The 132,975-nt window shown below is 42.8% G+C and overlaps 1 protein-coding gene across 1 annotated transcript; it reads left to right on the top strand.

Annotated features, from left to right (window-relative positions):
- The first annotated feature begins 21,949 nt into the window (after positions 1–21,949).
- Positions 21,950–116,381, top strand: LOC147896457 (ribonuclease E/G-like protein, chloroplastic). Its single transcript, XM_087381283.1, has 11 exons — positions 21,950–24,029; positions 30,035–31,432; positions 31,993–32,310; positions 32,390–32,431; positions 64,926–65,050; positions 76,590–76,734; positions 76,832–76,904; positions 78,775–78,887; positions 114,273–114,392; positions 115,647–115,784; positions 115,977–116,381. Exons 1-11 carry the CDS (start codon positions 22,281–22,283, stop codon positions 116,115–116,117), a joined length of 4,362 nt encoding a protein of 1,453 aa, XP_087237409.1. The 5' UTR covers positions 21,950–22,280; the 3' UTR covers positions 116,118–116,381.
- Positions 116,382–132,975: the final 16,594 nt, after the last annotated feature.

Genomic DNA, 132,975 nt, shown 5'->3' on the forward strand with positions numbered 1-132,975 from the left:
CGTCTAGATAACCATTGAGAAATGCATTCTTGACATCGAGCTGATACACATTCCATTTACTGAGTGTCACTGGTGATATCAAGAACCATATGGAATCCATCTTTGCTACCGGGGCATAAGTCTCATCATAATCTTGACCATATTGTTGTGCAAATCCTTTTGCAACTAGTCTGGCTTTATATCTCTGAATACTGCCATTTGGATTGTACTTCACTTTGTATACCCATTTGTTCGCTATGGCCTTCTTTCTTGGTGGAAGGTCGCATAATTCCCAAGTGTTATTTTTATACAAAGCATCCATTTCTTCATTCATAGCAGTTTGCCATTCTGGCTTGTCTACTACGTCTTCGAAGTACACTGGCTCTTCTATAGCCATGATGGTAGTCATAAGAGCATAGTTGGTGGTTTCCACCTGAATTGCTTTGCCTTTCTGAGCATATGTCAATCTGGCTAGTGGTCTACTTTCCCTAGTAGACCGTCTGAGCTGCTGTGGCTCTGCTTGGGGTGTTGCTGGCAATTCTTGCTCTTCTTCATCAACCTGTTCTATAGATGACTATGAAGTCGATGCTTCTATCTCCTGTGTAGGTGAGGTTTTCCATTCTGATTCCTCATCAAAGATTACATCTTTGGAGATAATGACTTTGCAGCTGATGGGATCATACAATTTGTATGCTTTGCTTTCTTCACTGTAGCCAACCATGATGCATTTGCATGACTTCGCATCCAATTTTCTGCGATGATCATCATGTATGTGGGCATATGCTATGCAACCAAATATGCGGAGATGCCCAATGCATGGCTTGTGTCCAGTGAATGCTTCATAAGGAGTCATACCTTGTATCGGTTCGGTAGGAAGCCGATTAAGCAAGTAGTTAGCTGTAGGTATTGCTTCTACCCAATACTGATTTGAAAGATGCTTTTCACTAAGCATTGCTCTAGCACTATCTGCTAAAGTCCCATTCTTCCTTTCAGCTCTTACATTTTGTTGAGGAGTATCTGCACATGTGAATTGTCTTCATATGCCGTGATTTTTGCAAAAGTTCATGAATGCTGAAGACAAGTATTCACCTCCTCTGTCTGATCTCATGACCTTGATCTTTCTGCCTGTCTGGTTTTCTACCATGGCTTTGAATTCTTGAAATCTAAAAAACACTTCAGATTTCTCTTTCAGAAAGTAGACCTAACAATATCTGCTATAGTCGTCGATGAAGGTCAAGTAATAAAGTGAACCATTGATGCTGCAGGTCTGGGCATAACCCCATACATCCGTATGAATTAAATCAAGAATACCTCGTGCACAAGAGGTACTTCTGACAAAGTTGGTTCGCTTTTGTTTGCCGAAGCAGCATGCTTCACAAATCTTTCTAAGAAACTGTAGCTTCGGAATCCCAATTGCCATATTTTGATTCCTTAGATCTAACAAGTACTTGAAGTTGACATGACCATATCTCTTGTGCCATTTTGCAGATAGTGGCATCTGTTGCATTTGAGCTGACATGGCATGCTTATCTGGTACTGTAGCTAGCATTCTGTATAGGCGTCCTTCCTTGACACCTTTTGCTACTAGCTGACCTCTTTTGGATTTGTCTCTGATAGTGCATTCATCACCGTCAAAGATGACTTTGTAGTTGTGTTCCGTCATTTGACCTACTGACAAAAGGTTCTTGTTGAGCTTCGGAACATAGAGCACATCTTTGACTAATCCTTTTGTACTAGTGAAATTGTTCATAGGGATAACATCTGTCCCTTGAACCGGATTCGGTGTATTGTCTGATGTGTAGATGACATTCTTTTGACCTTCTAATGGCTTCATTTCTATAAACCATTCCTGATGATTTGTCATATGAGATGATGCACCGCTGTCGATGTACCAAGGATCCTGTTCCACTTGGTCGACTTGATAACTATAATCCTCTTTGGGATTGAAATCAATGTCTAGGTGCATTGTATCAGTCTGATGCAATTCCTCACTTGTAAGAAACATATTTCCATGTTCATTTGCAAAATGACTGTGACTAGAATGTCCACCACGATGATTACTCTTCCTCAAGAATTCCCTTGATTACTGCTGGGATTGACCGCCTTGGTCGTACTGCTTCTTACAGCAATCTCTTTCATAGTGTCCAAACTTATGACAGTAGTTGCAGTGAATGTTTGACACATTGGTGGATGCATTCCCTCGTCCTTGAAATCTTCCTCGGTTGGAATGATTTCCTCTTGCTGATTCTGATGTTGCTAAGGATGTTGCTGATGCTAATGCTGATTCTGACTTTGATTTTGTTAATGATGACCACTTTTCTGATATGATCTACCTCTGTTTCTGCCTTTGCCTCTGCTTCTGTCTGAAGCTGTGAATGCCTGATCATTAGAATCACCTTTACATGCTTGAATGGCCTGAGTCCTGAGTTCTTCACCAAGTAGGACTGACTGAAGTTCTTCCAGTGTTGGAATTTGCCGTTGGATGGCAATACTCTGGACTAGGTTCTCGTATCCCTCTCCTAGTCCATTTAGAATGACTTGAACCATTTCTGCGTGGTTCATAGTCTCTCCTGCTGCTACAAGTTGATTGTTGTAGTCTTTGATGCGGAGTACATAAGCATGACCGGTTTCACTGCTATTGCAGAAACTGTAGTTGATCTGGTTTCTCAGGGTGAGAATCCTGGATGTGTTCTTGGACTCGTAGAGAGCTGCGAACATATCCCATGCTTCTTTTGATGTCTTGACTGTGTTGAGCTGTCCTACCATGACATCTTGCACATTCTGCTTGATCAGGTGATAGGCATAGTTGTCTTTCTTATCCCATTTTGCTTGAGCTCGGGCAATGGCAAGATCTGCTACTGGTGCGGAAAGTGTTTATGTAGATGTAGATCCTGATGTAGATTCCATTGCTGGTGCTGTGACAACAGATGGAGTAGAGCTACTGCTAGCTGGATCGGCCAATGGTCTAGGTGTAGATCCATCGACATACTCCCATTTGTCTTGAAGCACAAGAATGGTCTCCATTCGTATTTCCATGTACCGTAATTGGAGTTGTCTAACTTAACAAATGCCTCCAGATTGAGGTTGCTAGTCGACATGGTGCAAAAAATGTACTCAAAAAGTGTCCTGAAAAACTCTGTATGAATCAACTGCAAGTACATTGAAGATGCCAAGTGAAATCTCTGTACCGTCGGTGAAGATAGAACTGCAGTATATAAAATCTAATCTGTGTTACAAGGCTTGTGGCAATGATGCCGGGAATAGCCAAGAGGCTTTACAAGGCTGAAAATGATGTGCACGATGCCGTGAGATAGCTGAATAGGCTTTACAGTGGTGGCATGTGTGTGTGAAATCAAGTGCTATCTGCCCACTGAATCAATCTGCAATGCCTCTGAACTCTGAAGTCTGCTCACTGAACTGATGAACGTAAGGTTTCAGGTAATGTAATGATGTGAAATCGGATGTGAGCATATGGACTGACTCCGAGTAGGTACTAGTCGGGAATTTCGGGCATAGCTTAGATTGGCAACTTGGGGAAATTCAAAGCGTCTCCTCTATGGCGATCTAGTCTACTCTGATCTAGATCTAAACTAACCATCGATCGATGAAAGAACAACAAATAATTCCTTTTCTTTTGTTCTTTTTAAGTGCTGGGTCAGATGCGTCGATGGAGAGGCAAATGTGCATGAAAGAAGTGGTTTTGTTAGTGAGGCTCAAATGTGGTCTAGCGACGACCGGCAAAGCAGAGGTAGGTAAGACTTGGGAGGGGAGAGAATACACCACGTGAGGCAAGGGCATAAAGGCGAAGACACAGGTGAGCCGAGCATCATCAATGGAGCCCGATACTAGAGGTTGATGTAAGTGTCTTGGCATGTGACGAGCGCATAGAGCACAAAAAAATGAGCGACTTTCCTTTTTGGAGCATCCTCAAATTCTTCCTGGATCAAGAGATATGACTTGATCTAGGTGGAGGGGCAAAAGGAGTGCAAATGTGCTCAATGATGATGTGTCACTGTGAGTCACATGCAGTGATGATGTGGCACACACTACATGTGCACACTCCTACCACCTCAGCATAGAGCTTCACTGGCACACCTCTTACTAGGCACTGGCAAGGGACTGTGCCTGCAGGGGGCTAGTGCTGAGGTGGCACAGATGATGTCAGCAAGGTGATGTGGCACTGCTGATGTGGCACTGATGATGTCTCCCTGATGGCATGGCATAGGTGACATGGCAGTCGATGATGATGTATCACTGATGATGTGGCACTGATGACGTGAGCTGAGTTGGGCTGCTGATGTGGCAGTCGGCTGCCACATGTCAGGATAATGTGGTGATGTGGCACTTAGGTGGGATAAGATTGCCACGTGTCACAAGGGTAACCAACCACTCTAACTCATGGTTTGTAGAACTTGACCATGGTTAAATTAGTGTTGACCATGACTAAACCACAGGTACGGTTATCAAACCCTGTCCACTTGTTGACCAGGGTTAACCTTACCTTATCTACCATGTGGCAGAAAGGCGACCATAGCTGTTAAGTAGGGATAAGGCTAGTGTGGCCGCTTGCCACGTGTCATTTCTGGAGTAGCCAGAATCTTTTAAGATGCTCCGAAATCTTTGAAGATTCCGTCGATGGAGTCGTGAGGCTTGGAGGTGGACGTTGTCACTGTCGTAGGAGCCGTCGATTGCGAGAGGAGTACTGTGGGCTATTGCGCAGCTAATAGATGCCCAACACAACCATCGTAAAACTTATGGGCTTCGTTGAGGGATGGAGACCGTCGTTGTGGAGTCGACTACTGCAGGGATCATGGGAGTCGACCGAGGGTTGTTAGAGCTGTTGTTGGCAGCGGTTGAGGGCCTTGGTATGGTGTGGGAGCTGCTACCGCTGCTGTAGGGAGGCGATGGTCGTAAGTGGTTGCTTGGAGCTACCTTAAGAAGGCTCGTTGATGGAACGGGTTGAAGGAGTCGTCTAGTCAGCGGTAGTGGAAGCCGTTTGAAGGGTGCAGTTGCTGACTTTGGAGCATCGCAAAGAGCCGACAAGTTCGGCTGTAGTAGGGAGCCGCTTAGAGTTCATTGTTGGGGAGGTCCGTTGGAGCCTTTGCATCCAAGAAACTTTGTAGGTGAATGCTCCTACTAGCACGAAAGGCACTCTGGAGCTACCTCAAGGCCAAAGGCTTCGTTCGTGAAGAGATTTCCAAAGCATTGGAGAATAGTGTAGCAGAGAGTGTTGATGCACCTCTGAGGAGGTTGCTGTTGTAGAAGCTTGCCTAGCATCGCCTTTGTTGCAGTTGGCTATAGAAGTCATTGGAGCATGTGCGCTGCCTTGCTTGCGGTAGCGGTTGGAGAGCCAAACTGTGTAGGAGTAGCTTGCTTTGTAGCTGGCTTGAAGGAGCTCATAATGATGGAGCTCTCACAAAGATCTATTTCCCTAAGTTCTCTCAGGAACAGAAGACTCTCACTTGAATTCTTATGAGTATCTCTCTCAACCAAACATCTCACAATGGAACTTTCTCTCAAAGGATCTCTCTCTCACACACAATGAAATCTCTCAAAGAACTCACTCTCTCGAAGAAGTTCACTTCTCACAAAAGAAGGATTAGAAACTCAAAGAGAATACCTCTCATGGATGGAATTCTCTATCACTCAACGGAAGTGAAAGAACACTGAATCTCACAATCTCTCTCACACTCTCAAGAATCACAATGCCTCAACGGAAGGCAAGGGAGCTCTGATACCATGATAAAATATGAAGAGGGGAGAGGAGAAGAGTGGAGATGAGAAGAGAGGGCACAGCTAGAGAGCACACCACATATGACTAACTATACACTAGATTTAGTTGAAAAAATAGAATATATACAAACCCTTTTAGGGTTAGGGTTAGGGGATCTAACCCTTTCCTTTATAGCACTCTATAAGGTTAGTGCTATGCACATATGATCACGTGATGGTGCTATGCACACATGATCACATGATGTTGAGCGTGAACTCTCAACATCTTCCCTCAAGATCAACATCATGAAGTAGATGAAATGCCCTCACTCCCTCTACATGCATCAAAACACTGGGAAAGGTGGCCAAACTCACCTTTGTCAATCAAGGTAACATAAGAATTAGAACTATTGTCTTACACTTGTAACCGTTGGCTTCAATGCCCAGTCATGGTTGTTATCCCAGTCATTCCCAATATTTCAATAAAAAGGAGGAATTTGCATGAAAAATAAATTAAATTAAATTACAGGTCCCTTCTAAATAATATTTTTAAGAGGACTTCTGATAGAAAACTAGACTTAGTGAGTCCCATGTATCAAACCAGTAATAAGTCCCATGTATTAAACTTCATAAAATGAAATAAAATAAAATATTTGCATAGTGCCTCCCCACATATTACTATGTCTCAGTTCTAATGCTCTCTAATATTTATCCAAATTTTGTATTGTAATGAAATGCGAGTGACCAGTAGAGTTGCAGCTAGCTCGCTACAATGTGAGTCCTTCAAAATGCAGTATCGCATTGAGTTGTAAAGGGAGATCATTGCATAGTGTAAATTGATTAAAGTATTGTCCATAAGTCAAAATCTAGTTGCTCCCCTTGCTCACTATGACCCTGAACAATCCATATCTAGTCCATCAATAGCTAAGGTTAAACTTAATAACCATATACACATTGTCAACCCATAATAGACAATCATAATTAAGGAAGCAGTGAGGTGTCCTAGAGGGCAAAGTCTATAGTTAGGTTCCAACCCAACAATATATTAATGTCATACAAGGGGGAGAGAGAGATCAATCTAAGTCAAAAAGGTCCCAATATTACTATAGAGGCAAGCCCCCCTTGGCTCTTTGCTTACCTTCCTTGTGCTATGTTTAGCACTTATCCTATCAACTGCCAACTACGGTCTCAAATCAGAGCTACAATAGAGCAACATGAGCATAACTTATACCAAGAAGCTCATCCCATAAGCCAGTCAATCAAGTTGGTCTAGCCCTGGTCTTTGGCTATATAGAGAAGCTACAAAGAAGTTATGAGTAGAAAAAGCTTACTATAATCAACCTAACCCAATAGGAGTTCACACTGGGGTTGTAACTCAGTAGCCTAAGTAGGACCCAAGAACAAAGGTGAAGTCTACAAGCTAATGAAAGAGTTCATCACACTTTGAGCTTGAACAGTACAATAGTCATCCTTGTCAAACAAGAAAAGCTTGCATACATGGATGTCTTGGATACACCCAACGAGCTTTCGCATTTGATAAACTAGAGAATGGTGTAGGAGAAATGATACTAAAAGTCACTACAATCAAACTACAGTCCCATAAAGAAGTGAGAAGGTTGGAGACAATTGGTTATGGATGATCGTAGATACTGCAGAGGGCCGATTACACCCAAGTAGCCAAGGACATTAATTGTAATTGATCATTCAGGTTGTTCACACAAAGCATACTGATGAAGACTTCCCTCTGTGTGCAAAGGCATGTGACTAGTGATGTAGTCGAGAGTGTTTACAAACAGATACTCTACAAGAGAGCTATAGACGTAGCAAGAGGGTTCCTCATGACTCATACAATCCCCTCCATGGGTTGTCATCCACTATAGGAGGCTACCGATGTAGGAAGTAGAGGGTGCCTCATGACTCTGTGAGCACTTTGGCCTTGCATCTATGTCCAAGGTACATAGCTTCGGCAGTAAGTGCTCAAGGCTTTTGACTAGCCTCATAACATAAGTGCAAGAAATTACTATTAGCGAGCGTTTCATCATAGTATGAGCTGTTGTTCATTGCTTCCTAAGGCTCAAGTTAGTCCTTAGCCTCTATAATATCGTGACCTGCAACATATTTTCCTCCAAAGGCTACACGAGATCATCTATATGCTCCATTCCTACAGTATAAGAGCCTAATCTAAAGCGAGCCTTGCCCAGTAGGGCATCCCATTCCATGGGGGGTAGAAACGATCATAATACCCACAACGGGGGGTTGAAATAAGCGGAGACAGAGTGAATCTTTCAATCATCATAAGGGACGGTAGACATGCAATGACACGAAACAAATGTATATTTGTGTGTCCCCTCCCTCGACATCCCGAAGCTTTAGCCAACTCTTAGTGAGGGTAAAGGGGTATGAACATTCCGTCGTTGGGTGGGAGAGGAAGAATGATCAAGTGTGTTGCACCTATACACCCTCCATCTCCTTAGGAAGTGTTCATGGCATGTTCCCTAAAGTTATATTCCTGTCAGATGTTCCATTTAGGCTGAGTAGTTGTTTTAGACTTCCAACTACTCTCCCATGCTCCACATGAAGGCTCATATACCAATGCACCTTGGCTATTAGGCCTTCACTCAGGTAGGGTCACACTCGCACTTCTGGGTAGTAGCACTCCGAGGGCTCCTCAGTTCTAACATGATTCAGTTTTGGTGCTCTTTTTCGAATGTTGGATCCAAAGTCACAACTATAATTTAAGGTGCTAAGTCCATTGCACCTTCGATTCTCCAAGTCTTGGCAACCCCAAGTGGCCGTTGTGGACCATTTTCAAGAGCAATAAAGAGGGGTTTTAATGTTGCCACTTGCAAGGTCACTAAGTACCCTATTTTTCCAGAGCCCACATAATATGCCACTTATGGCACATTTTGTTTTGGGGTCCTTTGTACTTAAAGCTACTCATGGTGGAGGGATCGAGGTGAAGGATGTTAGTCCATCCTTTTCTTCTTCATGTTCAAACTCTTAGCCTCTTCTCTTAACCATCTAATGTCTTATGTGTGCAATATATCCATACCCAAGCATGCTATATTGTCCCTAATATATCTTTCTCTAACAGAGCTTGTTTAATCCAAGATATTCCTTTCTAATGCTTGCCAACCCAATGGGGTTCCAACATTGGTCCTCTACTATAACATACCCCCATTTTTTCATTAGCCTCCCTCAATGTCACAGGGGGTATATATCCCTTCTGCGGTTGTCCAATGGTATACCATGTGTATTATTCTATTCATGCCCCCTTGAGAAGCGTGTGTCATCCATGTCTTACTTAATGGAAGGGTAGGGTCTCTAAGTGGTATCAAGTATCCTCAAGTGGCAGGGCTTGCTACACCATTTGTCCATTTTTTTGGACTTCCTTTCTCTAGTTCCATTTTACCCACCCCCCCTTGAGAGGCAAGTGTGTGTGTGTGTGGTAGAAAAGACAACAACCCCTTTTGCATAGTTAAAAGACAAAAGAGTTAGGGAAAAGGATAGAAAGAGAACATTATAGAATAAAGGAAGTATTTGAGTGAGTAGGTAAAACACTTACAAAATGTATAAAAAAGTATGTAAGAGTTTTTTAGATAAGAAGTGCCAATAATGTTTTAGCAAAAAAATATTTTTTGCAAAAGAGTGAAGCCACTGTAGTCCTGACAAGCATCTCTTTTATTGAAGAGGAGAATCTATATACCTGCCACCATCTAATAAGAAAAAATGGTGAGAACCAGCTTAACTTTGGTTGGGAATACAGGTGTCATAAACACTCCTCCCTTGTTATCATTGTCACACAATAAACTAGAAGCTTAACCACAAACTTAAATAGCTCAATGTAGATATATAAGTGAGAAAGGGTGGGTTTAAAGATTGTGGAGTAGAGTGAGCCATCTTGAAGTGAGTGTGGTGGGGTAAATTAACCTAATAAAAAATGGAGGGAGAGGGGAAGTGTAATAAAATTAATTAATCCAAGTGATGAGACCAAAAAGGGTGGAGTGGTGCATGAGGGAAATTATGAAGGGAATTATTCTGGGTATTTTTTTAGGTATGAAGGGAGAATATAAAGGAGAAAAGAGTGTTTTTAATAGATGGAGAAGGGGGAGGGGAAAGCAGGGGGGTGTTATAGATTGAGTGGTGTGAATCGTTGAAAAGTAAACATGGTGGGTTGAACCAATATGAGGTAAAAATGGAGGGGAAGGAGAGGTGTAATAAGAACATAGATGGTGGAGTTTAATAGGAAGGAGATTTAATTCGAATATTTAAGGGGAATCTTTGAAAGAGAAAGAAAGAAATAAATGAAAAACATAAGGGTAGATAGAGGGGGGGGGTTGTGTGAGGGGGAAATGAATTTAATGAATTTGAATGAGAAGGGGGAGGGAAAAAGGAAACCAAGAGAAAGATAATAAATAATTAGAGAAGGGAGGGGATTAATAAAACAAAGGAGGGGGGGAATTAATAAACAAAGGAGGGGGGACTTAATAAACAAAGGAGGAGGGGGAATGAAGAAATATGGGGGCGGGGGGGAAATTAATAAAAGATGAAAGAGAGGGGTGATTAATGAATAAAGAAAGAGGGGGGGGGGGGCGGGGGGGTTGTTCATTGAAATGAGAAAAGTAGACTTATGAGTCCAGATGGGTAGAGCAAGTTGAAGGCAGTACAAGGTTCGTGTGTATAGCGAAGCCGAGAGCACGTATGTAGCCGCATGGTGTGCAAACCTTTACTCATCCCCGAAGCTGCATTAATGTACTAGAGTCACAGGGTATTGAGGGCAACCCTTGACTAGTAGAGCGGGCACGAAAGTCAGTGGTGGCTTCATCAGAAATGAGGTAGAGATAGTCGCAACGGACAGGGACTGGCAAGCCATGGCAGGATACATAGGAATGTCGGATGATCGTCAAATCCGATGGCAGAACCGAGATAGGGGGAGCCGTAGACTACGAGGGATGGCTAGAGAGGTTATAGTGGGAGCTTTGGAATGGGATGAGAGGTATTTATTAGGCTGATTGAGCTTAGTCAGAAGGGGAAAGGAGGAGTGAGAAGGGAAGCATGTAGTTGGGGAGTTTGGTCACGAATAGTCATGGGAGAGGAAAGAATGTTTGCATGCAAAGTGACTTAGTTTCTTTGGTTAGGGGTAAGAGTAGGTTAGGGGAGGGTTAGATGAATGCTAAAAAAGTGGGCTAGAGTAGTACATGCCATGTATGGGGGTATGGGTAAAGGTTAAAACGATGGTGGGTGGTTGGGGTGTCGACTAGTTTAGCAATAAAGCAAGGTTAATGGAGGTAGACCGATGGGGCAGCAAAGGTTTGTGTAATAATAAGGTTTGGAGTTTTAATTAAATGGGGTTTATGATTAGTTTAAGGGTTTAATTAAGCATAAACCAATAAGAAATGAATAATATAAGGAAAAATTAGGGAATTTTGAAAAAGAAAATGGAAGAAGTAATAAAGGAAAATAAAAATAGAAGATGTATAGAAAAATAAAATTACAAGGTGGAAAAGACAAAAAAAAAACGAGAAAGATTAATAAGGGAAATTAAGAAATATAAGGAGAGCATATGAAAAGGAAAATGCGAAATAAAAAGAGAAATGAAATAATGGGGAGAGTAAAAATTTAAAAAAGAAAAAAGGATAAGGGAAAATTTAAAAAGGAAAAAGGAATAAGGGGTACTTGAGGAAAAAGTTAAAAATAAGGACTTAAGTGGAGAAAGGGTGAATAGAGGGAAATATTAGGGAGAGGAAATGAATAAGGAGGGGGGGCAGGGGAGGGATAATTAACAAGAGGTGTTCAAAAGAAGGAAGGGGTAGGAAGTGTGTGTATGTGTGTGGTGTGATATGTGTATATATATATAGAGAGAGAGAGAGAGAGAGAGAGAGAGAGTTTCTTCTTGCTCATGCATCATAGCTAAATGGAGGGGGGGAAATACAAGCCCTCCCTTCCATTGTTCCATTATTGTCCAAGGGTGTCACCAGCCTACTACTGCTACTGCTACTAGTGTTGCTACTACTACTACTAATACTAATGAATGAACATTGGAGTGAGAAAACATGAGCACATAAGGTGCACATGCAACTAATCTAAGTTGGATGCACCCTAATTGCACAAATGATGGAGAGCTATACTATGGAAGCATAGACTCAAGGCTACAAGATTGAGGCCTATATTTATAAAGAGACTTGAGAACTGGCTTGATGATATTTCTAGAAATGATCCCTTTTATCATAGTGGATACATACTTGCAATTAAGGTGGATGCACCCTAATTGCACACATGATGGAGAGCTATACTATGGAAGCATAGACTCAAGGCTACAAGATTGAGGCTTATATTTATAAAGAGACTTGACTGCTTGCTTTATGAAATGATCCCTTTTATAAGAGTGTATTCACATGTGGGGTAAAGTATCCATGCCTTGTCGAAGCATGCCCTTGCTTCATACTTTTTCTTGTATCTTTCCCTCTATTTATGTGCTCATGGCACCATAACTCTCAACACCTTCCCTTGGTGCCATGATGCATTGGCTACTACAAGGTGGTCACATGTGAATTTACAAAAGAAAAGTCCATCGCCTCACCTTAGTGAATACTCGCTACTTTAGGTGGTTAGATATGGTATAACAACATGATCAATACTTACTTGGGTGCTCACATAGCTACTCAAAGATCTCAATATTTATCACAAGGATCTCAATAGAAGACAAGTGAGCATTGATACCATGAGAAAACATGAGCATTTAAGGTTTGATTACAACTAATCTAAGGTGGATGCATCCTAAGTGCACACATGATGAAGAGCTAAACTACGCAGCTAGAGACTCAAGTTCAATTAGGCTACAAGATTGATACTTGTACTCTCATAAAGAGACTTGCAAGCTTGCTTGATGATATTTCTTGAAATGAACCTCACTTTTATAGGAGTGGATGCATACTTGCATTTGCTTGCTCACACGTGGAATAAAGTATCCATGCTATATGGCAACATGCCCTTGCTTCTTACCTTTATTCATACCTTTGTCTCTATTTATGTGCTCATGGCAAGACAACTTGCAACAAGGAAAGCATACCTATTTATATCATTTTAGGCTTCAAGAGGTAAAGGGAGAGAGCATTAAAAAGAGAGGGAAGATGGGAGAGACAAATTGGAAATTAAGAGCATGCACTTGAGTGTGAAGGATAGGGGCATTCAAATCACACACTTAAGGGGAGATGAAGGAGCAAGGAAAAGGGGAAGATTAACCTAGCAAAGGGGAGGCTAGAAAAGGGACCATTAAGAAGAGGAATGAGCCCTAGAGAAGGTCGAAGGGAACCAAGCAGAGGGAAAAGGTGAATTTGGCCATGGAGTGCCTATGAAAAGAATATCATAAACGAGCCAAGTAGGGAAAAGTAGGACAAGTTGGGACGAGACAAGAAGAAGGCAAGATAGAGTGACCTCTAGAACATAGAGAAAGGATCAAGGTGGACAAGCATGAGGCAAAGAGGAAAGGAGTGAGAGGCACACATACCATCTATCAAAATCTCGAGGGGGGGAGTAGGAACAACCCCTCCCTAGTAGGATCACCAAAATGTCATGCCCTACGGTAAACCTACCTACATCATGAGAAGAAAAATGATAAAAGCCTCTTCTACTCCATTCTATTATAATGCAGCTAGTATTAGTTGTTTAGGCTCATTATTGCCAACACCATTGTCCCCTAAATTAATAGTATGCAATGGCATCACTTCCCCCAACTAAATCCACATCTCCAACATGTAGACCTCCAATAGCTAGACCTCTAATATTTGGACCTCCAATAGCTAGACCACCAATGCTCAAACCTCAAATACTAAACACATTTTTTAGACAAGTCTTAATAGATTATGCGACATCATCACTAACACTCAACTTTTGAGCTGCAAACTCAAAGCATCTACAAATACTAATGATGATTCAACATTCTCAGACACCAAACTATATCCAATGCATCTATTTTACACAACAACTCCATCATCACAACCAAACACAACAAATTCGTTGAAGAACACCAACACATTGATCCCCAAACCATGCAACTCCTGTAAATTCTATTTAAAAAAAGCCATAAACTCAAAACCACTACATATAGTACGACAAACTTAGAAATTGATCCATAACACACTGTCATACTCCCAATAAAAACATGCACACTGGCATCATGCATAAAAACTCCTTCAATAGTATCCAATTTTGCACAAGTGACTTACAAGCAACTGTAGCTGTATAGAAGTAGACATAAAAAATCAGGAAAAATAGACAACATACACAAATACATCATAGCACACCATGAGCATCAAAAATAGGACTAAAAAACTATGAATCTCTCCTTCATTTCTAGGCACTTTCCAGAGCCTTCCATGAAGCTCTCATAGTGAATAAGGAGGGAGAATGGTTGACTCTAGAGCAATTTCCTTCCCTAAAAGTAGGCGTTCCCATGATCCACACTCATTTCAAAGCACTTTCGGATCAAAAAAGTGTATGTAATGGTTTGAGGGTATTGGATGGTAAATCTCCATCCCTAGATTAAGTTATTTAGTGCATCAAAGTTTTTTAGGGGACTAAGAGTCAATGCCCACCGTTTTTTATAAGCTCCCACTAATAGGTCCCCCAGCTAGTAAAATGGGGGTATTGGTTAATTAGTTTTCTTTTTTTTTTGGGAGGGTGGGGGGTAAGGAATGGTTGCATGTGAGGGCACATGGCATAACACCATATGTCTGTGCACTCTAGATAGATCTAGAGGGCTCGTTAAGGTGGTGTATGTTTCATTATGGCAGAGACAGGCAATGGGCTTGAAAATGTGGATGGAGGCAGTGCAAATGGTTGAAGTGTGGTAGGATGAGATTGAAAAGCATGGTGAGGTGTTGCGGTGTGGAGGCTTGAAGGATGACACAGATGCAGAGCAGTTACTGAGGGAGATGGATGTTGCAGGTGATGCAGTGAAGTTGCATAGGTAAGCGTGAGAGCATTTTCTTATGCATGAGCTTGTGTACACTGTATAGCTTATCTTACCTCTCGTGTGCATCATTAAGATTATTGGCATTCGTCCTACCCTCAATCATTCTGCAAGATCTTTCATTCCTCACCCTTAGATTTACTAGCAGGGCCTCTAATTGTCATGACATGATTATTTGTATTAGATCCTAATGGATCATTCTAGGGAATCTGGTGATTACCCTATGGTTGTAACATTGTAAATTGGCCAATTGAATATAATAAAATATGCACATATGCATTAGGTCCTAGGATGGTTAGGAAAGGGTAGCATTGTGCATGGGTATTGCATTAATCAATGGTAGGCATAAACGGGGTATGCCCAAGGGATGTGATCCCAAGAGGCATGAGGGTTGCACCCTCTCGTGTCATTCATGGTGTGTGAGTATGGGCATTTGCATGCATATGGATTGTGGCTTGTGTGAAGCATGTAGAGAAGAGTCTAGCAAAAATACACTCATGTGGGCACTCCTTCCACCCCATTTGGAGGGCCAATCTCTCTCAATTGTTGCATCATCTACACACATCTGCATTCTTGCATTCAAGTACATGACAAGTGGTATCAGAGCCAAGATCCTCTGACTATGAGAGCCTGCCATGTGGAAGTTGCAACAATCTTGCTAACATCGGCATGAAGTCATCGTTGAAGAAATTACTAGGGGGCTTTGTTCTCTTTTCCTCTTTGAAATTCGGTTAAAATTGAATCTCTACCTTCTTTCGGCACGCGAGGACACACGCAATATACTGATTTGGAAGAAAAGGTGGGGCGAGCCCCGCACCACCAATTGTGGGCCTTCAGGGCCCTTGTGCAGTCAGCATGCCTCATTTATTACCCCCACCATGGCACAGTCGTCGACTCGAGGACTCTTGTGTAAGGCCTTATGTAGGCCTTGTGTAAGGCTTGTGCTTCCCAAGGCACAGGCCGTGAGCTACATGGCATGCGGCATCGCAATTTGCATTGCGACCATGCTTGGGAGTCGCATGCAACCGCTACCCTTTGCTACAGCTATCCCGCCACTTGAAGCCTCGCGTCCTTGTCAATTGCCATTGCCACGCCCTGCCAACCCTGCGCCTCTGTGCCCTGCACCCTCTGCCTCTGCTGCCCACCAACAGCCGCCTCTGCCCGTCAAACTTTAAGGCCCCTCCCCCCCTTCATCATTACATTTTATAATTACCCCCCCCCCCCCCCCCCTATTTTTCCTCTCATCTCCCTTTGTCTCCTTTTCCCCCCCTACATTGTCATTTTAAAAGAAGAAGAGAAGGGACCCTTGTACATTTCGAGGGTCATGGAGGCACCGTAGAGTCGCGACAAGATCGTGGAGTGGGCGCTTCATCGAACGGGCAAGGGGAAGTACCACTATTCTTTTCCGCTCACATTTAAACCCATTTTTTGTATCTTATTTAAGTTCATTCACACACTCATAGCTCATCACGAGTTTAAATTGAAAACTTGATTAGTTCCATTTGTGTTTCCAAAACATGGACTGACACAATTCAAAGGGAAATGCCCTTAAAAAGGAAATTATTTGAGGATCATGCAAACCCTTTAGAAAAGACTAAGAAAATAAGGTTTGATCCTAAGGAGTGGCTTGAGTTTCTGAAGTATGATGGGGCTAGGCATCCGAAGAAACTCCTCGATTGGATTAGACATTTCCAATTGTACTTTGTACAATTTGATCATACGAAAGATGAGAAGTTGGCACTAGCTACTCTACATTTAGAGAAGGATGCGCTACTTTGGTGGTCCGTACACCACTCGGAAAGTAGTCCAATAAAGGACTGGTCTAAATTTAAAGATGACGTTTCTCCCGCTTAAGTATAAGAATGACCAAATGTTTAAATGGGAGAAACTATGGCAATTGAATAGGGAGATAGTGAGTGAATACACTACAAAATTTTGGTGTTTATCTCTAAAGTTCACAACGAAGATGGAAGAGGATAAATTATATAAGTATCTCTCGGGTCTTAGACCAAACATCCAACATGATTTGGAACTCCTAAACCCGACTAAATTAAAGGACACCATTAGAGGCCGAGGCATCAAAAAGGAAAGTCAATCCTAAAAGGAGAGAAATAACATATGAGGTGTCAACTTCACAAAGTAGACCCTTTGTTTGATCCTCTAACTCTAAACGAAATGGACGACGCTTTCCTAGGTAAGTGGAAGTACAAACAATCAATAGCAAACCAACAGGGAAACCTACTCTAGTGGACATGTGAAACCTCCATTCATGTCTCGAGATAGATTGTTTAAGGAAAGAAAATGTTTTGGATGCAAAAAGGCAACAGATCATAGATTTTATGATTGTCCAGAGTTAAAGAAGAAGATGGGTAAGACCAATGTAACTAGGGCTTCTCACCCTAAGCAAGAGGGTGAACCTTCTTGTAAAAATATAAAAAATAATAAAAAGAGCAATAATGCTAGTTTGCATTACACCTTTGGTCGACACGATTTATTTAAGTTACATGGATATGTTGGGGGTAACCGTATCATCATCCTCATGGATGATGGATCATGGTAGTAACTATGATATTATCTCAGATAGGTTGGCTAATATAGTCAAAGCTAAGAAATGGCCATTGAGGGATATGAGTATTAGTGGTGCGTTTAGAGGTCATTAATGAAGAGCAATGTACTTCTAAAGTCAAGAACTTGCCCTTCAAGATCCAAAAGTATGAAGATCATAGAGAATTTATTGTTGCTCCTCTGCAGGATGTCGACATGATCCTAGGCAAGTCTTGGAGGTATGATTTCCAACCATCTATTGGTGTAAGGAAACATACTTGTACCTTTCAGCACCAACATACAAGGATCACCTTAAAAGGTGAGGGAGATATTTCCCATATGCTGCTCATTTCTCATACTAGAGCAAAAAAAGAGTTACGTAAGGAAGTGAGTTGTAGTGTGATATATGTTAGGGAAGTGAAGGCCGAACATAGTGATCGGGTTCATCATCAACATTTAGAGTTCCTTAAGCAATTTGATGATTGATTTGCTAGTGATGATCGACATGAGTTGCCTATCTCTAGACCTAAAGATAATACTATTGAGTTGATTCCAGGGTCCTCTCCTCCATGTAGAGCTCCCTATCAAATGAATAAGGTAGAGCTAGAGGAGGTAGAAAAGCAAGTTGTGGACTTGCTAGAGAAAGGTCTAATCAGGCCAAGTAGTTCACCTTTTGGGGCTCCAGTTCTTTTGGTGAAGAAGAAGGATGGAACCTTTAGGATGTGTATTGATTATAGAGCCCTTAACAAGTTGACAATTAAGAATAGGTTTCCTATACCTAGAGTTGATGACTTGTTAGACTCCTTGAAAGGTGCCAGGGTATTCAACAAATTGGATCTAAAGTCGGGATATCATCAAGTTAGGATGAGGGAAGAAGACGTGCATAAGACTGTCTTTAGAACACAAACATGACATTATGAATTTATAGTTATGTCCTTTGGATTGACTAATGCATTTGCTACCTTTTGTAGGCGAATGAGAAGAGTTCTTCGACCATACATAGGCAAGTTTGTAGTTGTGTTCTTTGATGATATTTTAATTTTTAGACAAAATGAAGAAGAACAAAAGCAACATCTTGCACAAGTGATGGAATTGCTTCGAGAGAACCAACTCTTCCTGAATATAAAAAAGAGTGAGTTCTTTAAGAAGGAAGTAGAATATTCAGGCCATGTCATCAATGAACATGGAATTCAGGTTGATCCAACTAAGGTGAAAGCTATAAAGGAATGGCCTGTCCCTATGAATGTACATGAACTAAGATCTTTTCTTGGTTTATGTAGCTATTATAGGAGACTCATCTTGAATTTCTCTAAGATTGCATCACCACTTACTGATCTACATAAGAAGCAATCAATGTATCACTGGGGTGATAGACATTCGAGTGCCTTTGAGAATTTGAAGGTTGCTTTAATGACTAGCCCTGTGTTAGTTTTGCCGAATTTTGATAAGCCTTTCTTTGTCATATGTACCGATGCTAGTCGTACATCCATTGGAGCCATACTAATGCAAGAGGGACATCCTGTAGCCTTTGAAAGTCGAAAACTTCAAAGTGCTAAATTAAAGTATAGCACGTATGAGAAGGAACTATTAGCCATAGTTCATGCCTTGAAGTTATGGAGACATTATCTTTATGGATTTGACTTCAAGGTTAAGACAGATCATCAGAGTATTAAACATTTGTTTTCTCAACCAATAATTTCACCTTGACAAATCAAGTGGGCAAAATATCTTCAAGGGTTTGAGCAACCTGAGTTAGAATATCAACTTGGTAAGGAGAACATAGTTGCAGATACACTAAGTCGTAGACCGAGTGTAAACTATGTCTCCATAGTAAGGGAAGAACCTCTTAGTGCGATGAAGGATGCCTACAAAGGTGATAAAGAATTTGGGACTATCATGATGCGTTACTTCAAGGACAAGGTGATTCCTTAGAGGGATATGCAATTCATGATGGGTATCTTCTTAAAGGACGTTTCATTTGTGTACCCTCCACTTTTAGATCCCTAGTTTTTGAAGAGATGCATAGTAGTCCCTATTCTGGATATAGAGGTAATTGATAGAATTGATAGATATTTCAATTGGTCAGAATTGAGAAAGGATGTAGCTACTTTAGTCCAATAGTTCTTAACTTGTCAAAATCCTAAGAGTGATCATGGTAAGACACTAGGATTACTTCAGCCATTACCCATACCTAGTGAGAGATGGGAGCATATTACCATGGACTTTGTGTCAGGATTTCCAAAGACAAGGACACAAAATGAGCAAATCCTTACCATTATAGATAGACTTAGTAAACAGGCCCATTTCATTCCATGTAAGAAACTGCTTTGGCAACTGATCAGTTTGCTGAAGATGTGCAAGAAGTATTTACATAGGTTAAATCGCATATTCAGCGAGTTCAAGAAGTGTACAAGAAGTTTGCGAATAAGAAGCAAAAGGATGTACATTATGAGTAGGGAGATTGGGTTCTTTTAAATATTGACAAAAGGCATATAAAGACAATCCGAGGAAATACCAAGTTTGTAAAGCTAGCAGTAAAATATTATGGACCTTTCCAGGTTTCAGAGGTTATACATCCAGAAGGAACTCCAACATCATATAGGTTGACATTGCCTACCAGCTAGAGGATGAAGAATGGTTTCATGTTAGCATCTTGAAGCCATTTAAAGGTGAACTACCAGTGAGGCCTATTGAAGAAGAAGCACCAAAACTTGAAGATGGGGTAGAATTACTTGTTTCGGAATGAATACTATTCCACAAGGTCAGGAGTATTAGGAATAGACAGAGATCTTGATATTTGGTAAAGTTTAAAGGATATCCTATGGAAGATGGTCAATGGTTCGATGAAGATCACTTAAAGGATTACCCCGCACTTGTTGAAGATTATTTGAAGGCACACAGATGAGGACATATGCTTCTCTAAGCAAGAGGGCATGTCATGACATGATTATTTGTATTAGATCCTAGTGGATCATTCTAGGGAATCTGGCGATTACCCTATGGTTGTAACATTGTAAATTGGCCAATTGAATATAATAAAATATGCACGTATGCATTAGGTCCTAGGATGGTTAGGAAAGGATAGCATTGTGCATGGGTATTGCATTAATCAATGGTAGGCATAAAGGGTCATAGACTAAGGGTAGAATAATGGGGTATGCCCAAGGGATGTGATCCTAAGAGGCATGAGGGTTGCACCCTCTCGTGTCATTCATGGTGTGTGAGTATGGGCATTTGCATGCATATGGATTGTGGGGCTTATGTGGAGCATGTAGAGAAGAGTCTAGCAAAAATACACTCACGTGGGCACTCCTTCCATCCCATTTGGAGGGCCAATCTCTCTCAATTGTTGCATCATCTACACACATTTGCATTCCTGCATTCAAGTATGTGACACTAATTCTTTTTTTACGGCGGTAGGCACCCTAGGGAGATGTTTGGGTTTTCTTACACCCTCTTGAGCCACGTGTCATGAATCGAAGCCCTTGATCTGGTTTCATCTTATGCCCTTGATTTCATTTGATGTAAAAGTTAAGCTTTTGACTAAAGCACTAAAAGCATATAGGTGCTTTTCACAATAACAAGACTATATGAACGTTTCAAACCTATTTGATTTGAAGAGATGGTCTACTTGATTTGCAATTTTGGGCTTATTGGCATGTGAAGCTTTGGAGAGCCTCGTGATGACCTGATGCTCTACTCTCACAAGCCTAAAAGCTCGAGTGATCAAACTCCCATTTTCTCGAGGTTGGAGAGGCACGTAACGTTAGCTAAATGGAGAGTGAGAATGTTACGTGCTCTACTTTAGACTTCCTCTAATGATAGTTGTCTTTTTGTGTGTCCAAAGTCTACTGAACGATCTTAGAATGTTGGTATCATCCTACTCAAGGACACAGGCAGATCCTCTCAAGGTCACATTGGCAAGTTTTCGAATATTGTCTCTCGATGTTCGACTAGGATTACGACTATTGACATTCAGGTAATATGCTAGTTTCTTATCCATTCGCTAGACTTACCCTCAACATTTATATTCTCGACGTTATCTCGACACCCAAGGAAGGGCCCATTCCCTCGGATTATAACTCTTTGGGAAAAAAAGCGCGCTGCCTTCCCACCCACACTATGTGTGGTTATAATAATTATATATAATATAAATATTTTTCAATTACTGGTCCATTCAAAATTTATTGTTTTTAATTTGAATTCTTACAACATTCCTCTTGTCTAATGCATGTTATCGATGCGAGGGAGTAAGGAAATCCAAGATAGATGCAAGATTGATGACTACACCTTTATTCATATGGTTGTAGTCCATGTGACAATATCGTAAAAACTGCAACGAGGATCGGTTATTGCATCGCCTTACTCAAGCATTTGTTGGACTTCAGCTTCCAAAATATGGACATCATTAAATTCACCTGACATTTGCACGGAGGATCGGGTCCTAACGGACCATCTGTCACGTCTCATGTCCACTATTTTACTCATTCTCTTTTTGGAATGTCGTGGACGGATAGGTCTTACTAATGAAATTGGGCTCAAGAATCTACGCCAGTTTCACTCAGTCGTCCATATTTTCCTCACAACATCTCGAGTTTCACTCGAGTCCTCCATACTATTCTCTCTGAGAGCGAGGTTTCCTCCCTCCTTTTCCTTAAACAATTGATAAAATAGAATCATTCAGCGTCAATTTCGAGTTACTAATTACTAGTGCAAGATTTTACCAAAGGCAATCTTTTGTGAACTTCGATTAAGGGACACATTCTTTTGTGAAAAATGGGGCTCGACGCGCGAAAGAGCAAACGCTGCTGCTGAGACGGTCTGTCTTTCACTGCTGCTTGCAGGAGCGTCAAGGATGTCTACAAGGGCATTAAGAGCAGAAGAGCTGCGAGGCTGCTATTAGGACATGTGTACAAGTGCTGTACAAGGGAGCTATATGAGAGAGTTCGGACAACAGAAGCGTGAGCAGGATGGACGGAAGAACACAGAGAGCAGGAGCCGGAGCGAGCTTTGAGTGAAACCCAGGGCGGCAGCAGGAAAGACGAAATGGTCTTAGCTCCTTGCTGCCACAGCTATGGGTTCTTCTCATGCCGCTTCTTTACTCTCCTGCCTTTGCGTCTTGCATCCCTTAGACAAATGCCGCTCGGAGTCGCTTTGCTTCCATGGCTCGGTCCTGGACTGGAAGCGGAGCAATTGCTTACGTTCACCGCAACATCTGACTGACAACGCCGCTACACATCGCCTGTTTCAGCTTAGGCCTCGTACTTTCGGTGAACGAGCGGATAATTTTACACAATCTGCCGTTCCATCAGAGGAAGTCGATGAGGCAGCAAGGAAACCGAAATCTCGTAGGAGTCGTCGAAAGCCTACAAAATCGGGAGATGAAAGCGGACAACAGTCGGAACCAGACCAATCTGTGGACCTTGAAAATCATGCCGTCTGGAAAAGGGGGGAAGCTTCTATTTCAAGCAAGGAAATTAAATCCCACGACTCGGTGCTGAGCAGCCAGAATTCTGACGGCACTGCGGAAAACTCTGCGGGATCAAAGACAAGGAGAACGAAAAAAGAATCTCTTTCAGTCAGTACAGAGGTTAGGAGCGTTACCAACGCTGAAGATAGCTCTGACGAATGTCTTCATGGCAATCTGATTACTTTGGCCACCAATTACAGCTCGAGCGGTGACGAAAACTTTGAAAATTTTATTGACGGAGATGCCGCAGATGTGGTTAAAAGGGGCAGGAAGTCTAAGAATGCAACAGAAAAAGCAGGTCGCAAGCCTCGCAAAGCGGCAATAACCGACAAGACAGACCTTCTGCTTGTAGGGTACGTCGAAGCACTGCCCATGGAAAGCCCAAAGATTTCGGAGTCCATTGAACCTGCAGTCTCGATAAAGGAGAGGCAAATTAATTCTCTTCAGAGCGATGAAGCTTCCAGGTGTGATATGAACAACGAGGGTGCTTCACATTTCGAAGATATGGATATGCAACTTATGGCAGAAACTGACAATGTGCCAGCAGCACCGGGTTCTTTGCTTGGATTTGCCCACGAGCAAACGGCTTATTATGAGACGCAACCTCGGGACCAAATCTCCATTCCTCAACCTGATGGAGAGGAAATATCTAAGGTTGGCAGGAGAAGGGCCCGGAGGAAGAGTAAAGGTGAAGGGCTTAACCTGGATGGAAGTCAAAATGTTTCCCTGACTGAATCTTTTGACACAAGTATAACGAGTGAAAAGGATGGGGATCTGAACACAGAGCGAGAACATGGTAGCAGAATCCAAGGACCTATAGTTGACTCATTGGATGCTTGGGAAGGTACAGCCCAAGAACAAGCTCTTGGTAGGATGTCCAATGCAGAACCACAATTTGCAAACCCTGAGCACATGGATGAAAGAGAAGCTATGGTGCAGGCGGAGTTGGACACCATTTTGACTACAGAGCTACATTCTGAAGATGAACATGATAAGCAAGCAAGGGAAAGAAAAGTGCCAAGAGCTTCAAAGAGGAGCAAGGGCCAGAAGACAGAAGGGGAGGTGAAATTTGGGCGATCACAAGATGAAGCACCTGATAAAGACCCTTTGGAGGGGCAGGAGGCTACTGTCAGGTCTGATGAATGCATCTCTAGCGTCATGGAGCTGAAGGAGAAGTTGGAAGATCAAATGTGTGTAGTCAGGTGGCTTGTGGAAGCACAGTTAAACTCAAATCAGCTACTTTTTGTGGTTGGGGGAAACTCTTACCTAGGTGCCTGGGATCCTTCACTAGCCATAGGATTTTCTGTCCCTGAAGAAATGGGTCAGCCCAAGGTCTGGCACGCAGAGAGTCAGGTTTCATTTCCCTCTCATGTCTCTTCATGTTTCTTCTGTGTTTCATCATGTTTTTCCATGTCTCTGCATATGCACTGCTATGATGCTTGGTGTTGGATGCTTGAAGACCAAGGTAGTCTTCTTTTCCCTTTTTGGTTTCCATTTGACTGTTATTTCTTAATTCAAGGTAGTGGGACATGTTAATGACTAGTAGTGGTACTCGGAAATCCATATCCTTTGTTGGAAATAGGATAGAATCACTCACACCTCACTCCCGATCTATCTCATACAACACTCAGAGATAGGGAGAGAGATAGCAAAACTCAAACATATTCCTCCACAATTGTGGGCAGACAAAAGCTCAAAAGATGAGCGTGTACAACAGCCAAGTGAAGCTGACCTGCATCCCAATGGGCTTTCTTGGGTGTGGCGGAGAACTGACAGAGCAATCCAACTGCGTAGGAAATATCTGGGCGGGTATTGGGAAGGTAAAGCAAACTCCCCACCAAGTGTCGATACAATGATGAATCAACCGGTTGAGATGGATCACGCACACTCATTCAGACCAGTTTCCATGGGAGTCACAGCTGCTTTGCAATTTTCCATCTGAAAGCGTTTGAGCAGTTCCCTGCAATATCTCTCCTATGACATAAAGATACTGCTCTTTCCCTGCTTCACCTCAATCCCAAGAAAGTAGTGAAGTATGCCTAAGTCAGTCATATCGAACTCCTCCATTAGGAGTCTCTTGACCTGAGCAACCTTCGTCATATGATCCCTAATAATGATGAGGTCATCCACATAGAATCAATACCAGCTTCAAATCTCCCCTTTGTGTCGAGATAAAGATTTGCCTTTGATGGACTCGCTGAAGCCCGATCTTCTAAAAGAAAACATCTATCCGCTGGTACCAAGCTCTGGGGTCCTGTTTCAGCCCGTATAAGGCCTTCTTCAGTTTGCAGACTTTTGATGGGGATCCTGGGATCTAAAATCCTGGTGGCTGTGCCACATATACCTCCTCCTTCAGGGTACCATTCAAAAATGCAGACTTGACGCCCATCTGAAAAATAGGCCAACTGTGATGAGCAGCCAAGGCAATGCTGTCCAAATAGTCACCATCCTAGCTGTGGGTGTGAAGGTCTCGTCGAAGTCAAGTCCTTCTGACTGTGCATAGCCTTTCACCACCAATCTTGCTTTGTACTTGTCCAAGCTCCCATCTGACTTGAACTTAAGCTTGTACACCCATTTAGTCCCAATGACCTTCCGCTTGGTTGGTTTGGGCACTAAATCCCAGATGTCATTTTTTAAAATGGCATCCATCTCCGCATGCATGGCTTTCTGTCATTCTGGTATATCCTTCGCTTCTTGGAAGGAACGGGGCTCCGCAAGCTGAGCTACCAAAGCGTAGTTCATGGAGGGAGTCTTCATGTTTCGTTGAGACCGTCGTGCTCGGGAACTGCTCTCGGGAATGTCCGTGACCCGTGAGTTTGCCAGAGTCTTCAAATACCGTTGAGGTGGCTTCTACTCTGTTGGAGGTGCTTTTGATGGAGTTACTGGGGAGTTGGCTCTGGAATGGCATGCTCCTCCTCCTCCTCCTCCTCCTCCTCCTCCTCCTCAAGGTCTTCAGTCGGCTCCACCTCTCAGATGGTGACCTTGGGTGGGGGTAATGCCGGAAGTTCAGGATCCTCTTCTGGAGGCTGTGGCTCGGACTCCTTAAAGATCGCATCCCTATTGATAAGGATCTTCTTCTTTTTCGGGTCAAAAAGGCGATAGGCCTTGGACTCTTCACTGTATCCCACAAAGATACATCTTCGGCTATGGGGATCAAGCTTTGTCCGCTCGTCTTTATGCACATGCACAAATGCTTTAGAACCGAAAACTCGTAAATGAGATGTTGTGGGCTTCTTACCATTGCAAGCTTCATATGGAGTCTTGTCATCAACAGCCTTGGCGTTGGTTCAGTTGAGGATGTGAATGGCAGTGTTCATGGCTTCACCTCGGTAAGCTTTCGAGAGATTCCTCCCTCGCAACATGGTCAACCCTGTCTCTGTGACGGTCTTGTGCTTCCTCTCAGCAACTCCATTTAGCTGCGATGTGCGAGCTGTAGTGAGTTGATCCCGTGCTTCTTGCAGAATCCATTGAACTCGGTAGAAGTGAATACTCTCCCTTTGTCAGTGCGGAAGGCTTTGATTACCTTCCCGCTCTCCTTCTCTACCTGGGCCTTCCAATCTTTGAATTTCTCATAAGCTTGAGATTTCTTGGCCAGGCAGAATACCCATGTCATGCGACTGAAATCATCCACAAATACCGTGAACCTGCGAATGAATTTGTCGACATTAGGCCGCAGATGTTGGCGTGAACCAACTCGAACGGCTTCTTGGCCCGTGATGAGGCCTCTTGTGGGAACTTGTCCCTGTGTTGCTTGCCTTCCACGCAAGCCCTGCAAACACGATCATTGCCTGCAATCGGTGGAAGTCCATCCACCATCTTTGTCTTTTGCATCTCGGCGAGCGTGCCATAGTTGACGTGACCGAACCGCTTATGCCACAATTTGGATCTGCCATGGTCCCCGTGCACCAATAGAGCGTTGAGCCGATATAGCCCATGCTCCTCGACACCTTGAGCCACGACCTGTCCGTTTTCCTTGGATGTGAGAGTGACTTTGCCGTTGTCGAATAAGACCGACATATTGTCCTTGTCCATCTGGTAGACAAACAAAAGGTTCTTGCACAAATCCAGTACATATAGTACACTGGAAATCAGCTCCTCCTTTCCTGCAGTTGTGATGAATGGAATACTACCAACACCTTTCACAGGGCATGACCGGTTATCCCTCACAGTGACCTATCTTTCATGGTTTTGAACCACTCCTTGTTGGACATGTGCTTTGAAGCTCCATTGTCCACATACCAACCTTCCTCTTCTTCACTGACTGCATAAGTGGAGCATTACTCAGTGATGATGAAGAGAACGTCGGTCGTGACTTTTGCCGATTCAGTTTTTGGCTCCTCCTTGGACTTGGACTCCTTCTTGAGACCTGCCTTTTTCTTGCGGCACTCTTTAGTAGAATGACCAAGCTTCTCACAGTAGAAGCACTTCATCTGCCTCTTTTTCTCTGCATCCTCGGTCTTGCTTTTGTTCTTGGAGTCTTTGAACTTACCCTCGCCGGGCTTGTCCCTTGCCACGAGAGCCTTCTCGTCCGATTGAGTAAATAGTTTTTCCCGAGCCTCTTCGTGCAATAGTAAAGGGCCAAGCTCCTCAAAGGTGAGAGGCTTGGTCCTTTGTCTTGTAGTAACCGTAGTCACGAAACTCTTTAAACTTCGAGGTAGCTTGTGTAAAGTCAACAATGCTAGATGACTTGCGTCTACCTTCTGACCAACTGCTGCGAGCTGGTCCCTTACCACCTTGACTTTTGTCAGACAGTCATGAACATTGTCTGCCTCAGTCATGTCCAGATTGTATAGTTGACGTTGGAGCATCAGAATTCGAGATGTGTTGTCCTGATGTTGGAGCATCAGAATTTCAGATCGGGTAGCTCGGCCCATCTAGTTTCCCTGACTCTTGGAAGTTTGGGATGGTGAATGAGAGGAATCTGGAGGAGGAGGAAGAAAGAGAAGGGGCTGAAGAGGCAACAATAGAATATTTGTCCTCCATCCTTGCTGTAATAAAGAACAACAAACTGTAAACTGAATTTGCAGTGGAGAACTTGACCACGCAGCAAACCTGAGTGTCGATTGGAGTCGCCTACTTGCTGAGGTACTCCGATCTAGAGCTATAAACCTTGCTCTTATACCATGTTGGAAATAGAGGATAGAATCACTCACACCTCACTTCCGATCTAGCTCATACAACACTAAGAGAGACGGAGAGAGAGATAGCAAAACTCAGATATATTCCTCCACAATCGTGGGCAAACAAAAGCTCAAAAGATGAGCGTGTACAGCAGCCAAGTGAAGCTGTCCAAGATGCTGAGCCTACTCCTCTCCCTGTGCGCTTGCCTGTGCAAGGCTTTCTGTGCAGGTGATGAGAAATGAGGGGGGGAGAGGGGGCCTTTTATAGGCCCATTGCACCGACCAGCAGGGGGTCGGCCCCCTGCTTGCAGCACCGACTTCAAGGGCCCCTCCACTGACCAGGCTGGGCGGCTTGGGCCAAGGCCTATAAATAGGCCCATGTGCCCAGCACATGGGCTGCTGATGCAGTCTGTAGGCCCCGCCCATATCTGCTCCATGAGGTGCCTAGAAAGCCGCGCCACTTTTCCTTTGCTGCGCAGGTTCCAGCCAGGTAGGTTTTGTGCTCCTTTCTTCCCCTATCCCCCTATAGTCTCCTGCCCCCTTGTCCCCTCAAAACGGGGGCTCACAGGTGGGGCAGTGACTTTTCTAACATCCTTGACGTTGATGGTGCTCTTGCACAGAATCAGCATAACCAACATGCTGAATCTCTCCACTGTGGTCAAACATATCATGTTTTCTACTCACTATAGTGCTCCCCTGCCTGCTATTTCACTTCAGTGCTCCCCTGCCACGGCGGCGATGTGACAAGGAGAGTCCCTAGAACTAGTTAGCTCGATAAGTTTTCCCTGGTGGATAAAATTGAATAGTATGGCTGTGAAAATTGATGTAGTTTTATGTCAAGTCTTTTAGTTTTGGAAGCTTGAAGTAAGCAGTAGAGGGCAGAAGTTCAATGTTTTCTACCTCTGGTGGAATCGGGTCCACATAGTTATCGGGTGGCGTCACGTCATCCTCTGTATGTGTAATATTGCGAGAATCTTGGAGTTTTTGGACTTTCTGGACCAAATCGGAAATGCCGTCCTGAAGTTGAGAAATCTGAAGTTGAAGTAATGCTTCACCATGTTTATTCACTTCAGGGGTCTTTTTTGGACTAGAGTTGCTTATCTCCGGAGAGGTTGGACGCGAGCGGTTCAACATGTCTGAAGTCCCTGTGAGAAGAGCACGAGACTGTGCTCTAGTTTGTACCATTCCTGGAGGAAGATCGTGGCTGCTCTGTGAGATTGCTCATGTTGGATGGGGTAGGTGAGGCAGGATGGAACCACCGGTGGAAATCTAGCAAAGGGGGTAACAGTGGTGATGCCAAAATGGGTGTTACTGCTCATGAGAGGATGGGAGTTGGTTGCAGAGTCCATGGATATGAGAAAGAGTAAGGAGCTGCTGTCAGAAGAGGAGGATATCCAGGAGAAGGAGTGCCTTCAAAGTGTAATACTGTCTTGGGGAAAGTGAAACCTGCTCAGGAGGATATCTGGAGCTGAAGGAGGTGGAGAGTACCGTGGAGATGCTGAAGCTGAGGGGTAAAAGTCTCTCCAAAGATGGAAAGCGAACTCGTGTGGAATATCGGGTTTTGGGTATCTACGTGTCTCGTGAAACACAACTTGGACTGTGTTGAAAAAGTAGTGTAGTTGAGGTGCCTCATGCAGAAGATATAGGATGTGGTCTAAATCACTGGAAGGGCACGCGACACAAAAGACCCACGATGCGAAGGCTCCAAAGTGGGCTGGTTGTGCAACCTGAACATGATATTGAGTGACAGGTGATGCCTGTGGTGACCTTGAAGGTACTGGGGCATTACCAGGGGTTTCCATGTTTTAAAGAAAGGGCTTTCATTTGCTGTAATTTGGTAATGAGCAGCAAATATCAATATGAAAGAGAATCCTTTGAAAAAGAGGATGGAAACTTTCTGCAAACTAAAATGGTTGTAATTATTTTGTTATAATCTTTGCTATGATTGTCTTGCCCTAAACTTGATACTGTTGTCTTTGTTAAAACATACTGGACAGTATTGTTTTGTAATCTTGGGATCTGCTTAATGCCATCTCCTTTACTGATAATTATGTTCTGTAAATTTTTGGTCATGCTTATTTCCACCTTTTAAAGTTGCATGATTTTACTTTTTATGAAAGATCATGGTTTTGTTTGGATGTTTTGTTGTAGAGTTTAGCATTCTCAGATATTTCACCTGCTGGATAACCTCTTGCTTGTGTGTATATGCCTTACAGTTCTGCTTTGAATTCATGGCAGGTGCCGTTTGGAATTGAATCAGAGTATAACTACTTCATACAGGTCAGGGATGGAGGAACCGACTCCATAGTTTGGAGGCCTGGCCAAAGGTTACATCTTGTCATTCCTTCATTCAAAGACATGGCATACAGGGAGGTAACAGTGAAGGACAGTCTGGATTTCAATGTGGAAAATAAGCTTCCAGCTCTTCTATGGGAAGGCTGGTGGAATGAGATTGGATCTCCTACTGAGCTAAGGAGATTCTTGGGTGCTGAATTTGTGACAGAGAAACTGCAACAGGAAGAGCCTACTCATAGCCTGGAGCAAAGCTCCTCTCTAAAGTCCTTAGGTGGTGACATATCTAAAAAAGAGGAACAACTGAAGAAGCCATTGAATGAAGTTTTGATGGAGAGGCAGGATACCTCTGGCTCGTCTAGGCTGGTTAAAGATGCTTTGGTGCCCAGAAAAGTGCAGGCAGGAGACAACTTGGCAGGGCAACTGTCTTCTAAACTGAAAAGACTTATCCAAAAAAGGGTTTTCCCCAGGGAGGAGCCTTGGTTAATGGAATCAATGATTTTGTATGAAAGAAGTGAATTGTTAAAAAAGCCAGAAATAAACTTGTCTGGAACAGCTCTTGAGATTGAACAGAGTCATTCCGCCCTCGAGGAGGCAACAGATTCTACCTTGCCAGCAGCGAAGAAGGCAGATGTGTCTACGGAGATTTTAATCAACTCCTCCAAGTGCACTATGGAGCGCATAGCAATATTAGAAGGAGGGAAGCTGGTAGAACTGTTGCTGAAACCAGTCAACTCGGACATAAATGTTGGAAATGTATACCTTGGTGCTGTCAAAAAGCTACTTCCAGGCATGACCGGTGTATTTGTCGACATTGGTCATCCTCGAGTAGCTTTACTGTCAATCACCAAGAACAGATATCCATATACTTTTCCTCCGATATGTGCTTTGGAACATGAATCGAGTGAGTCCATAACTTGCAATCCGTATGTCAATGATCTTGATGATGTCAGTGCGGATGCCACAGGAAAGCATGAACATGTGATAGAAAATGTTGACTTAGAAGAGGATTCACAAATTGATTTGGAAAATGAGGATGAGGGTGTTGTGGAAGATGAAGAAGTGGAACCTGTAGATAAGATGCAGGATCTAGCATTTACTGAACCCAGCATAGATGCATTCTATGAAGATGAGCTGGCTGTGGCTGAGAAACAGAGGGGCCGTCAGCTATTGCAACTGAATGGGAGTGCAATTAGGCCAATTACTGTAAATTTTGGACAAAGATTTACAAAGTGGAGGAAGGTTGAGGAAGGAATGAAAATAATTGTGCAAGTGCAAAGAGAGCCGCTAGGAAAGAAAGGGCCAAAAGTGTGTGCCTTTCCTCACCTGGCCAGCAGATTTTGGGTGAGTTGATGCCACAATAGACTAATTTTGATGGAAGTTTTCCTTATAGAAATTATTTGCTATTTTCTTCAAGTGTAATTCCTACTATGCAGGTTATCAAGATAATTATATAAGGTGCGAACTGTCTTACTAACAAGAAACGTGTGCAAGTTCTCATCCATGGGGCACATTTCTCAGCTTTCACATTGGGTTATGGCATCTAGCTTATGTTTTCCAGTGGTCAAGCAGTAATAAGAAATGTATTAATGTTTGTTGGGAGGTTTTATTTGCACATATGACACAGGTTATTATTTTTCCTCTTTCAAGAATCAGTCATCCGGTAGTATTCAAACGACCTTACTCTGATAGTTGCTGCTTGTTATTATGATTAGGGGGTGCATAATGTTATAACATTGTTGATGGATGTTTTGACATCAGAAGTATCTTGTTTTGAGCCTGGAATGAACATGAAGGAAGATTCTTCTTTCTTTCCGTTGGTTGAACTGGGCACACTATGTGGAAATTTACCCCTCAGTTTCACTAGGGTATTTGGGGTATAAAATTTTTATTCACTTGGGCAGGTCCTGGGCGTGGGAGGAAAATCAGCAGGTGTTTCCAAAAAAGTCCGAGGTCCAGAACGGAAAAGGCTGAGAGATCTGGCTACTATATTGAGAAAACCAGGATATGATTTGACAGCTAGAACGGAAGCTGCCGGTCAATCACAGGAGGACTTGGAGAAGGACTTTATGCGATTAACAGAGACATGGAAAGATATCATGGAACGTGCAGAAGCTGCAGCCATTGCTGCAGAGAATGGAGAAGATGGTGCTGTGCCTGCTTTGTTACACAGAGCAATGGGTCAATCCTTATCGATAGTGAGGGATTTCTTTGCAGAAAAGGTACTGGCTGTAACTTATTCGTAACGTTACTGTCCACTAATCTACACAGTTTTTGAAGTTGGAACATTTCCTACTACAGGTACATAGAATGGTGGTGGATTCTGCTCAGACTTATCACGAGGTATGTTTGTAGGCTTTCTCTGGAGAGAATGCAGCTTCAATTTTGGTTTACATTTGGTATTTTGATATAAACTTGTGTTTGTAGACTGCAGAACTTGCTAGAATCTACTGAAACTATTGCAGGCAGGGCATATAAAGCCCGCTGATATATTAGGGCAAAGTGGGGGACAATCAACATTTAAACCTCTAATGTTGTGAACTTTATTGTAAATCTATGACTGACAATATGCAGCATTATCAAAATTGGGATTTCTAGTATATATGCTAGTAGTGACATCCATTTTGGCCCAACCACAGGAAGATAAGATCTTATTGTGGAAAAGGGGAATAAAAGACAGGCACAAAGCAAGTTTCGTCTATCTGTGGACTTGGTTGAGACCGCTTTTTGCTCTTCGCTCCTTGGGCCCCTTCCCTCACTTCTGCTTCTTGTGCTACTTGCATTTGCTCATCCTTTAAGTGCTATGCATTTACTTGTCTGGAGGAACATAGAATATTTTACAAAAGGATTCAAACCAATAAGCCTCTACTATAATCTGTAGCTTGTCAGTCTAGCTTTGTTCAAACCGAAGGACAAGAGGGTTGATACATTTCCACTCCACTATAGGATGCAACAACCTCTGCTGGTAGTTCGTCCAACATGAAATGCTCTTTGCACATGGCTGCCCAAGATGTATTGAAGATCATGTACTTGGTTTAACCAAGGTTGACCTTCAAGTCATGTGTCTCGCAGAGGAATGCAATAAAAAATATGCAACACTGTCAGAATTATTATAATATTTAAGGCAATGGCCAATGTATTAAGTATTTATTAGGATTAGGGGCACTTTTTCATTTTAAGGTTTTGCCCCCTAACCACAATTTTACTGGTTGAGCTTCGGTTTGTGTGAGTTTTAAATCTAGTGTGGGTTAACCAAGGGTTTTAGGGTTTTTTCATGGTGACAGCCCCTTGTACTCTTATTCTTCCACTTCTTTTCAACAGAGCTCCACGTTTTTCTCTGCATCATCTCCATCTGTTGCATTTGGTATCAAAGCCTGCTTGTGTCCCTGTCCCTACACTCCCTACTCCATTCCAATATTGGGAGAGGACTTCTGTTGCAGGAACCTCTTCAAACAGCCTCGGTCAGCTGGTTTTCCTGCAGCCGCCTCATTCAGCCCGCTGTATGAATCTGTATGCTTGTTCTAGTGCAGACGTGAAGCAGTTTTGTAGCGCTACAACCACTTTTGCTACTGTTTCAGGGGTGTCAGTTCCAGCGCTGAAATCACTGCAAGAGCTGTTCTCCAGACTTCAACCGGTCTCTGAAGCTGTTTTGCAGCAGTTTGCAATTTCAAAGATTTCAAGCTGCTGACCCATTTTTAGGGTTTCAGGCCTGCTGTACGTGTTGATAGGCTGTATACAGCCTAAAGACCTTGCATCAGGCAGGTGTAGCTGCTGGAAGCATTTTTTGCAGCTTTTCTTCAGTTTTTGGAGTGTGTGCAGCTGTACAACGCTGGCCATAGAGTCGTGACAGCCAGACGGTGCATTTGGAGGCCTTTTTAGAGACGCCTTTCTTCTGGTTTTGTGGGTTGCATTGCAGTTTGGATCAGAATAGGTCAGCCGTGACTTGTTCCAGGCTCATTTTGGAGGAGGTTGCACTCTTGTTGAGGCCCTGCTAGCTGTGGAACATCTGCTACAATCTGTTGCAGACTTCTTTTGTTCAAGGGACATATTGCAAACAATGCATTTTTGGGGCAATGTTGACTTTGCATCAGTTCTGTTCTGAAGCTATCTTAACAGAGGTCATAAACTCTGCTTTTGTTCAGGCTTTCAAGCTTAATTTAAAGTATACTTTTTTGTGCATTCAGAATTATGGCTCAGAATCAGAATCAAAATCCGGGAGATGTTTTTGAGCATTGTTCCAGGACGATGAATTGGATTATTCTCTGTGGAGTTTTAGTGTAAATAATCGATTGGTTACAAAGAGTCTATGGGTTTTTCGTTATAGGTAAAGGTGCTCGTCCAAGAGATGCATTCATTTCTCTTGGTACACCTTGGCAAGGAGGTAATCCCTATGAGCAAGCTTAGGTGAGGCCAGTTGCACAAGCTATGCCTACTTAGAATCAAAGGAGACAGGATGCCAGAGATGCCCAGGCCTTGTCACTCATTGCCTTGTCTATAAAGAGCTTCATCATACCTCATATGCATTCCTCCAGGACTACCAAGCAAGCTTGGGAGACTTTGGAGAATATGTATTAGGAAAGGAATGAGGCGAGGGCCTCTTATTTGAAACAATGTTAGAATAGAGAAAGGTGATTCATATCATTTTACCTAGATCCAAGATAGAGGACAGCTGCTGAACATCGATGGAGTTATACTTGATAGTCAGCTTGTATCTACAGCTCCAAATTCTTGCCAGTGTCTTATTTGTCTTTTCATGCTTCTCTAAATTTGTAAGAGTGGATATATTATAGTCTTATGAAGGTATATATTCTCTAAATTGTCTGTGAGGGTAGTATAGTTCCATTTACTTTCTAGGAACAAGTGGGGCTGTTATTGCAAGAAGAACGGACAAGGAAAAATATATCTGTTGTTGTGCATGATGGTGATTAAGCCTTGTTGGCTAAAGACGGAAACAAGCATCAATTTGTTGGCTCTCAGTCTAGGACTGATTCAGCTGAGCTATCAAAGACAAACAAATCAAAGACAAACAAAGTGACCTAAAAGGAAGGGTAAATGAAGCTTGGACACCATATCAATGAATATTAGGAAGAGGTTTGAGAAAGAAAAGAAAGAGAAGGAAGTTGGACTGACAGTTTCAGATTCGATGCAAACAAGATAGCACTTCAACAAAGTTTGTGACTGAAGACTGGCCTTTTTGGTATGCAATTATGATGCCAGGTGTGATGCCAACCATGAGGTTGCCTCACTTTGTGTGAGTGATACTTCAGATGCAGTTTTGGTACTTTGATAGTGGGGCTTTTAGGTACATTCCTCTCAAGAAGAACGTGTTTACAGATTAGAAGCCTGCTCCAATTGGCGAAAGAGTATCTTGTGCCAAACCTTCTTCATACCCTGTAAAGGTGGAAGGGGCCCTTTTGAATATTGCATATGTAATGCTTGGGTGATTGATAATACCTCGAGAGAGGTGTCTCGTATAACTTGAGGCTAGGATCTAAGAAGTCTATCTTGAAACTAGGATGTAAGGGCCCCTTTCGAATAATGCATGTGTTCATTAATGCACTCATGCGAGCTTGAAGACCTACAAGGCAATTTAGTTGTTGCCCAAGTTCGTCAATGCGAGTAACATCAATCCCTTTACCCGTGTTGCAACTAGGCGTAGTGAGCATGGAACTATGTTAAGTGAACCATATGTGAGCCACCAGGATAGTTCACGCATGCAAAGGAGAAGTATGAGTCTCGTCCATATCTAGTTGTTACGGGGCATTAAGCCTGGAGAGAATTTGCCATTCTTAGCATTTAAGCATGCATATGAGATTTCATTTTTCCATGCACCATTTGTTTCAACAAAGGAGCCTCCTCCTCAAAGATCTCCTTACTCCACTTGCTGCCCCGTCCTTTAGCCATCACCGACATCTAACATCCTCCCCTCTAAGAAACAAAAGGCCTTAGTTGTAAGCCACCATTGATGATGGCTCTGAAATGCCAATCAAAACCCAAGGTTAACTAGAGAACCAACCAAGATTAAATATCTAGCTGCTGTACTCCTTGATTGTAGTAGTCTAGGTGTCTGAGCTGTTGGACTGTTCATCATTCTATGTCGCCGTTGTTTAATATGCGTGACACCTGGAACTAATGCTATTTTGTGTTGGACTATTTTGGGTCGTATACACCTATAAGTCAGCACTCAAGGCTTGACATGCTAATTTTGATGGTTCGGCAGTTGGATTGCCAAGAAGCGGGTGGCTTTCAAGAAGGTGTTAGTACCCCATGCAAAGAATGTTAGTGGTAGACATATGATTGGATATGTTCTACTCTTTCAAAGGTATATGTTAGTGGTGGGAGAAGCTCATTAGGGTGTGGTAGGAGGAGATTTTGGAGCTAAGATGATTGCTCAAATGGTGATGCAATCATGTTTCTGGTGGAGGACATTGTTTGGAGATGCATTTAAGTCCTACAGGCAATCTAATCTAGGCCAATGATGACACCCTTTGCCAAGTAAACATATGCCACTATAATTGAGCCGATCATGGGATATGTTCTAGTCTTACAAAGGTATATGTTCGTGGTGGGAGAAGCTCATCAGGATGTGGTTGGAGCTAAGCTAATTGCTCAAGTAGTGATGCAATCATGTTTCTAGTGGAGGACATTTGTATTTAAGTCGTACAGGCAATCTAATCTATGCCAATGATGACACCCTTTGCCAAGTAATCATATGCCACTACAATTGAGCCGACCATGGGAATCTTTCCAATGTTGGGGACTGAACTCCATTGTCCATTTAAGATGGTCACTCAAGTGGCTAGGAGTAAATACGTACATTGTGGCGACCAATTATTCTACAAAGTGAGCAGACGTGAGAGTGCTATAAATAATTCTTGCCAAAAATGGCCCATAATTTTGCATCTTTATCATTGACAATTTCATGAGGGAATCCATGATGCTTAAATACCTAATCAATGAATTGCCAAGCAACCTGCGAAGCTGAATATCGGGTCTTGGTGGTGTGCTTGTTTTGTCAGCCTATCCAATACAACATAGATGCTATCCCATCCCCGATCTGTTGAAGGCAATCCTGTGATGAGATCCATCGCTATATGTGTCGTCCATTGTCCTCTTGAATGTTTATGGCTGCAACAAACCAGCTGGCAACTTGCTGTCCACTTTTTTTTGCTGGCATGGCAAACATTTAATGACATGTTTGACTACATCTCTCCATAGAACTTCCCATAAGAAAGTTTGCCTTACCTTGTCATATGTTTTTGTGACACATGGGTGCTGGACGGGGTCTTGTAAGGAGTCGTCCATCTTGTACTACTGCCCACGTCCCCTCCTTGTGGTCTTGATCCCGCTACTGTAACAAGAAGCGACTCTCCTCAACCTGTAGTGGAGTGAGGTCCTCATCCATGGAGATCTGGCTGGTCTCGTAAGGTTGACCTACAACGTAAAGCTGAAAGCCTGTTGGAAACATGGTGAAGGGAGAGAGAGGGAGAGTTAGGGTGTGAGGAAAGAATGCTCCAATGAAGACATAATGAAAGGCTCTCATTCATTCATCAAGTGTGACAAGACAAGTGAAGTACAAGCCTTATATAGGCTACTCACTCACACACTAGCACCTAGTGCATATGGGATAAGTCCCATGATGACACGTGGCACTCACACATGCCTCACACACATAGACTAGTACTAGATCTCCTAGTACTTCACGCTAACACATCACACCAACACACTCTTTTACTATGATATCTCCAACACCTCCCTTCAGAGCAAAGAGGTGTGAGACTCAACATGCAAGAGTAGACCGATCCCCCCTCCACCGCAATACTGCAAAGAGCAAGTCCTACTATCCAACACCGCCTGTGTGATAGTGACTTCTTAGTCAGCTTGCGACCGGCAAGGGCAAACCATCACTCGTCATCCCCCCTTACTCTGAACTGGGTGGTCGATACCATCAACCAAAGTAAAACACAATACAATCATTTTTGGGGGACAACCTAGGGCAGAGGATCTCTTATTGACTCCAAATACATTCAATTTAGAGGGACAACTCAAGGTTGAGAACCTTTATGTGACTCAACACAAACACACATAGCATAGGGGACTAGAAAGCCCAACCCTGGTCAAATGGATCCTTGTCGTCAAGAGAGAGGCCATGAACCTGTGCTCGTTTGGGAGAGACTAAAATGAAATCGCTTAGACTTCACAAGCAGTTGTAGCTTGAATTCTCCTTTAGTGGTAGCCTTCGTCATGGCTGAGTTTGCCCCGTTAGAATTATAGATATAATTCAGCAGTGACCAATGTAATATAATAAGCTAGTTAGGGGCACTTTTCCCTCTTTAAGAGGTTTTTCCCCCCTAACCGCAGTTAGTTCACTAACTATGGTTAGTGACTACTAAGGTTTTGTCACTAGGACAAAACCTTATCTTTCACTCATTGAGGTGTACTCTCACACTCTTCTATTGCAACTCAGCTTTCAGCTTCCAAGCTTCCAGCTCTCACTCTCTCTTGCTCTCTCTCACTCACCATCTCCTCACATTTGGTATTAGAGCGGGTTCAACAGCTCCGTGCTCCCTGCTCCGTTCAACTCCTGCTCTTTGCCTTCAGCTCCAACCTCCCCGTTCAACTCCAGCTACAATCTGCGATACCTCGTCCGTACAGTCCGTACGACTGTACGGAATCCTGCCGTACCTACGTACCTGCTGTTACCTACCTGTCGTACCTACGTACCTGCTGTATCTACGTACCTGTTGTTACCGTACCTGCACGTACACAGTGTACAACAGGTATCCGTACCTGTTTTTGTACAGGTCATATTTTCGTACAGTGTACTACTCCGCCGTATAGCGCCGTACAGATCTGCGCCGTACAGCGCCGTGCAAATTCGCTCTCCGTACTCCGTCGTCCGTACGCCGCACGCCATCCTCCGTCGTTTGTACGCCGTCCGTACTCCGTACAACGTACGAATTCCGTACCTGACAGTTCCGTACACTGACAGTTCCGTACTGTCAGCACACTGTCCGTACACTTCTGCTGCAGGCATTCTGTGCAGAGTTTTACTTCTGCAGGTACTCGAGCAGTTAGTTTTTTGGGCAGGCTTTGTTTGCAGATAGCCATTGTTTGGCTGTATTTTTGGAAATACACTTGGAGCTTTGACAGACACATTACAGATTTGGGGCTTTTGCAGATAGATCTGTAGATCTAGTCTAAAATTTGGGGCTTTTGTTCAGAAATTGCAGATTTGGGACTTTTACTAAATTTGCCCCTTTCAGGTTGCAATTTCAGGCCACAAATTGGGGCTTTTGTGTTGGGAGAGCAATTTTTGGAGTACTCAGTTCATACTGCCTTTCTTGGAGTGTTTGAAGCACTTTTGGCAGATTCTGGAGAGTTTTTGATGCTTGGACAGATTTCTGACAGTGCAAGTACAGAAATCTAAGTTGCATTTACAGCCCGTGCTTGGCTGTGTTTTTTGGGAGTTGTGCATTTCATTCCCAGTAAGGGAATTCAGCTTTGTATCTGCTTCAATCTTTTTCTCAGATATGGCCCATCAAAATCAGAATGAGTTCCAGTTCGGTGGTCTTTCACAGGAAGACAAGTTGGATGGTACCAACTACTCCCTTTGGAGTTTCATGGTACGCAATATTCTGATTTCTCGCAATTTATGGGATTATGTCAATGGGGATGAGATCCGACCAGCAGATATTGCACCTGCTACCCCTCCCCAGCAAGGAGGTGGAAGAGGTCGTGCACAGGGTGCAGCTGCAGGACAAGTTGTTGGTGCAGCTACAGTAACTACTCCAGAGCAGAAGAGATGAGATTCACGGGATGCCTTAGCTTTGTCATGCATCTCTCTTTCAGTGAAAAGATTTATCATTCCGCATATCCGGTCGTGTAAAACCTCCAGGGCAGCGTGGGATATTTTGGAAAGCATGTATGCAGCTCGGAATGATGCAAGGGTATCTTTCTTGAAAAGAGAGTTGAGTAATACACATATGGAAGAGGGTGACTCCATGTCAGTCCACCTCACAAAGCTACAGGATCTCAGAGAGCAATTGTTAAACATAGATGAAATTCAGAGATGATTACAACCACTCTGAATTCTCTTCCTGAGTCTTATCTCAGCTTTCATACCTCGCTGAACTTATCATTGAGGGGGGGTGCAAATCCTCTCACTTTTCATGAGTTGATAGGACTTCTGCTTCAGGAAGAGCAGACCAAGAAAAATTTGGCCTCACGTGCAGGTGAACAAGCCATACTCTCAAAATTTAAATAAAAAACAAAGGGACAGGCAAAGACATCAGTAAATCAGCCTTCTAGTGGGTCAGGACAGCCTTCACAAAAGGCTAAAAATGATGCAAGTAAGCTCAAGAAGAAGGGTTTTTGTCACTACTACAAAAAGCCAGGTCATCACATAGCAGAATGCAGGAAAAGGCTTGCAAAAGAAAATAAAAACAGCTCAGGTATGGCTGTTTTAGATTTAGCTCCTCATGCATCTGACAGTGGGGATGCTGCAGCCAACTTCGTTGGACAGGATTATGCCTTTTTATCTTGCATTTCAGATTCTAGGTTGGCTGTTCCAGATGCTCGGGATAGTACAGCCACTTGCAGTGATGATACATATGCATTTTTGACTTGCAGTTATGACTCTTCTACAGATGCATCCGCTTTCAGTGTTAATGAAACACTGAACACTTGGTATTTTGACAGCGGTGCATCCAAGCACATCACTTCTAGGAAGTGTCTTTTTACTTCCTTGCATCCACCTCCCGTTGGTAAGAAAGTCACTTGTGCCAACAACTCATCATATTCAGTACGTGGCACAGGAGATGTTGAGCTCACTGCCATTGATGGCTCAATTTTCAGACTTTTAGATGTCTTATGTGCGCCTGGCATAACCAAAAATCTCCTTTCAGTGTCCACTCTTAACAGAGGGGGATTTCAGGTCATCTTTGAGGACGACAAATGTGCTATCCGAGACAGGGAAGATGACTATGCCTTAAGGTTATCTGGTACTCTGCTGTGTGGGCTCTTTCAGCTTGATATTTTTGAGAAAGAGCAGCCCATGCTCTTGCAGTTTCTACCCCTACAGCTGCCATGCAGAATGCAGAATTATGGCATGCCAGATATGGCCACATGCATTACAACAGCTTGATGACACTTTAGAAGTTTTCCATGGTTGATGCATTGCCACCTCTTGAGATACCTCCTCCACATGCCTGTGAAGGGTGCATTTTAGGCAAGATGCATAGATTCCCCTTCAAGAAGGATGGTTCAGTTAAAGCTGTCCGCAAATTACAGCTTATACACAGTGATGTCTGTGGTCCCATGAGGACTCCATCGTTGGGTGGTCATCTCTACTTCGTTACATTTATTGATGATTACTCCAATTTTACTTGGGTTTATGGGCTGAAACAGAAATCTGAAGTGTTCACGGTGTTTAAACACTTTCAGCCATGGTTGAAAATGAGACCGGACTCAAGATACAGACATTACGCACAGATAGAGGTGGGGAATACTTGTCTGCAGAATTTGATGCTTTTCTGAAAGGCAAGGGTATTGTGCATCAGCTCACAGTCAGGCTTACCCCTCAGCAAAATGGCAAAGCTGAGAGGAAAAATAGAACCCTCATGGAGACGGACAGATGTATGCTGAAAAGCAAACACATGCCTCACAAATTCTGGCTAGAGGGTTTGATGTGTGCCAATTACATTCTGAATCGGGCTCCCACTAAGGCTTTGAAAACAAAAACTCCTTATGAGGTTTGGAATGATAGGAAGCCTTCAGTGGATCACTTCCGAGTCTTTGGATGCCTTGCTTATGCTCATGTGCCAGTTGAATTTAGGCACAAGTTGTTAGATAAAGCCATCAAATGCATATTTGTTGGTTACAGTGCAGAAAGCAAGGGGTACCGTCTCTACAATCTTGCTACACGCAAGATCATAGTAAGTAGAGATGTGATATTTTCTGAAAATTCAGCTCACACTCAGGCTGAATTTCAAATGCCTTCGTCTTCAGAGGATGTCTTTGAGGGGTTGCTACCCATTGCCTTGGGTTCCCCTGCTGATTTTTCTGATGCAAATCAGAATTTACAGCAACCTCCAGATGCTTCAGTTCCGTCACAGGATGTCTTGCCCCCTCCACAAGCAGTGGAACAGGTGGTGCAGCAAGAAATTGCAGACATACATGCAGCAAAAACAGTCCCAAACTGGCTGTTACAGACTCTCAGGGAGAGTAAAATTGATGCTCCGTTATCTGGCAGGACTCGCAGTGCAGCAAGGCACATGGAAGGTGCTAATTCAGTGGAATCAGCATATGCAGGTACTCTCCTTGATGAGGAGGAGCCTGCCACATTCGAAGAGGCAAAGGATAATGTGCATTGGATGAATGCCATGCACGATGAGTTGCAGTCCATTGCAAAAAATCAGACTTGGGATGTTGTGGACTTGCCACAGGGTAAACATGCCATTGGCACACGATGCGTTTTCAAGGTCAAACGGAAGCCAGATGGCTCCATTGACAGATATAAGGCAAGGCTGGTTGCTAAAGGATATGCTCAGAAAAAGGGCATAGATTATGAGGAGACATTCGCTCCTACATCCTGGATGACCACCATCCGATCAGTTATTGCAATGGCTGCACATTTTGAGTGGAATATTGCAATGGCTGCACATTTTGAGTGGAATGTTCATCAGTTGGACATAAAAACAGCCTTCTTAAATGGGGACTTGCAGGAAGAGGTGTATGTCAAACAACCTCCAGGCTTTGAAATTACAGCAAATGCACTTCAAGTATGCAGGCTCAACAAAGCTTTATATGGGCTGAAACAGGCCCCTCGTGCATGGTATTCCAAGATCCATGCCTTTTTGACCAGCAAGGGGCTACACAATAGTCCTACTGAGAGCACCCTTTACATCAAGATGGATGGGGGGGAAATTTTAGTCATCCTTCTTTATGTCGATGACTTACTGCTCACAGGGTCCAATGAAGACAAAATTGCAGATTTCAAAGCTGATTTGCAGACCAACTTTGACATGTCAGATTTGGGGCTGCTTCACTTTTATTTGGGGATCCAGTTCTCTCATGAGAGACGTGGCACTGTTATGTCTCAGTCCAAGTATGTTCAGAAACTCTTGGACAGATTTAACATGCATGAGTGTAAGCCCATAGCCACTCCCATGGAGCCGGGGCTGAAACTCACAATGCATGATGCAGGAGAATCAGTTGATGCCACACTTTACAGTCAGGCTGTTGGATGCCTCATATATCTCTGCAACACTAGACCTGATATTCAGTTTGCAGTATCTCAGGTGAGCAGGTACATGCACAGCCCAAAAACTATGCATTGGCAGGCAGTTAAGCGCATCTTCCGTTATTTGCAGGGCACAAAGTCTTTTGGCTTGCTATTTCCTAGGGGGGGTGACTTGTAGATGCATGCCTACAGTGATTCAGATTGGGCTGGTGATTATGACACTAGGCAGTCCACTGGTGGCAATTGTTTCTTTGGGTAAATCTTGCATTTCTTGGCTGAGCAAGAAACAATCTACAGTGGCTACCTCATCATGTGAAGCTGAGTACAGGGCAGCTTTCACAGCAACAGTAGAATGTGTCTGGCTGCGACGTCTATTTGCTGATCTTCATCTGTCTTTGGAGGGTCCTTCTCCAATTCTCACTGATAGTCAGAGTGCCATTGCAGTGGCAAAGAATCCAGTGCTTCATGCTCGCACGAAGCACATTGAGGTTCACTATCACTATGTCAGAGAGAAGTTGCATGCAGGAGAGATCAGTATGATCTTTGTGTCCACACATGACAACGTTGCAGATATTTTCACCAAAGCACTACCACGTGAAAAGTTTGAGGCATTTCGCAGTGCCCTGAACTTATATCCGTTTGGTGATTGATCAGCTTTGTACATGACATTGGCACTGCAGGGGGTGTTAGAATTATAGATATAATTCAGCAGTGACCAATGTAATATAATAAGCTAGTTAGGGGCACTTTTCCCTCTTTAAGAGGTTTTTTCCCTAACCGCAGTTAGTTCACTAACTATGGTTAGTGACTACTAAGGTTTTGTCACTAGGACAAAACCTTATCTTTCACTCATTGAGTTGTACTCTCACACTCTTCTATTGCAACTCAGCTTTCAGCTTCCAAGCTTCCAGCTCTCACTGTCTCTTGCTCTCTCTCACTCACCATCTCCTCACATGCCCTTCACCTCCGGAGTGCCGATAGAAACTTAGTACGAAGACATGCTCAAGTATGTGTGGGTGTGTGGATTTGTATGTGTGAGAGCATATTTTTATATGATGGTCTACACCCACTGTTGGACACTGATGACGTCAGTGGGGATGTCATAGTAGCTAGTCCCTGCTATGCATGATGGAGTTTATGGTTTTCAATCTTATGAGTGACTATCGTGAGATTGAAACGGCACTATGTTGTGTTTTTAGAGGATGAGTTTGGGAATGTTCCTGGATTCATCTAGGTACATGAACCTCTATTGTAGTTGCATGTATCTCCTCTGAGGGGTCTTCAAGTTCAGCTTCGTCTTCAGCCAGAAGATTGGCATGATGCTTCTCTTGTTTCTGTGCTTTCTTCTTGAAGCAATGGGCTTCAATGTGTCCTTTCCTTTTGCAAAACCTGCAAATAATGTTCTTGTTGGTCTTCCATTTGCTTGTGGAAGCAAATGCATGATAATAGGAGAGGCAAGAGCGGCTTCCTTATTGCGACGATCCTTCTCAATGAGGAGGGCCACCATATCATCAAACGTGGTAGTGGCAAGACGAAGAATCTCAAGAGTGTGCTCAAAGCGAGAAAGGCCATGCATACTCTTCATAAGGATGGCCATCTTATCTTCATCATTAGGAACACTTGAGAGTTGTTGAACAAGAGATTGAAACCGGGCTAGATGATCACTCAACTCATCACTCTCTTCCATTTTCAGATCATAAAATTTGAGCTTCAAGAAGACTTTAAGTTGGTGATTTTATTACCAAAGAAGTTCTCAAGGCGATCCCAAATCTCCTTAGTAGCTGAGTTGAAGTCCACATGATGAATGAGAGAGTCGGCTAAGCAAAGACCAATAAGAGCAATGGCCTTGGCATTAAGGTTCCTTCCATAATTTGCGTTGTTGCTGATCAGTTGTCTCAAGACGCTCTTCCTCAACAACATCCCAAACTCCTTCACGCATCAGCAATAGTTGCATCTTGGTTTGCACGTGGGAAAGCCTTCCCCCTTGAACTTCTCCACGAGTAGGGAACTTGAAGAGAAGGAAGTCATGATGAAAGAGGGCTTCCAAAAGGCGTACAATAAGCTGAGGAAACCAGCAAGTATGGCGGCTGGCAGAAGGCTCCAAAACACGAGCAGTCCTCACGTGGACAAGTCGGCTGAGGAAATGGTCTTAGAGATTGCTGGAGCAGCTGGTCGAAGGCTGGAACCACTCAAAAACCTCCACAGGCAGGTCCGAAAGCAAAGTCGGCTGAATTAATGCAGCTGTAGAAGCTTGTAGCAGAAATTCGATGGCTTGGTCTGCTCCGAAATGCACACAGCAGCACTGGGAGAGGCTGGAAAAGCTCGAAAATGTGCAGCGTTGAGGCGGTTGCAGGAAGAAAGGTGTTGTCTTATGATGCTCAAGCTACTGAGAGGTGGTCAGCTGTGGGGATGGAGTTGCTTGGAGGTGCCGACCAGGATGAAAAGATGGCAACAACAGCAAGAAATGACCCGACCTGTAGGTAGAGAGGCTGTCAAGAGCACGTGGGAATGACGGTAGCTGGCTGCTATGCAAAAAATAAGAGGCGAAACATAGGTAAATGAAGGGCTGTGATGCAGAAACCCCAGGCGGGATGAGCCAGCAGAGGCAAAAATAGGGCAGCTGAGCAGATTTAGGGTTTCGAATTAGGGTTAGGGTTAGGTCTAGGATGACGTGGCAGCTATGGCTATGGCAGGGCTAAGTGGCTCTGATACCATGTTGGAAACATGGTGAAGGGAGAGAGAGAGAGAGTTAGGGGGTGAGAAAATAATGCTCCAAAGAAGACATAATGAAAGGCTCTCATTCATTCATCAAGTGTGACAAGACAAGTGAAGTACAAGCCTTATATAGGCTACTCACTCAAACACTAGCACCTAGTGCATAAGTCCCATGATGACACGTGGCACTCACACATTACTCACACACATAGACTAGTACTAGATCACTTAGTACTTCACACTAACACATCACACCAACACACTCTTTTACTATGATATCTCCAACAAAGTCGTACCTGAGCATTATGGAACTGTATGATAAGGGGCTGCTCTCGGTTGGGGTCCCTCCCTACCCACCATGCTCTCTCAGTCCTATGCTCAATCGCCCCTAGAGTAGTGGCCACGAAGGCTATCGTAACTGCCATCGGTGTAGCCTCAGTGCGTGGGATCCCACGTACTTTGATGTTGAGAGCCTTACTAGCTCTGTTGCTGTTGCTCCAGGAGGGTAGCCGAAATGGTTACCCTTGCAGGTTTCTGTCTGGCTACGTCGATCCATGTGGACGTCTCCTCGATGGTAGATTGCATTCTCGCAATCTGTGCCTCCACAACTGGGGTGCTCCCTAGTACTGTGCGTATAGCAGCAACCTCCTGTCGGAGCTGTGAGATCTCCTGTCTGAGTCCATGAATAAGATCAGCCTGGTCTCGGATAGCTTGAGCCTGCTCTTGTATGAGACGCGCTTGCTTGGGTGAAGTGTGTCGCTTCTGTGCGAAGTGTGACAGCTCCATCTCTCGCTCTTGGATGCTATGTATCTTGATCAGCAAGTTCTCCCAAGCCTCTAATGGGTCAGCTCGTCTGTGCCCTAGCGAAAACTAGAAGGACTGTGCCATGAATGTGTGGGGATGAGATTGGAGGCTGATTGATGACTGGGTGAGATGGGTGCGATATGGAGATGATAGTGGCATGGAGGAGGCGATCCCAGCAGGGTGTGGGAACGTGGGCTGACTGAGAGGCAGAGGGGAGAGAAGGGTCGAGGCGTAGTGCGGAACAGTGTATGACCCGTCCAAAGTAGGTGTCATAATCGGAGAGAAACCTGTAGTGGGAGAAGAAGGGAGAGATGGAAGAGATGATGTCAGTGGCAACCCCTCTATCCTAGGGGAGGGTGGAGCAATCGATGTCATAGGTAGGGGTATATCAGTGCCATTAGCTGTAGCTGCGGATGTAGAGGCTGTGGATGGAAGTGGAGCTGAAATTGAAACCGAGGTTGGCGCTGAAGCCGAGGCTGGCGCTGAAGTTGAGGATGAGGATGTAGCTAAGACGAAAGCTGAGGCAGAAGCTGAAACTAAAGCTGAAGCTGAGGCAGAGGTGGACCCCGCCTTGACTTTGCTATCAACTCCTAGTCCACTGCGGTTGTAGCGTGTGTTCAAATCCTCGAGTTTCAATTGTGTTTGTTTCTTGGTTTTGTTGTCGTCTTTTTCGGCGGCTTTATCCGTATCTTTGCCACCTTTCCCCTTTCTTTTGGCTGATCCCGATTGAGGAGGACAAAGAAAAATCACCCTTTGTTACGGAATGGGGCGTGTTTGCTAGCAATGTGATGAATTTCGGGCTGAAAAATGCACCTCCAAGATTCGAGGGATGATACAAAAAGTGTTTGCATCATATTTAACAACTTTTATGAGACTGTTTCTAGATAACTTTAGTGTGTTGGAAAAGAAAGATGAGCACATTGAGCATTTGCGGTTGTGTTGCACCAAATGCCATGAATCCAAACTCAGCTTAAATCCAACAAAATGTGCTTTTGGAGTCTGAAGGGGTGTGCTATTAGTACACATAATCTCCGAAGAAGAATTCCAAGGAAAGTGAAAGCCATCTAGGAAGCAAAGGCACCACACAATGCGAAGGAAGTCATGCGGTTTATTGGATAGTTTAAATGGCACACCGGATTTCTTAGGCACCTATCCTACGTCTGTCAGCCATTGACAAAATTAACAAAAAAAATAAGTAGTTCATTTGAACTGAGGATCGGGAAAAGGCATTACAGCTGTTGACGAAAATGTTGGTTGTATCACCAATTTTGGTTTGCATCCACTTGTTCGTGGATGCATCCGACATTGCGATTGGGGCGGTCCTGATGTAGAGGCACGAGTCCGGTTGTTTCCAACCGATTTATTATGCAAGCCAAACGTTGTCATCTGCAGAAGTATTTACGTAGTCACAGAAAGAGAGGGTTTGGGTATGGTTTACGCGTTGTAGAAATTACGACACTACCTTCTGGGTGATCAAGTAGTATTCCATGTGGACGATCAAGCTCTACTCTATTGGATGAGTAAGCCACTGCCATTAGGAAGGTTGGCTCGCCGGATATTGTTGTTGTAGGAACTCCAGTATAGAGTAGTGCATACATCTGGAAAGCGGCATCTCATGGCAGATAAAGTAGATTGGAATCACGAGAAAGTTTGATGGGGGGAGCTCTAGATGACTGCTTCACTCTGTGAGGTGCAGGCGATCCGAGCAACAAATTCGTATAGCCAAATGTTGCAGTTCTTAACGGACGGGGTATGCCAGAAACATTGATGAAGGATCAAAGGTGCCGACTGGCACTCAGAAGTGAGTCGTTTATGATAATTGCAGGAGCATTGTACAAGCACGGCATTGATCAGATTGTCCGATGTTGTGTTCCCGAACACGAGCAATAAGCCGTATTGCAAGAAGCTCACCAAGGAGCGTGCGGAGGTCATTTTTCTAGCGTAATAACAACACATAAGATTTTTTAGGAGGATTGTGGTGGCCGACAGTAATTAAAGATGCTCATCAATTCACAACAAAATGTTGGTATTGCCAAAGGGATGGACAACCTGTCACCATTTGGGACTTCTCCTAAGAAAATAAAGAGTAATCTTTATTAGAATCGACTCTGGTCAAAGAATGCTGAAGTTGGTTAACCAAGAATAAGTTTTATTATTTTTACTTGTGCCTTGCATTGGTAAAAAGAGAATTGTGGAGACGCCCACAAGGGACTAGAAATAGTCTAAGAACTAGAATGCATGCATTAGACTAACCTTTAATGGGTTAAAGTGTTGGTATTTGTTTGTGGCAATTTGTCGGACCAAGAGGAGTGCAAAAAGGCCCTAGAATTAAGGGAAAAGTGCAAAAAGCAGGTCTTGTAAGGCAAAAAGCACCAAGATGTGGGCGCCTACTTTATGGAGGACCCCACAAGGCCGAATCAGCAAGAAGCTCCAACGCAATTTCCAAGAATAGCCCCCTAAAGCTCATTTTAGGGAAACCTCAGCTTTCTGAGAAAAGTATGCCTAATTTAGGCTTAGAAAAAGAAATGCTAAAAGCTAGTCCCAGCTTATTAGAAAGCTCTTGCTTTTGGTTTGGAGGCTAAGTCTATACAAGAAGAGTGTCAAAGCTTTAGAACACATAGATTGCACTTAGTCCATGCTCTTGTGAGAGGTAGTTGTACCAAGCCTTATTCTATTGCAATAAAGACTTGCGAGGGGTCCAACCCTTATTTCTGGGCCCTAGTGCTGTGTATTGCTCCTTACCCTTCTCTCCCAACACTCTATCTTGATGACGATTTGATTCCCACAACTTCAGCACGTTTTCCAAGGAGTGTATGGAATTTCTAGCGTCAGCCATCCTGCCCTGGGTAATGCGATTTGATTCAGAAGGCCTACATCTGTTACGATTTGACTGTCAAGCCATCTATAGGCTTCCTAGTTGCTGCGATTTGTTCCTAGAGCATCCTTTTTGCTGCGATTTGGATTTCTAGATTGAATTGGTGCCCAGAAACTTCTCGAAGGGTCCTACATTGATTGCGATTCGTCCCAGAGTGCCAATATTGAATTGCGATTTCATCTAGAAGGTGTTGTCTTGCTGCTAATTAGGGCTAACAGTTGTTCTTGAGGTTTGGTTTGGGTTTGAATGGTATTAGAGCGCGGTTTTGCTACTTTCCTTTGTAGCAACGGTACAAAGTTTTACTTGGAATATTCGGCCCATACCCTGGACTAGTGGTTGAACCATACAACCAAGAGCCACACCCACTCATACTTCATCGTGCATCGGGCCGGCTCCTGTCTTCATCCGTAAGCGTTTACCTCCTTGAAAGGAGTAGGGGCCTTGTAGTTGATTGCTTTAGGCCCGGGATCAATTTTCCATCTCCCACATCATGGTTACGGAGCAAGGGATTTCAGCTACCAAGACGACTCAGTGAGAAGCATTCTAAGGATTCTCAAGACGACCTTAGTGAAGGATTTGTGAAAGAAAAGTTCAAGTAGTTTCAGTTGTTGAAGCGAAAGCCTTGATTTCAGCATGTATTCGAGGAGATGATGACTAAGGAAGTTTCACTGTCGTTAAAAGAAAAGGGAGGTCAAGAGCTTCCTCCCACTTCTCCATCAAAAGACCTCTCTAAGCATTCACATACCTCAAGAAAATGTTCTCGGAGTCTTGCACTGCACCAGAAGTGTCATACTTCAAGAAAAAGAGGAAGGAGTTCGAAGCCTCACAGGAGATGAAGCTGAAAGCACCTGAGCTACAGGCCCCGTCTCCACTGGATCTGTTCCAGGAACCCCGGCATCGGGTCCATTGGGACCTGGATTTGTTTCGCGACGAACGCACGACGAACGCACGGGAAAACCATCCCTCGATCTACCCAAAATTTTTGGAATTCATTCTTAGCATGGAAGGATATCTCCCAGTTCAAGCCCTTCTTCTTCTTCTTCTTCTTCCTCTTCCTTATCTTCTTCTGTACCTCGAGGATGCTCTCGCCATAAGCGCAGAAGAAGGAGATCCAAATCTTGAAGTAGAGACTTCAAGGAAGGTTGTAAGTCGGTCAAGTTCACTACTTTTAATGGAAAGTATGGAGCCACTGAAAACGCTTTGCTGTTCATTTGTCAGTTTGATATAGCTTTCAAAACGGGGCACTATCGCAAGAAGTCCAAGTTAAAGATTGTAAGTCTTCATCTGATAAATAGTGCCAATGCTTGGTGAGGAGCTCTTCTAGTTGCAGAAGAGGCTCCAAAGACACAGAAAGACTTTAAGAAGCAATTTTATGAGCAGTTTTTGCCAAAGAATTTCTATGATGATGCTCATAGAGCTTGGGAAATCGTGTGCAGGGCAGCCTTAGACACCATCGAGACATATAATCAAAAGTTTTGGACAACTTATCTTCAAATCATCCCTTCAAAGAAATTTCAAAAAAGACGAAGCTTCGGAAGTATCGAGCGGCATTGCTTCCCAAACATACGAACTCAAGTAAGCATTGATCCAAAGAAGATGAAGTTGCGAGATTTGATGCATTCAGCCTCCGTGGTTGAACTGCTAAGGGAAGACCTCGCTTCATACTACGGCAGAAAAAGGGAAGGGTGTGGATACTAGCAAGAGGGTTGTGGCATCAACCCAAGGTTCAAAGAGATTTCAGCCTCAGAAGCCGAGGGTCTTATTCAAGCCTTTCGAAGGGAAGTCAAAGTTTACTCCAAAACAGATTGAGACCTGCCAAAAGGAGGGTAAGTGTTTCCATTGTAGAAGAGAAGGGCATATGGCTGCCCAATGCCCCGAAAGGCCGAACCGCCAAAGCTTGTGGCGGGAGGAGTCCCCGATATGTTGTGTAGAACCACATAACCAAGAAACCAAGAGCTTTTCCTCGCATGGGGTAAAGTAAGAGATCAGAATGCTTTAATTCTTTTTGATCCAAGAGCTACCGATAATTTCATCTCAGAAGATCTAGCTTTGATGCTAGGAATTAGGATGGGAGAATTGGGATTATCTTTGGATGCAGAACATGTTTTTAAAGGGGATCCAGTCAAAGTCACACCTTTTATTGGAAAGCTTAGAATTCATGTACAGGACTATGTGGACCACGAAGAGTTTTAAGTTTCACCTCGCATTATGATGCTAGTTTGGGTATGCCGTAGTTTCATAGAAAGGAGGTAGTTCTTGATTCTAAAGCAAGAACTATCAGTTTTGTGCATTAGAATAAGCAACACAAGATTTTGGCCAAGGGAAAAGGCGAGACCATTCCAGTTGTATCAAATATTTCCATTGCTAAATCAATAAAATCAGCAATTTCTGCGTATATGGTCTTTGTTAAAGAGAAAGGGGGTGAACCTCAAGTGGAAATAAGTCCTTTAGAAAAAGTAGAATCTTTCAAAGATTGTTTTTTAGATTCTCTACCATGAGAGCTTCCTCCAGAACATCCTGAAGATCTTGTTATAGAGCTCCTTCTAGGAAGTGAGCCCCCGAATCCTCTGCCTTACCATGTGAGCGCAGCCTAGACCGAAGAAATTATGGCACAGGTATAGGATTTGCTCTCCAAAGGACTTATTAGGCCCTCGCCTAAGCTGTACTTTTGCCACTGTATATTGAAAGCTGCCCTGTATTGAGCTTCACATGATCAGACAGCAACCTTGGACTGTTTCTTACGCAACCAGAAATGGATGAGTTTTCAAGAAAGGAAAAAATGTCACTCATGGACTGCTGGGTATCAAAGTCTCTAGCTCAATTGGAATCAATGAAAGCCCATGCCTGGGGAACCGTTGGGATTCTATTTTCAAGAGGAATCTCAAACTCCTAGCCTTTTGCTACTTGCTGCGTGTTGGAGGTGCTTACTAGCGGAGAAAAGCTAGGCAAAGGGTTCTTGTTAGCCTTTCGCTTGCGCTACAAGAATTGGGTAAATAGAGTTCCCAACACTTTACCGTTAGCGGGAATGATCAAATTTGAGATCTGAGCTCAATCAATTGATTAACGGTTCAATCTTATGGTCCCTGGTCTCCACTTGATCGCTTTGTTGACACTTCAACCGTTCCAAATACTCCGGTACGGGAGGAAGAAGGGCGAGAAGGTGCCTTCTATCCAAGTACCGAATGCTTTATATCTGACCAACGAAGAGCATCGATCAAATAATCCACCAGATCACCTGGGATAGCCTTGAACTGCCAGCTAGTCGCCCCCTTGGGAAATAACAATCCATATGGCCGTGTGACTTGCAAATAATAGAATGCACACTACTGCTTTCGAATGTTGTGTCCTTGGGCTATGCATATATCTGCTTCACTTTGACTGCACAGACTGAATTGATATCAGGTCTGGTATTGCACAAATACATAAGGCATTCCACTGCTTGACCGTAATAGCGGCATAAAAAGGCTCACAGTGGTTCCAGTTGCGTGGATATGGGTGTAGACTCCTGAAATCGGAAGTTTTCTAGTAGTTTGTGAATATTTTTGGGCTGTGTCAACACTATATTCCCAAATAATAGTGCAGCAACAACAAGTTTGGCCTCTCAAATGTGGACTGTAATTCAGCTTTAAAGTCTGCTATTTTTCCTTCACTAGCCAGCATATTATCCACATAAAGGATTGACAATCAGCAAATCCTCTGTATCATCCTTGATGTAGAGAGTGCTCTTATGTAGACCCTGACTGGGAAAGTACGCATCAATCTTTGTATATCAAGCCCAAGGGGCATGTTTTAAGCCATAAAGGTCTTCCTTAACTTGCATACTTTATCCTCTTGACCAAGCATCACAAACCCAATGGGATGACCTCTTCTATTAGATTCCCATTAAGAAAGCGCAGTTTTGATATCCAACTATGCACATGCCAAGCAAAATGTGCAGCCACACCAGTAACACACCGAGTAGTGGCCATTCTTGAAGTGGGTGCAAAGCTCTTCTCATAATTTATGCCCATGCCCTTATGAGCTAGCCTTTTGCAATAGGCTGTGCCTTGTATCAATCAGTGGTGCCATTTGGCTTTCTTTTTTGCTTATACACCCTCGTATCAATTGCCTCCTTACCAAGAGGCACCACCAGGCACATCATCTAATTTCCAAGTGTGATTTTTTCTGAATATAGTCATACTCTATCTGCATGGCTCGCATACAATGCAATTGTCTCGTGCATCCTCAGAACTACTAGGCTCATCTATATCAAGCATACTGCTCATCTAAGCTTTGTCTGCATTTTTATGCTCCTTCTGAACTTCTTCAACCAGCCAGACTAGAGAGAAAAGGTGACAACCTATTGTTCTACAAAGTTTGCATAAGCCACCGAGGAGCTGGTCTGGCTTCTTGTGTAGCTGTTCTCTCTTCTCTAGCAATTTCTTCCACATCATCATGTGCTGATCTGGACCCTTATCTACTCTCTCGGTCTCTCTGTCTCTCTCCCTCCCTCCCCCCACAGGAGTATATTTATTATCTAGAGCATGAAGTTTGAGAGATCAAGCTCTAGTTTGCAGCCGTAGAAAGGATTTTTCATGATATGCAAGGAAATTGAAAACATGAAGTCATCAATGAGGTATTACACAAATATCTCCACCAACACCACAACTAGTTTGTAAAGTACATGACATGGTCACCACACATTGAAATCAAAAAAGCAAGAGATGATTGCTTGTGTAAATAACAAAGTGAATAAAGCTGATCTCTATATGGAAATGAAAGAGCAAGAAGCCGGAGAAACTATTTTATGAGTGGGTGGATTATCAGATGGCTGTCTTGGCAAAGGGGCATACACAGACGGCTGTCTCAAGGAGAAGTTACCGCAAGTGGAATGTGATCTAGGTGCTATTTAGAATATCCAACGAAAAGGCACACAGATACAAGTCCCTCTTAGTGACAAGAGCCTACTGTGACTTAGCCAAGTAAAGAGCCACTGAACTTATCAAAGTGAAAGAAGCCAGGAAAGCAAGAAAATGGACGGTCTATTGTGAAGGACAAGCATTGATTAGGATATTTAAACATGAGCCCAAAGACTGAAGTAATGAGGGTCACACTATGGTAGTACTAGAATAGAATAGTAATGAGCCCAAGGACTCTTAAGTCTTAACTTGATGTAATGAAGGTTACAATATGATAGTACTAGAACATAAGTGTGTTCTATAAGAAATTTGAGCTGCTTTATGGACTCTTTAGGAGATTCCTTGTGCCCTCTCTCTCTCCTCAAGGATGTAGGAGTTCTTTTTTGATATATATTTTGTCTCATAGGCCCTTAAGGCCTTCTGGAGACGTTAATCTCTCTCTCTCTCTGATTCCCGTGAGAGGGATTAGCGAAGTGCAGGTCATTTCAGTGTCAAGGGATGTAATGACTCTCGTGGGAGTGTTATATGTTCCAGGTGTCAAAAAGAGCCTTCCTTTTATCTCAGCCATATCCACAAATGGCTTCAGGGTTGTTGTGTTTTGTTTGACAACCTGCATCATACTTGCATAGTGGCTTACTGGCATACTTTCCAAAAGGCTGTAGCATCTTGATGCATATGGAAAATAGGCTGTTACAGAAGCAAATGCAGCTAATGAATCTGTAATTTCAGATACACACACACTGGGTTAGAGATTGGGTCTTTCCAATTATGGAAGTTTGGTGAAAATGTATTCTAAGGACATGGTGGTAGACCTTCCAACCATGCATGCACTTACTAAACATGTCTCTGAGGGCTGCTTGTTGGAAAAAATGCATCGGTTCTCCTTTCCAAAAGATGGGACTGTTGGTGCATTGCATCTCGTGCATAGTGATGTGTGCGGGCCGATGTGGACAGTATCATTTGGGGGCTATTTATACTTTGTCACCTTTGTGGATGACTTCACTAGACATAAGTCCAAGTTTGATGGCTTCTATTATTTCAAGCACTTTCTTGCCATTACTGAAAATGAGGTGGACACAAGGTCTTGACAACGACACACACAGTCGGGGTGAGTATATGTCCCATGAATTTTTTGCATCTTTGGGCATAATGCATCAATGCACAGTGCCATACACTCTGCATTAGAATGGAGTCGTATAGCGGAAGAATAGGACATAGATGGGAATGACCAGATGCATGCTTAAGGGAAAGTCTTTGTCCAACAAGTTTTGGTTGGATGCAATTATGTGTGCTAACTATGTGCTCAATAGAATACCCACATGGGCATTGAAGATCATCACTCCTTATGAAGCATGGACAGGCCAGAAGCCTATGATTTCACACATGCAGGTGTTTGGGTCCTTGGCATATGCACATGTTCCCTCTCATCTAGGGCATAAGCTAGAAGGTAAGGCAATCAAATGCATTTTCATTGGCTGCAGCTCACAAAGCAAAGGAAAAAGGTTGTATCAGCCTGGCATAGGCAATATGAATGCAAGTAGAAGTCTCCGACCTGTTTGATTCCTTGCTGCTCCTCTTTCAGTCAAACATAGTTTCAGCTCAGCTTGCAGGGTACACAAATCCCAATGCTTCTAGCAGTCCAGAGCCTCCTCAAGATGCCAATGTTCAGCCTCATTTGCAGCCTCTTGACAATCATGTCATTGAACAGGAAGCTGCGGAGGAGAGGGATGTCATTTTTGACAGCTGAAAACAATCCCAAGGTGGCTCTTGGAGACTGAGGGACAAGCAAGCTGATCCCTTTGCTGCCCTCACAGAGGAGAGGGATGTCATTTGACAGCTGAAAACAATCCCGAGGTGGCTCTTGGAGACTCTAAGGGACAAGCAAGCTGAGCCCTTTGCTGCCCGCACAAGAGGTGGTAAAAAACATATGCATGACAATTTGCTTGATGTTGCTTTATAAAGGGACTTTTTCAGCCGGTAAACCTGATTTTCAGAACCTTTAACCTAGAAGCCTGGACGTTTACTGACATAAACTTCTTCAAGTGGATCACCGTCAAGGAAAGCTTTCTTAATGTCAAGTTTGTGAACCTCCCAATGCCTATGTTCAAAATGCCAATGACACATCGAATAGTCGTGATGCATTATGTGGGAGCAAGAGTCTCCTCAAAGTCAATGCCGGGTTACTGTGTAGAGTCTTTCGCAACAAGATGGGCTAAATAGCGGTCTACGCTGCCATCAGCTTTTCCGTTTCACTCTACCTCCTGGCTGGTCACACAACTCCTATGTGCCATTTTCTATGAATGAAATCAAGTTCAGCTCTCATGGCATCCATCCATTCCCTGCTGCATCCTTTTGGCATAAGGGTTCTTCATTGCAACCATGGCAAGATTGAAGCCCCCGGGCATGGTATGCCAAAAATACATTCACATTGGTTATGCCTTGGATTTCAGAACAGCCCCACAGAGGCCACTCTTTATGGCCGTCTGGAAGAGTTAATCAAATTTTCTACTTTCAATTCTATATGTGGATGAGATGCTTATTATTGGGCCAGACACTGTTTTTTCCATACGTTACCATACGCATACATCATACGAGTACTAAAGTATGATTGGAGAATGGTTCAGTCCCTGGGGCTGAAACATATGTGACCCTAATTTAACCCAAAAAAATTCAAAAAAATATAGATTGTACACATTGAATTGACTTAAAGTTTCAGCTTGAAATTTGAAACTTGTATTAATTTTAAAGTCATCACTCATGAGTCATGATTCATCATTCATGAAAGACTCCAGCCTCCAGAGATCATAGTCAATGACTAGATTCAGATTTTGATACATAGTGTCAAATGATAGAATCATAGATCATAGATCAATCATCATTACTACACCAAAACATCATGATCAAAGGAAGTAGGTACGAGTAACTACACCAAAACATGAAAGGCAAAACATCACAAAGAAAAGGTTGCCACAACCCGGAAATAAAGCCTGAAATGCATGACAATTCACAACCGATGAGGCTCAAGCCTCAAGCTGCATCTTCATCCTCATCCTCATCCTCATCATCATTTGCATCAATGCCCTCCTCCTCCTGCTCCTCCTCCTCCTCCTGCTCCTCCTCCTCATCACTATCAATAGGGGCTGCAATCTCTTCTCCCTCTGTATCCGCTTGCAAAGCGAGCAGCCTCTCATCATTCTTCTCCTTGTTGATCATTTCTAGGGTCACTTCTATCTTCTCAAATCCCCTTTCCTTGATTTTGGAGATGAGATGCAAGTTTTGTATACTAATTTCTCGGTATTCTTATTGCTTCTTTTAGTATGGATAAGAGAAAATGTGCTCCAATTGCTCTCACAAGGAGAAGTACATGTGCCTTGCGAGAGCACTTAAAGAGCTAACCGTTGCAAATTTGGTGTGTGAGCCTCAAATGTCTCCCACCATTTCACCCCTTGGTGCATTCTCTTTTCATCCTTCGCAATTGCATGAGCAAATGTGCCTGACATGGGCTTGTAAATATCCAACTCATCACATAAGGTGCCCTGGCTGTCAACATCATACTTTGTTTACCGCTCTACTGCATCCATCCATCCATCATGCATCTCCTTGTCACCATCTGGATTTTTCTCTCTCCAAATAGGATGGAGAACAATAGTTGCCGCATGCAATGGAGAGTGCATCATATCCCACCTATCAACACACAAGGCTTTAACATCAGACAGCTTTGAGGAGTCAATCCCATCAATAGTTGCTATATTCTCGACCATCCTATCAGTGAGCTCATACACAAGTCCCATGGTAGCCCCTTCCCTATTAGCTAGGCAAAGGATCTTCAAAATAGGTGCACAAAGCTTCACAATAAGTCTTGCATCCTACCAAAATGAAGCACCCAATATAATAGAAGACACCTGTTGTACTTTCACAGTGCGTGACACCTTCTTCCTGCAATACTCATCACTGACAACCACGTAGTGCAATCCATTGTATACCCTCTCATCCAACAAGTTTGCTAACATGATAAACATGTAAGCGATTGGTGTTTGTGCTGGTTTCACCAATTCCTTCTTGCTGAATTTCTATACATTGCTAACACTTTGTGTTTCCGGGTAACAAATGTCACAATCATGTTAGCATGTACCTACAATGGCTTCACCCATGCAAGTCCAATGTCCTCAAACAGGAGGTTAAGGCAATGGCATGTGCATCTAGTATAGAAAATACAAGGCCACTCTTTCTCCACCAATTCTCCAGCCCGCACACAGCTAGATGCATTGTCCATACACACTTGCTTCACATTTGCAGCCCCAACATCAAGGATGGCATCTTTCAATATCCCAAAGATGTACTCCCTTGACTTCAACTGCCCACTTGTGTCCACTAACTTCAAGAAGGCTGAGCCAAATATGCATGAGACCATGATGTTGATTATAGGGCGGTGTCAAGTGTCAGACCAGCCATCACAAGTTATGCTGCAGCCATATTTTATCCACTTATCTCAGAACTGTAGCATCTCTTGATCTATGCATATTGCTTCATTAGCTCCTCTGTGCGCAAAACATGGTAGGATTGAGGCTTGAAGGTAGGCCCAACTTGGCCAAGGCACGAACCATCTCCAAAAAATAAAGGCTCCTCACCTTCCAATGAGGAATATCCTCAGCAAAGAAAAAACGATGGAGAGAAATGTATTCATTTTTCCGTGCCTGTGACTCCCATGCCTTGGCCAAGGCTCTCTTTATAATCTTTTGTTTCTTTTGTTTTGGCTTATATGCATGCAGCATTTCCACTTGCAATACCACACACCGAGGCATCCCCCAAATCAGCTACATCTGCATCAAGTTGTTTTGCAACCATTTTCAGAGCTGTCTTTGCCTGCAATCTTCGACAAGTGTCTTTCACATTTTTGGGAGGAGCAGTACACTTCTCAACCCCCAAGCCCCCAAGCCCAAGAAAATGTTCCCTTATGCGGGTCGGTCCTCCATCCCATGTATGAGGGCAGTATTTACATTTACAAGTGTACTGGCCCTTCCCTAGAGGCTTTAACGCCTCTACAAATACCAATTCTGGTTCTTTTTGTCTTCCCATTTGCAGGCAGCAGGGCTGCAACTTACAAGCTGCAAATTTGCAAAAGAGGGCAAATAAGGCAAAGGAGCAATTTGCAAAAGAGGACTTGAAGCCATAGCTGCTGCAAAATGGGAAAAGAGAGCAGCCATAGGCTGAGATAGCCATTACCTTGAAGGCTTGACGTTTGGAGCAAGTAGAGCGTAGAGGAAGGCTGCAGCTGTACGGTGACTACTCACATTTGGAGCAGGTAGAGGCTGTACAAGGGGTGAGCTTAAGGGCTGACTCTTGAGTCCTGAGCAGTGAGGGGAACTGCGTGTTGAAGAAGAGGGCAAAGGGCTGCTTATATAGGCCCTTGAGAGAGCAAAGTCGGCCATACAATGGAAGGTGGGGGTGTGCCGGGTGTATAGGCGAGTTGGGAGCGTAACAATACGATGTACGGGTATGAAAATACGTGGAAATCATTTTTTAATAAGGTTAGGATCCCAAAATTTTTGCCTCCCAAAAAGGCATGTACGGAATACCGCACGTACGGAACGCGTACAGAAAAACCATCCATATGCGTACAGACCTATCTATGGGGCCAGATACACGTCGAATTGTAGCGTTGATAGATGATGTGCAGAAATCATTTGCCATGACATATATGGGCAGGTTGCATTACTATCTGTTGGCTAGTTTTGAGGGTGGTATAATGATGAGCCAATCCAGGTACATTGGACAGCTCTTACAATGCTTCGAGTTTGAGGATTGTAAGCCGATTTATACACCATTAAATTCTGACTTTCGTTTCTTTGCTAAGGATGTGAGTGACCTATTTGATGCTACCATTCACAGATAGGTTGTAGGCTGCCTTATCTATTTATGTCACACCAAGCCTTATTTGTAGTATGTAGTGTCTCAGCTAAGCAGGTTCATGCACAAACCCAGTACACAGCATTGGAAAGTAGTGAAATGTGTCTCCCGACATTGGAAAGGCATTAATGTTTGGGACTATTATATGATGATAAGTCTTCATTGGTGATGCATGCTTTCATGGACAGTGACTCGGCTGGTTGTGAACTCGTGTGTCTCACAGTGACAACTGTCTCATGCTTGGCTTTTAATGCATTTCTTGGTTGAGCAAGAGGTAGCCTAAAGTTGCTACTTCTAGTTGTCAAGCTGCGCACATGGTAGCCTTCATAGCTACAGTAGAGTGCATTTGGCTCTAATTGCAGATCTTGATGTCAGCCAGGCCACTTCCACCATGATCTACAACACTGGTAGTCAGAGTGCTTTGACTGTTGCACGGCATCCAGTCTTCCATGTTCGTAGGAAGTACGTTGAGGTGCTCAATCACCATGTTCAACAACGGCTGTTAGTTGGAGATATACAGTTGTCCTATGTTTCCATGGAGGATAATGGAGCAGCTCTTTCCATGAAGGCTCAACTGCAAGGCAAGTTTGAAGCTTTTCAGCAAGCTTTATACTTGGTACCTTTCGTTACGTGATTTTGATCTCCCTGTACTATCATAGGGTGCTATACCCATCACGGATGAACATGTGCAACCATGATTTATCTTTCCACCTATACCTGACATTTATCTAGGATACTTCAACCATACCATCGAGGGGGGTTTGTTGCTGCTTAGTCCTCTTATGGCCTTGTAGGCTAGTTAGGACTAGTTAGGGCAATTTCTCCTATTGGGACATCTAATCCTGGTTCACTTAGGACACTTAGTTCTAAGTTGAGTTTGGGCCATATGTTGGCCACTTTTTGTACTTTTCGATTATCTATTTGCAAGTAACACATTAGTTCCTTCAGCTTGTTGTCTCCTGCTTGCATTCCAGCTCCCTCCATTGCTCCCCACATCCAAGACCAATAATACTTCCAATGCAAGGCCAAACAAGCTGAGTCCATACTTGCAAAAAAATAAAGATAACCAGCCATAAAACAGTCTGGAATAACTGAAATTGACGTGTAGGATGACAACGAGCAGCAATATTCTATAGATTGATGAAACCACTTCAGAATTGATGAAACCATCTCAAAACATAGTTATTTTGATGGCATCGAACGAAAGTAGAGTCCGCCATCTCAAAATGACTTGTCTAGAACGGGAGAATCTGAGCTTGAGATGATGGTGGCCAGGTTCAAAAAACTAGCAACAGTCTGCAAACAGGTGTGCACAGTTCATGAACAGTGACAACAGTTTCAAGATAGGTTCACCTCCTTCAGAAAGCGGTCGAATTAGCAAAAAAAATCTCCAAAGGTGGCGCCCAGTTAAACGAGTCAACTAAATAGGTGCTTCACAGTGAGATTACTCCAGAAGGTGGTGGCTTGTCAAAATAGGGCTGACCAACAATGTTTGTCATTCTAGAAGTAGTGCTTTGGACATGCCAGGAAAAGCAAGCAAGTCTGAACCCAAGAGGAAAGACTACACAGATACCAAATGTGAACAAATGGAAGTGAGATTGTAGGGAGGCAAGGAGTTGATGCTCGAACTCATCAGATTCAAATAGGGAAGAATGAGAGAGTGAAACCAACATGACATAACTCTAAAAACCCCAACTCAACCATTAACTAGAGATGATCTTGTTGTGGTCCAGATCTCCTAACTACAACCCTAATCTATTGTGAAGGAACTTAATGCAGCTTTGCATACCCTTTCTTGCTACTGGGATCCCTAGTCAGGATAAGATCATCCACATAGAAAATTACCATCATTGTCTTGTCCCTCTGAATGATGGTACAGGTTTGTATCCGACAAACTTTGAGAAAGACGAATCTATGATAAGTCGTCATCGTTGCATTGGTTCCATGCTCGAGGAGTTTGTTTCAACCATAGAGCGCCTTCTTAAGTCTATAAACCATGGTTCTCTTGGTCTGAGATCCCTTTGGCTGCTCCACATAGACTTCCTTGTCCAAGTCTCCATTGAGAAAAGAAGATTTTACATCCATCTGGTAGATAGGCCACTTATAGTAGGCAGCTAGTGTTATCAATGCACGAATTGTTTCCATTTGGGTCGTTGGTGCAAATATCTCATATTAAGCAAGGCTTTCAGCTTGTGAATAACCCTTTGCCACCAATGCGTTTTGTACTTGTTGAGTGTACCGCTTGACTTGTACTTAGCTTTGTAGATCCACTTTAGTGTCACAAGAAACGTTTCTAGATTTTGACGAGCATTTCGTCTAGAAACAGGTACAAAATTGTATTTTATATAAATTACATATACTTTTCTCTTTTTTTCATTTGAAAATTAAATTATGATAAATAATCTCCATCTCTCTCTCTCTCTCTCTCTCTCTCTCTCTCTCTCAAATACACACATACACATTGAGCACTCTCAGAAGACACATGTGATACCCTATAGGCAAAGGGTTGAGCTTACTAATTAGTAATTAGCCACAGATCTAGACTTAGAATTACAAGTGTATTATGCATATGCCATAGTTAAAACAATAAACCTTATAATTCAAAATCAAGATTCATTCAACTTTCAAAGTTCATGTTTAAATTTTAATGCCCATTTGACGATACATATCACGAAAGATGGTCCATGGATTAGATTTCATTTTTCAAGACTCAAGGGTCAACCATCGATTCAAAAGATAACAAAATGTAATACATGTCGCTAGCTGCTACATTCTAGTCTCTAGAGCTAGGGCCTTGTCCCCTCTCCAAGATCTGCGGCCTCATCACTGTGATCAGCAGATGAATCTGCAAGCTCTGAAGAGGAAATGGAAGTACCGCCTTGAACCAATGTGTGGCTCGGAACTGATCAGAGTCCTCCGAGTCTATAGTATTTGACAATGATGCCTCCTCCTCTTGCTTTGGATCTTCTCTGCCTTGACGTCCTTGGGATGATGATGCATGAATAGATACATGCGATTCCTCACGTGAGGCTCTTGCTTGACGCTGATAACCACGAATCTGAGGAGTCGTCTGTGATGATCCCAAGGCCGTGCCAGGTGTCCTTGTATTCTTGACAGCAGTAGCGAGTACTCGTCGTGCACGAGCTCGAGCTATCGAACGTGTCTAACGTCAGAATCAGAGCGTATCCTATCGCAGGAAGTTGTAGGCATCGTCAGACATACCAATAACTTTCATCTTTATCTTGTTAGTATTGACTTGCTTTGGCGTCCACTCAATGCTACTAGTATCATGTGTAGATTTGTACTATCAAGCAGACGTAGGTTGACATTTGCATATACCAACCTGTTGAGCTGCTCCAACCTAACACAATTTATAAAGTATAAAGAAATCAATCCTCACGACTTGAGATTTATTGTTCAAAATATTATGAGCTATAAATAATAACTTATATTTACTGACTAAGCAGTTAAGAACTTGTTTCTCTTCCAAGTGTGTATGCCTGCACATATATTGCATATCCTCTCAGCTGGACCTGATGTGCAATCTTGTGAGAGGATGTAGGTTTTGGAACAAGGAATTTCAATTTCCAAATGTCTCCCACCAAGTACGAGCCAAAAGCCTGTGGTCTCTTTCCTTTTTCTATTGCACTGGAGAAATTATCCATGTCATTGCGGACTCCACTATACCCTCTTCAATGCTATTGCAATTTGCAATACAAAAAAGATAACATAAATAATTAGGCAATATAAAGCAATTAGCAGTGAGCAGGCTGCCATAACTTACTAACTTGCAAGCCATGCTAATCTTGATTCTTAAATCACCTCACCTATTGTGGACTGATGGGTCGCATACTTTCTCCAAGTATTGGGTCCATTCGTTCACAAGCACCAGATCATTCCATTTAGCAGGCTCTTTCCACAAGGGATGGAGAATCTTTAAACGTGTGGTGCAGATAGTCCCAAAACTAGTAGATGTAAGGGATGATGCTTCTGCTCTTCTAGCAGCTACAAGTGCACGGTAAAGCTTCTTCATTGAAGTTGCTTCAGGAATATTAGCCACCTCAGGCCTGAGTCTTTGAGGGTCGTCATGTACCACCGTGGTAAGGCCTGTGATCTTTTAGATAGACAATATACCTCAGTCATTCTATTGGAATAATCTATAAAGTACGTAGGTTAATGTTGAAAATACATCATCTTAAAGAAGGTTTTGAACGTGCGATCTTAGTTAGTATAATCAAAATGACACTTGACGCTGAAAGTCTACCAGAGAACGTGTGCAGGTTTTGTTTTGATTGTTTTTCTCTGCTCTTAAAGAGTTGTTAGTTTTGATGGGAGTCTTGGATATTGTTGTTGTCTTAGCAAAATACATTTTTGAAGTTAGTAGTGCTCATGCAGGTTACAAGCTATCTTCAAGAAGTTGCTCCACAACTGTCGAATCGTGTCGAACTTTACACAGGAACAATGCCGATTTTTGATGTATTTAATCTTGAATCAGAGATTGACAAACTTTTAAGTGAAAGGTGTGTCCTGTATGCCACACAAAGTCATAAATTTTCTTGTATGCATTTTTCCTAAGGGATCTGTTTATGTTGTGAAGCATTTTTTTGATGTGACAATGTAGTTTTGGCTCTTGGTAACCTTCAAATAAAAGCTAAGAAAACTTCTGGTTATTTTTTTTTTAAATTTGAAAAAGTTGCCAGATGTTGTTGGAAAAAGCGATGAGCTATGGACATAGTTCACTAAATTATCCTTGGGGGTAATTTTGGGTTAGGATGAATAAAAGGTAAAAAAGAGTGGTAGGTAGACCTCAGGTCCTAGGGTAGGACATCCATGACGTTATGTCAGGGGCAACATTAGAGATTTTGAAGGGGCCACATGATGTGGCAAGCCCACATACATTCATCATAGATGATGGGGATGGTTGCCACATCAGACGATTCTATTGGACTATCTCTTGCAGCCTTGCCACATGTCACACAGACACACTCACCATCTCACTCACTCTAGGGCAGCCAATTAGATGCAAGTATTGTATCTAGTGCATGTGTTTGGTACATGCTGATTGGGTACGCTGTTCTAGTGTGACATAGTATGGGGAGTAGTGGAAGCTTCCTTGCTTCATTTTTTGCTTTATAGCTTCCACACGAAGCCTTCACTGGTACTAGAGAAAAGACATTGTCTTTGCTGAAGATTCCGTCATGCTCTTTTTGGACTGTCAAAAACCACCAACTGTCGTTTCTTCTGATATCTTTGATACATTTTTGGACTTGCTCAAGTTTGTATCAGATTTAGATGAGCTAATGGAGGCTCCAACTCAGCCACAAGAAGGTGCTTGGCAGCCACATATGGGATCTGATTTACAGCCCGATATGCCTTCCATTGATGAGGCCACGGCAGATCAAGCAGTGACTGAAGAGAGGACCGGCATAAGACAGCAGAAAAAAGTGCCTAGATGTCTGTTAGATACCTTAAAGGACAGCAAACAAGCTGAGCGCACCAGGGCGGCCTCTTGTCACATGTACGGACACTTAATGAAAGTTGCATTGATTGCTATAGCATGCGATGAAGAGCCACTGTGTCATAAAGATGCTTTTGAGAGCAAGGATTGGATGGATGTATGAACTCTGAGTTAGATGAATTCTTCACGTAGCCTAGACCACTCTCTCTCTCTCTCTCTCTCTCTCTCTCTCCCCCCCTCTCCCGCTAGCCCCTCCGCTCCGCCTCATCCTCCCTCACCCGCTCAGCCTCTGTGTGTGTGTGTGTGCGCGCGCGCTCTCGCTTCCTCTCTGCTCACGTCCATCGCTCATCGCTCATTGCTCACGTCCATCTCTCTTGCCCACGTCCATCGCTCATCGCTCTACTGTCTGACCGTTGCTCCTCCCCGCTCGCTCTTAGCTCGTGTGCTAACATCCGTCCTCAGCTCATCCGTCCCTCTCTCTCTGCCCACGCTGTTGTTGACTCGCCATAGTCTGCACCATAGCTAGCGCCACCTTAGCCTTAGCTTTAGCCTCGCCATAGCCTCCGTTCGTCACCTCAGCAACAGCCTTCGTTCGTCACCTCAGTAGCAGCCTCATCGAGTTTATTGCGGCAAAAAGCAAGGTGTGCTGTTCCACTGTGGGGCGACGAAGTACTCACAGGAAGCCCAATCGTGAATCATGTGACGGTCAGATCTCCACGGCGAAATTCGGGTGTTGGACGTAAGCGCCTGGAAGGACTTCGAGATCCTGAGGTAGGGGCCACGTATGCAGAAGACGCTCAGCGTGATACATGGCAGGTCATTAACCGTCAGGTCTTGAGGCGTCCATAGGCGACAGGGAGCTATCTCCTCTCTGAGAACCGGTCTAGGCGTTGGCAGAAAAGGCGGCTAACAGGATGCTCCGAGGGCGTCACGGCGCTGATGTATTCACAGGTCTTGCAAGGTACACAGTGATGACGTGGCGTTTACACATGGCGCCGAAGTGACGTGGCAACTTGAAAGTCCACGTGGCACATACACATAGCAGTGTTGACGTGTCAATCTGACACGTGTTAGCTGATGTGGCACTTGCAATAGACTCCTGACGTGGTGTGGCATCTGACGTGATCTGCCACCTAGACAGTTGATGTGGCATGGCCAGCTAGATGCTGAGGTGGCAAACTTGAGGTTAAGCTAACCTCATCACAGCTAGTTGACCTGGCTAGAGGCCCAATTGAGACAGCCAACTAGACTGCTCTTCCAACTAGACCAAGGCAGAACTAATCTGGTCAGTCTGACCAGACAGTTACCATCCAGTCACAAACTAACTGTCCCAAAAAAAAGAAAAGAAACAGTTGCAGAGACAGCTTCTGCCATCAATTTCCACCTTCCTGTTCAGAGAAAAGGGCCATGGAAAGCTCACCCGATCAAAAACGGAGAGGGGAAAAAGACAGGAAATACAGCATAATTTGGACCAAAGGGCAGAAAGTAGAGGATGGGAATGCCAAAGCATGTCTATCCACTATCAAAGAGGTATGTAAGCTACAAGATGCTGAAATTGAATGCTTACAAAAGAAATTGGAGACAAGTTTTCAAACCTACGTGCTCAAATGAATGACGACATGAAGGGATGGCAAGAAGAAATGCATGCAAAATCGGCAAAACAAATTGGTAAAATGCAGATGGATATGATGCGAGATATGGACGTGAAAAACAGTCTTCTTACATCCAAGATTGAGATCCTGGAAACTCAGGTGATTAGTCTCCAAGATCAGAATGTAAAACTGAAGGCAAATATACACGGAGATGAAGGGGAGCTTCAGCCATATCTACACGAGGAGCTGAACATCATTAGGGAACAAATGAAGCAGCTCAAGGGGGCAAAGGGAACTTCAGAAGAAGGATGCAAGATTATAGATGAACTGAAATCTGGGGAGCGAAAATGCCCAGGTGGTGTGCGCAGCGAGAATGGAGTGTGTTCAGCAGTAGAGAGTGCAGAGAGAGAGTAGAGGCTTGAGTTGGGTGTGTACCAGTGTGGTACACACAAAGAATGAAAGAATGTATTTATGTTTTAGGGTACGGTACACTTACACCCACAAGGGTGCGGTCACATGTACAAGTAAAATATATACACGGGAAGTGAAGCGAAGGGCCTTTACACCCAACAACCTCCCACTTAAAGGTCATGAGCGAACCTTTAACCAACTCCCACTAGTCGAATGCAATGCTCATGCTGAGCCTTTGCAAGACTCTTTGTGAGAGCATCTGCAGGGTTATCTTGTGTTTTGATCTTAGTCAGTGTGACTAGACCATCATCGAGAACTTGTCTGATAAAGTGGTACCGTATATCAATATGTTTGGTACGTGCATGAAACATGGCATTCTTAGCCAAGCATATGGCACTCTGGCTATCACATCCAAGTATAGGTGTTTTGGTGGGCAGCCCAAAATCCTTGACCAAGCGACCAAGCCAAACAGCTTCTTTCGAAGTATCCAAGTCACCTGCCATGTCTGCATCACAATATCCCTGCAGATCTAATGTACCCTTTCCATAACAAATACATTTTCTTTGTGTGCCTTTAAGGTACCGGAAGATACATTTCACTGCCTCCCAATGTGCTTTGCCAGGATTTGACATAAACCTACTTACAACTCCCACTGCATGAGCAATGTCAGGTCTAGTGGCAACCATAGCATACATGAGTGACCCACAAGCTGAAGCATAAGGAACACCCTTCATAGAGCTGGCTGCCTTGTCATCTTTTGGACAATCTGCTTTGCTGAGCTTAAGGTATGGTGGTAATGGAACACCAAGTGGCTTAGCATCTGCCATAGAGAAACGGTCAAGTACTTTGCTGATGTACTTTTCTTGTGAGAGAAATAAGAGCTTCTGCTCTCTATCTCTCGTCACACGCATGCCCAAAATATGTTCAGCTGCACCCAAGTCCTTCATGGAAAAGGCTGAATTCAGCTGTCTTTTTAATGCATTAACCTGGCTCTTATGCTTACCAGCAATAAGCATATCATCCACATAAAGCACAAGGATAATAAGGCTTCCATCATCATCCTTCTTTGTGTATAAGCAGTGATCTGCATTGCTTCTTTTAAACCCATGTGAGAGCATGAAGGCATCAAATTTCTTATACCACTGTCTAGGAGCCTGTTTTAAACCATACAAGCTTCTCTTAAGCTTGCACACCAAATGCTCCTTTCCTGGCATAACAAAGCCCTCTGGCTGTTGCATTGCTACAATAGCAAACAATACACGAAGAGTGGTCATTTTGACAACAGGTGAAAAGACTTCCTGAAAGTCAATCCCCTCTTTCTGTGTATAACCCTTTAGCCACAAGCTTGGCTTTGTATTTGGGTTTGCCATCCACACATTTGATTTTGTAGACCCACTTGTTAGGAATAGGTTTCCTATCTTTGGGCAATGAAACCAAATCCCAAGTATCATTCTGATACAATGACTTCATTTCTTCCTGCATAGCTTGCTCCCACTTTTTCTTTAACTCACATGACAATGCCTCTTTATATGTGAGAGGCTCACCCTCATCTGTGAGTAAAATGCAGTCCGAAGAGGGATCAAACCTTCGTATAGGTCTCCTGACACGTGTAGACCTTCTCACTGAATGATCTATGTTATCAGGCAATGGATCTACATCCAAAGGAATGTCAATAACCTCATGATTTGGCTGTTGAACTGCATTTTCAGGTTGCTGTAATACATTTTCAGGCTGCTGTAATTCATTTTCAGGCTGCTGTAATTCATTTTCAGCATGCTGATTTTGTTGTTCAAACTGATTTTCAGCATCCCTTTGCTGCCCATTTGCATCTGGCTCAATAATGACACGCTGATTATCATAACCAGCAATTTCAGTCCCAAGGGCTGATTACAGCATATACACAAACCAAATGTGACCCAGCTCTACTATGACCATTTTTTGAGAGTATCAGAGGATGGGCTCATCATCAAATCTCAGTATCTTGAGGATAGAGGAGTCTCACACGCGCTGAGGATTGCCATCGGACAGATGCGGGTATCATCCCATCAGCTGAGGATCGAGGCATGGAGAGCTACAGGCATACCCAGAGAGTAGCGTACTTGTAGGTTGTGCACGATGGGGGCGGTCAAGACAGAGGAGCACTTCCTATGTGTCTGCCCAGCCTACTATGAGATCCGAGGGCGCTACCACTGCCTTTTTCAGGAGGGGCACGGCTTTGGCCCACTCTCATGACTGATCCACTTCCAGGACCAGGTCTGTATTGGGCTCTACCTGATGGAGATGCGATGACACAGAGAGACGCTACTAAGACATATCAGAGAGCAGTAGGATGGGACCACTGCACCACAAGGTACTGAGGTAGACCGAGCGCAGAGACAGGTCATGGATTTCTATGCATTTGATTCAGCTCCAGGGCACTTTGTAGTAGAGGAGAAGGAGCTAGCCGACATGAGAGATATATGGATCAGTGGAGAGAGTCGACACAACACTGATGGACGAGGGACACAGAGACCGTACACGACATGACAGGCGACCAGAGCACACACGATCGAGGTTCGACCTATTTCAGCTCTCCTCAGGGGAGAGCGACCGAGGCGAGGCGTCACCCTTGACATAGCCCATTGGATCCAGAGATCGAGGAGACCATGCCCTCCACCATGACGGGAGACTGCGCGACAAATGCAGATACGTGAGCTCTTTGCATCTCATTAGAGAGCCACCATGGAGCTTGGATACGTGGAGCTGGTTCATGCACTTGGGACTCTAGCTCTGAGTACTTGATATTTTCATGCCACCCTCATGCTATTTTGCTACTTTTTTGCTATTTTGTACTAGTATAGCATTACTCAGCAAGGGCCTTAGTGAGCCCTTTGCCTCGGTCCACAGTGGTCTGTATGAGTTACTTGATTCCGTACCTTGTCCTATAGGCCTGCTAGGCCTCCTGCGAACGTTAATATCTCTCTCTCTCTCTCTCTCTCTCTCTCTCTCTCTCTTTCATTAGAAGACACCTTGGCATCAAGGCTACCACACCCTACTCTCTCCTACTCCTAGAGACAGGATGCATACCCATAGAGTTGCATGCCTTGAAGAGAGTACTCAGATACATCACAAAGGTCAAGCGCATGAATAATGAAAGGCTGCCAAAGAGGGCATGGGTAGAAAGTCAAAAGTCCCAAAAGACGAATAAGGGTAAGATTTTGGCATCTGGATGGGCACTAGATTTAAAAAAATGGTTCCAAAAATGGGAGGTAGAGAGGTACTTGGACTACTCTCCAGAGGAGGTAGATGAGGATGCCTTTCATCATGACCTGCTGAATGCACTCCACAGGAAATGGCAAACAGCTGAAAACAGAGATAAGTTTGAGTACTACCGTACATTTATCAACCCCGAATATTGGGCTACTTATACAGGAAGAGAAACAGCCACGCAGAAGTACATTTGCACACCTATGGCAATACATAAGCGAAGAGCTTTGGCCTCACTTCGCACCCGATCACACCAGCTGCAGATTGAAATAGGAGGATGGAAAGATATGCCAAAAGAGAGGAGAATATGCCAATTATGTGACCAGGGAATGGCAGAAACTGAAGAACACATGGTAATGATATGCCCTTACTATACTCACATCCGGAAAGCATTTAGCTCTCTTCTCGAGGGACATAACAGACTGGCTGATATGCTACATAGCGGGTCACCCCCAGCTTTAGGAACGTTTGTCTATAAGCTTTTCAAGCACAGGAACTCACTAGAGACATAAAGGTAGTTTCTCTTAATACCCTCCCCTCCAAGGGAGGAGTCTTTGTGTACGAGGATTTTGTATTGCTCAGGTCCCATAGGCCGATTTTTGGTCTTCAGAGGACGATAATATATTCTTCTTCTTCTTCTTCTTCTCTTCTCTTTGCACAGTACAAGGGCCCAGAAGCAACATGGGCTGGGACCCCTGTAGGATTCTTTATTTTCAAATGAAAATTACAGAGTAGGAAGGTTTCAGCTGCCTGAGAGATGACGTCTTAACGTTGTAATTGCCACGTGTAGGATTCCTAAAGTCCACTAATTACATGCCAATTGAATTGGCAGGTATAGAGCCTTCCAAGCCCTTGGTCACATGCTAATGTAGTCTCTTCTTCGTAAGCACCCTTAGCGCATTAAAAGTAGGGCAATTTTCCATTCTCTTGTACCCACAACAATTAATTGTAGCACACAACCATGGTACCCATTAATTGTTAGCTGTTGCATGCAAATAGAAATCTCTAAACCAGTCCTAGTCTTTGTGGGCGTCCCTACCAAGTAAACCAGTGCGTACAAAATAAAGCGTACTCTGGTTGGTTGTGGTCAACCCTCTTTAACCATAGTTAAGAAATTTGACCAAGGTCAAAATACTTAACCCTAGTCAACCCTCTTGGCCTAAACCAAGTTTCCCTGACTGAAATTAGGCCTACTTGACTGGAGTCAAGTGTCGTTGACTGAAGTCAATGCTTGGACAAACTAACTCTTTGACCATAATTAAAATAAGTGAAGAACCTTTTGACTATGGTCAAATAAGAGGTCAAGTTTGTATTTCGACTTGGAGTATTTACAGCGTGGGGACATAGATTGAATACATTAGAATGGCACTTGGGAGTTGTGTTGACTTGCCTTGAGGCAAGCATGCTATAGGTACTAAGTGGGTTTAGAAACTCAAAAGGAAGGATGATGGCAATGTTGCAAAAGGCTATGCTCTGCAGCATGGAATTGATTTTGAGGAAACTTTTGCACCCATGTGATGCATTATGACCATTAGATGCGTCATGGCCATAGCAGCCCATTATTATTGGCAAGTGCATCAGCTTGACATCCAAACCACTTTCCTTCATCGAGATTTGCATACACATCTTATGAGCCCTGGTTTTCAGAATAACTCTAGAGAGAGCACTCTCTCAGTCTGCATGAGTGATGCTGACTTGCTGATTCTGGTTTTAGTACATAATATGCTCTTGATTGGACCTTCCACTCAGCATATTGCACCCTTTAAGGCTAATATGCAGCAGTCATTTTGCTATGACAGATTTGAGCCAGCTCCATGATTATCTTGGCATTCAATTTGCTCATGTTGAGTGGTATTATGATAAGTCGATCCAAGTACATTGGGTAGCTCCTACACAGATTTGAGTTTGAGGATTGCAAACCAATTTCTACACTTTTAAGTGTGATTTTTCGTTTCTCCATGGATGATTGTGTTGAGCCTTTTTGATGCCACTCTCTATCAGCAAGCTGTTGGATGCCTGATATATTTGTGTCACACATGGCCAAATCTTTCTTATGCTATTTTCTAGCTGAGCAGATTCATGCATAGTCCCGGTACGCAGCATTGGCATGCTATGAAGGGTGTCTTCCGAACTTGAGAGGCACTCAAGGTTTGGTCCTTCTCTTCTATGGCACTTGCAGGCTACCATGGATAGCTCTATCCTCTTCTATGGCACTTGCAGCAGGAGATCAGAGGTGCTGGTATGCACGTACAGAGAGATGGTTTGAGCGACTGGGGCTCCACATGGATAGACTACCTCCCTTCCAGTATAGCATGGATGCTCCGTTCTCTCCCCTCTTATCACACGAGGTCAACCAGGTTATCCGTGAGGATCTACTACAGCTACACACTTTTCGGACCTGGTTGGAACCGAGTGAACTCCCAGTGAAGCTTAGCTTCTACAGAGATCACTTCTTACATATCACAGCGGAGGGTTTCATTGACCCACCAGGATACACACAGATTCACCTACCCCACTCGATGAGGATCTCTCTTGGGCAGTTCCGGGTCTCTTCACACAGACTTCGCATCGAGAGCGGCAGAGCAGAGCGACTACCCAGGGAGCACACTATGTGACATACAGGAGGTTGAGATAGAGGAGCATTTCATCTTCAGGTGTCCTGTGTACTATGAGATCCGAGGACGTTTTCACTGCCTCTTCAGGGATAGTTATGGGATTTTAGCCCGTTTCCTCTGCTACCCAGACCAGCGGTGTTTGGCAGGTTTCATTCATGAGGCACTTAGACACCACGAGAGGATACTCCGAGCACGGAGACAGGAGCAGACTTCTTCCTCGGTTGATCCCTCTCAGAGCTCTATCACGGAGTTCTTTCAGCTAGATCACATGGACCCCAACGAGACGAGGCCTCGACATGACCGTGACCCAGAGCTCGTGACCCGACAGCTCAGACAGAGGGTCGACATACAGATCACACTTGGAGACATCCCCTCCTTGTTTAGAGTCGGAGCCCGACCAATGGGGGTCACAATAGCCCTGGTTAGACGTAGAGCTACGACCAGGAGACGTGCCAGGACCGCACCTTTGAGTAGCCGATAGCACTCTATTGCCGACTTCATGCCTCCACTGCCTCATCCATCCTGATATCTTGCTGTTGCTGGGGATGATGATGATATTGATGATGATGCTGAGATTGATATATAGTCGACCATCTACATGACTATGTTGTACTTAGGACTTAGTATTGCCATTCTGCTTTTTTGCTTTTTGCATTGGTATGGATGCTCGTTTAGTAGCTCCACTACCACAGCTCGTTGTATCAGGATTTTCACAGTCTCATAGACCCATCGGTCTTCCGAAGACTTTAATAAACTTTCTTTCTTTCTTTTCTTTCTTTCTTTCTATGGCCACCTTTCTTCACTTATCTTGCATGCTTTCAGAGGCAGTGAAAGTTGGGCTGGATGCTATGACATAAGGGTGTCATACAATGGCAGCTGTTTTATGCTTGGAGCTTCATGCATATTTTGGTTCAACAAAAAGTAGCCTACATTTGCTAAGCTGAGTACAAGGCAGATTTTACGGCCACAGTGGAATGTATCTGCCTACAACAGATCTCGATGTTTGCTAGACATGTCCAACCACTATCTACTGTGACAGTCAAAGTGCTTTAATCCAGCGTTTCATGCGCGTACTAAGCACAGTGAGGTTGATTATCCCTCTGTTAGGGAGAAACTGTCACTAGCATATATTTACTTGTCTTATGTTTTGATACAAGACAACGTGGCAGATATCTTCTTCAAGGCGCTTCCACAATGCAGGTTTGAAGCTTTTTGACAAGCTTTACACATGACCCATTAGTTACGTGATTCTGCCATCCCTGTATTTCCGTAGGTTCTTATAACCTTTTCAATGAATAGGTCCAAACATGGCATCAGCTCTTGGTATCTCTGAGACGTTTCCAGAGTATTTCACCCATAAGTGAGAGGGGGGTTTGATAGTTATAGCCCCTGGTATGGCCACACAGGCTAGTGAGTGGGCTAGTGTGGACTATCAGCTCACTTTGTACACTATTAGTTCACTTAGATAAAGTCAATCCTTATAACTTAATTTTTCTGCATGGGTTGACCAACCTAGGGTTCTAGGGTTATCCCGCAAAGTGATGTTCCTTCACTTCAGTTGTACTTCTTCTTGCACTCTTGTGTTGCCGCAATAACCTACACAGCTCGATTTTGGCTTCCTTGCCTCGTTTTCTGCTCCATAGCTTCCACACAAAGCCTTCGTTGCTGATGAAATCAAGGTTCTAGGTGGTGCTACCCATAACTGAACTATGTGACCACAATGTCGTGTTCTGACTTGGGAGCAAATTCAGAGGGCTTCCAAAGAAAATGAACAAATTGTCTCAAATGCTACAATTGTGCGCAAAACCTGCTGGCAAATAACGAATGGTACAGGCAATAGAAAAGTAGAGATAGGGATTTCTGTTAAAAGAGGGGCTGCCTCTAGTCTGGCTTAGGCAAGGCACCCTGTGCATGTGGCTTCCAATTTCATAAGATGCCTCAAGTTCTGCTAAGGTACTTAGGTGGATGTAGATTCATGCGCAAGCATGGAGTAAACTTGGATGGAGCAGTATGATGTGGAACTGGGGTACATGTTTGGGTCTTTAGTCTTTTGTTAATGCAGTTAGATTTTCTGCACATGGCTTAATCATCTCATGGGCGTTAATCATGAAGGAAGAAGTTGGTTGTGTGTAGCATTTATCACAACAGATTTTGAAGATCATGGATCACTTCTTTTTCGGGGGGGGGGGGGGGGGGGGGGGCGCGCAGAGATTGGATCTAGCATTTACAGCTTTTCCATTTGTCGAAAGCACTTGTTATTGAGAATGATCGAAGTCTTGTGTGCATCGTCTGCCCTGCTTGCTTTTGTTTAAGCCATGTTAAGACTTATAATATCCACCTTTTTTTCCCCTGTAGAAAGACTTCTATTAAGTATGAAAGAAACGCCAAGATCAAAGCTCCATCATGCAATGCATGAGAAAACAAACACCCTAGTTGATAATATGTGCTTTTCCAGATGGAGAGTGGTCCTTAACGTCTGTGTTTACTTCTTTCCTATAAGACTGCCAATCTGTAATTTTGTGGTTCAAGATTGAGAAAAACATCTCACGTGTTATAGCTCTTGTTGAGAAGTTTTGGGGTTTACTGTCTCATTGAGTATGATCTGCACAATCTGCTAAAGCATCGTTGTAGATTATTCTGCTCGAATAAGTTCTAAAATTTTGAATAATCTCTCAAGAGGAGAAGTCCTGCACATAAAAAAAGTTTTGATTGCTCCCTATTGTATTATGTAAAACAGGGTACAGCTACACAATGGTGCTTATTTGGTGATAGAGGAGACTGAAGCTTTAGTTTCCATAGATGTAAATGGTGGTGCTGGAATGCTTGGAAAGAGCATGAAATCTGATGCTATCCTTGAAGCAAACCTGGCTGCTGCACGACAGGTAGTTGTGTGACTTTGCGGATGTCCAGTAGGCGAAAAGTTTATCAAAGCAATCAACAGTCTCTCCTGAGTTGTCTCTCATCTGTTGATATCTGCAGATTGCAGTAGAGTTACGTTTAAGAGATATTGGTGGTATAATTGTCATAGACTTTATCGATATGGACGATCCTGGTGAGTTTGCTTCACTTTTTCTTTTGGGTTTGTTTTTGGGGGTTCTTTAAAAGTATGTCTTCCTTTTGTTTTTCATAAAAGTTTTTGTTTACCTCATGTTTTCTTCTCTTTTATTTTCTGTGTAGATTTTTGTATGATTGGACTTATTCTAAATTTGTATGATTGGACTTATTCTAGTCTTACAAAGGTATATTTGTTTTTGGGGGTTCTTTAAAAGAGCTATTGTGCTGAGCTAAAAAGCCGTCAAATCTTTGTTGGGAGTTTACATGGCCTTCTTCTTTCCTTGTTATCTTGCATGCTTCAAGAGTGCCATCCATTCCATGGAAAACAAGGGCTTTGTCTGACTTGTGTTAGAAATATGGTTTCAAGGGGGAAAGCAAGAGAGCACACAAATGAAATCCATGTATTGCATAATGATGAAAACAGAATACAAACTGACTTTTATAGGTTAGCGTTGCTGAACCCTAACCCTAACCCTAACAAAATAGGGTTTGGGTAAACCCTAAAATGACTAAACCTCACTTATACTCACATAAACCCCTAGATTGACACTTAAAACTCCGTATATCCAACATTCCCCCCTACGGAGTCAGAGTGGAAGGTATGTGAGACTCCTTCAATAGCCATGATGACGTAGGCTATAAGGAGTCAGGACTCAACTAGTACACGGTTCGAAAACAATCTCAGAGGCAAGTAAGCATAGCTCAGAGGCTAGTGAGCATGGTACAAAAGATTCGACGACTGCAGCACGACACACGAGACATCGAGGGGGGACACAGATCACTCTGGGGGACCTCCCGTCATTGTTTAGACCCGGGATACGTCCCATGGGAGTCACGGTGGCTCTGGTCTTGTGTCGAGCCTTGTCCAAGAGACCGAGACGCACGGCACCCCTTGACGGGCGCCAGCGTCCCATCACCGGCTATGCACCAGCCAGGGTGACATGACATACGGAGGATTCTCCTCTGCTCCAGTCCTTTTCTTTTCTTTTCATTGTTACATCGAGATGTATTTGATTATATATGATTAGACTTAGGGTTCAGCACGGGTGATGATGCTCGTTTCAGTAGCTCCACCCTTAGTATGATTTGTATCAGGTTTTCTTTCAGTCTCATAGACCCATCGGTCTTCCGAAGACTCTAGTAAATTTTTTTTCTTTCTTTCTTTCTCTCTAGGAGCGTTAGCTCTGAGCACCTGATATTATATTGATGTTTTGCTACTCTGCTATTTTGCTCACTAGTTTAGGCTCACCAAGCATGGCTCAGAGGCTTATCATGCATGGATTTACAAAGACTCAGTGGTCTAGTAATAACATGCTTGACCACTCATGGCAACATACATCAGTGAACTCACATGACCCCCCTATGTATTGCATAATGATGAAAACTGAATACAAATTGACGGGTGGCAACTAACTAAAGCTCCACTATAGTAATAAATGCAATATTTTACAAACTTAATATTACATTAGAGTTTCAATAGCATAATTGTTTGTAGATAACATAACTGCATGGCAAGGTATATCTCTATCTGTTGGAGGTTTGGATCTAGGAAGACATCGCGGCCCTTGGAACAATATTGATCTTTTGCTTGTTTTGGAACTTCAGTTCTAAAGAACAAGTCTTTGGAATTTTCGGTCTCTCTTTATTTTTATCCAGTTTTACTCAATTTTGGCCATTATGGGCTTGTTGTATCTGATACTGAAATGAGGGAAAACGACCTTTTACATTTACTAAATCATTCTAGGGGCACGTTACTTTAAAGAGAAGGTTGGTCCCTAGTTCTAGACTGAATGCCTTCTTTTTGATGCTATCTTAAATGATAAATGATATCTTATAATGAGATTGGCTGTTGTACTTTTGTTGTTCAGAACATGAAACACTTGTGCATGAGGAGATGCGCAAAGCAATCCAGCTGGACCGTTCTGTAATCCAAATCTCAGAAATTTCTGATGTTGGCTTAATGGAGGTGACAAGAAGAAGGGTAAGCGAAAATTTGTGCAAAGATGCACTGAAAGTGTCCGCTCAACTTTGAAGTGTTTAAGAATGTTATATTGGCAAGAAGAAGCTGCTTCACTCCGAAAGGCCATGAAAGTTTGGTGTGGAACAGAATTGGGTGTATTCATGTGGAGTTAAGGTAACTGAGTTGATTGTGACAAACTTAGTTGTGGTTGATGAACCTGGCACTTTGAAATACTATAAACGGCAAGCTATTTATGGAAATACATGTTGAGATTTGTTCTATGAAATTATTCATCCACAAGAATACCTACAACAAAAGAAATTGGGAGATATCCTCAGAAAACTAGAATAAATTTGAAATTGAAGGGAAGAGAAAGAAAGAAGAAAGAAAGTCTATTAACGTCCACTGGAGATCAAAAGGTCTAGGGGACAGGAAGAAACCTTCTAGTACATCTGCTTTAGGGAGGGCACATGGCAGCTCCCAAGGAGTGCAAAAAGAAACCCTAATTATTTAGAGTACCTACATGATATTCTGGAAGAGTAAACAGCCATACATCATTTTAAGACTGAGAGTATTTTGGTTTTGATTTAAACTCTCTGATTAGTGCTACGCCTTCACGGTAAACTGCCCATTTTCCATCTTTTCTGGCAGCCCTGACTTTAGCTAATTCAGTTGCCTTAATCTTGAGTTGAGTTTGTGTAAGCTCTTCTGCTATCCATACTTTGGTGCCCTTCAGCTTGTAAGATTGTTGGAGAAGCTTGATCCGCATATCTTTTGACTTCAGTGCAAGGATTGCATGACCTCTCTATAGTGCAAGATAGAAGCTGGCCTGGAGTCATCGTCATCATCCTGCTCATCATCATTCACCCATTCAATGTTGGGCAAGCTTGATTTGATCTTTGTCAATATTTCACTATATGTGTCCTCCTCTTTGTACCAATCTTCTGGGAGCCCTCCTATTCTAATCTTCAGCGCATTATCACGTCTAGCTTCGTGTTCTTTAATCTCTGCTTGGATATCAGACTTACTTGCTTTGTTGTCCACTTCCACAATCACTTCCTTCTTAGCAGTTTGTACTTCAGTGTGAACGAGATCTTTGACTGTAGACACTAGCTGTGGAGTAGGGGGGAAATCCTTACAAGATTTTACAGCCTCATCAATTACTGCCTGCTTACCAGGCCCTTCCAGGATGTGAAGTCGGGCCTTTACTTCTGCCAGCTCCAATCGTAGCTCTCTCATGCAGATAAAAAATCTGATCCTGCTGCTTGAGGATGGGTCGTTTTGAGCCTTCTTGTTGGTAATTCCGTGCATAAGGAGAGGGTGTCATGCTGCAACTATAGGGTACCGAGTCTTGATGGATGTTGAATGAGTTGCGGGAGTTGAGGGGGACTTGGAGGAGAGGCTAGGTCAGTCCATAGTTGGTTGTATGATGAACCCCCTGGCTTAACCTAACCCGCGGGTTGGGTTGGGAATTTAGCCCAACTCCGGGTTAGGGAGGATTAGAACTAGACTAGGTACGGACGGGAGGTATGGACATGTATGGAGGTATGGACGGGAGAGGTTGTACGGTTGTATGGATAGAGAGGCTGTGCGGATGTGGTACGGATGGGAGAGGCTGTACGGACGAAGAAGCTATACGGACACTATGGTACGGGAGAAGCTGTACGGAGGCTAGTGGGAGGGAGAGAGATTATTAGAGAGAGAGAGAGAGAGAGAGAGAGAGAGTATATTAGAGGTTTTGAAAAGACGAAAGGGTCTTTAGAAACCCAGTATAGCTGCTTATGCTTGGGCACTGATGACGACATAAGTGTTGCTTTGCTTGCTAAGTATGTCTTCTGTTTGTTTTTCATAAAAGTTTTTGTTTACCTCTTTTTTCTTCTCTTTCATTTTCTCTTTTATTTTCTGTGCAGATTTTTGATCTTTAAAACAACAAAAACTCTAAATTTGTATGATTGGACTTATTCTAGTCTTACAAAGGTATATCTATGAGACTGATAGAACCTGATACAATGAGCTGAATCGGTAGAGCCTCTAAGTGGGCATTACACCCAGGACAAATATAACGTGATCATAAAATAGTGAGTACATAGAAATGTCTGAAGCCCATGGAGAGGATGGAAATCTGTGGTATGGCATCACTACATTAATCCTCTAGAGGCTAGGAGAGAGGTCATGTCCTTTGGGAGGTGCGATGGTGCATAAGTTTGCGGTGGCACAACACCTGTGATAGGGCGTTGGTGATGATCAATGTGTGTGGTGCACTGTGGTTTCCTAGCCGTTCCCCTATGTTGGAGGGGTGCCACTGTCACTCATGTCGGGTATGCTTCCAATCTGGTGAGCATGGAGGGAAGCTTCCCAAGCTTGATTTGTGCTTCAACCTGTGCCATGTCTCTCACTCTACCTTGCTCCGCCGTCTGCCTGGGGTGTGCAGGTTCATGTTGTTTGGCTGGAAAAACTAAATGATCATACTCTGAGTGGAGTCTGGTTGTCACCATTTGGGACTTCTCCTAAGAAACTAAAGAGTAATCTTTATTAGAATTGACTTTGGTCAAAGAATGGTGACGTTGGTTAACCAAGAATAAGTTTTATTGTTTTTACTTTTGCTTTGCATTGGTAAAAAGAGAACTGTGGGGACGCCCACAAGGGACTAGAAATAGTCCAAGAATTAGAATGCATGCATTAGTCTAACCTTTAACGGGTTAAAGTGTTGGTTTCTTGTTTGTGGCAATGTGTAGGACCAAGAGGAGTACAAAAAGGCCCTACAATTAAGGAAAAAGTGCAAAAATAAGGTCCTCCAAGGCAAAAAGCACCAAGATGTGGGCGCCTACTTTATGGAGGACCCCACAAGGCCAAATCAGCAAGAATTCCAGCACAATTTCCAAGAAAAGTCCCCTAAAACTGATTTTAGTATAAATCTTGATTCTATTGCAATAAAGACCTCCTGGGGGGTCCAGCCCTTATTTTTGGGCCCTAGTGTTGTGTTTTGCTCCTTACCCTTCTCTCGCAGCACTCTATCTTGTTGGCAATTCGATTTCCACAGCTTCAGCACGTTTCCTGAGGAGTGTATGGAATTTCTAGAGCTAAGCATCTTACCCCGGTATCACGACTTGCTCCAGAGGAGTTCGTGTTGATTGCGAATTGTCCCATGGTGCCAAAGTGACTTACGATTTCATTTGGTTTGGGTTTCAGTGGTACCAGAGCGTGGTTTTGCTACTTTCCTTGGTAGCAATGGTCCAAAGACTTGGCAAAGACATCTGTGAGGCGCATATCGGGATCCGTCAGGCGCATATTATGAGACCTAGGCAAAGACCTCTGTCCGTCAGGCGCATATCGGGATTCGTCAGTCGGGAGACCTCGGTGACATCTTGGTAAGGACATCCATCTGCTAGGCGCATATCGGGATCCGCCGTCAATCGGGAGACCCCAATGACATCCGTCAGGCGTAAGGCACTCAGCGAGCTTGCAGACGCAGGCGAACTGTGGGGGATAACAGAAATTGCTATTTTGGAACATAAGCTGGACTAGTGGTTGAACCATACAACCAAGGGCCGCACCCACCCATACTTCATCGTGCTTCGGACTCTCATCTTCACCCATAAGCGTATATCTCCTTGAATGGAGTAGGGGCTTTGCAGTTGATTGCCTTAGGCCCAATCAAGTTGATTCGATGGGTTCAATTTCCCATCTCTAACGGAGCATGGGAGTTCAGCTACCAAGAGGCGCAGTTCAGCTTCTAGACAATCCAGTAAGAAGCATTCTAAGGGATTTGAAGACGATCTTAGCGAAGAATTTGTGAAAGAAAAGATCAGGGAGTTTCAATTTTTAAAGCGAAAGCCTCGATCTCAGCGCGTATTCGAGGAGATGATGACCAAGCAAGTTTCAACATTGCTAAAAGAAAAGGAAGATCAAGAGCTTTCTCTCACTTCTCCATCAAAAGGCCTTTCTAAGCATTCACATTCTTCAAGGAAGTGCTCTCGGAGTTCTGATCACACCAAAGGTGTCATACTTCAAGAAAAAGAGGGAGGAGCTTGCAACCTCACAGGATTCGAGGCCGAAAGCATGGAAGGAGATCTCCCAGCTCAAGCCCATCTTCCTCTAGTTTTTCTTCTTCTTCTTCCTCTGCTTCTTGCTCATCTTCTTTGTATCCTTGGGACGCTCTCGTCATAAGTACAGAAGAAGGAGATCCAGATCTCGAAGCAGAGACTTCAAGGAAGGTGGTAAGTCGATCAAGTTACTACCTTTAATGGAAAGTATGGAGCCACTGAAAATGCTTTGTAGTTCATTCGTTAGTTTGATATAGCCTCCAAAATGGGGCACTATCGCGAAAAGTCTAAGTTAAAGATTGTAAGTCTTCACTTGACAAATAGTGCCAGTGCTTGGTGGGGAGCTCTTCTAGTTGCAGAAGAGGCTTCAAAGACATGGAAAGACTTTAAGAAGCAATTTTATGAGCATTTATTGCCCAAGAATTTCTTTGATGATGTTCATACAGCCTAGGAAAGTGTGTGCATGGCGGCCTCTGACGCCATCGAGACATATAATCAAAAGTTTTGGACAGCTTATCTTCAGATCATGCCCTTCAAAGAAATTTCAGAAAAGACGAAGCTTCGGAAGTATCGAGTGGGATTGCTTTCCAACATATGAACTCAAGTAAGCATTGATCCAAAGAAGACGAAGCTGCGAGATTTGATGCGGAAGCTATAGAAGTTAGACCAGTAGCAGTTGAGGAGGAGTCGATTTCAGAGCCCAGCAGGCCTGTTCAAAGAGATTTCAGCCTCAGAAGTTGAGGGGTCCATTCAAGCCTTTGAAAGGGAAGTCAAAGTTTACTCTAGAACAGTTTGAAGCCTTCTGAAAGGAAGGTAAGTGTTTCCATTGTGGAAAAGAATGGCATATGGCTGCTTAGTGCCCCGTAATGCCTGCGGGTCCAAGGGAGCAAAAAACGCCAAGAGAACCGCCAAAGCCTGTGGCGGGAGGAGTCCTCGATATGTTGGGCAGAACCATAGAACTGAGAGCTTTGCCTCGCATGGAGTAAAGTAAGAGATCACAATGCTTTAATTCTTTTTGATCCAGGAGCCACCAATAATTTCATCTCTGAAGATCTAGCTTTGAGGCTAGGAATTAAGACGGAAGAATTGGGATTATCTTTGGATGTAGAGCATGTTTTTGAAGGGGATCCTATCAAAGTCACACCTTTGATTGTAAAGCTCAGAATTCATGTACAAGACTATGTGGACCATGAAGAGTTTTATGTTTTACCTCTCAAGCATTATGACACTATTTCGGGTATGCCGTGGTTCCATAAAAAGGAGTAAGGGATTCGAATTATCTTGGACACATTATTTCCAAGGAAGGGATTCGAATGGATCTAGCCAAGATTAAAGCTATACGGGAATGGCCAGAGCTCACCTCGGTACATGAAGTACGCAGCTTTCTTGGGCTTTGTTCCTATTACAGATGCTTCAGCAGACACTTTGCTGATATAGCAGCCCCCTTATATGAGATGACCAAGAGAATGGTAGTTTTCAGGTGGGGAGAAAGACAGAGGACAGATTTTAATGCTCTCAAAGAAAAGCTAACAACCAAACCTATTTTTGTTGTTTCAGATTTACAGAAACCGTTTGATGTGGACTGCAATGCATGTGGAGAGTGTGTGGGAGCTGCCCTCCATCAAGAAGGTCAGGTTATAGATTATGAAAGCAGGAGGCTGCGTGATGCTGAGATTTTGTTGTTATTCATGCATTAAATATTTCAAAGCATTATCTTCTTAGAGCTGACTTTATAGTGAAGGCTGCCTTAAGTATTTCTTGACTCATATCAAGATCTCTGAAAAGCAGACGAAGTGGGCAAATTTTGTGTCCATGTTTCATTTTCAGATTGTCTATACTCCAGGATCTTGGAAAGAGTTGTAGATGTTCTATCGAGAAGGCTGGAAACCCCAGAATCGGCGTTGAAAAGCTCCAAAACGGCTTCGAAGATCCACACGTGCATGCATGCCTTGAACAGTGTGCCGACCAGCAGATAATAGGGCCGCTTGTAGCTCAAAAGAGACCCGAATAGAAGCGAAAAGAGGAGGGGAACAGAGGCGACAGGCTTTGGAGATTTCAGACAGGCAGAAACGAAAGGAAGTGGCTGAATGAAGGCAGCAATAAAGGCGGCTGTGCCAAAACCCTAATCGGGTAGGAGCAGCTGAAAGGAGCAGGCAGCTAGACGAAATTAGGGTTAGATCTGAAAGGATGATGACGTGAGAGGGCGGATTAGGGCAAGACTGACCTGCTCTGATACCATGTTAGAAACATGGTGGAGAGAGAGAGAGAGAGAGAGAGAGAGAGAGAGAGAGAGAGAAGAAGAAGAAGAAGAAGAAGAATATATTATCGTCCTCTGAAGACCAAAACCGGGCCTATGGGACCTGAGCAATACAATATCACAAGTACATGAAAGCTCCTCCCGAAGATGGGAGGGTGGAAAGAGAAACCACCTTCTAGGATTCAGGTGGATTCCTATGCTTGAAGAGCTTATACACAAATGTTCCTAAAGCTGAAGGTGACCCTTTATGCAGCAAATCAGCCAGTTTGTTATGTCCCTCAAGAGAGAGAGAGAGACAGAGAGAGAGAGAAGGTTAGGGTGTGAGGAAATGATGCTCAAATGAAGACATGACAAAAGGCTTTCATTGATTCATCAAGTGTGACAAGACAAGTGAAGTACAAGCCTTATATAGGCTACTCACTCACACACTAGCACCTAGTGCATATGGGATAACTCCCATGATGACAGGTGGCACTCACACATGACTCACACACATAGACTAGTACTAGATCACCTAGTACTTCGCACTAACACATCACATCACCACACTCTTTGGCTACGAGCAAGGTTAAATGTTAATAAATTAGTGAGGACCTAAAAGATTTAACTATTAAAGGCATGGGGTGGGGCACTAAGGTTTAGCAAGCGGCTAGCTTGAGCAGAAAGACTGTTAGCTTGCATTGATGGCTTCTTCAGAACACGCCATTTCATTTCGTGGGGACACTGAAAGGGTTGCAGATACTGGTAGTGGGACCTTGTAGGGAATTGGGGGCATGAGTCTCACGTTAAAAAATGTACATACACCTATTTTGATGATGGAATCACCCAAGCTAAGCGAGACAAGGCAATAGTGGTGTGAGATTTTGAAATTGGCTCGGAGGTGATAGGGTCTGAGACAGATGTTGTCTTTTTTGTTTGAGTGAACAGGTTACAACCAACTGGACTGTAATATTTTGGTATCAAATCTGAGAGCTAGGACTTTGGGAAAAGGGGTTACTTACTTCCTTGCTTGAAGTATGACCATGGTGTGAGTTTTTGTGTGTATAATTCCTTGTCCATTTATGCCAAGATATGTACGTCGCTTGTGGAAGGTGTTTTTGGTAAAGCAAGGCGACATTTTGCAGTAGACGAATTATATGTGCAAGCTTTGGATTTGAGCATCAAAAACATTGTCTGACGGGGGACTGTTGCTAGCATTAAGGTGATGGGACAATTCATTGATGTTACCTTAGTAGGATAAATCACACTGTTGGTGAAGAAAATGGCAATGATCCCCTTTCCCATTTTGGGTTTCTTAGTGGATAGAATCAAAGCCTTACTTCAGAGAGTGATGATGCTAATGTAGCCTTAATAGGAAGGATGGAAAATCTGCAAGTGGATCTCACAACTGAACTCAGTGAACAGGAAGAGGATAGAAGTGAGGTAATGGAGAGATTCATGCAGCCCAGGGATGCTCATGAGCCTATACAAGAACTGGTTCAGCATACAATAAATCCAGATCTTACTCCTGAAGAGAAAGAAGAATATTATAGGATGCTGTAGAAGTACCCCAATTTGTTCATCACCTCGTATGAAGAAATTAGGGGATTCCAGGGGAAGTCACTAAGAATTGAGTTAAAAGAGAATGCTAAGCCAGTATGTCAGAAGATGAGGAGATTAAGCCCAGAACAAAAGGAAGTGTTGAGAGTAGAGAAAGTGGAGTTGTTGAGAGCTGATATAATAATGCCAGTGACGCATTCGGATTGGGCCAGTCCTGTGGTGATTGTTCCAAAAAAAAGGGAAACGGAGAGTATGTGTGGACTATAAGCCCTTGAATGCTGCTACCAAGAGTAATCACTATCCTCTGCCACATATGGATGACATATTAGATATGGTAGCCGGCCATGAGATGTATAGTCTTTGTGATGGTACTCGGGTTACTTCTAGATTGCTATAGAGCTAGAAGATCTACTGAAGACCACCTTCATCACTCCGTGGGGGTGCTTTTGTTACAAGCGGATGCCCTTTGGTCTCAAGAATGCTTCGGCTCACTATCAGGAGAATTCTAATGAGGTACTAGCTCCTTATTTGGATAATTTTTGCAATGTATTTATTGATGATATCTGTGTGTACAATAATCGAAAAGCTAGATGCTGTTGAAAGGGTGGATGTAAGTGGCGGACAGCTGAATCCAATTAAGTGTCGTTTGGCAAGAAGTAGTATCAAGGTTTCGGGGCATACTGTTTCTGAAAATGGAGTTGCACCTGACCCAGATAAATTGAAGGCATTGATGATGTTGTCTACTCCTTCGAACGCCAAGCAATTGCATAATTTCATTCAAAAAGTGAAATATCTTGCAAGGTTTATTCACATGCTGGCCCAGGTGTTGTTTCCGCTCCAGCAAATGGCTAAGCATGAGCCATTGAAATGGACTTGTGAATGTGAAGAGGTATTTGAAGCTGTGAAAGAGATGCTTGGTCACATTTCTAGTTTGAAATCCCTCCCCTTTGATGGATTTCTGTCGTTGGTATTTGAAGAGCTGCTGATCGCTTGTTCTTGAGGTGAACGAGAATTTGAGGAGAAAAGCCAAAGGATTGTGTAGGAGACTGCTCATACACTGAGGAGAGATTGCTGCGTACATGAAGACAACGCTGATTGGGAAGTTGCCCATACGTGTGGACAAGGAAGGGTGAGGACCTATTCGACTGAAGTCTGGAGGATCTTGGATGATCTGCAGGAGTTGTGGCTCATTCCTATCGCTTGTGGTACCACAGATGTGCATTATTCCTGTTTGATTGAGTCTTGTTCATCGTGTCACTTGTGCCATCTCGGTTGAGAGTCTTCTTGGTGTCTTTGTGCTTGTTTGTGGCTTGTTGAGGGTATCATCTCAAGTCATCGTGGTCTGGATACATGCTCTGGGCGTTGTGCATTTGCTCTATTTCTATTGGAGCCCATCTTGCTAGTCTGATTCTCTAGGGAGTCCCGACCTCATATACAGAGCTAATTGAACCATGGTGATTTGTTGGTTGTTTTTTCTCTCCTTTTTCTTTCATGAACGTTACTCCTGGCTGTCTGAGGCATGACCATGCATGCTGAATTGGTAAACATTACCATGGAATGAAAAAGAGTTGCTTCACACTCGTCCTGTCTTCAGTTGCATAGGCTTTTCACTAGGTTCCCTACCACTTTTCTTTCATCAATGAACGTAGGTGGTACATGTACTAACTAGGCCTACAAGGCACATACCAAGGAATAAGTGGTACCTGTGGACAGCCCATAGAATGGCCTACAAACCCGCGTCCATGGTATGGGCTGAAGTATCTTGGACATTGCTCAAGGTACCTGAATATCTAATGCCATAGTTGCACATGTTCATCGTGTAGGGATATAGCAACCTATGACTGTACAGAGTACAACAGATCAAGTTACAAAAGGTACTAAGTTTAAAGCTTGTCGAAAAGCCTCAAAATTAGGTCAAGGTAGAGCCTTCGTAAATAGATCTGCCAAGTTGTCTTCAGTGGGAACATAAGACAACTGAATATCAGCTGTGCTGATAATCGCTCTCTGACATAGTGATAATGAACCTCAATATGCTTTGTGCGAGCATGGAAAATAGGATTCCGTGCAGCAACGAAAGCACTCTGACTATCAGTGAAGATGACGGTAGGAGCAGTCTGACATGCTTAAAGATCTGCAAGTAGCTTCCGAAGCCAAGCACACTCCACTGTAGCTGTAAAAGCTGCTCTGTAATCAGCTTCACATCTAGAAGTATAGAAGTAGCAATTGTACTTTGCTTCTTGCTGAACCAAGAAACACATGAAGTACCAAGCATAAAACTGCTGCCACTATGTGACACACAAGTGTCCGAACAGCCCAATCACTGTCAGTGAATCCATGCATGAAAAGTGAAGCATCAGCCCCATAAAGAAGGCCTAAATGCTGAGTGCCTTTGAGATATCTGAAAACATGCTTGAGGGCATGCCAATGGTGCATAGATGGGCTGTGCATATATGTGCTCAACTATGAGACAGCATACTGTAGATTAGGTCTCGTATGGCATAAGTAAATCAAACAACTAATTGCCTGCTGAAAGAGTGACATCACATGTACCGCTGCTATCCTCAAGAGAGAAGTGAAAACCGGTCTCTTATGGTGTGGATATTGGGTTGCAATCCTCAAACTGAAAACACTGCAAAAGCTGTCCAATGTACTTGGATTGTGACATCAAAATGCCCCCCTCACCGCTAGCAAATTGGATGCCCAGATAGTAGTGCAAAAGACCAAGATCAGACACAACAAATGTCTTTTGCAAATCAAGCTTAAAATCTGCAATCTGCTAAGCTTGTGTCCCAGTCACAAGCATGTCATCCACAAAAAGGACTAAAATCAGCAAATTTGTCCCACGCTTGCGGATGTTAAGGGTAGCCTCTCTAGGGCTCTTCTGAAAGCCTAGTGTGAGCAATTGATTATGAATCCTGGAATAACAAGCCCGAGGTGCATGCTTCAATCCATATAGGGCTTTTTAAAAGCGGCATACCTTGCTTTCAGAACCTTCAACCTCAAAGCCAGGAGGTTGGGAAACATAGACCTCTTCGTTCAAATGCCCATGAAGGAAAGCTATCAAGGCAATAACAAAGTGAATAGTAGTGATCCTAGAAGTGGGAGGAAAGGTCTCCTCAAAGTCAATGCCGTGCTGTTGAGCATAGCCCTTAGCAACAAGACGGGCTTTGTAACGGTCCATTGAACCATTAGCTTTCCGTTTAATTTTATAAACCCACTTAGTTCCAATGGCATTCTTGCCAGGAGGCAAATGTTACAACTCCCAAGTGTTATTCTAATGGATAGAATCCAATTCAGCTTGCATAGCCTTCAACCAACAATCATTCTGAAAGGCATATTGATGACATAAGGGCTCTTCATTGCATGCTATAGCAACCAAAGCATAAGCAACAAAACTAGCATGCTCTTTCCGGACAGCTGCTCTAGTACGGGATGGCAAAGGAGTATCTTGTTTGCTGTCTTTTAATGTGTCAAGGAGCCAACGAGGGACCTTTTTGGGCTCTTCGATTTCAGCTCTTTCGTGGTCAAGAGCCGTGTGCCAATGGTCCTGATTAATGAGAGGCATATGAGACTTAATATCTTTCTGCACACGTGGCTACAAATGACCAAGAGATGGAGGAGGTACAACCTCAGATGGAATATCATCGTGAGCATGGGGTGGAAACAAAGGCAACAAGGTGTCAAAAATATATGGGGCATCAACCTTAGCCAAGGCAATAAAGTGCTTGAAGCATGAAGAAACTTCAGATTTGGATTTCAAGGCGAAAATCCAAGTGTCCTAACTGACCTAGATGGTACATAAACTAACTGTACCAATAGTCCTAACTGACTATAACTAGGCCTACAAGGCTCATACCAAGGTATAAGTGGCATCTATGGATAGCCCATGAGATAGCCTACAAACCCCCCTCCATGGGTTGAAGTATCCTGGACATGGCTCAGGATACCTAAATATCTAGTGTCATGGTTGCACATGTTCATCCCGTATATCCATCCTGGACATGGCTTAGGATACCTAAATATCTAGTGTCATGGTTGCACATGTTCGTCCCGTAAGATATAGCAACCTATGACTGTACAGAGCACAACATATCAAGTTGTAAAGGTACTAAGTTTAAAGCTTGCGGAAAAGCCTCAAACTTACGTCGAGGTAGAGCCTTCATAAAAAGATCTGCCAAGTTGTCTTCAGTGGGAACATAAGACAACTCAATATCACCTACTGATAATCGCTCTTTCACACAGTGATAGTGAACCTCAATGTACTTTGTGCGAGCATGGAAAACTAGATTCCGTGCGACAGCCAAAGCACTCTGACTATCAGTGAAGATGACGGTAGGAGCAGCCTGACATGCACAAAGATCTGCACGTAGCTTCCGAAGCCAAACACAAGTGTGAGTAAGTGAGAATGAATTCTTGAATACCAAGCCGGAGGTGCCTGCTTCAATCCATAGAGGGCCTTTTTCAAGCGGCATACCTTGCTTTCAGAACCTTCAACCTCAAAGCGAGGAGGTTGGGAAACATAGACCTCTTTCTGCAAATGCCCATGAAGGAAAGCTGTCTTAATATCAAGCTGATGTATATGCCAATGAAAGTGGGCAGCAAAGGCAATAACAATGCGAATGGTAGTGATCCTGGAAGTGGGAGCAAAAGTCTCCTCAAAGTCAATGCCATGCTGCTAAGCATAGCCGTTAGCAACAAGACGAGCTTTGTAACGGTCCACTGAACCATCAGCTTTCCGTTTGATCTTGTAAACCCACTTAGTTCCAATGGCATTCTTGCCATAAGGCAAATCACACAACTCCCAAGTGTCATTCTGATGGATAGAATCCAATTCAGCTTGCATGGCCTTCATCCAACAATCATTCTGAAAGGCATCTTGATAACATAATGGCTCTTCATTGCATGCTGTAGCAACCAAAGCGTAAGCAACAAAACTAGCATGCTCTTTCTAGACAGCTGCTCTCGTACGGGCTGGCAGAGGAGTGTCTTGTTTGCTGTCTTTTAATGTGTCAAGGAGCCAACGGGGTACCTTTTTAGGCTCCTGAATTTCTGCTCTTTCCTGGTCAAGAGCGCAGTGCAAATGATCCTGATCAATGATAGGCATATCTGGCTGAATTTCTGCTTGCACATGTGGCTGTAAATGACCAACAGATGGAGGGACAACCTCAGATGGAACATCATCCCGAGCATCGAGTGGAAACAAAGGCATCAAGCTGTCAAATATGTCTAGGGCATCAACAACGGCCTGTTTTTGACAGTCCAGTAAAGGCATAGTGGAAGATTCATCAAACACAACATCCCCGTGCGGGGCTGATATAGCTTATAGCCCCTGCTCTCTGAACTATACCCAAGAAAAATGCATTTAACAGCTTTATCATCCAACTTAGTGCATCTCTGTGAAGGCACATGAGCATAAGCTAAGCATCCAAAAGTCCTCAAGTGGGAAATGCAAGGCTTACGACCCGTCCAAGCGTGATAAGGTGTAATAGTCTGCAATGCCTTTGTAGGACATCTATTCGAGATGTAATTTGCACACATGACCGCATCCAACCACAACTTATTAGGCAAATGTTTGCCTTTCAACATGCATCTGGCCATTTCCATCGTTGATCTATTCTTCCGCTCAGCCACGGGATTCTATTGAGGAGTATAAGGCACCGTGCATCGATGATGAATGCCACGGGAAGCCAAAAAAGTAGCAAATTTCTTCGACATGTATTCACCCCCCCCCTGTCTGTATTAATGTGAGCAATGTGCAGTCCACTCTCATTCTCAGCCAAGGCAATAAAGTGCTTGAAGCATGAAGAAACATCAGACTTGAATTTCAATGCAAAAATCCAAGTGAACCTGGTGAAATCATAATTAAAAGTAACAAAATAATAGAAGCCCCCAAGAGCTGTAACCCTCATGGGTCCACAAACATCACTATGAACTAGATAAAGACCAACTCTCCCATCCTTGGGAAATGCAGCACGGTGTATCTTACCAAGCAAACATGGTTCAGCTTTGAAGGCATATGCATTTTGGGAAGATCCAGAACCATACCGTCCTTATATAACTTCACAAAAGCCCCAAAGTTGAGGTTTCCAAACCTCTCATGCCACAAATGGGTATGTGCCATGGTAGAATCAAGAGCAAAGGCATGTGTATCTGCAAGTGCAGCGTCATCATCCAAACATCTGTCATAAGCATCAAGTCGATAAAGACCTCTAGTTAATGTGCCAGTCAAGACCACGGGAAAGGCATGTGTAGCATCATACACTGCACACCGCCACCATAAAAAATAACCTTAAAGCCACATGTAGCTATGGCTGAAATAGAAATGAGGTTCTTGCGAATGCCTGGGCAAGTTGCTCTTACATCTGTCTCTGGTGGTGTTGTCACTCTAGAGAATGTGCTTTATGTTCCAATACCTTTCCTCGAACCTTTTTGAGAATATTTTGATAGTCATGGGTAAATGCATCTGTTGCCTCCACTCTATGGGGCAATCGTGTGATAGGAATAGGTAAAACCTTCCCATAGATAATCTCAAAGGGTGCTCTTCCAGTTGCGGAATGAGGAGTATTATTATAAGCAACTGTAAGAGATGAAGATGTTGGTCCCAAGTCTTTGGTTGACTTCCCGCATAAGCCCTTATCATATCCAGAATAGTACTATTTGTAACTTCAGTTTGTTCATTCGAATCTCGATGAAAAGCTGATGAGAAATCTAACTTCGTTCCTAGATTATGAAATAATGCAGTCGAGAAATTACTGCAAAACTTCGAATCTCGATCACACTATAATCTTTGGCAAGCCACGATGAACAAAGATATGCTTGATGAATAAATGTGCAGCTTGCTGAGCTGTTAAAGTCTTCTTGCATGGGATGAAATAAGCTTGCTTACTGAAACGATCTACTATCGTCCAAATCATATCATTTTGATTCGCTGTAGCAGAAAAACCTGTTATGAAATCCATGGATATTTGTTTCCAAGGTTGCGTAGAAATAGGCAAAGACATTAGCAATCCTGGGGTCTTTTCTTTGTAACTCTTGATCTTCTGGCAAGTGATGCATTCGGCTACAAACTTAGCCACATCTTTTCTTATAGTAGGCCAATGAAATTTTCTTGCTATCACTTGTAAAGTGGCAGTCACTCCCCTATGTTGGAGATAAGTGCACACTAAGTGTACTATTTCCTGATCTACATTTGTCTAAGTCTAAGTCTAAGTCTAAGTCTAGTCTTTATGTCTTGAGTGTGTGCCATGTGGCACTTCTACAATTATCCCATAAGCACTCTTGCTTTATGTCTTGTACTTTGGCCCATATATTCAATGGGTCACATCATTGTAATCCATCAGTCTAGCTTGTGTCTTGTCTACACTCTTCTCAAGGTATTTCTAGTCTTTCAGTCTCATCATTTCATTTCTAGTTTCTAGTTCTAGTTCTTGCTTCCCTATTCCAACATGGTATCAGAGCTAGATTGATCCCTCTTCTCCCGCTTCTCTCTTCTCAAATCTGCCCCCCCCCCCGCTCAGATCTACCTCTTCTCTCCCCTGCTGCAGATCTGCCCCTCTTTCTGCCCCGCCATTGCGCTCCAGATCTGCGCGACTCTGCTGCACTTTTTTCCTGCTCCAAATTTCTGCGCCCGCTCCAAATATCTGTGCCAGATCTGTGCAGCTCAGCCAGATCTGAGCGCCAGATCTGCTGTCACGTCAGATCTGTGCAGCACCTGCTGTCACTGACAGATCTGCGCAGTCTAGCATCCACCTCTGCTCTCCGTACTCTTCCGTACGACCGCCGTACGTCGTTCGTACTCCGTCCGTATGCCGCCGTACGTCGTTCGTACTCCGTCGCCTGTACTCTGCGCCGTCGTCCGTACTCTGCGCCGTATGTCCGTACTTTGCGCCGTCGTCCGTACAGTCCGTACGACTGTACGGAATCCGTACCTGCACAGACTGACTTCTCCAGCTCCATCTTCACAGAGATCTGCATCCTTTTGCACCTCTACCTCTGCCCAGGTTTAAGGTACTACACTTTGCCTCTTTCAATTTGTTGAACAGTCTCTCCTTTTTTGCTGGTTCCTCCTGCTTCGATGGGCTGTCATATGCTATGGCCCTGACAAAGTAGTGAGAGAATTGGCTTCTGGGATCTCTTCCTCTCATTTATTTCTGCAATATTGTAAGGGAATAGACACTGCCCTTGCATCCTAGCAAGAGGTAAGACCTTCCCACATGGCATCCTCCTCTCATTCTCTCATATCTATCGACAAATTCAATGGATCCAACTTTCATACTTGGCAGATCAAAATCAAGTGCCATCTTATGAAAGAAGGCCTTTGGGACATTGCTCACCGTGATGCTCCCAAAGGTCCATCTGAGCAAGTTGTTGCTGCCAAGAACGACAAAGCCTATGCTATCATATTGCTCGGCCTTGGAGATGATTACATTCATCACATCTCCGACATACAGTCTGCTCCTCAATCATGGATCACTCTCGGTACTCTTTTTGGAGCCCGATCTAAAAACTCTAAAATTGCACTTATGATCTCATTCTTTGATCTACATATGCAGGAAGGAGCTACTATAGCCTCTCATGTCAATTATCTTCGCAGTCTTATGGTTGAGCTTGCGTCAGTCAAGTCTCCCATTTCCGAAGATATTGCTATTGCTGTGCTTCTCAAAAGCTTACCTGACTCCTATGATACTCTTGTCACTACCTTCAAGTATCATAATAATCCTTCTCTTGAGGGTATCATCAATGCTCTCCAAGAGGAAGAAAGAACTCAACAACGAAAGGTAACTGACACTGTATTTTTAGCAAAGAAAGGAAGTTCTAAGGTAAGAAAGCCTTGCACCCATTGTGGCAAAACTAATCATGTGGAGAAGGACTGTTTCAAGGCTCATCCATGCACCATTTGTGGCCGTGATAATCACCGGGAGAGAGATTGCTACTCCAAAACCTCTACATCAGCTCCTGCATCTACCTCAGCCCATGTTGCTGCAACATCTCCATCAGTTGATCCTGCTGTTCCTTCCTCACATGATGAGAAGTGGGCTTTCTGATTACTTCTATGTCTTGTCTACCACCTTGACCACCGATGATGTAGGTCAAGGGGTTCTAGTGTCTTGGTCTTTCTATTTATCTACAGTTAGTCTTCTGTCTATCTAGTCTTGCCTGTCTATCTATTTGTCTATCAATCTGACTGTGCTTTAGATCCATCTTGTCCCTACCCTTGTGGACCCATATGAGGATATCACTTGAGGAGGGGTGTCTCAGGATCTTTTTGTTCTGTCATGTCTTCTATCTTGTCTCTCAGCCTATCAGTCTTTATGTCTATCTTCTAGTCTTGTCTTTCTGTCTTACTCCTAGTGGCCACTTAAGGAGGGTGTTGGAGATAAGTGCACACTAAGTGTACTATTTCCTAATCTACATTTGTCTAAGTCTAAGTCTAAGTCTAAGTCTAGTCTTTATGTCTTGAGTGTGTGCCATGTGGCACTTCTACAATTATCCCATAAGCACTCTTGCTTTATGTCTTGTACTTTGGCCCATATATTCAATGGGTCACATCATTGTAATCCATCAGTCTAGCTTGTGTCTTGTCTACACTCTTCTCAAGGTATTTGTAGTCTTTCAGTCTTGTCATTTCATTTCTAGTTTGTAGTTCTATTTCTTGCTTCCATATTCCAACACCCTATGTCCCATATATGGTGGTTGGTGCATTTCCTCCATTACAATTTGTCTAAAGGGTCGAGTGATGCATAATTTCTTTTGATAAAAGAGGTATCCATCATTGCATGAATAGTCCAACTTGGGATTTCAATTATATTCTCTAATTTGTTCCATATATTGGAAAAGTCTGGATCCCCTTGATAAGAATTCTGCATACCTTCGAAAGGCTAGGTCTCTACAGCGGTGATGTGATTAATGCTTGGCTTTCTGCTAAGAGCATCAGCAACTACATTTTCTTTTCAGGTTGATACTGAATCATGGGCTGAAAACTCTGTATAAATGATGCCCATTTGATATGCCTATCGGATATAAGTGGCTGAGTCAACAAATGCTTGATACTTTGTTGATCGGTTTTGATAAGAAACTTAGCTCCCATCAAATAGTGTTTCCACATTTGTAAGGCATGCACAACAGCGGTTAATTCTTTATTATATGTACTATAATTGCATTCCGCTGGTTTTAATTTTTGGCTCTCATATGCTATTGGATGACCATCTTGCATAAGTACGGCTCCAATTCCATATCCACTGGCATCGGTTACAACTACAAAGAATGGTCTAGAGAAATCGGGTAGTTGCAACATAGGAGCTTGTGTGAGAGCTTCTTTCAAAGCTGTAAAAGACGCTCGGTCCATAAGAAATGCTTAGCTTTTCTAAGAAGGTCTGTCAATGGATGTGCAATGTATGCGAAATTCTTAGCAAACTTTCTATAAAAGCTACATAATCCCAAGAATGATCTTAATTCATGTATATCTTGGGGCTTAGGCCATGTGACTATGCATTCAATCTTCTTTGGATCTACTCGAATCCCATCGGCGGATACAATGTGATCCAAATACACTATCTGATCTTGAAAGAAACTACTCTTTTCAGGATTTATGTACAATTGATTTTCTTTCAAGAGTGAAAAGACTAGCTTCAGATGTTCCTTATGCTCCTTAACGTCTCTGCTAAACATCAGAATATCATCGAAAAACACTACCACACAATCTTGGTGTTTAAGAAAGATTCGGTTCATCATTCTACTAAAAGTGGCTGGAGCATTAGTTAGCCCAAAGGCATAACTAGGAACTCATAATGTCCCGTTTGAGTTCTAAAGGGAGTCTTGTATATATCCTCTTCTACCATACGTACTTGATGATAGCCGGATTTGAGATCTATCTTACTGAAGACCTTGACCCCTTTCAATTTGTCCAAAAGATCATCAATCCTAGGGATTGGATATTTGTTCTTCAGTGTGATTTTGTTTAGTTCATGATAGTCTATGCACATTCGATAGGTTCCATTTTTCTTTTTGACTAATAAGACAGGTGCTCCATAAGGAGAACTGCTGGGTCTTATGAATCCTCTCTCTATCAATTCCTCCACTTGCTTTTGAATTTTCTTTTATTCTAGTTGGTTGATTCTATACGGCGCTTTGCAAGGTGGAGTATTGCCCGGTAGGATTTCTATCCTATGATCTTCAGGTCGAGAACATGTTAGTCCAGGCAGTAAATCCTCTAAGAAACAATTAGAAAATTGAGAAAGAAATTTTTGGTGTGTAGGGTTAGTGTTTGGCTGAGTAGCCGTTACCGTATTCACCAAAATTAGATATGTCTTCTCACGTTTTCTCATTGCTCTTTTGGCTTGTGTGTGGTTGAGTAAAGGACTGATCTCAAGTTTCATTGAGCTTTTCAGACATATGTCTTGTCTTTTCTTCTCAATCCACATCTGATGTAAATCGTAATCTATCTTAGGATTATAGTGATGCCTCCATGGCATTCCTAAGATGATGTCCTCTCCCTGTAGGGATGCCACTAGAAAGTCTCGTCTATCCTTGTAGGGTTTGATTGAGATCTCAAGATTCTTGACCTCTCTAGTGCAATTGTACTTTGTCTTGGTAAAAGCAGCTTTGACCTTATAGTTAGATGGGAAAGACTCTAGGTTTAGCTTTGCTAAGGCTCTTTCCGAAATGAAATCATGTGTACTACCATCGTCATGCAAAATAACCTCTTCTTTGTCATTAATGAAACCTTTCATTTTTAGAAGAGCATGACAATTATACTTACCTCCCTCTTGCTTGGCTGCTTCGTCGTCAATCATGTGTGCACTTTCACCATCGGGGTCTTCTTTCTCAGTGGCTATGTGTCCCATTTTGTTGCACTTAAAACACCTTATTTCTTTCTTTGGAAAATTTCCACCGTTCGGCTTCGAAGAAGAACCTGTCTTCTATGGAACAAAACCATTTTTAGATTTAAAGAAGGGCTTTTTATCAAATCTCTTTTTCTTATAGAAGGGTACATGCCGTTCCAAATCTTTCCCTTCCTTTGGGATTCCATTCTTCCTCTCACAATTATTGCTAGCGAAATCGCAGAGTTCAGTGAGCGAGGATGAAACGTGTTAATCTCGGCTCTCAACTTAGATTTTAGACCTGCCACATACTTCCTGCGTTGATCTCGCTTATTAACTTTCTCTAAGGACTGTAATTGGATCAACGTTTGTCAAAATCTATTAGTATACGTGGAGATCGTTTCCTTATCAAACTGCCTAAAAGTATCCCACTGTTGTCTGGCTTTTGCTTTGAAATGTGAGGGAAGGAATTCTCTCTTGATGAGCTTTTGAAAGGACTTCCAAGATTTTGGTCGTCTTTTATTGTGCTTAGTGATGTTCCACCAAAGTACAACACTCTCTACTAAATGATTTGCAGCACATTTAATCTTATCTTTTTCAGAGAATTTCTCCCCTGAAAAATAATAATCTAACCGACTGATCCAAGATAAGATAGTGTGTGCTTCTTTCTTTCCATCGAAATTTTGAAATGAGAAAGCTTTTCTACTTATCTTACTCTCCTTCTTCGAATTTTGTGCTCTGAGTGTGGCTTTGACTGTCCTGATAATAGGATCATCGTCGGAATCATTGTCGGATGACTCATCGTCAGATGAATGTCTCTTCCTTTTCTTACCATTGATTTTCTTTTCCAATCTCTCCCTATGCTCACGCTCATTGGCCAACTGTGCTTGAAGTACATCTAACTGCTCTTGAAGCGTGGGTGGTTGTGGCTGATGCGCCATGATTATGCGGTAAATACAAATAAAGCGGAGCGGAGAAAAATAAGGATACTAAGTGTATGAAAAATTAAACAGATGAAAAAAAAGTGTGATTCGAGTGTATGGTAAGGAATGGATGGCGGAAGATATTAAGTGTATGAAATATAAAGCAAAAGAAATCACTTATCTCGCTCTTTGATCAGAAGTAGAAAAGAATAGAGTGGGAGATATGTGACCATTGACGTTGCTTGTAGTCGTCTTTGCGTTCGACCGCTCTCCAATCAATTGCACAGTGATTTCGTGGTTTCAAATCGCCTTCTTGATTCGAGCTTGCTCAGATTTTGCTTTGCTCTTCTTCTTTTTTTCTTTTTTTTGGTACGCCTTTGATGGTCGGTGGAGTGGCCTCGTACTTTGTGTTGCAGATTGCCAAAGAGAGGGAAAACGTCTTCTTTTTGAGAACCTTAGAGCGCTCTCTCTCTCTTTTTAAAAAATAAAAAAATAAAAAAATAAATAAATTTCCTTAAAGGCTTTTTGTGAACCTTTAATAAACGATGTAGGCCGGTGCGGGTCATGGAGGGTTGGAGTTCAAGATGGCATGCAGGTCGAAGTCTTGCAGGCAGCTACAGGTCCCGCAAACGGGGTCGCGCAGAAGGAGAGAGATTGCCAAGGTCTCTAAAGAGAGCTGTCAAAGTAATAGAGGCTCGGACAACCTCTGAGGTAACACGGCTGCATTGCGCATGGGTAGAAACTGCCAGTGGTATTGTAGATCTGCACGTGATGGCTGGCTGCACAGTGCACTCAATGCACTAGGCCTTTTAATGAAAGCAGCGTTGGCGCGGAGTCTAGGGTCATGGATGGGTGAGCCGGGAGCGGATGCTGGGCTGTTGTGAGGCTGTGAGCCACTGCTCACTGACGACTCCTGAGTGCTCCCTTGTCCCAAGGGTCCTGTCTCGATGAGGGCATAGGATCCGGATAATAAAGATATAGGCTAGCTGCGCACTGGAAGTCTAGAAGTCTACTTCGAAGTTTGCGAACAAGTTGTTGCAGGACTCCCGAGATGATGACTTTCACAGCTTCCCAATGCTTCTTGCCAGGTGTTGCCATGTATCTACTGACAACTCCCACTGCAAAGGCAATATTTGGACGTGTAGCCACCATTGCATACATGAGACTGCCAACCGTGAATGCATAAGGAATCTTGGCCATTTCAGCCCTTTCATCTGACTGTGGGCTGTCTTTCTCACTGAGTTTCACATATGGAGGCAATTGAGTACTAAGAATCTTGCCTCCCTCCATATTGAAACGCTGCAAAACCTTGCCAATGTATTCCTTCTGAGACAAATAGAGCAATTTCTTATTTCTGTCCCGTATAATACGCATCCCTAAGATGTGATTTGCATCACCAAGATCCTTCATATCGAAGGTCTTATGCAGTCCCATCTTCAATGCATCAATCTCATACCGAGATTTGCCCGCAATAAGCATGTCATCAACATAAATGATGAGCAAAATAAGGCTACCATCCTTTGCTTTCTTGGTATAGAGACAGTGATCAACATCACTTCTCCTAAACCCCTGAGATTGCATGAAAGTATGGAATTTGAAGTACCACTCCCTTGGAGCCTGCTTCAACCCATATAAGCTCTTTTTCAGCTTGCATACCAACTTTTCTTTGCCTTCATTGACAAACCCTTCTGGCTGTACCATATAAATCTCCTCATGAAGAAACGCAGTTTTGACATCCATCTGACACAAGTCCATGTCCTCACGTGCAACCAATGCCAAAACAGTCCTCAATGTTGTCATTTTCACCACAAGAGAAAAGATTTCATCAAAGTCAATGCCCTTCTGTTGCTTGAACCCCTTGGCAACCAATCTTGCCTTGTATTTGTTCTCAGCATTAGGAGTGACTTTGATCTTGTACACCTATTTGCATGGTAAGGCATTCTTACCAGTTGGTAGTTTCACCAAATCCCATGTTTTATTTTTGATAAGAGAATCCATCTCTGAATGCATCTCTGAATGCATGGCGTTCTCCCACGTTCTCTTATCATGCCTTCTCATTGCTTCCTGATAGCATGAAGGCTCACCACAATCTGTGAACATGACAAAATCAGCCACATAGTTCTATCCTGGAACAAACCTATCATGAGGTTTGGAAACTCTGGTGTATCTCCTCACCCAATCATCTTGATTGATTGGTTGTTCAGCCTGCAAATCAGCAATATATTGTGGCTGTACCACCTCCTTTGGCTGTCCTACATCACCAAGATGTGGCTCTATTTGTGGCATATCAAAGGCAATTTGATTGGGCTGATTCTCAGCCTCTATTCCCTTTGCATTAGGGACATTTGCAGCAGCACCTTGCTGCACATTATTGGGCATATTTTGATGTCTATTCACAATGATTTCTTCAAAGACAACCTTTCTATTTTCTGATTTTTGTGTGGGCTGCCTGTGCATGCGCCTGTGCATGCTTTCCTCATGAAAAATCACATCATTGCTGCGTATAATCTTCCTTCCAACGGGATCCCATAATCTACACCCCATTTCACCACTGTCACCATATCCAATAAAGATGCATCTAATTGACTTTGGTTGGAGTTTGCTGCGCTGATCTTTTCGTACGTTCACATACGCATCACAGCCAAATACTCTCAAGTGTTTATATGAGGGTGGCTTGCCATACCATTGTTCCTCAAGTACTTTACCGTCCAACCGCTTATTCGGTGACCTGTTGATGATACGAACAGCTGTTTGAATAGCCTCTGCCCAAAAACGATGGGGTAAAGCAGCATGAGACAGCATACTACGGACTCTATCTTGAGGATTTATTCGCTCTGCAACATCATTTTGTGAAGGATTATGAGGGATTGTGAATTCCCTTTGTATCCCTTTCTTGTCACAAAATTCCTGAAATCTTTTGGAGACATATTCCCCTCCATTATCAGAGCGTAAGCATTTCAACTTCTTGCCTGTCTGATTTTCAACCAAGGTGAAAAACTTTTGAAATGCATCAAAAACTTCATCCTTCCTCTTGATGAAATAGACCCACACTTTCCTTGTGGCATCATCTATAAATGTAACAAAGTATTCATGACCACCCATAGACAACTGAGGCATTTGACATACATCACTATGTACCAAATCTAAGGGTGTCAATCTTTGTTGCAATGTCACTTTATGTGGTGACTGTGAATGCTTACCAAAAATGCAATGCTCACAATGTGTAAATTCTGAAAATTTCAGAGACGGTAAATAACCCAATTGAGATAGTGCTTGCATTCCTTTAACACTCATGTGTCCTAACAGGCCATGCCACGATGAAACCTTTGGCACCTTAGTTACGGCAACCACATGATTCTTTACAACAGAAACATGCAAAGTATACAAAGTATCACACTTGTACCCCTTTGCAATGACTCTGGCTCCCTTGGTTATCTTCCACCTACTATTACCAAACACAGTGTAGTAGCCTTGATCATCCAATTGACCAGTACCAACCAAGTTCTTTTTCAGCTTTGGCACATGCCTAACATCATGAAGTATAAAATGTGTGCCATCAGAAAATACAAGTTTCACATCTCCAATCCCTGCAATAGAGCATTCCAAGATGCACAACACCCTGTAAACCACCATTATATGAGCAAAACCACTCCCTGTGTGGTGTCACATGAAAGGAAGCACCTGAATCAATGATCCAAGTGGTCATGTCGCCGTCTTCTTCTGTGACCAAAGCATGTGCATCAAGTGATGAAACAAATAAAATGTCATCCTCACTCTCATGAGTGACTGCATTTACCTCTTCAATCTTCACACCACTATTACTACTCTCTGCTTGTTGCTTGCCTTTATCATATTTTGGCATCCTAATTGTTGTTGTTGCTCTTTTTCTGTTCCTTTTTCAGCTTAAAGCAATCTTTCTTCATGTGCCTCTTTTTGCCACAATGAAAACGTTCAATATCCTTCTTAGGACGTGACTTTTTTTTTTGCTCAAAAAGTAGTGCTAGTTATATTGCTTGAAAACGAGAGTACAAGAAGGCCTAAAGGCCAGCAGGCTGTAATCACAAAACGGATACAGCCCGTGGTAACAAAATAATTACAAGCCTCTCAGGGCATAATCATCTGAGTGTGGACAAACAGCCACGGTGGGGGGGGGTAATGCCACTGAAGACTCTGAGCAGAGTGCTGGAAGAACAGCTCTTGATGGTCCCAGTCGCGAAGGAAGCGCCGTCGCTTCTTCCCTGCCCGGGTCTCCCCCTGAATCTGATTCCACTGACCCTTGAGCGTGTGAATGATCGTGCTTCAGATGTCTGCTAGGGTCTGGGTAGCAGAGGAAACCTGATCTCCTAGAGTCTGCGCACATCTGGAAGTCCAGATATGCCAGCCTACAATACTCCCTATGATCTCCCAAACTGGGTGCCGAGTCATCGCTCCTGCATCTGTCTCTGTCAGATGCCAAGGGAAGTTGTCCATGTATGCCCAGGTGGTTTGTGTGATGAAGAAAACTGGATCCTGCCGGGAGAACTCACAAGCCAAGTGATGTCCCATCTCGGTGCTGCACCAGCAAACGGCTCCCCAAGTGACCGGTCCTAGCTCAGGTGCAGCCCTCGCTAAGATCCCCATGACTCCCTTCCACACTGTCTGAGCATGCGAGCAGCTCCGAAGGCAATGCTTCAGGGACTCCTCCTCTTAGGACGTGACTTACTGCGGGATCTGTTCCTTTGGCTGTCATTGCCTCTATTCTGAGGTCTTCCTCTTGTGTTGAGGGCAGTGGAAAACTTACTTGAAGAATTGTTCTTCCTGTTTATCACCTCCATGAGAAGCTGACTCTCAACATCTGCATAAACAAGAATAGGATTTGAATTGCTCAAAGCTGTTCTAAAAATATCCCAACTCTCAGGAAGAGTACAAAGCAAGAATGTTGCTTTAAACTCATCATCAATGTTGAATTTCTGATTTGCCAACTGCTTGATGATAGAGTTGAACTCATTGAGGTGCACACTCATAGTTGTGCCCTCCTTCATCCTAAGATCCATGAGCTTCTTGAGCCAATAAACCTTGCTTGCTGCACTTTGTTGAGCATACAAATCTTCCAACCTTCTTATCCCATGCAGTGTTCTCATTTTTAACATTAAATAGAAGCACATCTGAAATAGAAAGCATGATTGTAGAACTAGCCAATTCATCAACACTTTCCCAATCATCATCTGATATATTTGCCGGCTTCACTCCCTTTTCCTTGATAGGACAGGCTTGATGCTTTTGAAGAAGCACATTATAGCACTGCTTTTGCCAAATGGCAAAATTGTGTGCTCCTTCCAACTTCTTGATGTTAAGAAGTGAACCACCTTCACTCCCACTTGAAGCCATATCTCAGCAAATAAAAAATCAGCAAAGGAAATTAAAAGAGCTTATAAAATCTGTCCTCTATTGGAGAGAACTTGCAGCCAATATATATTCCAACTTTGAATGCATAAACAGTACCAAAACTGTAATGAATTTCCTGCACCAATATAACTCCAAAACTGAGTGAAATATGCCTGCAAAACTGAGTGCACTTCACTCAAAATTCTGTCCCAACTTGTGACAGAGGTAGAGGTATCCAAAAACTCAGAGAAACTGTCCCAAAAGACTGTAAAAGGTCATAATAACTGCAGCAAACAGTATTACTGTTTTGTCAACACAAAAGCATCCAAATTGGCATCCCAGACACTATTCCAGTATAACAAAAGTTGCTGAGCACTTGTGCACCAAAAGCCCCAATTTCTGAGGTCAAAAGTCAAACTTTGACTACCATAAATGTGCACAATCCAAGCATAAAGCAAATCAGCACCAATTTGCAACAGTGTCAATGCATTCAAGCACTCGAAGCATTACTTCACAAATGCATAACCTCTGGCATCACCCTTGAGGAATATTCTTGGAATATTCTGATTTTTCAGAGATTCCCTCTTCCAATGAGTCCCAATCTGAAAATTTCTTGCCTCAATGTGCAAGATTAAGCCTTCCAATGCATAAAATTGCAAAAGCCCCAAATTTTCTCTGCCTAATCCAGTGCCACATGTCAATTTCTGACAGGCTGAACCCTAGAAGTGATGATAACTCAACACTCTGGCGACAGAATCTGACCAAACTTGGCAGGCTTCCCCTACAGGGCTGGGCGTCTTGATTTGTAGCAAAAAACAGGAAAGAAAACCCCAAAAGGATAGGCGAAATTCTTCTCCTGTGTGGCTGGAAACTGTCGACCAAGAGAAATTAGCTCCAAACTGATGAAATTGAGCTCCAATGATGTCGCCCTACTGCAGAAGGTGTAGCAACACTAAATGCTACCTCTGGAAAGTGTCCTTGACCACTTTCTTGCTGTTTTACACTTGCTAGAGCCTAAAAAATCAGTCGAAAAATGCTGAAAACAGCAAGTACACTCACCCGAAAGGTGTCTCTGGCTGGGAGCAAATGGAATAGAAGAGATTCTCGCGATGAAACTCCATAGAACAGCTGGGGGCAGCAAGGGAGAGTGGCTAGACTGCGTGGGCAGCAAGAACAAGTGACTTCCCGCGATGGAAAGGTCACAGGGTGTGAGGGGAGGCTAGGGAGCAAGGAGGAGCAAGCGGGTTGGGAGGCTCTGATACCAATTGATGGGAGCAAGGAGCGGAAGCAAGAAGAAAGAAGGGATAAGGGTGGAGAGAGCAAAAGAGAGAGCACAAGTTTTGTGGGAAGCAAAAGTCTCAGATGACTTCCCTTATTGCCTTTTTTATATAAAGAAGAGGATAAGGTGATGATGTGGCACAATCACGTGGCAGTACCAGTTATACAAGGGATAGCACATTGTGCCTTTATCCCCAACACGGTCTCCCTAATGAAGCATGTCTCTTTTGGATCGGAAGCCTGAGCCGTCCGGAGTAATGACGATAAGGGAAAAAGGGTCTTTAAGAAGTCCGATGCGCACCAAGGCTTTGAAAGCGAATTGGCCACATAACCATTGTGATGAGAAGGGTCACTTTTGGAGAAAGTGCTGTTTGCGAAGCCACGAGAAGGATATTGGTTCGTCGGCAACGGGCGCAACAACCCCAGCATTCATTGGTTCGTCAGCAGCAAGCGTGACAACCCCAGCATTCATTGGTTCGTCAGTAGGAAGCGCGACAACCCCAGCCTTCATACACATGGAGGTCGTGGACACATGAGTTCCATCTTCTTAGAGTAGAGAGGGGACAAGTCATAGCCACTGGTGAGTCTTGAGAGTGGATTGTAGACAGCGTGCTTCCACGCATGTGACACCTTCCGGAGAGGAGACATAGGACATTTAGAGGCGGTCAGGTGAAATATGCATTGGTGATTAGTTGAAGATAATTACCAATGGTAGAGGGGGGAAGCATACCTCGCGGGTTTTTTATTTTCGAACTCTTAGCTACCACTTTTTGTCAACATGTGTGCAAGAATGGCAAGTGCATGGAGCTCGAAGAAGAGTCTGTCACCATCAAGGACAAGGCAACAGTCCGGTAGTATGGGAAGGAGCAGCTGACAATGGAATCTACAAGCTTCGTGTGCTCTCTTCTCTTACAGGTATTCATCCAAGTAACTTGTGGCATTCGGGTGTTGATGGAGTGGGAGTGGAGCCTCAAAGTTAGAGCGACTCTAGTTGAGAAGGAGATCTAGGATCTTCATAGCAATCTCATGGAGCAATGGAGCAGCCAGCCTTGTCATCACTAGAGGCTGAGAACCAGGCTGCTAGTGGAGTTACGATCAAGACATTAGCTACTTGATGAGAAGGCGCGTTCGAGGAAGGGCACAAAGCTTCTTCAGATTAATAACTCCAGCTCCCTGGATCTGTTTCAACATCCAGGAGCTGAAGAGAGGGTGTTGAAAGTTAGTCAGCTGCTGTTTGTAGATTAGTGAGAGAGGACTTCTAGGGCGGGAGAGAGAGGTGTAGTTTAGAGTTCCTTTCTCGGTGCATTTATGCAGGTTAGTTGGGGGTTTGGCCAGGGCACATTGCCTGGGTCAATGGCTAAACAAGTAGGCCTGGTTTAGGCTTGGTACAGGGCTGATTTAGGCCTGGTAAATAGGCCACAGTTGGGGCCAGTAACCAGGCTGTTTTGGGGCCAGAAGTGACCCTGACCAGAGTTGGGTTAACCCAACCAGACCAGGTTGGATCAGCCAATCATACCTGGTCAGCCCAGTCAGGCGGATCAGTGTGCCAGTTGGCCACATCAGCAGGTGTGCACCTCCTATAAAAAAGGGTCATTTGGGCCTTGATCTTCTACATTCAGTGGAGCAGTTTTCCAGCCACTGTTTGGGGCTGTCCAAGGAGCATTTCTACTTGAGATTGCTGTCCAGTTTGTAGGCACAGTTCAGTTTATTCATGCCGTTGTATGTGCAGTTCCCAGTCTGTGTGTGTGGTGTTCCATGGTGAAGTTCCTGCCCTAGTTTGTGATCGTTCATCGGAGGGACTCCTACACCTCCTGCTCCAGGTGCTTTGCCTCCTTCACAAGAGCAAATTCAGTGGGATGGTCGTGATGCCAAAGCACATGCCTTGATTGCTCTTTCAGTAAAACGGGTTATTATCCCTCATATTCGGTCTTGGAAGACAGCTAAGCAAGCATGGGATCAGCTTGCATCTTTCTATCAAGTGCGGAATGAGGCGAGGATTGCCTATCTTTGCAGGCAGTTGAAAGATTTAAAGCTTGATGAGGGTGGTAACATGGATGCATATCTCACTAGTGTGAAGGATTTGAAAGAGCAGTTGGCCAACATTGATGAGATTATGCCTGATTCTCAGCTGGTTTGTAATACCCTTGATGGGTTGCCTGATTCATTTGCTGCCCATCATAAACACAAAGGTGAAGGCAAGGTTTCAGCTGGAAAGCCCTCTCATTCCCATGCTGGTCATTCACATGGTGCCTCTTCTTCAGGGGATCACAAAAAGAAGAAGAGATGTAACTATTGCAGGAAACTTGGGCATGATATTTCTAAATGCAGGAAGTGCATAGCATCTGAAAAGAAAAAGAAAGAGTCTGGTCTTACAGTATTGGGTTCTTCTATTGGGTTCTTCTGTGCAAAAGATTGACCCGAATCCGCTAATTCGCACAAGACCACCATTGGGCTTTCTTGGTTACATGTCAGTATAATCCTGATGTTCATGATGCTTGTATGGCAGTTTCAGATGTTCGTGATGCCTGGTTCTTTGATAGTGGTCCTAGCAAGCACATCACTTCCTGGAGGAAGTTATTCGGCTCATTGGAGCTTACATCTAACGAGGGCAGTGTCACATGTGTCAGTAATGCATCATATACTGTGAAAGGTATTGGGCAAGTTGCTCTTACTTCTGTCTCTGGCGGTATTGTCACTCTAGAGCATGTGCTTTATGTTCCAGGCATTTGTAAGAACCTCATTTGTATCAGCCATTGCTACATGTGGCTTTCAGATTGTTTTTGATGGTGTGAGGTGTGCAGTGTATGATGTTACATATGCCTCTACCTTGGTTTTGACTGGCACATTGTCTAACGGTCTTTACAGACTTGATGCTTATCACAGATATTCAGATGATGATGCTACACTTGCCGATGCACATGCCTTTGCTATTGATTCTACCATGGCAGATACTCATTTGTGGCATGAGAGGTTTGGACACCTCAATTTTGGAGCCCTGGTGAAGTTATATAAGGAAGATATGGTTGTGGATCTTCCCAAAATACATATGCCTACCAAACATGTTTGTGAACCATGCTTACTTGGTAAGATGCACCGTACTGCGTTTCCCAAGGATGGAAGAGTTGGTGCTTCACGTAAGCTTTATCTGGTTCATAGTGATGTTTGTGGACCCATGAGGGTTGCAGCTCTTGGGGGGTTCTACTATTTTGTTACTTTTATTGATGATTTCACTGGGTACACTTGGATTTTTGCACTGAAATCCAGCACTTTATTGCCTTGGCTGAGAATGAGAGTGGGCTGCACATTGCTCACATTAATACAGATAGGGGGGGTGAATACATGTCGAAGGAGTTTGTTGTTTTTTTGGCTTCCCGTGGCATTCATCATCGATGCACGGTGCCTTATACTCCTCAATAGAATCCCGTGGTTGAGCGGAAGAATAGATCAACGATGGAAATGGCTAGATGCAGGCCTAATAAGTTGTGGTTCGATGCGGTCATGTGTGCAAATTACATCTTGAATAGATGTCCTACAAAGGCATTGCAGACTATCACAACTTATGAGGCTTGGACGAGGCTTGGACGGGTCGTAAGCCTCACATTTCCCACCCGAGGACTTTTGGATGCTTAGCTTATGCTCATGTGCCTTCAGAGAGACCCACTAAGTTGGATGATAAAGCTGTTAAATGCATTTTTCTTGGGTATAGTTCAGAGAGCAGGGGCTATAAGCTATATCAGCCCCGCACGGGCAAGTGTTTTGTCAGTCGGGATATTGTGTTTGATGAATCTTCCACTATGCCTTTACTGGACTGTCAAAAACAGCCCGTTGTTGATGCCCTAGACATATTGATAGCTTGATGCCTTTGTTTCCATTCGATGCTCGGGATGATGTTCCATCTGAGGTTGTCCCTCCTCCATGTGTTAGTCATTTACAGCCACATGTGCAAGCAGAAGTTCAGCCAGATATGCCTATCATTGATCAGGATCATTTGCACCGGGCTCTTGACCAGGAAAGAGCAGAAATTCAGGAGCCTAAAAAGGTACCCCGTTGGCTCCTTGACACATTAAAAGACAGCAAACAAGACACTCCTCTGCCAGCCCATACGAGAGCAGCTGTCCGGAAAGAGCATGCTAGTTTTGTTGCTTACGCTTTGGTTGCTACAGCATGCAATGAAGAGCCATTATGTCATCAAGATGCCTTTCAGAATGATTGTTGGATGAAGGCCATGCAAGCTGAATTGGATTCTATCCATCAGAATGACACTTGGGAGTTGTGTGATTTGCCTTATGGCAAGAATGCCATTGGAACTAAGTGGGTTTACAAGATCAAACGGAAAGCTGATGGTTCAGTGGACCGTTACAAAGCTCGTCTTGTTGCTAAGGGCTATGCTCAGCAGCATGGCATTGACTTTGAGGAGACTTTTGCTCCCACTTCTAGGATCACTACCATTCGCATTGTTATTGCCTTTGCTGCCCACTTTCATTGGCATATACATCAGCTTGATATTAAGACAGTTTTTCTTCATGGGCATTTGCAGGAAGAGGTCTATGTTTCCCAACCTCCTGGCTTTGAGGTTGAAGGTTCTGAAAGCAAGGTATGCCGCTTGAAAAGGCCCTCTATGGATTGAAGTAGGCACCTCGGGCTTGGTATTCAAGAATTCATTCTCACTTGCTCACACTTGGCTTTCAGAACAGCCCTACAGAGGCTACCCTTTACATCTGCGAGCGTGGGACAGATTTGCTGATTTTAGTCCTTTATGTGGATAGCATGCTTGTAACTGGGACACATGCTCAGCAAATTGCAGATTTTAAAGTTGATTTGCAGTAGACATTTGCTATGTCTGATCTTGGTCTTCTGCAGCACTCTCTGGGCATCTAATTTGCTAGCAGTGAGGGGGGCATTTTGATGTCACAATCCAAGTACATTGGACAGCTTTTGCAGCGTTTTTCAGTTTGAGGATTGCAAGCCAATATCCACACCATTAGAGACTGGTTTTCACTTCTCATCTGAGGATGGCAGCGGTACATGTGATGTCACTCTCTATCAGCAGGCAATTGGTTGTTTGATTTACCTATGCCATACGAGTTCTGATCTACAGTATGTTGTCTCACAGTTGAGCAGATATATGCACAGCCCATCTATGCACCATTGGCATGCTGTGAAACGTGTTTTCAGATATCTTAAAGGCACTCAGCATTTAGGCCTTCTTTATGGGGCTGATACTTCACTTGTCATGCATGGGTTCACTAATGATGATTGGGCTGGTTGTTCTGACACTTGTGTGTCACATAGTGGCAACTGTTTTATGCTTGGTACTTCATGTGTTTCTTGGTTCAGCAAGAAGCAGAGTACAATTGCTACTTCTAGCTGTGAAGCTGAGTACAGAGCGGCTTTTACAGCTATAGTGGAGTGTGTTTGGCTTCGGAAGCTACGTGCAGATCTTTGTGCACGTACCGTCATCTTCACTGATAGTCAGAGTGCTTTGGCTGTTGCACGGAACCCAGTTTTCCATGCTCACACAAAGCACATTGAGGTTCACTATCACTGTGTCAGAGAGCGATTATCAGTAGGTGATATTGAGTTGTCTTATGTTCCCACTGAAGACAACTTGGCAGATCTTGTTATGAAGGCTGTACCTCGACCTAAGTTTGAGGCTTTTCGGCAAGCTTTAAACTTAGTACCTTTTGTAACTCGATCTGTTGTGCTCTGTACAGTCATAGGTTGCTATATCCTATGGGACGAACATGTGCAACCATGACACTAGATATTTAGGTATCCTGAGCCATGTCCATCTTGGATACTTCAGTCCATACCATGGAGGGGGGTTTGTAGGCTATCTCATGGGCTATCCATAGATGCCACTTATACCTTGTTATGAGCCTTGTAGGCTTAGTTATAGTCAGTTAGGACTATTGGTACAATTAGTTTATGTACCATGTAGGTCAGTTAGGACACTTAGTCCAGTTGGTGCAGTTAGCCCTAGGGTTTTGTTATGTTGGCTCTCCCTTGAGCCTCCACACTTCAGTTTTGCAGCAATCTATTACAGCATCTCGTTTTTTTCCATTGTGCTTCCACTTTTGAGCTTTCATTGCTTCCAACACCCAACACGAACTGACAGCTGACTACCTTTATTGAATAAAAAGATGTCAATACTTAGTCCATATTACACTGGATGAATTTGATGCTAGTAAATGATCTACTTTTCCTTGAAATAGCTATGAAATAGATGGTTGGCTTTACTCTCTTAAGGTAGCCAAATGCGTCATAGTCTAATTAGTGACGCGAATGAATGGATTAACGAGATTCCCACTGTCCCTATCTACTATCTAGTGAAACCACAGCCAAGGGAACATGCTTGGAAGAATCAGGGTGGAAAGAAAACCCTGTTGAGCTTGACTCTAGTCCGACTTTGTGAAATGACTAGAGTGGTGTAGAATAATTGGGAGCTTATGGCGCAAGTGAAATACCACTACTTTTAATGGTATTTTACTTACTCCGTGAGGTGGAGGCGGGGCTTGGCCCTTGCTTCTGGTCTTAAGGCACGTCCGCACCTTGATCCAGGCGGAAGCGATAATCAGGTGGAGAGTTTGGCTGGGGCGGCACTTCTGTTAAAAGACAACGCAGGTGTTCTAAGTTTGAGCTCAACGAGAACAAAAGTCACTTGTGGAACAAAAGGGTAAAAGCTCGTTTGATTTTGATTTTCAGCGCAAATACAAACTGTGAAACAATGGCCCACTGCTCTTTACCATTGTGGTGCCGTGTAGGAAGGTCAAGCTGGGTGCCATTTCACGTATGTTACTGTGATAAATTGTAGCTGCTGCTGTTGTCATATACATATACATATATGCATACATGCATGTCCTCACCCTCACCTCGTATACATACATATACATATATACATACATGCATGTCCTTACCCTCACCCTCACCCTCATCTCACACACAACACACACACACACATGTCACACACACACTTTTTTGTGAGAAGAAAGCTTTTATTTCTATATAATAATTACATTCATAGCTGCTTCAAAAAACGAAGTAGCTACTAAAAGATCTCAGTATAGGCTGTATACACATCCTAATCATACACACACACACACACACACATGCACGCACGCAATCTGTGCGCGCACACACTCATGTCAATGAGATTATTTTTTATCTCCTCTTAATCTGGTCTTTAAGTATATTTTAGAAATCCAAAATGGATTATTTCTTTTAAGTAATCCTGTAATTGTGTCCTGTGTCTTTTTTTGGCATCTGTGCGAATATTTTGTATCGGACCATTACACATCTTCTATTATTTGTACAGCCTTCTTGCAGTCAGAAAACAATATCTTTGGTATGCCAAGCTTGCATTTGTACTGCATTGGTATCAAATTTTATAGGACTGAAAAGTGGTTTGCAAGAAGCTTTGGTTGGGCTATGAAATTTCTTCTGATTATATTGGGGGTTTCGGTGACTTGATCGATCATTTTGTGTGTGCATGTACTTTCCATGTTTCCCTTTGGAAAGTACATAATTCTATTCTAGGTTCTAGCTAAGGTTTAGTGCGTCTTGGTACAGTGGGATTTGGCAGAGAGGGTACAAAGAAGGAACCAAACTTTTTATATATCCATATAACCCGTATGTATTGTCTGCAAGGTTCTTTCTGCAGTAAAACTCACAATCTTATATCTTTTCAAGGCCTACACATGGAGCTATTGTAGGGAGAAATGTCCATTGAGAGAGAGAGAGAGAGAGAGAGTAGCAGCGGCATATATATCCCTTATATGGACAATGATTGTTTACTCAATAGACCACTTGACATGACACCTGTGTTGATTCAAGCTGAATATATGATCTTTCTAATTTATATAATTTGTAGGTTTTGGATGAAAGTGATGTTATGCATGATACATATGAATAGTTTGCATTCTAGGATGGTTTATTGCATGCATCTGTTACGAAATGCACCATTTCTTGATAAATTAGGTGTACAACCACATGCATGATAGTCGAAATTTCATACATTCTGGTTCTGATGTGGTTTTAATCATATGACATCTTATCGATATAATCTCGCTTATTACTTTATTGTAGAGCCTTTAATCTTTATGGCCTTAACAAAATTTACTAGGTCTTTTTTGTATGCTTGCTTGCCACTATTCCTGTATATTGATATTTCATGATATTTACAGGTCCGTCCAAGTGTGACATTCATGATTAGCGATCCTTGTTCATGTTGCCATGGCACTGGTCGAGTTGAAGCTCTTGAAACAACTCTTTCTAAGATTGAGCGTGCTGTTCTTCGTCTTTTGGTGAGTGGTACTCAATGTTGACCTTGTTGTTGCAAATTATTTTCATGCATCCATTTATTACAAGCTTTGAGTACATACAGAAGAATGGCTTACTCATATTGTGCTCTTGGAACTTCAACAAAAAAGAACATTGGGAATCTCACATTTGTGACTTGTCTTGGCGGCTCCTTGATGTTACATTGGACAATTGTTTTGTGCTATTACGGTTTTTAGTTATGAGTAGTTGCTGTCCCACTCTGGGACAGCTCTGAATTTAAATGCTTTCTTAATGCAAATTTTGTTTTACAAAAAAATTGTGCACGTGCATATTGGAACCGTTAACTTATGGTTTCCCCAACCAGATATGAAATCCCTCTTTCCGTACACCTATGGAAAAGAGTAAACATACTTGACTCGTTGGTTTAAAAATCATGTCCCAGACTTTAAAAAACATCGCGTTTTTGCAAAAAGCACTTGTGTTTTATGACCTTAAAATTAGTAGTTTGAAGTTTGAAGTTTGAAATTTGAAATTTTGTAAACTCTTTAACAATTAAATGTGTACAGTGTATTTTCTTGTATTTTGTTTTGTTAAATTAAGATCATGTATGACTCAGCGCTGCCCAGGGGGGAATGAACCATACTCCAATCATACTTCCATACCCGTATGCGTTTGCCTTAGGAAACGTATGGAAGAAATTGTGTATGCATGCATGCACGTATGTATGGCATCTCTCTTTCTCTCTCTCTCTCTATATGTGTGTGTGTGTGTGTGTGTGTGTGTGTGTACACACACACACACACACACACATACATATATATGTATATACATGTATATATATATGAGATAGTAGAACTAGTATCGATTATTACAAGCTGCAGCTTTAGGCATAGCTGGCAAGTGCCTAATTCTAAGGGTTTGTGTTTAGGGCTTGTCTAGCCAATGTGTGTGCACTGTCTTTAAGGTTATTGCACTTCTCGAAGAACTAAGTTTTTTGAGAAGGTTATGCAGGTCTTGGGGTGTTATAGCTTGTAAATTATCCCTCTCTTTGATGTGCTAGTATGAACGGCTAATAAGTAGTATGTGGTGTGACTTTTATGTTCCTCTTTGGAACATCTTGCATGTTCTTTCTTTTGTCGGAATATTCTTTTTCATCTATCTTAAGATAATGTGATTTGGTCTTATCTTGCATATAACTACCTCTTGAAGACAAGATGTCTTTTTGTTACTTGCAATAGAGTGATTGTGCTTATTACGATTGACTTTGTGACACACAGGCTAATCATTCTCATTTTGGCGGGAAAACATGGCAAAAGGTGCTACTCCGAGTCGATCCAATCATGTTTGAATATTTGACAAGAAAGCAACGTGCATCACAGCTAAGCAGCTCCTTGAAGGCGCATCTCATCTTAAAGGTATTGCCATGTTTACTAGTTAAGTGCCATCTTAAACACCAATGATCTAGACATTATAAATGCCATCTCATCTTAAAGGTATTGCCATGTTTACTAGCTAAGTGCCATCTTAAACACCAGTGCCAGGGATAACAAAAAGTACTTGTGTGGAGATCTACAAATTATAATATAATAATAATTCTTGTTTTCTAGGTTGGAAGAGAGATGCCAAGGGGTTCTTTTGAAGTAAGTGAATTAAATACTGGGAATGAAAAGCGGCAGGTAGTTGACGCAAACCAGCGGATTTTGGCACGTAAGAGACTACATCCTACACCTGTAGGTAGAAAGGCTTAGTCTCTAAATGCAATTCATTTTTGTATTTTTATCTCACTTTTAAGAGAAACTCGACCATTAAAGCTCTTACTTCACCCATGTTTTAAAAGCGAAAATTTAGGTTACCTGTCCATCAAATCGTTGTTATGCCTTGCACATTCTTTCAAAAAATGTAATTGTTAGAGGATGTATAATTTATTTGAGACCCAAGATATGAACATCAACTGATGTGTAAGTGTGACATGGGTTTCGAAAGGAGCAATAATAAAATATACGGTTTTGTCATCAGTATTACTACCGATCATACAACACATCTTTCTTAGAGATACCTTTGAAGTGCATGGGTATATTGCAATGAGCTGAGGAACAAAGGATGCGAGTTCTATGTGTCCATTGCATTGTCCATACGTGTACAGCTAAAAGAGAATGCCATGCATTCCGCATTTGCCTAGTGAAATTTTGTTTATATTGTGCCCATTAAATGAGCAATATTTATTAAGGTTTTACTTGCAATAACCCTTTTTAATGAGACTTTTGAAGATAATTTTTTGAAGGTTTTACGTCTCAGAATCTTTTTAAATGAGAGGATGATCATTCAAGGTATCTAATTTTATTTATTTATTTATTCATTTTTAGGGGGTTTTCTTTTTTTACCTTCTTTTTGTCAAACTTGAGGGTGCACATTTTGCATATTATTTTGTTTGTACTGCAAATATGGGTGGGCATTTGCCTTGAGTTGAGTAACTCCTTATCAGAAATGTTATCATGACGAGTTATCATATGTGAAGGACACATTTGTACCTACAAAAATTGTCTTCTTTGTCGAGGCTTATGTGCTAGGATAACCTTGGGCTTTGTGATCCCCTATGTGAAGGGATGCCCTCTCCCAAGGTTAAATAGCCACGGGTTTTTAAGTATGTTGCCAATCTTTCAGAGACTACTTTAATGTGATGGAAAATGTATCCTTTAGGTTTATTGTTATAGGCAACATTGATGGATTACAAAATGGGGTGATGCAAGGGCAATTGATGGTGGGTGGGTTACAAGTTCTTGCAGCCCAAAGTATGGCAAATGCAATGTGTCTCAGTGTCGAAATACTCCAAATCTGCCACACTGAAATACTAAGACGAATCCACTGAGGCATGCACGGGCTTGAAAGGAAAAAAGGCAAGAGACTACTTTGATTGCATCCCAAGCTTATATCTCACTATTCATCGGAAGGATCACTGGCAAAGTTTAATGTCCAACTTGGCACGTTTGCTACTATGTGCATGACGCAATGGATCCACAACAACTTTCACCACACTATCAACAATATCAAAAGAGAAGCAAGGGTGATTGGAAGCCTGGCATGCTCACATTAGAGGTGCAGTAACACATCCCATCTCCAATGACAATCCTCCTCAAAGACATGACAAAGTCAAGATGCAAGAAACAAAGTACACTCATCTATAATTCCTCCTCAAGCCCAATGAGAAGTTAGGTAACATTCTTTTCTCTATTTCTAGAACATACTATGTCCACATGTCTTTCGCCAAACACATAGCAAGCCTTTCAAAAAAAGTATTCTCACTTGCAAGAATAAAGCTAGCCTCTTTCCTTCCTATGCACAAACACCAATATGGAGGAATGCATCTACAATTAAACAAAAAATAGATTTAGGACCTAAAGGGAATGGACATTATGCGGACCAAACCTATCCATTTGAACACACTCTCATATTCATATGTGTTAAATGTTCCATAGCAAACCATATGGTATCTTGTCATGCATAATAACATGCCTTGCAAACACAGGCCTTGCACACAAATGTAGCCTTCCAAACATCTCAAGGCCGGAAATCCCAAAAGCAAAGCAAGTTTTTTAGTGAGTAAGTCCACTATAATCATGACAATGCAAAAATTCAAACATGTGATTCCATAATTTGAGGAGGTAGCACAAAATGCAATAGATAAAGACAAAAGAAATAAGCCTGATAGGGGACATATAATTGCCATTCACCCACTATTTGCCACTATTTTCTTGATAGGGGACATATAATTGCCATCCACTCACTATTGCCAAGCTAGGAATAGCCACTATTGGTCCACGTCAAAGGTAACCCTTGGACAACATGTTCCATGTTGGAACTCCAACTACATTCTCCAATCATGACTAGTAGATAGGCAAGTCCAATAGAATGAAAACAATAGCCCATTTCCTCTCTTAGTACTTGCAATCAACAAGAAAAATTCGTGGATGTGTGAATACTTATTGTTCTTCTTCCCTAGAGAAAAATAAGCTCCCATAAAGATATAATCTCCCACTAGACATCCATAGACAGGCGAGGCTACTCTACTCACTGTAGTGATAGGTAGTGATGCAGGGTGGTGCTCCATAGGTAGCTCCTAATCACCTTAGCCACCCGCTTTTTATCTAAAACAGAGTCAAAAATTTCAAAACTCATCATCTCCACATGACCAACAAAACAATGATCAAGGAGGGAAATTTGCATACCTTCTTGATGGATTCCTCCAACTATTTGTAGAATATCATTGTTCTCTAGTGGGCAATTCACAATAGTCCTAGTATAATCACATAAACATCCTTTTCTATTAACGTTAATATCTTAATATCTTAAGATAATTTAAAAAGCAACATTTGCTAATAAGGTATCACTCACCATTTGGAATAGCTCTTGCATTCCTTAGTTTTGTACTCCTACTTACCTTGGAATTCTCTCTTTCCACATTCACCTGAGGTTTTGAAGAATGCAATTTGAACAAATATCTCTCCCTAATGAGGACTTGTCCATTAGGAAAATTGGTCCACATTGGACAAATTTTCAACTCCCATTGGATCAAGGAATGTATGGGTGGTGGTGGGTACATGGGTTATCAAACTTGGTCCTACCTATACAGTGCCTAGGCATCTCCATAATTTTTCATTGATTCATTAAATCAAGAAGGTACCTGCAAGGAAAAGCACACGCGCGCATGTTCACGCATGCATGCATGCGCACGCACACACACACACACACGCACGCACATAGGTTACCAAACTTGGTCCTACCTATACAATGCCTAGGCATCTCCACAATTTTTCATTGATTCACTAAATCAAGACGGTACCTACAAGAAAAAGCACACACGCACGCGCGCACACACACACACACACATGCATGCACGCATGCACGCGGGCACAGACACACACACACACACACACACACACACACACACACACGTCAAAGCATCAACCATTGCAACACAATTCATTAACGGATGTTGTAAAGTGAAGAAGAACATGAAACAATGTTGGGAAAAAAGACAAAACAATGGTTCCAAGTTTATCAAGACCTAAAAACAACTTAGTGTGCCAGTTGTTCTAGCTCTATAATTTTGGCTCAAGGACCACCTACTTTTTAATCCCTTTTTATCCAACTTACCCTCCTTATCTCTAAGGACCAAAATCATGTGATTCCTCTCACCAGCTTGATGCCCTCTGGCTTAAAAAGAGTAACCTTCAGGGTTTGGAGAGATTGAACCACATTTGTAATAGCAAGCAGCTCCTCTAAGACAACCAAGGAATACTTCCCCAAGAATAGTCCTCATAGGCCATCTATCAAACATGAAATATACATAAATCCAAGCTAGCAGAGACCATCAACATATGCTTTTTCATTAAAGTTAGATTAAAACAACCTACTCTTTATATTCTATATCTCTAACTAGCATGAAATACGTGTCCTTAATGACTTTATTAGATTCTAGCAGTGATTAAAACACTTAATTTTCTCCATTCTCATGTCAACATTGGCAATTGACCTAAATTTCTCCAAAGCAACACACGAGTCATGGCCATCATAACTCAATGAAAGAAACCTTGACTTCTAGACATCCCCATGTCTAGAATCAGTGCAATGCAAAAGTCAAACATTAAGCAAAGTTGCCATTGAAAAAATGTAAAGAAAGTAGGGTTCCCGTGCTTGACCTCATAATAACTCGTACCTTTCCCATTTTATATGAAATTATTTTTTGGATAGCCACCTATTGTTTGTCTTTTGTTCCACTTCTTTGGTCTACTAGGACTTTATAAAACATTCTTTCCATCGCCTTTTATAGTTTGAGTTATATTCAACCTATAGCACAAGCATAATGCCATTCCACTTATTGTGAAAAATAAGTCCAAAAAGTCCACTTAAACATACTTACACTCAACTATCTTGAACACAAGTTTGTGCTAGATAACCTTGGGTCAATGGAAACCATAGTTTTTCCCCCTTGGATTTTGTTTCTCTCCATTTCTCTATCACTTGAACCTTCTTGTGAGATAATGAATCCATCAAAAGTTTAGGATCACATTGACAAATGTTGTTAGCATTTATGATTGTGTCTCTCTCAAGTTAGGCTTGATTATAGCATGCTTATAAGCCTATGAAAAATAGAGAAGCACAAGAATATATCATTATCACATTCCCAATTGATATCACTAACATTCACAAGTTTGTCAATTGAAACCACCAACTCATTTACATCACAAAAAGAGAAAAAGTTAGAATTCCTAAGCACAACAATCCTTTCCTAAGAGAAGAGAATCATGACTTCATTCTTGCAATTAGCCCACATTTTGGGTTCTATTGCCATGCAAACAATCCTTTCCTAAGAGAAGAGAATCATGAATTCATTCTTACATTTTAGGTTTGGGTTCTATTGCCCTGTAAACATTTCTGATGTGCCTAAAGTTGGTAACATTGTAGGCCTCATTTATCAATGACATCTAGGCAGGCCATCATGCAATGGTTCCCTTTTCAAACATATAACATTTTTCCATGAGAGAAACTTGAGTCTTTTTTACATATTTCTTTCTAAAAATCCGCATCAACTTCCCTCTTACCTTTGACTCCTGACAATCACACATACAAATCAAAATAATGAGGGTAGCCTTCTTTCGAGAATAGCCTTCAAATTCATATCCCATCTTGAGAGAAGCGGCATCACTCCTCAAGCTTCTCACTTTTGCATCTATAATTGGCCTACATAGGGGGATTATTGGGCACTCATCCACTCCCAAAATAGCCCCACTAGCCATTTGTAAGTCCATTTCACTACTAGAACTCAACCTTATCATCATCTATTGTCTCTCCATGGTAACCTGCTATTTCAATAGTTTTTTCATGCTCCTCATTTTCATTCACCACTTCGCAAATTGCAAGGTCTATTGTCTCTCCATGGCAACCTGCTATTTCAATTGATTTTTTGTGCTCCTCATTTTCATCTTCACCACTTTGTAATTTGCAAAGTCCTTCAAAGGAAGCCTCATTGGGTGGATACTTCATTGACCTTTATCCCCCTTGAAATAGGAATTGTTTCCACTCTCTCTCTTAACTTCATTTTTCTTTTTCATGCATCCTTATTCATTCTGCATGAAACAAATGAGGCCATACGACAAAAGCAACCACAAAAAACATAAAACCATAGTCTCCTTAACGAGGCTGTTTGTAATTCCACTAACATCTTCTTTGAGATATGTAGTCCATATCATTAAAAGAACTTTAAAAAGCACCCTAGACAAAATTGAATAATAGACATTCCTATTTGGTTTTCATTTTAATCAGAAACAATATCATCCTATTTGATTAATATACATTCCTACTTGACTTTGATTTAATAAACAATGTGGATTTAAAGATCTCTTGGATGAACTCTTCAATGTTCTTTGCTTTCTTGATTTTGGAAGATGCAATGCCTTGAATTTCTCAAGGCATTTTGTTCTAGTTTCCATGGCCTTTGTGACCTAGCACTGACGACACTATGGCAAGACATCTAGTATGTGTCGGAATCTGTTTCATAATTTTAGAGTGAAATAAGTAGCAAAACTTAAAAAAAAAAAACAAATTTCAAAAATCTTCTAGATAAGAATGCTTAATACTTATGATAAAGAGAAAGGAGGATGATCATGACCATGTTATGTAGCAAAATGTGGCATGTGATCTAAGAACAAATCTAGTACTACTCTTCATTGTTGTTGCTCAAGGAGAAGTGTTTTTTTCCATGATCTAGGCAAGGTGTGTTCCAAAACTTCTATATGGAGCTGCAACAGCAAGTACCCCTAAAAAACAAGCCAAAAACGTTTAAATCAATGCATTGATACATGCATGAAACCAACTAAGAAACCATCACAAAACATTCAATTTGAAGGTCTTTTCCCTGGTTTGGGACAGTGTGTTCACATTGTGGTTTTCAAGACTTTGAAGTCATCTTCGACATCCCTAGAGTGGAGTGTGCTTAGAGCACGAGAACAAGGAAATTCAAGATTTTCCAAGTGTTTTTGATAGCTTGTTGACACACTTGGGATAAGGGTCTAGAAAGAAATTTTTGACATGACTAGGGTGATTCAACTAGAGCTTGAGAAAGCTTGAGAGCATATTTTTTGGGTGGAGAAGAATTTTGTGGTGGAGAGGATTTCGGGTAGAATGAATTAGTGGAGAAGGAGGAGGGAGTGGAGAGGGAGTTAAGGTATGGAGAGGGAGTTTCCCAGGGGATTCACTCTTCATTAAAGGGGGACGTCACCTGCGTGCATGAACTTCAAGAAAACCCCCTATTTAAGATCCACGTAGGATGATAAAACACCCCTATTTAAGCTTATAAGATACCACCAAAATTCCATTATGTCCCCCCCCTTTCCTTAAATCTACATTCTTTCTCAAGCATTTAGATTACACAATAAGAAAATTTAGGTTACTTTCCCTATGATTATTTAAAACCATACACAAAATCAAACTTGTTTGGACTAGTTACCCAAGGTAACCTATATTATGTCCCCCCTTCTTAGATATGACATGGTCCCCCTAGCTTAAATTCAATATTGGGGAAAAAAAAAGGGCCCCCACCCCTAATGTATAAGCTTATGCCTCATTTCAAAAAAACCCCCTATTGTACACTCACGTGATATTATAAGTTTCCCCTTGTGAATCCCCTGGGGGGAGTTTGATATCAAGGGATGGAGGAGGGAGTTAAGCTATGGACGGACTTACGATATAGAGGGAGTTTGGCTATGGAGAGGGAGTCTAGGTATGAAAAGGGAGTTTGAGTATTGGAGAGGAAGTTCAGGGGGATTAAGGGGTGTTAAAGGGGGATTACGGGGTGGTTACAGGGCACTTAAGAGGGACTTTGTGGGTTTTCACGGGGTATTTGTAAGGGCAAATGAAAGTTTGAAATCAACGGGAAATCGAGGGCACTTTGAAGTAGAGGGATATTCGGGGGTAGCCAAGGGGTTCTATGACGAGGTAGCTAGGGGTTAGTTTCAAGGGGAAGTCAAGTTGCATTTAAACTCATAGATTGGTGTAGTGATATAAGTGGATTGTTATGAGGGGATTAATAAACCTTTGAGATTAACTAACACTTAGCTTGTTATTGAACACTTAACTACAATCTAGCTTAACTAATTAGCCTAACATTTAGTTGCAATCTAACTAATTAGTCTAACTTAACATGAAAGGATCTACTTGAGAATGATTGGGGGAAAAAAAAGAATCTACAACATTATATGAGGACCCCTTCATGAATGAGGGATGTGCAGTGAAGAGATGGGATGTTTACACAATAATGGATTGTGTAAGGGTCTTCTTCTTGGAGAGACACATATGTGGGACATGATGTAATGATAAAAAGAATTGAAAGAATAAATAAAGATGTCTATATTTGTCATGAAGCTTTTTTAACAAGCTTGCAATTAGTACAAAGCAGAATTGAAAGAATAAACAACGATGGCTATATTTGTCATGAAGCTTTTTTAACAAGCTTGCAATTAGTATAAACCATGACAAAGAGAAAAAAGATATGTGATGGTTGGTAATGCTAGCTCTATTAGGATATCCGGCTATACAGACAAGAATCTAGGATTTTAGAAAGTGATAGCTCTAGCTTGGGATGTGGTGACATTTTTTTGCAAGCACATTTAATGAGTTGTGTTATCTCAAACCACAATGCTACCACCACTTTTCTCTCTAGGTCTTGTAAATTTTCTTCTTTGTTCCCATCGTTTACTTTTCCTTTAGTCCCCATTCCTTACCTTTGTCTCAATCTCCATCCTTTGCTTCCTTGTCCTTTTGTCTTTTTGCAACATGCCTACACATGTAATTATCATATATGGATCAAACTTTGTCTAAGCGTTATGACACCCCCTCATTGGAAATTTCGATTGAGGAATTAAGGGAACATATTATACATATCTCTTCATCAACAAATTGGATTTGAGTCACTCTAAAGACATCTGAGACATTGTTGTCATTATGCTCTCTTTGGTGGAGTTGGAGAAGGGTGGAAAAGGCTACAAAATCAATGGTAGAAAAAAATACTTTATCAAATTGGAAGTAATAATGCCAAATAGAGGTGAATTAATTGACTTGCAAAATGTTGAGGAGATCAATGCTTTTTCTCTTAATGAAGACCTGTGAATAGTTCACTACGTGTTGCACTATCCTCTACACTAGGAATTGAGAAAATGAATGAGCTTCCATCAATCTACAATGACTCTATAGCATTTGAGTTGCCACTAGGACATGTGTGGACCAAATACATGACTTGTTCACAAGAATGCTTTAAAGGAGTTGTAAAGATGAGTAGATGTTCTAGGTTAGAGAGCTCGCATCTGATAGATTATGCATATGTAGTTCCGTTATAGGTCGTCTCCATGTCTCTGTTTGTGGAATGTGTTGGTCTGTGTCAACTCTCTGTTCATTCTCATTGATTTTGTTTGCTGCGCTTCTCTTCAGTCTCTAAGACTTCCTGGTGTTGAACGGGACAGTCTTGTCGTTCGCAGAATTGAAGAAGTTTGGCGATAAGGGAGGAGCGTCTGGTGCTGACGACGACAACTCGTTGGACGCTCATCAAGAGTCCGGGTGCAGCCAACCGAACGCGAACACAGGTCATCTCCAAGAATTTATGCTTCATGAGATTCTGTGTCTACCTTGCATTGCCGTGTCGTGCTAACACCGGTGGTCATGAGATAGGTGGCCTCGCATCCTGTTCGGTGACGTGCTTCATAAACTCTTCCCTCCCACACTCCACTATTGATGTTCTATTAGACCTCTAGAATTGAAGCCATCCCAGAACGGCACCACCTTCGCCAAGCCAGTGACTGGTGTTCGTAAAAAGAGAAAGATTCCCCTTTTAGGCACTGGCAGTCCAGGCTTACATAGAGGGTAAGTTTCTGATCATGTTCGTGAAAATGTCGGACGGTATTGTGTTTACAAGGTCTTCTACCGTATATCTAATATGCCATGCTACAGTTCCGAAACTCCTAGCCGATGAAGGCCGGAAAGGAAGTTTGATGTGTTCAATTAATATCTATATTCAAGGGGTAAAGGGAGCCTCTGTCCAAGAGGTGGCGGAAGTGACGACAGGGCTGCGACCCTAGCACCATCCATGCATTCCGTTAATACTAGTAGCTTCCATGGCTCGCTAAATTTCACTCTTTCATTGGATCAGCTTTCTGCGGCCAGCGCTAGTTGCTTCATTCTTTCCTTACTTTTCTATGTTCATGTCTCTTTATGCACAATTCAAGTCTACGGGAGCTTGTTCTAGGGACTGTCTGTAGTGATGGACAACAGGTTCCCGATATTGCGCTTGTCCACAGTGACGCCTACCTTCTTCTTGACCTGAAGTAAACAATGTCAATGGCGATGCATTTTGACCTGAATTAACCGATGTATTGGCCCCCTACATCACAAGTTGACCAATAATTTGCTTCTCCAACAAACACTGCTTAGCCCAACTCTAAGAGATCATTTTAAGTCGCTCATAATGAAACAGGATGTTTTTTGCGCCTCTGGTGTAAAACTTGAGGTCACAATGTAGTGAACGCCACTAGATTTGCACCCATGCATCCTCTTGGCACTGGTTACCCATTTCTTGCTTTTGTTTGATGAACATTCGTCAAACAGAAAGCAAGAATTGATTGCAAGATACTAGAGCAACTCGAAACCACTGAATAGAACACAAGACTACGAAGGTAAATTTCCCGTGTATATATGTGTAGTCACACACGATGAGCAACGCCCAACAATCGCTACGTGTGGCAACAATATCCATCTTGCCACAGAAATGTTGATTCCCAAGGTTGCATATTCTGCCCCCAGGCCTAAAGAGCTGTCAAATGGTTGTGACAAAAAAATAATTTATACTTCGAACCGACATCGAATTAGCAATAGTATATGTTTGCTGTAATGCGTCGTCAATGCATTTAGCAGCAGAATTGCTAATTGTGACTTTTGTGTAGAAACCCGAGTCATCCCTCCTGCTGCGCTGTACTAGCACTTACATTATCCTCCGCGTTGCAACACGACTAGATATAGATCAATCCCACAGACTCACAAATCAAAGTCACCTTTTCTTTGTTCATGAGTTTATTAAAGTCAAGAAAACATGCTAATTTTTAAAAGAGCAAAAAAACACTCTAATTCTTGAATTGAATTTAATTACCACCCCCTCACTTGGCAAAGTCATCACTTTTCCTTAACCACAAACTAAGTTGAAGGTTCGTAGTCTCTTCAAATTTCTAAAACTCTGTGTGCTTTATTGGAGCAATTACCATTGCAATTGTAAAGAAAGAAGAGATCATAGAGATGATAATAACAAAGCAACAGAAGATGTCCCCCCCACCAACACCCCAACTTGTAAAGCACTTGTGTCAAACGAGTTCAAGCCATAGAACTCCAACACACTCCCCGTGATAAAGATCAGCGGTTTGTCAGAATTTGTTGTTCACCGTATTGCTTTTGAAGGCAAATTCCTCACAAAATATGGCACATTCAAGGCGGGAGATGTTGCATATATCACCTATATGCGGTCAACTTAACCGATCATGATTCCTACCGGACAGTCACCTTACATGTTCCCCATGCTTACATGTTTCACTTGTTCCAAAGTTGATGGGTTTACCTCATGAGATTGTGAAGAAGAGACCTGGTGAAGGTGGAACGTGCTCAGTATCATTGCCTATAGATGCCACCACTAATGTTCTAAAAGGAGATCCCTTCGACATTAGCCTTTCATTTGTTCTATAGAGAAGAGTATCAGTGCGTATGTGCCATGGGTGTCTCATCAAATGCATACAAGAAATGTCCCTTTCACTTCTGTGATGAGGACAATCGTGTTCGTTGTTGTGAAGGTTGACCTTGATGGCCCATTATCTGAACAAATCATCATAGCAGACGGGCGAGCCGTAAGGACCTTGCGACAATAAGTATTCACCCTATCTCGCATGTGCTACCCATGAAGATGAGCTTCATTGGAGCTCACCACAACCCTTGTTTGTAGTTATCATTCGTGAATGCAAACCCTCACATGCATAGTGCAAGAATTCAATGAGGAGGAAATCGTTATGTACGTGGCAAAGAACATTTCTTACATGTGCGATTGCCATACGTTGGCAGTATTTGATTTCACCATTCTCGCTCTTGTCTCGGAAGGAAAACTCTGCGCTACTCTTCAAAATGGCATTGTGCATCAAGCGTTAGACCTTGGATGTGTGCGACTTGTTTATCTTCTAATTCTTTTTTGAGTTGTAGACACAAATAGGTGGCTTGCATACTTAACTTGTCGATTGCTGTGTGCTCAGGTAAGCGGACTTCTCCAATTCACCGACTTGAATGGCCCTTTGGCCGCGTTTTAGTGTGGTACATGTGCAGGCTCTCCTATGAGCTGTGATCTTGCCCGCCCTTTCTTCTCTGCATGCACTAGCTCACAAAAAATCTTCTTCGTATCTTCATTGTTGTACTTCGCGATCATTCGCACATTGACGTGAAGCTTTCTGGCACTCACATAGAGGAGATCTTGGGATTGCATTGCTCATTCATCGAGTACCACAATTGCAACGCATTGGTTACATGGAACCTGTTGATGGACCATCTCCGCTTTGGCATTTCACAATAAACAGCTTCGGATTCATCATGGAATTTGAAGCAGTTGCGTAGACATAGTACCTTCCTAACATTGCCTTACAACATATTACTTAGGTTCAGCTCCCTCGTGTATGCTTGGCTGGCCCAATGCAAGATTTTACATACATTGGGGTGGGAATAAAACCTCTTTTATTCCATATTTCTATAGGTTTACTTTTGCTATTGTTCTTCGAATCAAGGCATGCAAGACTGGATATATTGCCACCTTGAAATAAGAACGTTCCATTTAGGTCTATGTTGGCTTTCATTCCATCCTGCTACAATTTTTTGGTTCTAGGCATGAAAGATTGCACTTACCATCGCACTAGGAAAAAGTCCATGCATTCATTACAAAGTTGGTCTCCACTACACTAAATGTTTTGGCACAGCAGCATCACTTACAACCAAGAACATAGTTTTTGGTCTACATGGTCAATAATTCGTGCCCTAAAATTCGTTACAATAGGTTCTCTTGCCCCATCACTAGCATGCCACTCAAACCATTCATTGATTCCAATTGCACAACACTCCATAAAGAAGGACCTCATCAAAGTACACCTCCGCACATCCATGCTACAACTATATGTTCACCTTGTTCTGAGTTACACTCTTAATAAGTGAAAATGGACACACAAATTGACCTCACCACACATAGTGTGATGTGGGATCATGAGTTTATGAGAACAACCTGATCACAATAGATGTGCTTAATTGCATTACGAAGCTAGTTAAAACACATACATATAGCTCATTGCTCGACGTCTTATATGAAAACATCTCCATGTCAGGTTTTGAGAGATTGACGCCTTGGCATAAGCTCCAAGCACCATGCAAGAACCAAGGAATTGACAGCTTAACTAGAGATCACATCGCATGCCTCCTTAAATGTTTCCTCAACGTCAAGGGATTCGGTCCATAATTGCTTGGTGCGCTTCTCAGAGATGTTTTGCACACCATTCACTGTACTAGTTCACGATGGTGTCGCATTAGTGCAAAGAATCAAAGTCGGTGTCGATAATGGCAATGGGAACTACACAATACTGATAAATGATTGGTCCTCCCCAATGTCACTTGCTCCACTGTGTCCACTTCAAACAGAAAGGGCTTATGCCACTTGGATCGAGAAAGGCGAGTTGCAATTGGCCGAGCTCGTTCGTGCATTGCTCGACTTATCTGCCAGCAAGATTGCTTCAGTTTACAATGACCAACACAATGATGGATGTTACTCCATGTAGAGCATTCAAAGAAAGATTCAGAGGATGAAAGCAAAATCCTTTCAGGGCTCAACCCATGCTTCAATCACAAGAGGAAATGCCAGCCATTTTGAATGCCACCCCAATGTTGAGAACCAGACACAAAACTTGGTAGTTCAGGATGCCTACAAACTATAATTAGTATCGCAAGAAGAAGCGATTCATGATGTTGCAGCAGCAAATCGGCTCTCCCACTATCTCTGTCACATTCTCAGCCTGCAGAGAAACTATGGAAACCTCTGCTTGAATGCTTGGCTACATTGCAGCAAGAAGAAGTTCCCACTTTGTAACAACTCACACAAAATAATATCTACAACATGATCCACTCGAACCGCATAACAATAGCTCGTTACTAAGTCACAAGTTCTAAGCTCTGGAAACTTTACTAAAAAAAGATCATTCCATACTGGGTCTTGTCATAGACTTCTTCTTCGTGATGGAACCAAAATAGAGGTAGCCAACATGACCATGGGTTGTTATGGTGCAATGGTATGCGAGTTTTGGTTTTACTGACAATGATGAGATCATGTCCTACATCCAAAAGTACATCACAATAGACCTCTCTCTCCTCAAGGTTCCAAAAAAAGGAAATACAAACCCATAAGCACAAAAGAACTTGTCGAAGATGAGATAGAGCTTGTAGGTTCGGCTTCCCCCACCCCCTATTAGAAAAACTGAGATTTTATTTCCACTGCTAGAAAGTATGAACTTGACAGCAACATTCAAAGCAAACCTAAAGAAGATTTCAAGGTTTTTGGTGCAACAATTTGCATTGACACTTGATTTTTGTACATTCTTACAACAGTTTGGGATGTCACATGATGAATACATCATTATGCTACCAAGTGGGATCTCTCAATCAATAGTTTTTCTAAGGAGAGAACCCAGGACTTGTATATTAACAACTTCAACCCAACTATATCAAAACTCTGGGGGGCTAACATAGATATTCCATTAGTCTTGAACCCTCATGCGATAGCATGGTACTAAATGAATTACATGACAAAAAGAGACAAAGAGAATACTAAGGCTATTAGGAATGCTCTCGCAGCAATAAGCCTGAAGAGTGACTCCCCGACGAACGATCATATATGCAATGTTGGGAACATGATACTAAACACACAACACATTAGCGCACAACAAGCTACTTACCTATGTTTATTGCTCCCCTTGTCAAAGCACAAGCAAGGATTTCTATAACACAAGCCCAACAAATGAGCGCACCCTACTACTGAAGAGACAATTACACGTTGAGCTACTAGACCTGAGTAGCACCAACATTTTCTTCGATGATATCATAACAAGGTACATGCAATAGGCCATTCGCTACAAACATGTGTGCCTAGCCACTTTCGCCAATAAACACACAATACCCACCAAGCAGATATTGCAACAAAATGAGTTATAATTATATGCTTCAACAGTTACAACAAACCAAAGGATCCCAAGAACCATTACAGAGAGCTTTTCTTGCTATACCTACCATTCCAAGATGAAGAGCACTCTCTATGTGATGACTTCCCAACATGGCACGACATATACCATTACCATATGGGAGTCATCAAAGAAAACCATGCTCCATTCGACAAGATGTCTATTTACCCACCCTTACCTACCAAGTACATATCTACTAGCACCACGAGTTGTAGTAGCAACACCGTCTCCTCTATCGTGAATGACAACTTTGACCTAGGAATAGAAATGAAGGTGCATCATAGCTCAAAACCAAGACATGAACAACAATAGCCTCGACATGCAATCATACCAAACAGTGAATATGCTTGGTTCGAAAGCTACATTGTGAGCACTGCTGCCTGATAATGGAAGACATCATGCTAAAAAAAACTACAGACACTCGAAGATAGTTCCACCTTTTCCTTTTTAGAGAGGCTAGCACATGGAAATATTTCACGCTTTTGGTGTTGGTCCAAGCTTTGCTGTGCTTCTACTCACACAAGGAAACTTTAGATGTTGGCTTGGCCTAGGGTGATGCTGCTCGCTTACATTGGAAGAGTTGTGCATGCTAACTATGGTATGACTTTGCACACGGTGCTCTACCTTTTGTTGCTTTCATCATCTTACACCATAATTTCTTTAGAGAAATTGCAAACTCTATTTGAAGAATACAAAGAGGTGCAGCTATTAGTGATAGACAAAATCTCCCTCGTTGGACTAAACACATTCATTGTAGAAGACTCATGCTTATGGGAAACAAAATACAACCACAAGCAGCCCATTTAGTGGAGTTGATGTTTTTCTTTGCTGCGAGCTATGCCAAGCATCCCCACCAAGGACCCATGGGTATTCCTTAACAGGTATGTTGATTCTACTATGCTAATATTGTACTAAAAGTCCAAACTGCTTTACTACAAGCTACAGAAACCAATGTGGCAAAACAATGCATCTTTCCTTGCCTTGCTCAACAAGATCAGGGTTAGGTCACAGTCTGATGCTGACCTCAAACTCTTGAACGATCGACACCTCAAAGAACCACCACATATACACCATCCCACACCTCTACTACGTGAATGCTTCAAAATATGGGACTATGTATTCATCATGTTAAGGACACCTTCACACATGCTAAAAGCAAAATACATAAGACATAGATCATGTAGCAAATCTGTTAAAATTTTGACAGGCTCCAAGAAAATACTAGGGCTGCACCATGAGATGCACCTAAAACAGGGTATGATCATAAAAATATGCTCAGGTAACTTGAATATGACTGATGGGATTGTCCATGGTGCAGAGGAAATCTTCATGGATTGTTGCAACATGTAATCTAAAACATATGTATCAAATTCAATAACAAAAATACTAGAATGTGGGCACGTTATAAACAAACACCTCTACAAAGTGGAAACACCCAAAAATTGGACATCCATACTTCAAGTTGTCCACGAGTTCCATTTGGAAAGAACCACTTGAATACCATCTCATGCAAACAATTCCCCATACAGCCCCTGGCTGCCAAGACAGTACATCGCTCATAAGGTTTGACAATGGACTCACTTGCATTTGATCCTTAAAACATACAAGCACATGTGCTAGTTTATACTGCTATGTCACGTGTGCATGACCCATCGGACCTCTTTCTCTTGTCAAGGATTGGGATTAAAACCTTGTAGACTCTCAACACATGGTCATTGCCTCATCATGTGCATGATATCCAAAGTTGTGATAGCATGCTCGGTGCAACAATATTGTACCTACTAGAAACATGCACTAATTCAACAAAGGCCACTCATTTTTTGGTAATACTTCACCTTCATGCCATGGGGGTTGCCACATAGTACAAAAGATACATTGAACTTCTCTACCACTAGCAAACTTACAATGCCAGTTCTCAATGTTTATTGACCATATTCCAAGGAACAAATGAAATTCAAATCATAGTCATTAACTTGTACAAATCACCGACCAGCAAAACGACATTGTTACTTCAAGCCTTAGAAAATTTACTACTGCAACTCATTTCCTCTTCTACTCCAACATATATTTCGGGGAATTTCAATAGTGACTTCAATTTTTAGCATGGCTTAATTGCAAGACTTTATGCTCCACCACAACATGCACCCGCTCATCAATGCACTAACAACAATCTACAGATCCACAATTGACCATATTTGTTCCAATAACAGTAAGCCTCGAACTATGAATCCGAAGGAACTTTGTCTACTGGTTGGGACACTTCCTCCTTTTT

This window comes from Dipteris shenzhenensis, chromosome 11 (assembly GCF_047967505.1).
Source record: "Dipteris shenzhenensis isolate YYH24624 ecotype China chromosome 11, Dip_SZ_1.0, whole genome shotgun sequence".
Taxonomy (NCBI): Eukaryota; Viridiplantae; Streptophyta; class Polypodiopsida; order Gleicheniales; family Dipteridaceae; genus Dipteris; species Dipteris shenzhenensis.

Excerpts from the sequence above, each read along its gene's own strand:
- LOC147896457 (XM_087381283.1), top strand. The coding sequence starts at position 22,281 with ATGGGTTCTTCTCATGCCGCTTCTTTACTCTCCTGCCTTTGCGTCTTG. Across the intron at positions 31,433-31,992 it reads ACCTGGCCAGCAGATTTTGG|GTCCTGGGCGTGGGAGGAAA; the intron begins GTGAGTTGATGC and ends TCACTTGGGCAG. Across the intron at positions 65,051-76,589 it reads GACAAACTTTTAAGTGAAAG|GGTACAGCTACACAATGGTG; the intron begins GTGTGTCCTGTA and ends TATGTAAAACAG.